General features: G+C 48.0%; 3 protein-coding genes and 1 long non-coding RNA gene across 9 annotated transcripts; 2 read left to right on the plus strand and 2 right to left on the minus strand.

Annotated features, from left to right (window-relative positions):
• Positions 1–15,255: 15,255 nt before the first annotated feature.
• TADA1 (transcriptional adaptor 1) lies at positions 15,256–59,653 on the plus strand. Of its 5 annotated transcripts, none has more exons than XM_081298922.1 (8): positions 15,257–15,447; positions 18,226–18,317; positions 18,552–18,617; positions 22,264–22,361; positions 23,576–23,785; positions 24,933–25,084; positions 57,675–57,778; positions 58,817–59,105. In XM_081298922.1, the coding sequence occupies exons 1-8, from the start codon at positions 15,374–15,376 to the stop codon at positions 58,954–58,956; spliced, it is 936 nt and encodes a 311-aa protein (XP_081155048.1). In that variant the 5' UTR covers positions 15,257–15,373; the 3' UTR covers positions 58,957–59,105. The 5 variants fall into 5 exon arrangements, with proteins under 5 accessions (XP_081155045.1, XP_081155048.1, XP_081155049.1 ...); XM_081298923.1 differs by having other exon boundaries at positions 15,258–15,447; positions 57,675–57,783; positions 58,817–58,965; XM_081298920.1 differs by lacking the exons at positions 57,675–57,778; positions 58,817–59,105 and adding exons at positions 25,933–26,095; positions 26,446–27,022 and having other exon boundaries at positions 15,260–15,447.
• POGK (pogo transposable element derived with KRAB domain) lies at positions 28,787–42,673 on the minus strand. Of its 2 annotated transcripts, XM_081298917.1 has the most exons (7): positions 41,877–42,673; positions 41,173–41,332; positions 40,579–40,712; positions 35,706–35,832; positions 34,941–35,039; positions 32,123–33,592; positions 28,787–30,779 (listed from the first exon to the last, which is right to left on the minus strand). In XM_081298917.1, exons 3-6 carry the CDS (start codon positions 40,708–40,710, stop codon positions 32,151–32,153), a joined length of 1,800 nt encoding a protein of 599 aa, XP_081155043.1. In that variant the 5' UTR covers positions 40,711–40,712; positions 41,173–41,332; positions 41,877–42,673; the 3' UTR covers positions 28,787–30,779; positions 32,123–32,150. The 2 variants fall into 2 exon arrangements, with proteins under 2 accessions (XP_081155043.1, XP_081155044.1); XM_081298918.1 differs by lacking the exon at positions 41,173–41,332.
• LOC308651592 lies at positions 43,716–52,746 on the plus strand. Its single transcript, XR_014022619.1, has 3 exons — positions 43,716–45,779; positions 47,447–48,154; positions 48,357–52,746. It is a non-coding gene; the product is annotated as an uncharacterized lncRNA (long non-coding RNA).
• A 38,523-nt stretch (positions 59,654–98,176) lies between the features above and the next one.
• Positions 98,177–122,785, minus strand: LOC308651333 (flavin-containing monooxygenase 5-like; the record flags this gene model as incomplete). Its single annotated transcript, XM_081298246.1, has 8 exons — positions 98,177–98,569; positions 101,987–102,090; positions 102,829–103,274; positions 119,040–119,239; positions 119,316–119,458; positions 120,768–120,930; positions 121,386–121,574; positions 122,651–122,785. The coding sequence occupies 8 exons, from the start codon at positions 122,783–122,785 to the stop codon at positions 98,177–98,179; spliced, it is 1,773 nt and encodes a 590-aa protein (XP_081154372.1).
• Between the last annotated feature and the right edge of the window lie 18,124 nt (positions 122,786–140,909).

Raw genomic sequence — 140,909 nt, forward strand, 5'->3', positions numbered from 1 at the left:
TTGGGTTCAAAGGCACATCTAAAACAAGAATTTGCACAGCCAAGGCTATTATTGCTTCCTGCAACAGGTTAGAAACTCCCGGAGGCTGTAAGAGTCTCCTTCTCCTAAACAGCAAGTGAGGAATTTGGAGCAGTTATCCCTCAACTCCTGAACTCCCAGCTCCCCGCCTGTGCCTTGGGTAGAGTTGGGACGGTCACTGTAAAGGGTGCTGGTTCGTTAGGGCTGTGGATAGAACACTGATAACATCTGCTGAAGGAACTGACACCATTAGCAAAAGACAAGACTAAAAATACAGATCCCCCTAGGACAGCAGACTGGGCTAGCCCGGGTCGCATGCACCCAGCCTTCCTTCCTGCCCTGTCCTTGCTGGGTCGAAGGGTGCAGAGTGACCCACCCCATGGCTTGTATTCTCTGTGTGACTATGTTTTTCAGTGCAAGGTCAAAAGATGTCATAAGAGAAAGCTTTAAGTGAACTGTATGTGTTGGTTGACCTCCTGAGCTTCTGTCCTGTTTTTAACCTTGAATGCCACTGGGGGAATCAACCCACATAAATACACAGACACACAGATAAATTATGCAAAATGTGGCCATTGCAGAATTGAATATGAAGGCAAACTTTGGGGGAAAAAACACAACAGAAGAAAGGGTAAATAAGTTGTGGCACATTCTTACTATGGAATTTCATCTAGTATGCTTTTACGTGGAAAGACGTGAAGGATATGCAAACTAAGAAATGCAAATTATAGAACTATACACATAGAGACTCCCATTTTTGTCATGACAAAAATTGTAATTATTCATATTCAAAGATACAATATTTGTGTCTTTCCTATGTAGGTAGAGAAAAAAACAGAATGTAAGAAGTATCTCTGGCCATTGCATTTGGGGGAAGTGGAGAAAAGCAAACTCTGACAGTTTTCTAAATGTCATATGTGAAAACATGTAATTATGAAAAATTTAATGAGTAAAAGATACAAAATGGAAATGAAAGTTTCTTTCCTTCTCTTCACACCCGCTCCCATGCCACTGATAACTGTTTCCTGTAATTCATTCCCAAACTCCTTCCACACACATGTAAACACCATCCATGCATCTGGTTATGTTCTTATTCGTTATATTGCAATTTGTTCTTTTGATTCTCAAGGATGCAGAGCTACCTTGTTCTTCTCACCCAGGCATTCTTGATCCATTGCCGGCATTTACTACTAATTATAAACTTGTCCCCTACTCATGAATTCTGGTATTTCCAGTGTTTTGCTTTTGCCAAACAATATATAAACAATATATAAACACGGTTGTATGTGCATTTTGCTGAACATGTACAACCATGTCTCTTGGGTAAACTTCTGGGAGAGGGATTACCAGTGAAAGGAGATGTGCAGTTTTAATTCTGACAGATGCTGCCAACTTCTCCAGAAAGAATGCACAGCACACAGTTCTACCCAGGACTCCTGAGCTCCCCTCAGCCCCAGTGCAGGGGTCATTGTGCATCTCTAGTCACCAATCAGAGAGGCAAAGAAATCCTATCTCTCTATTCATTGCTGTTTTGATCGTTTGCATTTACTTGACTATGAGTCAAGCCATGCATCTTATCCCACCAGTCGTGTCCATTTTTTGTAAGCATTAGGGAATTTGGCCATTTTCCTCCTGTCTTCTTTTTCACACTGACTTGCAAAAGTTCTTGATAATCGAAGAAATTAAGCTTTTTATCATTTGTTTTGCAAATACCTTTTCCAATTTGTCATTGATCTTTTGACTTTGTTTATGGAATTTTTTTCTCTTGTAGTTTTTTGAAATATTTATGTGGACAAATAGATTAGTTTAATTTCTTTATGATTTCTGGATTTTCTGCTTATTTAAAACCATCTTTCTCATTATGTATCATAAATTCTTCTAGAGATTTATTTTATGCTTAAATTGTTGATCCACAGCATTGATCTTTTTTTTTAAATTTTTTTTAATTTTTTTTTTTTTTTTTTTTTAGTTTTCGGCAGACACAACACCTTTGTATGTATGTGGTGCTGAGGATCGAACCCGGGCCGCACACATGCTAGGCGAGCGCGCTACCGCTTGAGCCACATCCTCAGCCCCAGCACAGCATTGATCTTAGTGGAGACAGGAATGGTTTATTTTTAATCTTGCAGGCATTTTTTTATTGTTTGAGATTTCTAAAATGAGCCTGTGCTTCTGTAATTTAAAAATCCCAGTAAATAAAAAAAGACGACAAGGTATAATAACCCACAGGACTGAGCCTGGACACAGAGAGAACAAGGAAGCCCTGTTTAATAGTCTTGAGCAGGCTGTTCCTTCAATACCCTGACCACCCGTTATTTTTCAGACCAGCGCTAGATCCTGAAGATATAATAAGAGGCTGGATTGAAAAACCGACAATGGTAATAGGAAGGAGGGAAGGGATTGATGGGAGGGTTTTAGCCCATAGAAAATCGCCATGGCAACGGGAGCCGAGTCATTGCTATGGAGACACAGTACTTGAAATTATGACTAGAGGGCTAGTGTGACACTGCTGGTGAGGCTCTGGAGAAGGTAAACAGCATGTTATAGATGTTTCCCAATCACACTGCTGCTTGCCAGACCCAGGTCATTGCCTTTTTCCTTCAGTGTTCTCTCGTGGGGGTGTCTAGAGACTAAATAATTCAGACAACACAGATTAGGATGAGCACAAGCTCCACGTGGCCATTGCACTCATGACCACACCAGCGAGGAACAGGACTCCACTCAGGAGCTTGCCACCCAGTACGACACATTACTTACGGTACGCCCTGTGTCCCAGAGCTCTGACCCCTGTGTTGCCTGACTGTCAGAATTTTCTCCCTGCAGCAACCATGAAGACGTCTGTCTGTCCAACATTGACAGAAGTCCAAGGAAAACTGGCACGTTTGGGTGTGGGGCTGGGTTTTCATGGGACTTGATCAGCACTTGAGCTATGCTCTGGAGCTATCTGATGATTCCTTTATGTGGCCGACTTGCTCACCAGCACAGGGGGGTCTCATTTATCACTATGTCCAAACAGTGACGCCCCAACTTTGCCCCCTTTACTCGGAGCTTCCAGCCACACTTCAGGGATGCAGGCACCCCAGGCGGTCCCAGGGCAGAGGGTTTGCACAGGCTCTACGGTGGTCCCGACAACACTGGGCTTCTGCTGCCACCTGGCTCCGGGCCCTGCTCCTTGTGGTTCCTTCTCATGCTACTGCTGCCCCTTGCTGCCATGTCCAGCCACCACCTCAGCCTGAACAAGGCTCCCACTCCCCTTGCTCCACCTTAGACTCTGACTCTCCAACCACAGCTCAAACCAGGTTGTCACCTTGGGTGCAAATCTCACTGAAGCTTGGGAATAAGCAAAAGGAACCCTGTCTGTTATCAGATGAGGCTCCCTTCGGCACCAAGACCAGGCTCAACTTCCTCCAAATGACAGAGCCTGCCCTTTACAAACAGACTTTCCTTTTTATAAAATGTCCCTGTCAATCTTTTTTTTTTGGGGGGGGGGTGCCATGGACTGATTGAACTCAGGGCACTTTACCACTAAACCACATCCCTAGTCCTTTTTACTTTGAGACAGGGTCTTACAAGTTGCTTAGAGCCTTGATAAATTGCTGAGGCTGGCCTCAAACTTGTGATCCTCTTGTTTCAAGCTCCCTGAACTGCTGGGATATTAGGCATGCGCACCACCGTGCCTGGCTTAATTTCTGATTTGAATCATTGCAAATGTCTTGGAAATTGCTTCCTTGAATTCAGTCTAGTCCAAGTTCAGGCTCTTCCAGGAGTGTGTGGGGTTTCCAGCCCACAGGGATTTTCTGCCCTGGCTGATTCTGCAGGTGCCCTGTACGGTAAGTCACCTGTTAGGGTTGGGGGAAACTAGGAACAATGGCTGCACATGGGAATCACCTGGGGAGCTCTGAAAAATACATGGTTCCATTCCGTAGACATGCTGATTTCATTACTCTGGGGTACAGCCTGGACAAGGAGTTTTAAAACATGTCCAAAGCGATTCTAACACCACAGTCAAGAACCATTGCTTTTATCAAAGCTAGTACACAGTATGGCAAATGAAATAGAAATAATTCTCTGTTAGAGCAAGCACAGTCCAGTAATCTCCCTTGGCCATATCAGTTTCCAGAAAGGGAGGCTAGACACCTTCATGTAATTTGTAGTCTCCCTTGGATTCTCCATGACAACCAGAAGGAACTGGGTTCATCATCCTAGCCTGGTTCATCATTCCTCGGCATCCACTAAATGACATAGAAATGTCTGGGGTAGACTAGATATTAGAGTAACATATTACATAGCGTGACATATTAAGTGCTTGGTTTATTAGCACTAGTTATTTATTAGCACTAGTTATCCGGTCAGAAACTTGCTGTGCTGGGCACTAGGACACATGCAGACATGCCTCCCTCCATTGGCAACAGCAGAAAAACCTGAGGCTTCTGTTATTAGCATTCTACCAAAAAGTCAAACCAAAAAAACCATAACTAAAACCCTGCCGTTCAGACACTTGCCAGCAACACAATAGGTATTGTGGAGTTCAAGCCTATCCACAGCCCATTGTAGCTGGGAAACATAGTGTCCTTTTGGGCAGGAATCCCACAGGTTAAAATGATGGTCCTGGAAGCAGCCGAGCTCCATGATTCTGGTTTTCACAAGCTGCACCCTCTTCGTGCACAAGTGTAAGGCCTGAGGCCTCCAGGAGATGGAAATGATGCAGAACTAGCTGGGTGGGACCTGCTTCATCTTCCTGAACTTCTGAATGGGGCCTGCTGTTCAGATACCAATTTCCACGTTTGAACTTTACAACACACTTGCTCACTGGGGAAAGGAAACACACAGGTATCAGATATTCGTGCTTAAAAAAAAAGCACAGTCTGTAGAGGGGGGTCTCTCAGAATGTAGCTAAGGACATGGCTGAGCTCCAGCTCCAGTGCGCACAGGAACTGGGTTGCAGCAGGTTGATGGCTTCGGCTACCCTGATGGAGCATCGAGGAGTTTCATGTGTCTCAAATCCTCTCAGATAGAAGGAGTGGGCAGGGGCCCCTGTAACAGGCTGGGCAGCAGAATACAGTAGCTAGTGTGAGCTCTGGAGCAGGATTGCAGGCCTCAGATCCTGCTCTACCAGTTACTAGCTGTGTACCAGTAAGCTAGTTTCTTTACCCTTTATGATTTAGTTCATCTCTCTGTAAAGTGGAAATACTACTACTGCTACCACCTATTTCACAGGGTTGTGATGAGGACTAAATAAAGCATTGAAAAGTACATACAGTTGGCTCTGTGTACCTGTGGGTTCTCCACCTGCAGTCTCAACCAACTATAGATCAAAATATTTTAAAAATCTTGTGCCTGCACTGAACAAAGCAGTAGAACAGCTATTTACATGATATTCACTCCGTATTGGGTATTAGGAGTAATCCAGGGATGACCTAAGGCACATGGGAGGGTGTGAGGAGGTCATGCGCGACACCGTGCATTTTACACAAGGGACTTGAGCCTCTCCAATCCTGTTAGCCTGGGCCCTGGAGCCCACCCCTTGCGGATACCGAAGTCAGCAGTGTTAGGACAATGGTGGCAGCTGTTAAGCATTCAGGGGCGGGGACTTTGGGTTCTGTTAGATAAACCTTGGACGGGAGTAGGTCAGCCGTGGGCTCCAGTCTTGGTTCTGCTGCTTATGGCACAGCCTCGACAAGGGATTCGCTGAGCCTCGCCCCCTCGCTCGTGGCGCGCAGTCAGGGCAGTTGGACCTCCCAGTGCCCGAGTCTGGCTTGCAGGGGGCAGTGCAGACACGGGCTGGTATGGCCTGTTGGAGGAGAGGTACAGCGGCTTTGGCTCCACGCCGCCCTGGGGCCAAGCTCTCAAGCCCCCTCTGTAGGCCCCTGCACCCAACTGGTAAGGCTCCCTTTCTTTGGTCCTCTTTGGTCCTCAGTTCCCGAGTTCTGCAACTTCTTCCTGTAGGTGACAACCCTGTTTGGATTCCCGCAATGGTTTTGAGCCCATCTCTGTCCTTCTCTGAGGGTCTGAAAAATCCCGCCTTCGGACGGTCATGGCGTGTGAGTGCGAAGGCCAGCACTTCCCAGGGGCTTCCCTGAGACCACAGGGCGCAGGGGGAACCCTTCAGAGCCCTGGCTGGAGAGCCACGTCCCGGGCACGCGCGTCCAGGAGAACGGTGAGGGCGCACTGCCCCCTGGCGGCCGCCGGCCAGCGCCGGCTTCCAGCTGCCAAGGCGGCTGCGCAGGGACCTTTGCTGATGGCCCCGGCAGCTCTGAATCTTCGCTCCGTTTCTCAGGAGTGGGCAGGGGCACCTGTAACAGGCTGGGCAGCGGAACACGGTAGCTGGTGTAAGCTCTGGAGCAGGATTGCCAGACCTCACATCCAGCTCTACCACCTACTAGCCGCTCTGGGCAGTTTCTCCACCCAAAGCAAATTAAGTGCTTCTACCACAGTTGCAGCCAGCGACAATTGGTGGAGTCCTTCACGTGGGACAGCGCCCTGCGCCAGAGAGCAGGTGCGTGCTTCAACTTTAGAGAGCCCAGAATGCGCCTGGGCAGGTGTCTGGGTCACAGCCCACGAGAGAATCAATCCAGGCCCAGGGGGCCAGGTCAGAAGCCAGCAGGGAGGCTGGATGGCTTGAGACCCTAAGCCTGCGCAGTGCTGCTTCAATGCCACCTTCAGGTCTGGGCCATGTCACAGCCTACACCAGCCCGGGGTGGGGGATTAGCTTTCCCTGCACAAGAGCTCTTGGCTGCCCTAGAGGTTTCTTGGCTGGGTACAGTTCTGTGGGGCTAAACAAAGACCTTCCAGACCAGAGATTGCTCTGGCTGCCAGAAGACACTAGCCACTGAAAGTGGGTTTGCCAACACGAGAATCTAAATGCCTCTTTAAATCAGACAGATAGACAAGCAACCAAAGAGCTAGGACCCGGAAATAGAAAACCCAGAGCATGACCTTCCTCTTAGGGGTGCCCCTCCTGAGTTTTCCTTGGAATAGTCACAGCAAATTAGGCCAGAAGCAGGGTAGGGCATGGGTAGGGGAAATATAATAGTGTATGGCGTGTCCTCCAAGAAGCAAGAAATGTGGTGGTGGCAACCAAGGTGTCACCCACTGCAGGAGCCCATCTTGAGCCTGGCAAGCCAAGCACAGGTCAAGAGGGAGCTCCTGGAAGACCTGGGGGGAATGGAAGAGCACACAGAAAACCAGAAATTAACAAAGGTGACTCTCCAAGGAACCAGGAACCCAAAGGCCAGGGAATTGAATTGGACATTTCCAAAAACCTGTCTCTTAGCCACCAAGAGAGCATGCTCAGATGGTGAATAAAGATGCCCCCCCCCCTTTTAAAAAACAATTTGAGGATAGAAAAAATAGAGAAAATTTCCCGACTAATTTCATGATGCAATATATAATCTTGATATGTGCAAGGCACTAAGAATTATTAGACAAATTTTACTCATGATCATAGATACCAAATATGATCACATCAAATATAGTGATGTATTATAAGTAGGCATCATGACCAAAAAGGATTTACCCTGAAAATACTAGTGTGGTTTATCAGAAAAGAACCTGTTAGTGTAAGTTACAGACCAAAAAGGCAAAGGAGAAAACCCATTTCATTCCCTGACTAGACAGGAATGAATTTGTGTCTTGTGATGGTCAACTCATGTGTTACCTTGATTTGGATGCCTAGAGAGCTGGTACATGTGATTTCTGGGTGTGTCTATGAGGAAGAGATTGGCCTCCCCATTATGCAACCCCCTGAGTGCGGTGACAGAACAACCTGGTGGGGGAATTCTCTCTCTCTTGAGCTACAGCAGCCAATTGCTCCTGCCCTGGACATTGGGGTTCCTGATTCTTGGGCTTCTGGACTCAGGAATTTAACACCAGTTCCTCTTCCTTCCTCCCTGATTCCTCAGGCATCTGTACATGGCCTGGGACTTACACCATCAGCTCTCCGATTCTCCAGCAGTTGGTAGATGGTGGAACCTCTCAACCTCTGTAACATGAGCCAATTATCATAAATCTCTCCCAGTGGAGAGATGCTGTTGGACTTACAGTGGCATTATGTCCTGACAAACTCATCATTATTTGAAAGTATCATGAGTGGAAAAGCATCTAATTCCCCTAATTGATGGAGGAGCCTAGAATAGCTCCACGGTGCGTGGTGGAGTCTTGGTTGTACCCCTCATGATCCCCCAGTTGACTGGGAGCTGTGGGTAGAGGGCCTGCTGCCCCTGCCCAGCCTCCAGGGACAGTGTTGTATTGCATATGGCTAGCCCAGGAAAAGACTGAAATTCAAAACTCACAGTATGCTTTTTGCTGAATGCATATTGCTTTTGCACCATTTTGGAGTTGAAAAATCCTATGTGGAGTTCATCCCAAGTCTGGGACAGTCTGAGTGTGTGAGCACACATGCATACATATGCACGTGCGCGTGCACACACACAGGTCTCCTGTTGGCTGTTTCTCTGGTGCTAGGAGCCACAAGCAAATATACGATGTATGGCACCTTTGGTTGTAAAGTGACGCCAGCTAGCCACTGAAATATGATTATGTTAAGATTTACATTCATATGGAAATTGGACTCCCGCTGTTCACCTTGGCCTGCTACCGGACTCATGTTATGGGACTCATGGAGAGTTCCCATTGGTTGGGGAAGGATAGTAGGAGGGAATTCCGGGGGAGGTCCGGGGGACCCCCGGTTCCGGGAGACGGGTGGGTCCGGTAGAGGCCCGTGTGGGAGGACCGGGTTTGGCTTGCCGGCGCCTAGAGAGTATCGGTGGCTTTTTCAAAATAAAGTTTTGTTCCTGCTTGAGTGGCTCGTGATTCTGTGCCCAGCCAAAACTGCGACATTCTCAAGCGGGCCGCACGCACTCTGGAGAGCCCTAACTAATCCACACATCCGTGATAATTCCTGGTGAGACTTCCCCTGAACTGGGAATAAAGGGTATACTGCCAAACAGCAGAGACGCTCCCTGGTAAAATGGGAGGGCTTTGTGAAAGCCAGGTGCTTGGCAGGGGGCCGCTGTCGGTGCTCCAGGCTGTAGTGAGTGCAGCATTAGTGGTGAGCTGGTCAGTAGGGTTGCCACTAACTACGTGTGGACAGTCAAATTTAAATTCAAACTTAATTAAAAATTCAGTTCTTGAGTCCCACTGGCCACATTTCAAGTGCTAAATAGCCATGTGTGGCTACTGTATTAGATAACCAGCTACAGAATGTGTCCACTGGCATAGAAAGAAAGTTATGTTGGACGGCGCAGGTCTAGCTGGAGCAAAAGTGAAAACAAAACAAAACAACAATAACAACAAAACACAAAGCAAAAAGGGATAAGCTTCCCCTTACCTAAAGACTGCCCACATAGAACATCTGAGAAAATCTGCAGAGAAATTAGAATAGAAGAGTTTGGCTCTATACAAGATCAACTGAGTCTTTATGCTGTCACAGGGTGACTTTCAGGTCTGACACTGTGCCACAGCTTTCCTACACTCTTGCACCTTACAATAATTTAATTTTATGGCCATCCTGAGGCACTTTGTGGAAACTGAGTGATTAAGTAACTCGCCCAGGGTCACACACTTCTCCACTGAAGCAGAGAAGCCAGGACTGAAGCCTCAGGCGGAACAGCCCTGGGGCCTGCACCCTACCCCCAAGCACTGCAGGCAACAAGGTGGACAGCATAACAGGAGGGAGAGAGACCCAGGACAAAGGAGATGTCCTTGTAGGAGCAACACAGTTTTAAAAAGAAATCAGGCACAAAGCCAAGCAAAGACGTAAGACTGAGCGCCTTCTCTGGGGAAGTCCCAGTGGCCAGGATGGAGCAGACTCAGGACACCAGCAGGTGGATGCGGTGCTCCGCTCAGGACAGTGACAGCAAACACTGCCAAATTTCATCCAACGAGCTGACTGGGCCTCCTAAAACTCACCTCCTGAAGGTCATGTTTTAGGGCAGCCAGAGAGTGCTCTCTTTCTGGGTCAGCCTTGTGGCTTCCCTCCTTCCAGAGAGCTTCTGGCATAGTCTCCCTCTGTCACTAGCAACCCCAGTGCCAGTGCATCAGTCTGGACCTGCACCTGCCAGAGTGCCGAGCCTCCCTCCAGCGCCTGACCTCCATGAATGTGCAGCAATGCTTCCTCGCGCACTGGAGAAGCTCACATCCACCTGAGAGTCGTGGCCAAAGGTTTCAGCCAACTTTTCCAAATTTCAGAGTGGCTAACTGCTTATAGAGGAACGAAGAGGTTCTTTCCCAGTGTGTGCAGTTTGATCAGGCGGGTTTGGGGAGGCTTGGGAAAGGGCCTCATCAACACCTCTGAGGTCAGTCCAGGCCAACCCCACCTTGACAGGAGCTCTGAAGCTGTTTCCCCAGCATCACCACAGCCTGTCATGTTCTTACGGTCATCTTGGAGCCAAAGGGACCTGGCAGGCTCCTGGAGTGAGAGGAGGAACGGAGAGCTCCTTCTGCAGCTCTTCAGGACGTACAGATACCCAGGGGCAGCCTTGGGACTGTGCCCGTGGTGGACGTGCTAGCTTTCCGCTACTGTAATACACACCTGAGATCAATCAAGGACAAGAGGGAAAGCTCATCTGGGCTCACAGCTGGAGGGTTCAGTCCAGCTGGCCCCATTACTTATAGGCAACCTGGCAGGGTGGGGAGAGCAGTGGAGCAAGGCTGCTCCCAGGGCTGGGCAGAGAGGGGAAGAGGGCTTGGGGTCCCAGCATCCCCGCAAGGGCACACCCTCAGTGACCTGCCTTTCTCCCCCCCAAACCCCCACAGTTTCCACAGAGTGGAGGACCCAGCCTTCAACACAGGGCCTTTGGGGGACTCTTGACCAGACCATAGCAGCTGGCTACTTCCTGTGGGCAGAAGCTTAGGTAGGGCCCCGCCCGGCCCTCTATTCTCCCGCTCGGCACCTCTGTTCTGGAGTTGGAAGTTACACTTGTAATTTGACTTGTACATCGCTAGTGGGGGAATGAGAATATCTACAGGATAATTCCACAAGTGGATAGAAAACACTAATATTCGTAGAATTCTTTGCATTTTCTAAAGTACACAGTTGACTGGCTTCTATTTGTCTCCACCTGTGTGCAGAGATCATGCCTACTCCTTCTATTCCTTAATTCCTTCTCTGTTCTGACTCCCTAACTCTAGGAAAAATGCTCTGATCAATTTGATTACACCCACGAGAGACTCGAGACACATTGAAAAACAGTGCCCACTTTTCTGTGCCTTGGGGATTGAGTCCTTAGACACCCTCCGTTTTTCAGGGTCCTGGGACTTTGGTCCCCAGGATCACTTGAGAAAAGGAAGTGGAAACGTCGTACTCTCTGTAGTACTGCCATAGACTGAAGGTTTGTGCCCCCGACTTCACAGGTTGGAGCTGTGACCTTCAGCATGACTGTTTTTGGAGAGGGGCCTCTAAGAGGGTAACCAACATAGAATGAGGTTGTAAGGTGGGCCCTTGATTGGGCAGGATTAGCATCTGATAAGAAGAATCTCCAGAGAGCCCACTCCTCCTCTCTCCTTCCATGATCATGCCGCAAGAAAAGCCACATGGCTCGTAGATGGCTGCAGCGAGCTACAGGCTAGGAAGGGAGCCTCCCAGACACCCCACTTGCCAGCCCTTGGTCATGGACTTCTAGCCTCCCAAACTATGAGATCACGAGTTTCTGCTGCTTAAGCCCCGCAGCCTGAGTAAACTACGGCGGGCACCTAAAATGCTTCAGAGGGTCTTAAGCTGGGGCCTCTGGACCTTAAAGGGTCCATGGACATGGCTGTTTCAATCAAACTGGTCTAAATGTAATCCTATATAATTTATGGATTTTAAAGTGTTATTCCCAGAAGGGCTCCAAGTCATCACCAGATAGCCAGTAAAGCCCGTGGCATTAAAAACAAACAAATAAGATTAAGAGCCTCCTCTGGAAGACGTAAAATAAACACAGGGTAGGCAATGCCGTGGCAAGGAGGCTGCAAATCAGTTTTAAGCCCTGAATTTACTAGGGTGTAATAGATTCCAAATCCATAAACTTTAACTCTGTTACCATCCATAGATTGATACAGAGGTAGATGGGGTAAACATCATGTAGAATTCTCTAAAAATATTTAATTCTTACATTTCTGTTGAGCCTGAGCCCCTCATACCCCAACGTGCCCGTCTGTGCAGGCACCCCGTGTTCAGTGTCCCTGTGCCGGCACCACAGGTGCCACAGCGGGCACCGAGAGAGGCAGCAAGTGCTCTCCCAGCAAGCCCATGGGGAAACGTAAGGGCTGGCCCCAGCGTCCTGGTCCTCGTCAGCTCTCCTCTGTGGGTCTCAGCCCTTGTCAGGCGGGGTCAGTGGGCCACAGACAGCTCTAAAGAACCTGAATATCTATCGTGTCTGGGAGGAACAATCACTTACAGAACCCCGTCAACACCAACAAAAGGCAAGTGTTGGTGAGGAGGGGAAACGGGCACCCCTGCCCCCCATGTCGGGGGGGGGGGGAAGGCAGATGGCGCAGCTGCACTGGGCGACTGCAGGGACCTCAGATAATTAAAAGTAGAGCTGCCACACGCTCAAGCAATCCCACTCCTGGGTTTTATCTAAATATCCTGATATCACGGTCTTACAGCGATATTACTGCTCCCACACTTACTGCTATTCTATTGACAATGGTCAAGATGTGATCAACATCACTGTCTGTTGAAAGGTGAATGATAAAAAATGTTTTATATATATAACAGAGTACTACTCAGCCTTGAAAAAGAAGGAAATTCTCCAACATGTGACAAGGAGGAAACCTGAGGGCCTCATGCTAAGTGAAATAAAGTCACCCGAAGCTAAATACTGCATGATCCACTTACGGAAGTCATGTAAAGTAATCTAATTCATAAAATCCCAACAGAATGGTGGTTAGCAGGAACTGGGGGAGGGGAAACACGGAGATACTGACAATAGATCTTCAGTCCAGCAAGATGCATAGGTCTGGAGGTCTGCTGTTCACCTTGTACCTAGAGTCAGCAGTGATGCACACTTAAAATCAAAAACAGATCCCATGCCAAGTGTTCTTAAAATAGAAAAATCTTCATGAAAAAAATCAAAGGAAACCAACCAGTGCTTAAAAAATATAGAACTGAGAGGAAGGAAAGAAGCAAGCAGAGGCCAAGTTTTTATGACTATATAACTAAAATAGCTGTGAAAATAAACTCTTCAGGCACTTTTTCTTTGTATTGTGTTTGCATACAATTATCTTTATGAGGGAAAAAAGTTACATAAAAACAGGTAAGATGTAAGAATAATCCCAATACCATCCATCTTCAATTATCCATCCTAGTAAAATGGATTAAAACATATTGATAATGTAAATAGTGGAAATTCAGATTTTAAATGAGAACACATACATATACACTCATATTTCTTAGGACAGCTGTTGGTCATTGTCTGGGCTGGATTGGTTGACGACCCCCATTATGAACTCTGGACACTCAAGTTCCTCATGTGAAGTGTTGCACTGTATTATCTACACATATCCTCCCACATTTAAAATCATCTCCAGATTACTTACAAAACTAGCAAAATGTAAATGGCATGTAAATAATTGCATTTTTTAAAGGAATGACAAGAAAAATGTTTGCACATGTTCATACAGATACTATGATTTTCCCAAGTATATTCTCCATGGATGTGGGGCCACAGATGGGGAGGAATGACTGTTCTTAATATTAGGCAAGGTCGGACCTTTAGATTATGTGTCCAACTTCCTATTGAGTCAACTCTACTAGTTACATTCGACCCACTTATAACACGTGACCACTATGGGATGGTCTGAAAAATAGATTTTAAAACACTAAAGTAACATTTGTCAAGTTCTTTACATCTCATAAAGCACTTCCACACACGTGCTCTGAAGGTATTGAAGAATTGCCTATACAACATATGCATCTGCAAGCTCTGCTGTAACTAAGAGAAGATTTAGAATTAGTTTTTTTTAAACTATCAAATTAGAAGTGGCTCTAGTATTCATTCTATTAAGCACCTTGTTGGATCAGATGTCTATTGTTTATATCATCTAATAATAAAGGAAAATTTAACTGAGCCAGGTGTGTACAGATGTAGGCATGTCAAACAGGGCTCAAAACAAAATCTTCAAGGCTGTCTTTCTTGGTGGGTAGGTGGAGATAGAGGAGTCAGGCCTGTCCTGTTAGACAGTCCCTTTAGCATTCACATATATGTTTGAACTTGACAGAGACCACAAGTCTCAAAACCAGAAAGGGGGAGATGTGTGCAAAGGGACTGTTTGATGCCATTGCTCTAGAAAGTCAGGTTAGAATACCATGTAGAAGGCGCAGAAAGCGAGGGCACGTTCCAGGTGAAGAGGCAAGTTAGACCCCAGGCAGCCAGGGAGAGCTGTTCACAGAGGAGAATATTAAGGTCACAATTTCTCTCGAGTTTTATGACGCAGAAAGACTTCACTTTCCTCATTCACCTTTGCATCCCCAACACCCGGAGTGCCAGGCACCGGGATGAAAGAGCTCACCAGTGGATTCAGTGCCCCCAGGAGAGCCGTGGCCCTGTGGGCAGCAGCAGGCTGGCAGGGCTAGGTGGGGCCAGAGATGAACCCCGTGAACGTGTAAGTTCCACGACTTGTAGGATGATTAGCTTCTGGCTGGATGTAGGTTCTTGTGAAATTCGGGGAGGCATTTGACAATGGGCCCAAGGGCATTTACAAACACTCCTGTCATCCGATTTCCTAATTGCATTTGTGGGACTCTACCCTAAATCAACAACCCGAAGCGAGGGAGGGCTCCGTGCGTAAAGACCCTAACCACAGTGCTGCGTTAGTGGAAAAGCGGACCACCCGGCCGGCCTGGGAATCGGGAACGGGCCTGGTACTCAGTCAAAGGCCACGTCCTAGGACAAGTGACACCTCCGGTGCTAAAACGCGCCAAGTGAACACAGTAGGTCTGCAGTCCCGGGGGCGAGGGCGCCCGGGCTGGGCGTCCGTCCGCCTCCCTCGGGGTCGTGCAGGGCGTCCCGCGGGCAGGCTCCGCAGGGCCGGGAAACGGCGGCGGAGGAGGCGCCGCCTGGCTCGGCCCGGGTGGGGCGGCGGGCCACCTCCAGGCCCCGGCGGGCGCGCGCCGACCGCGACACCTGCTCGGCCGCCCAGGCTCCCGGTGGGACGCGCGGCGGGCGGGCCACGTGACCCGAGCGCGGCCGCGCGCCTGCCCGACAGCCGGGCGGGCGGAGCCGAAAACCAGACGCACGTCCCGGGCGCGGCGGGCGCGGCGGGCGCGGCGGGGCGGGGCGGGCCTGCGCGTCCGGACGACGCCTTCCGCCCAGTTGGTTTCGCGGTTGCTGGGCGCCGCGGCCGGCGTGCGCGGGCGGGCGGAGCGCGCGGGGCCATGGCGACCTTTGTGAGCGAGCTGGAGGCGGCCAAGAAGAACCTGAGCGAGGCGCTGGGGGACAACGTCAAGCAGTAAGCGCTGCGGCCGCCTCCCGGCCGTGGCGCCGCCCGCCGAGGCCTGCGCCGCACGGGCCGGCGCCCCGGGCTCGGAGGGCCTCCGCGCGGGTGCCGGGGCGGCCGAGCGTCGGCCCTGGCGGCGGCCTGGGGCGGGCCCCGGGGGTCGTCCGGGAGGAGGCGGCCGGGGCGGGCTCTGGGGGGCGTCGTGGAGGGGGCGTCCTGAGGAGGCGTCCCGGAGGAGGCGTCCTGTCTCCCCAGCTCCGCCGCCGCCGCCTCACCTTCTTACCTGCTCCGTTGTGGCGAAGTTCCGTGGCTTGGGTGCCGTCTGTGATTTTCCGAGGTTCCTTCGTGTGAATTTGGGGTGGCAGTAGATTTTGGTTTTCATCTAGAGAAACGACCCAAACTTTGACAAAGAGAGAATTCTGTCAGGTGTGTCGTCGGCACTTGGTGACTCCCCCAGTACAGGGTTCTCCTTAACGCGTTAGTAGTCGCGTTTGTGGTCCGCCTTTGCTCATTTAATGGGCAGACTTGAATGGTCTCGGTAGGGACCCCGCCCTCAGCCTCGCCAGTGACCTGGCTTTTGGTTTGCTGACGCTGAGAAGGGGTACGTTTCTGAGGCACCGTGCCGACTTCACTGTTTTGTCTAGAATGCTTACAGATATTTGAAAGTGTTGATTTTACCGGGCACCGACTCAGGAGGACCCAGACTCGGAAGGACCGGGCCGGCCGGTGTGAGGGACTTCAGCCCTGAGCGGATGCCGGTGCCCTCCGTTGTCCCCCCAGCCCCGCAGCGTTTGGAAGTTGGCGCCCCTGTTCTGTGCGGAGGGCCATGGTGTGGGTGCGCTGCCATCGGGCGTGGGTGCTGAGGCGGGATCTGTGAATGCATTGGTGTTTCAAGCCCCCACCCCGCAGTTGCCAGGGTTGGACTCTGGGTGCGCTGCCCGGAGCCACATCCCCAGCCGCCTTCTAAGAACCTTATTTTGGAGCAGGTCTCAGGGACGGGCTTCAGCTTGTGCTCTCCCTGCCTCAGTGCCAGTGCGGGTGGCCCAGTGCGGGTGGCCGTGGCGCCTCTGGTTGGGGCCTCTGGTTGCGCAGTCTGCCTGGCTCTAGTCCAGCCCAGGTTCCCTCCAGGGTCCTTGGCTTTGCTGTGTGCAGCTGCCCTCGGAATGCGACCCTGGGTGTGGGTAAAACCAGGTGCACAGTGCCGAGAGGAACCTCGCAGTTCACCCAGGGGTCTGCGGGTCCTCTGCACCTGGTGGAGTCAGACTGTGGCCGTTTCCACAGGGAGGTGGACTTCACTAGCAGACTCAGCTTGCCTAGTAATGGTGCAGTTCGTGTTCCCATACATGCCGAGTCTTGGGGGCCCTTGGCGGCAGCTGGTCATGGCCTGCCTGTGTCTGTGAGCACTGCCACCTCACCCTTGCCTTGAGGACAGTGACTGGCTCCCTTCTGAGGGTGGTGGAGCTGCCATCCCTGTTGCTCCCCGAGTCAGCACAGGGTGGGCCTGGGGAGCATCTCTTGGGTTCTGAGTGGCGCTGGCTGTGGGGCTGGGAGGTCGGCCCTGGAGAAGAGAGCCTGGTGTTGGCACCGCTGCCTGGGAGAGCCACGTCTTGGTCCTGGAAAGCTCGCGCGCTCCTAAAGGGCTGCATGGCCATCTTGTCGAAGGCAGCCAGGGCTTTGGCACAGTGAGGCTCTCCTTCCGTCTCCCGTTAGACTGCGTGAGACAGGACCTCTGGTTTTCTGCAGAGCTTTATTGTACTCACTTCTTTATTGTTCCTGTCCTTCAAGAAAAACATGAATGTGTCTACCCTTGTGAAGTTGCTAGTGACCTGCTGAGCGGGGTTATCAGTAAAAGGTGTCAGGTAGAGCTGAACGTGTTCTGCTGTTGAAATAGGCTCCAAAGTGGCAGTGTTACAGGTTACGTGTCACTTTAAGACTGTAAAGGTCCTGAGTTTCCGGCAAGGCCTGGGGCGGGTCCTGCCTGCGTGCTGACCCCCAGGGCGCTGAGCCTCACTTGGGAAGCCTCTCTTTTCCTGAACTCAGATGAGCTCTAGAAGGTAGGTGAGCTTGAGTTGAAAGTGGTAAGGCATTTACTGAGCCATTTTAAAAATCCCGTTCCATGAATAAGAAGCCCCCAAACAAGAGTTGTGGTGTGGGAGACTGGAGTCCCTCCTGTTCCCATGGTGCTGAGGAGCAAAAGGCGGAGTCGTCTCCTCCCTGGGGTTGGGTCTGGCTTCCTTACCTCCAGGAGCTTCTCGGGGTGAATCTCAAGCTAGGCAGATGAAAAGGCAGGGCACTGCCCCCAGTAGGTGCAAACAGCCACCTGCTCCCGCCCAGCACCTGTGGATTTCCGTGAACCGTGGGTGGATGTGGGCTCTAGGCGGAGGTCCTGTGAGTGGAGTCAGTTCTGAGACCCCGGCCATCCCTGTGGAGGAGACCATTTCCTGCTTGGTGCTCTCTGATTTCAGGGGGCTAAACAACAGAAGCTGGACTCCTCACAGTATGGAGGCTCAGGCCCAGGGGAGGGCATCCATCCGCTGTCCCTGTCTGGAGGCCTGTCACGTTGGATTTGGGCCCCACCAGTGGTTCCCCTTAAATCCCCTGCTGCTTTACAGGCCCTGTCTCCAAGTGGTCACTCTTTGGGGTGTGGGGTTGGGGCTTCCATGTGTAATTTTGAGGGGACAGTCAAGCCAGCAGTGCCAGGGAGTGCGGAGTTTCTCCCCCGGGAGTTGGCGCAGGCGAGGTGGACCTGGGAGGGCAGCGTGGGTTCTTACTGCCGATTCTCCTCTGCAGATACTGGGCTAACTTGAAGCTGTGGTTCAAGCAGAAGATCAGCAAGGAGGAGTTTGACCTGGAGGCCCACCGGCTGCTCACACAGGACAATGGTACAGTGATAATACGGGGGTTATTTTGCTGTTTGGATATCTTCCCAGGTTTGCAATAAATTAAGGACTTTTCACTTTTTGAAAAAGAAAATTTTGGTCTTAATAGCATATGAAATCATCTTGAAATGTGGTGCTTGGAGTGCAGGGTGGTGGGGGATCTCGGACCCCAGAGCAGGCTGGCGTGGAGCCCTGTGCATGGGCGCTGGGGTCTGACCTGCTGGCCTTCCCTTGCAGTGCATTCTCACAACGATTTCCTCCTGGCCATCCTCACGCGCTGTCAGATTCTGGTTTCCACACCAGGTAAGGAGTGGCAGTGCTCCAGCATGTGCCCAGGAGCCCTGGGTTTCCACCACCTCTAAGCCACTTCCGCGTTTGCAAATGAAATGTTCTTTGAGCTGCTCTGGAGAAGTTTTTCTCACATAGGTGCAAATTCTTACCTAGAAACTTTTTTCCTGCACTCATTGGTAACCGCTGGTCTTGCCTCAGTGGTCAGCCGCGGTTCAGATTCCACAAGGAAGTGAGCAGGCCGGAGAGGCTGGGAGGTCGGGTGGGGGACAGGTAATAACATGTGAAATCATGGGGTGGGGTGACTGTGGGCACTAGGGAGCTGGGCTCCACCTGCAGGCTGGGGTGCTTGCTGCTCCTGGAGGGTGGGGCTGGGGTGCCTGTTGGCTCCTCACTTCGAGAGCCGTGGGTGGGGGCTGGTGAGAGTCAGCCTGCAGGGTTGTGTTCAAGACACTGACCCCTGAGACAGTGGAGCTGAAATGGCCGACTGTTGTAAGGTACCTCTTTGGGCTATCTTATTTAATGAGGCAAAGCTCCCCTCATGACTGAGGTTGGCCTAGAAGGCACCTCCTGACTGTGTCCATCAGTTGGTTTATCTTTCAGCATCTCGGGGGGCCTGCTGTCTCAGAAGCCTGTGTCTTACCAAGAAGGGCTGGTATTTGTGTTGTCCCCCTTCAGGTTGTGTTCCTTGGAAGGTAAAGAGTCCCCAGGCCGTCTCCAGCTGACGCCTGCCCTCCCCAAGCGCTGCACAGAAGCTTCAAAGGGTCCTTGTCCCCCCTGCCCCCCCACAGCCCCTGTGCCACCTGCGTGTCTGATTCGGCACCCTCAGGGGCAGAAGAGGGCTTTAGCCAGATGTTTTACACCCAAAGTGGATGAGATCGTTCATCTACTTTGTTGCTTATCATCTGGTTTGAACTGAAAAGCCAGCACTGTAGGTCTGTTGTGAAGTCTGCCACCACAGGTCGGGGCCTGCTGAGAGGGGAGAGCCCTGGTTGGTAGAGCCCATGGGGTCAAGCTGGTGTGCTGCCAGCCTCCATCACATGAGCAAGGACTTGCAGGTTCTCAACTTCCACATCCATGTCTAGGTGTGCCCTGTGAGTTCACAGGAGAGCCAGGGGAGAACAGGAAGAAGGTGCCGAACAAACATAAGTGGTGTCAGTGTAGGAGCCGGCTTCAATTACCTAAATCCAATTAGTTAAAAACTTGACATTTTTGCATGTGTTTAACTGTTATTTTAAAATAAGAAGCTTCCTCTTTGGACTGAAGAGTATATTTCGCTTGCACGCTCAGTATTGATTCCTTTAAGACAAAGGGATGCTCGCCAGCAGTAGAGACGTCTCAGTGAGGATGGTGCAGTGCTGTGTGCCTGCCCAGCGGCTGTGGCCGGACTTCTGCTTTTCTGAGGCAGGCAGGAGCAGTGACTGAGCCGCCATGTGTTGGTGGCTGCAGCCTGAGGACCCGTGCGCCTGTCCTGGTCAGTGTCACAGCACGACGCAGGGTAGTGAGGCTGCTCTTACAGATGAGGAACAGCTTCAGAGAAGAGAAAACAGAACAGAAACCCAAGACTTGGCTGAGGTGCTGTCCCGCCTGCCAAATGGAGGTGCTGATCAAAACCAGGATCTACTCTGGAGAAGCCCCTAGCCAGGGCCACGCTGCGCGTGCCTCGTCCTCAGCCCGAGCTTGTCCGCCAGTTGCAGGTTTAGCCTGCGCCTTCTCCACCTGTCCAGCACTTGCCCTGGCCAGTCCACTTTCTCTCACCAGGAGAAGCTGACCTCATCATATTAGACCTGGGTGTGTTTAGGGTGATGGACAGGAGGGCCTGACTTCCCAAGAGTCCTCTTTTAACGAGGAACCTGGATTTTTTTCCCCCCAAAAGTTATAAAAACTCCTTTTTTCCAAAAAAGAGCATTTACTGGATCATGGGTGTTTTTTTTGTTTAATTCTGGAGGCCTTTTTCCCGGGTGCACTCTGAGGAGCTCCTGCTGCTTGTGTTTGCATTGAGCTCTGTTCATGTGTAGGCTTCAGTGGCACAGAAGGTGCTGGGAGCCGCCCCCCTCGCCTGCCCAGCCCGCTGGCCTCCTCCTTGCCCCCTCACAGGGGTTTGCCTGGGGCCGGCCACAGTCTCTGACGGCATGCCTCTTCTCCCTTCGCCCTGTTGCTTGGGGTGTCCCCAACCCTTACCTGCTGCCTTTCTGTCAAGTTCCTTTTTTTTTTTTTTTAAATTCCTTTATTTACTTATTTTTATGTGTGCTGAGGATGGAACCCTGGGCCTTGCACTGCCAGGCGAGTGAGTGCTCTACTGCTGAGCCACAACCCCAGCCCCTCCAGTTCCTTCTTTGATTCAGCATTTTTTACGGCGTTCTCCTCCTCTTTGGACATGGGTCTCAGCCTCTGCCGGTGCCAGCTCTATAGGACCTCTGTTGTTTGCTTGGGTAGCTTGGTCGACTTATGGTGTCCAGTGGCTTGGATGAGGTTTGTCCCCCAAGGGCTCACTGTTAGTGGTGCTCAGTGGAGGTGTGCCTGAGGTGCACCCTTAGGACGTGGGGCGTGGCAGAGGTCCTCAGTGGTTGAGGGAGTGGCCTCAGAAGGGCGGAAGGGAGCTAACGGGACTCCTGAGTTCTTGAGTGCTGTGGTGTCTCGTGACCTCTCTCTTGCATGTGCCCCTGCCCTTGGCCATGAGCTTCTCTTAAGAGCTGAGCTGATGCTGGAACCATGCCCTGGGGTCTCCAGAACTGTGGGCCAAATAAACCTTTTTCTTTGTAAAGCAGTTTGCCTTAGAGATTTTATTATAGTGATGAAAAATGGACTAATACAGTGTATTACCAAGCAGGGTCCAGCATCTGGTGATTTGTCCTCTTCATTATAAGAATACAGTGTGTGATTGCCAGGAGACTACTTTGGAGAAAGCTGGTGGGAGTTCCCCAAACCAGTGTACAGAGAGCTTTGTGCTGGGGCCGAACATCTGCAGCAGCTATGGTAGCCAGTCCTGGAAGTTTTGTTCGGTGTGCCTGGAGAAGATCCCTCTGTCCCTCCTTCCTCCTACCACCCACCCTGCCGTGCCCTGGGCCTGGGAGTGAGTGGGGCCCCCACACTTGGTTTGGGATGTTACCTCCATGGTCTTGAGATGGTCAGTTTTTGAATGAGCGGCTAAACATTTGTTCTGGGCTGTCCTGGATGCAGGCCTTGGTTAGTTGGTGTCCTTGCCTCCTATGTCCACTGGCCCTGTCCTCCCCTTGCCTGGCATGGTGCTGTGCCCTTGGCCACTGCCTCCTCCCTGCTGGCTGCTCGCTCTTGCTGCCCTTGCAGGGTTCCACTGCTCCTGGCAGGAGAGGAGATGTGTGCTCATGCTCAGCTCACGGGGCTGGAGGTCTGTCCTGCCTTTACAGTAATGCCCCAAGGGACGAACGCCCAGTAAACACTAACTAAAGCAGAAAAATCACATTTGTCTTCCTAAAATATTTTTGGTTACGGCTAGAAAAAAATGTGATTTGAAGTGTCTATAATTTTGTTCAGAAAAGTAGAAAGAGAAGATCCAAATTTGAGCATTCATTCCTTATTTTCATTACGTGAGCTTCCATGCTTTAAAATTCCAAATGAAAACAGACTCGGCAGTAGGCATCGTCGTCGCTTTCACTTACGATTGCTGTTTTCTGTCTCACAGAGGGTGCTGGATCTTTGCCCTGGACGGGGGGATCTGCGGCCAAGCCTGGAAAGCCCAAGGGCAAGAAAAAGCTCTCTTCTGTTCGCCAGAAGTTTGACGTAGGTCTTCCCTCACAGTGACGGCTGGTCATGACTCGAGTGGCAGTGTGGTGACCTGGCTTCATTTGAAATGAACATTAAAGAACTGGTGGGAGGGCTGAAGAAAGGGTGTGATTTAGGGAGGAAAGGGTCTCAAGACTGTGGTCTGTTACTTCTCTAGGGTTAATATGTTCTCACTCATACCCAAGGGTTTCCCGGGGTTGAGCGGCCCGCTGGTTTCTCAGGTTGAGGGTATCCCGGGTGGCGCTTAGCAGCCTGGAGGCCCCTGCAGGCACCTGCAGTGCCTGCCTGGGCTCAGCCTCTTTGCTTATAAAATTCGTAACTGTTTGAGAATATTTGGAAAAACCTGTATTTTTCAAAAAGTTTATCTCTAGGGGAATAAGTTTTTGATAACATCCTCCTTTGAGGTTGGCCTGGGAAGTAATCGTTTTGTTGACTAATATCACCAAACATTTATTTCTTCCCCCTTGTATCAGTAACAATATGCACTCTGGAGGGCCTCAGCATCTCCAGAGGCACACGGGGTTCGCATAGGCCCATTCAGTGTGGAGTGCAGTTTTATACTTAGAAAAAGGAAAATTGACAGTGGTTATTTTTATAATAGAGGCTTGGAGCAGGAACACTGCCTTCAGTGCAGGATCTGGGCGTTAGCCAGAGTTGCCAGGAGCCTGTCTCCCAGTGATGGTGGATGGTCCTGAGGAAGGCTGAGTGGTATGAACAAAGGGAGATGGAGAACATCCACTCAGGTAGTGTGGCCAGGGCCGAGGCTCTGTGTTGAGAATTGTAAGTAGACAGTAACAGTCGGTAGGTGGTACTGTCTGTGGCGTCTTCAGGGTGCTTGTTCCTGGATCTGTCATTGGCCAGCGAGGTGGAAGGCCAAACGGCGGTGCTGACAGAGTTCTCTGCTCTTTGAACATAACTTTGTGTCCTGTTCCGCTCCTGAGTTGTGATCTTTAGCACAGGACCATAGAGCATGTGGCCACCATGGTCCTTGCTGAACAGAAGGAACTCTGTGGCCAGTGTCCCTGAGCTCACGTCTCCATTGTCCAGTGTGATAGGCCCGAGTGTGTGATTATTTGTGAGTTACTCTTTTCTTTGCCACTGTCACGTTTTGGTGGCATTCATTTGAAGGGTCTCGAGTCTAAGACATGGCTCCCTCTTGTCTGTCTGCTGCTGTGGTGACGAGTGGCCCTGCATCGTTCTGTCACTCTCAGCATAGATTCCAGCCCCAGAACCCCCTCTCCGGAGCACAGCAGTTCGTGGCAAAGGATCCCCAGGACGACGACGACCTGAAACTCTGCTCCCACACGATGATGCTTCCCACGCGCGGCCAGCTCGAGGGGAGGATGATCGTGACGGCCTACGAGCACGGGCTGGACAACGTGGCTGAGGATGCCGTCTCAGCCGTGGTCTATGCGGTGGAGGTTGGTGTGCTGCCGGCAGAGGGGCTGCGGGTTGAGCGTGAGGCGCTCCTGTGTGTGGCAAGTGATGCTGTCACAGAAGAGCCGGGCGCCACCTTGGTGTCAGAGAGCCGTCTCTGTCACATGTCACAGTCCAGAGAACTGTGCCATTGATGGACGGGCTCTTGGGAAGGTCGGGTAGGGCCTAACACTTCTGATCTGATGTGCAGCGGCGAGGGAGTGGTGTCAAGGACGGAGTGAGGCCGAGGGTCCTGGGGTCTGCCTCTGCGTGTGTAGAGTGCTGGGCGTGGCATCGGAGTAGCAGAGGTGGCTCGCACGCTAGCCCATGCGTCCATTTACTTATCTAGCTGTTTGACAATTACACGTTGTACTGTGACCTGGAGGTGCTCAGGGAGCACTGGGTAATTCCTTTTAATTCCTGAGGCCCCATTTTCCTCCTCTGTACATCAAAGATAACCACAGCTGTCTCATGAAGTTATAGACAGTCATGGGTTCTCTGTGAAACCCGTGTTTAAATCGCAGTTAAGACTTGATAGAAGATGGTCCTCCTGGTGTAAGTGAAACACCCTCCCAGGTCCCGGCTCACCTGTTAGTGACCATAGGCTGGCGTAGTTCTACATCTATTTTCATAGTCATTCTGCAACCTTTCCTTATACACTTGGCTCTCACAGAAGAAATCAAATGCATAGTTTTAGAAAGGCAAAAAGAAATTAAATAGACATTGTTTGTGTCTGCTTCTCTGAGAGATCCTATGTTTGTTTCTGTGGCTTTTGAGAACACAGGCTCTTTTCACGTAAGGATTGTATAACCAGTAAATATCAGATCTTGAAACTTTTCCTTCCATGTTAAACCAAGTCTCCAGGTAGCTTTAAAAATAAATCATTTATTGAAAATCATTTTTGAGAGAAACGAGCCAATTTAGAGTAATGAAAACTTTAAAAATTCACTGTAGGGCAAGAGCATTCTTAAAGGGGACTGGATGAAAATGCACGTGCCCTCCCCCCGCGCCGCTTCTCTTTAGAGCGCTGCTGGCTCTTGGCTGACCACTCTCGCGGTTCTGGCTTGTGCCAGCCAGTCCCACACCCCTGCAGATGGTCAGTGGAAGCCGTGGTCTGCTCTGAGGTGGTGGTGCTCTCCCTGTGCTTTTCAGAGCCACCTCAAAGACATACTGACGTCAGTTGTGTCCAGAAGGAAAGCGCACCGGCTGCGAGATGGCCACTTTAAGTATGCCTTCGGGAGCAATGTGACCCCACAGCCATACCTGAAGAACAGCGTGGTGGCCTACAATAGCCTAATCGAAGGGTAAGTGCTTCCTCGCGATTCTCCCTCTGCCCCGGCTTGTTGGTGGCAGACCTCTCGTCAGGTCATTGGTCACTGGGTTCCTGTAGTGTGGCAGGAGTTCCGTCCACTCTTCGGTTCTGTTCTCTTCAGTCTTAGCCTCGCAGGCCACCTAGTGAATTACTGTCATTTTTATCAGTTCCAGGGTCGGGCTGCATCCTGGGGTCTGTTGTGACCCTCTCTCTGCTGTGTGGTGGAGTGTGGCTCTTCGGGCAGCACCCGCCTGGGGGCAGTGGCCCTGGGCCACAAGTGACGGTTCTTGTCTGATCTCATTCTGCCACATGTTTGGGATTTTCACTGAAGTCATGCTTCTCTTGACGAAAACAAAAAGTGGCTCCTCGTGGTGGGGGTGCTGGCCAGGGCGTGAGGGCTGCTCTTGCTGGATGCTGCCCGCTGTCCTGGTGTTCCGAGGAACCGGGCTCTTTCTCCAGCTTCTCTGACGTACACATCCCGCCCGGCTTCTCGGCGCGCTGCCTGGGCAGTTTTGGAAACGAGCAGCCCTGTGCTGGCCAGCGTCCCCTTCCTGCGGCTGCTGCTCCTTGCCTGCAGTGCTGGCCTTCTTCTCCACGTCAGCTTCCAGTGGCTCGCGGTCTCTTTCTTTTTCAACTGAAAGCTCCTCAGGGCAGGAGACAATCTGGCTCAGCCCCCGAGCTAACTCAGTACGAGTGTGCTGGTGTCCAACCTGACGTGGGCACGAATGGGTTTCTGTGGAGTTGAAGGCAGTTGTAGGGAGCCGTGGCCTGGCCAGCCCCTCTGTCCATCGGCGGGTTGTCTGTGGGAGATGCTGGGAGTGTTTCTGCCATGTCTTTCAGCCCTCCGGCTATGTCCACTCCCTGTGCGGGTCAGAACCCGGCTGCCCACCTGCCCCCGGACGCTGCTGAGCAGCAGGCCGCACTCCTGCTTGCCTGCTCTGGCGATGCGCTGCCTGCGCCTTTGCCTCCAGTGAACATGTACGACCTCCTTGAGGCTCTGCAGGTAACTCTCGGCTCCTCGGGTCGGACAGGCTGGCGGCTTTTCAAGTCTGCGGAGTCGTGCGCTGGCTTGTTTCTACTTCTTGGTTCTGTTTTTCGCTTTTTGTTTATTATTAAATTCCTGATTTACCTCCCTCATCCTTGACCTCTCCAAAAAAAGGAAATGGCGTGCTTGCCGCTTATTCAGAACTCGGCGGTGCCTCGTTCCTTCTTGTCTGACTTGGGATGCATTAGGCTCTCGTTCAAGTTCTGGGTAGTGTCCTGTTCGTGTTGTGTTGACGCAAACCCATTCTCTATGTTGGAAAAGTAAGCCTGCTGAAGAATAACTGGAGACTGCTGATGTTTGAACCCCAGGTACACCGGGAAGTCATCCCTACACACACCGTGTATGCCCTCAACATAGAGAGGATCATCATGAGGCTCTGGCACCCGAATCACGAGGAGCTGCAGCAAGACCAAGTCCACCGCCAGCGCCTGGCGGCCAAGGAGGGGCTTCTGCTCTGCTAAGTGGGATTGGAGGGTGTGGGGTCCTCACGGGTCATTGCTTGCTGAAGAGAGCATGTTTGGGGTCCACATTTCGAGGCTGAAGTGTAGAGTGTACATATAACCTTTCCTATGGAAATGGGACAGTGTGTTTTCTGTTGCTGCTGCAAGGCCATTCGTGTAAATACAGGGCACCCTGTCTGCGTGTTCCCAGTTACGGGAGCAGGCATGATGAAGTCCTGTGCCTGGAGAGGGGACGCCTGTCTGAAGCCCTGTGTAAGATGGACCATCCTAGAGTGAAGGCGCCGTTGCAGCCTGTCCCCTCGACTGGCAGGACATTCTTGTGTTCTGTGTCTGGCCAGATAAAACTTCTACACTCTTGCTTTTTGTTGGTATAACCTATCCAGTGTTGAAACTCGGACACCTCCTTTAGTGAAGGGTTTAGTTTTTAACACCTTGAGGTAGCCTCCAAGCCATCCACCATTTCAGCTCCACAGAAAACGTGACTTACAGATGCTGTGCTGTTGGACAAAATTAAGCCCAGCCAACCCACCCTCTTGGACGCAGTCTGCTTTAGAAGACATCTTCCTGCGGCTTCAGTTTGTTTAGTGTTGAAGTGCCCAGGATGATTGGCAGGTGCTTCTGTTAATGATCCTTAAAAGGTGTCTTGCTATAGCTAATCTGTATAGTGTTAATATGACCAGTGGTGACTGAAGGCACGTCTACCTATTATTCCTATAGAACATGTTTTAAGAAATCTTACAAATTGGATGTATGGTTGGTAATTCTATTTGTAGGAAATATCTATTTCTACCCTTTTAAGTGCTAAAATCCACTCTGACAGTGTTACTGAAAACCATTTTGTTTTCTAGAGATACATATGCTTTTTACTCAATAGTGTTGATGGACAAATTAGACTGTAGGTGGGTTTGTATAGGACTGAGGAATGGATGTATGGGTATTTGTATATAGTTCATACGTCTGAAGCTCTGTATTTGATTTTGTACTTTAAGCGTGACAAATGTTTTGGCAGAAAACCTTTTTGTTGTTTATTAAAGTAAATACATAAGGAAAAATATCATACAGAAATAGTAAAGCCCTGCTTTGTGAGATCTTGGCGGAGACTTTTCAGAGTGTACTAGACGAGAAAGACTGAAGGGCAGGCTCCCGTTAAGCTCTACCATTTCTCTCTTTTGTGATATTTTTAACACCAAAAAAAAAAAAAAAAAAAAAAAAAGCAGCTTAGTTTCAGCTTTTGCATAAGCCATTTAGAGTATTCAGTAAGGCAGGACTCTTGACTTTTTAGAATCTGGAAGAATTTGAGGTGATACGGAAGTGAGTATGGAGGTTTTGTTTGGGACTGCAGTACCCCGGGGCCTCTGCTGCCCAGGAGCATGCAGGCGTCCCCTGTGTTCCCACATGGAGAGGCAGCCAGGAGCCGCTGTCTTTCTGCCATAGCCACAAGGCCTCTTGGAGCCTGTGCACAGCAAACCCAGGAGGCACTGGACCTGCTCCCTGTGCTTCAGGTCCATTTCTGCACTGATAAAAGAACGTCTGCCTCCGTGACAGTTCTCAAGAGGACCTCAAACTGGGAGGTGGCAATGAGGCAAGGCAGGAAGACAGAGTAAATGGGGTTTCAGGAGAGCCCCTCAAAAGGGAACCTTTGTGCCAAAGACCGGCTCCACCCTGCCACCTGCAGCTGGAGGGTCCCAGGACGTCTTCTGCAGTTACCATCAGGAGTTACTCAGAAAACAGTTCAGTGGGGGAAAAGCAGCCAGAGACCAGGTAGCTTCAGGAGGATCCCAGTGACTTCTCCTGTAGGACTATGGATGAGTCTTTCTGCATGTGTGCACACTCGATGAGGCCTGCCTTCTCCAGGGTGACGAGGGCTGGTGTGTGTGCCAGACACTCCCTTGCACTGACTGGTCACCGACCTTCCCGGATTTCCCAAGGGTCTTCTCAGTGCTTGCTTTCCACAGGCCACCTGTCTTACTATGTCTGACTCAAAATGGCCCTGGGAGGAAGGGTAATAAAGCAGCCTTAGGGGTCAGGCTTGGCCAGCAGAACAGTCCATTTAGTTGAAGGTTTAAAAAGGAAAAACACTGTCTAGATGTTTCTTGGAGAGCAGATGGTACTTACTTGAGTTCACAGAAAAGGAGCATTAACACGGCAGGACTCATTTTACACAGGATAAAGGGAACTAGGGGCCCATGAAGACATTTGTGAGAACAAGATACAAAGTAAATTCATATCCTTTAAGGACTTTCCTTATGTGGTTTGGTAACATTCCATTCCTGAGCATCCAAAAGGAGAAAAAGAGCTATTTATGGTAGACCTCCCCCACCTTTAAAAGCCAGTTTAAAACCACAAATATTTTCTTCCTTTGCCTTCAAGGACACCAGTATTACTGTATCCCACGAACACTTGGATTCAAAGGATAGTATGTTGGTACAGAATTAGGTGGGGAATATAGACAAAAAGCTTAAAATGTAAGTGACTTTTGACACTGTCAGCAGGTAAATAAAAGCACCATGGCCTAGTGACTTTATTATCAAAGTTTATTGTTGGGGTCACTTCCTATCTATCTACCAGGGAGTACACTATGTCCGAGTGTGCTATAGTCATTCTTCGGAACGGCTGTACTGGGGCTGTTAGGCACAGACCGCAGAAGGAAGCCCAGGAGACTGGCGGCAGTGCTGCGCAGCCTGTAAGGCATCATCTCTGCTGGCGAGGAGACGTGAGGTACGGGTCAAGATGGGTCGAACCATTTCTGTTATCTCCGCAAGGTAACTGGCTCCCACATAGGAACCTAAAATTAGGTCCTATAGCATCTTTTAAGCTTCCAAAGCAAGAGAAATAGGACATGGAGAAGGGCCAGGAACTGGGCCACTGGAGAAAAAATTAAGGAAGGAATGGAAGCTTCTGGAATGAAAAGTAACAGGTTCTGGGTGTTGTTTTTGGATGTGCAAGAATATAGAATATAAAGCAAATAGGGAACAATTCAGATAGTGAAAGTTATTTGGATATTAGAAGTGAAGTGGAGTTTTTCTCCTACGGGGAGACTGGTTTAAAAAGATCAGAAAGGTGAATCACTACAGGAAGAGGAGTACCTGAGTAGAAATAGGCGCTTCAAGATGCCAAGAAAAGCTTGTAAGACAGCTGCGAGCTGCGTCTAGGAGTGACTGCAGCAGCCAGTGAGCAGGCCCGACCCAGGAATGACGGCTCCTAGTGATGGCTTCTTCTGAGGTTCTGTAGCTCAGACGGGTTTGACGGAATGTCTTAACACTCGACTTGATGGGAATGTAAGTGACCACTGTGTAAAAACTCAACGACCTTCCAGCTGTCCTTGCAGGATGGATGATCACAGGTCTCCAAACAGCTGTGGTAGAGGCCTGTGCCCTCCCACAGCCCTTGTTACAAGAACATTAAAAAGTACCAGATGAGTCTGCAGGCCTTGTACCTTGTGGACAGCAGACCCCTCACAGGGATGTCTGCAGGTGGCCCGAGAGCAGGAGCTCGTGCACTAAGTGCTGCCTTTACCATTAAGCAGGACAGTGAAGAGGCAGGCCCATCAGACAAGACCCCACAAGTCTAGCTGCCATCCAGACTGGGAAGATAGAACAGCAAGTTTACTTTAACCATGTCTTCCATACTAACCTAGTTTGTCTTCAGAAAAGCCACCTGCTGGCACCAGGCCAGGGTGTCTTCATTTTGCTGTGAGCATCAGTATCTCATTTCCCCTAAGGGGCTTATGATGCCCTTCTACAAAACCTGTGACCCTGTGGGCATGGGCTGTGCTTCTGGAAGCATTCTCAAGGCAAGACACACCCACTCGAGGTCTTCTCTGTAGAAAGCTTCTTCACAGCACCAGAGCTGTGCCCACATGCTGGGTCTCCATGGTGTGGGGTCCTGCCCCCCAGGAGCACCTTGCCCTCGCCTACTTACAGGCTCCTTCTGATGGAGAGGCAGATAATCTCCAAGAAATGGGCAGAAGGGTTCTTTCCTAATCTTGTTGCTGATGAAATTAAGGGTCTTCTACTTGGCTGCGGACACTTCAAGGGGCAGGCAGGGCGTGTCCCAGGATGGACACTGTCCGCTGTCCAGAACTGGGCTGTTGAGAGCCCTGTCACTTCTTCCTGCTGCTCCCTGTGCATCCACTGCGTTCGGGAGTCATTTCCCCCCTCTGTTGCCGTCAGTGCCATTTGCTGGAAAACACAGAACTAAATGTGAATTAACCTTTGGATTTCTGGGTGTCTTAACAAAAATAGCAATTCCATTAGTTTTATGTCCCTGTCTCCTCCCCTGCCTCCTGAGGAGCCAGACAGCTGCGTCTGTGGCAAGAAAGCCCAGGCTGAGGTGTGCGGAGGTGCCTGTTCTCACAGCTGCAGGGTAGTCAGCTTTCTTCCCTTCCTGGCAGTTCCTGATTGAGGCCCTGGGGGGGGGGGGGACACTCGGAAAACTGAAAATGCTTCCCCCCCATGTTATCTGACAAGGAGAGGGAAAAGCAAAAGGTGAGAACACTGGCTTATCAAAGTGGGGGACATGAGGAAGCAATAGGCCATTTCTGTGATCCTGAGGATACAATAAGGTCTTGCTCTGTGCTAACTGCAGGGGCCCAGAGTGACAGTGGAGTTAGGGACATGACTAAGTGATGATGTGGGGGTGAGCAAGGAGGCCTGAGCCACTCTTCCACACCGATGGAACTGTACTTTCACATACAGAACCACATCAAGGTGGTTCAGTCTTCTAAGGGATGACCTCACCTCTTGTGAAGCAAGGAGGTTGGAGTGGCCTGCCCTGGGCACTTCCTGGCTGCCTGTGGCCTGCTGCTCCCTCCAGGGGAGTGTGGGTGAGGGAGGCTCCTTCCCTCTTCCTCTCAGCTGCTGCTCTGCACTCAGCCCTATCCCAGCCCTCCATCTGTAGTGTTAGGTGGCACCCTGCTTTATTTTGTTTCTGGTGCAAAGATTTCGGTTTTACAGCACCATCCTGCAGACATCTGCTGGCATAACAGCCCGCCCACCCCAAGGCCAGGATGAGACTGAAGAGGTGAAGTGTGTGTTTACTCTCTGGCAGGTGTTAGGTGTAGACCAGCCCAGGACGGAGACCTGAGGCCCAGCAGATGTGGTACTGAAGGCAGGCCTCCTGCCCTGTGTCCTGGTCCTTCAAGGACATCAGGCACACAATGGCCCTAAACATTCTGTGTGAATTATAAGGGAAAGAAAAAAGTTGTCTTTTTCAGACAAATTTTTTTTGAGCTGCACATTATCAGACCTTTTCAGGTCCAAATAATTTCTTACAGAGTTACAGCTGTCAGATTCCGTGTTGGGCAGCTCACCCTTTGTTCATTTCACTAGTATGTAAGTGCTCCTGGTCTGGGCCCCAGGGCACAGTACCCATGAAGGGCATCGGACAGCCCTTGCCTGGGAAGGAGAGAATGCTGCTGGTCTGGCACCCGCACACTGCCCCGTGGACTCTGAGAACTCGAAACAGATATCGGAGAGAGGTAGGTTGGCTGGCAGCCTGGGATGGCAGAGCCCTGAGCACTTACTCCGACCAGCCACCAAGGAGCTGGCCCCTCAGTTGCTCTCCGACATGCTCTCCACAGGGGGTTCACCTCCTCCCTGTAGCTCGCTCTCCACTTCCCACAAGACACCATCTTCCTCCTCCAGGTTGCTGGAGATGTGGCACTTCTTGAACCCCTGGACAATGGATTCGCTGGAGATGCTATTCCAGGCGACCATGACCCACTCCAGGAAGAGGCCCAGGGGCGGCTTCTTGGCATTGCCGGTGGGGCTCAGGGCCAGGTTCCCAGCCAGAAGCCAGTTGGAGTACTGGGCGCGCACGCTGTCGTTCAGCGGCTTGTAGACCACCACGTCCAGCACCTGCAGCTGTGAGGTCAGGCCCCCGGGGATGATCACCATGTCGGTGTTCATGCTCTCCATGGAGCTCTTCACCGAGTCAGTGGCGTGACCGCGGAAGCCGTTCAGGATCAGCATGCCCCGCTGCTTGGGCAGGGCCCCGGTCCGCCGCCGCCACACCACCTCCAACCAGTCCTGCATCAGGTCCTCCGTCATCCACCCATAGCGATGGCAGCGGATCTCCATGCCGCTGGGGAACTTCCCAGGCGGGATGTACGTGCCCCTCAGGATTATGTAGGGCGGCAGCTTCCGCCCATCGGCCAGGACGCCCAGCATGGCCGTGATCTTGAGCTTCTCCCTGCCCGGCGTCTTCACCAGGACGGGCTTCTCACCCTGGTTGTCGACGGTCACCCTGGACGGCACCTCCAAGCAGATGGGCGTCTCGTCCGCGTTGCCCATCTGTGCCACGTGGTAGTCGTGCGCCCTGCGCAAGGCCAGCACATTGCGCTGGTAGGTGACCAGTTTCTCGGTCAGGTCCTCGGGCAGATGCTGGGGCACCGGCACCTTGTGCCGCAGGGACAAGTCGTACCTTCTCATCATCCTCCGGCACCAGCCCAGGCTCGCCTTGAAGCCCTTCTCGGGGATATTCATCTCCTGGGCGATCTCCAGCGCCTTCAGCTGCATGGCCTCCCTGGTGATGGGGTCCCCCTTGGCCTGCATGTACCGCACATACTCGGCCACGCGCTGGTCCACGAGGGCGAATCTCCCGTTCTTGGGGCCACGGAAGGCCCGCCGCATGGCGTGCGCATTCTGGAGCTGCGGCTTGACCTTGCGCCAGTCCCGCACATTCTTCTCCAGCACCCCGAACTGCTTGGCCGCCTGGCAGTTGTTGGTGCCCTCGGCGTACTCCACCACCATCAGCTTGAAGCCCGCGTCGTAGCTGCGGCGCATGCCCCGGCTAAATTGGAACCTCCCCGCCAGGTCCTCGGCAGACAGGTCGCACCCCGGGAAGCCCATGGCCATGTAGAAGGGGTACCCCTCGCTCCACTCGGGCAGCTCGGCGAGGCCTAGGCCGTCCAGGTGCTGGGGCTGAGGAAACTGTGCGTGGGGGTTCGCGGGGCCTGCCCAGTATGGAGGCTTCACGTCGGACTCCTCGTTTTCTGGGAGACAGAACAATGCCAGTGAGAGAGACAGCGATTCCCAGGGCTTCTGGGTCAAAATGCTCCACCCGAGGTTTACCAAGACAGTGATTCTCTCAGTAGGTCACAGTGCCTAAGTCCCACCCGAGTCCACCAACCTCTCCAGGAACTGCACACCCTCTGCAAGAAGAGGGCTATGGAGGAACTGACCTCCAAGCTTGGACTACATAATTTGGGGGCCACATGTGGGTAAAAATAATGTTTATGGCCAGGTGTGGTGGAACACACCTGTAGGCCCAATAATTCTGGAGAATGAGGCAGGAGAAAGGCAGGTTTGAGGCCATCTCAAAGTAAATACAAAGGACCTGGGATGTAGCTCAGTAGTGCACCTGGGTTCAATCCCTAATATCGAAAGAAAAAAAAAAGTCTATGTAGATGAGAAGATAAAGGTAACCCATACTACCACATGATATTACAGAGATTTAGGTGCACCCAGCACTGAATCATCTCCTTTGAATCAAGAAAACTACAACAAAAACCACGTTAAGTTCATAAGGCAGAAAACTAGTTCTTGAACACCAATGTTAACACTGTTCCACTCACTGTGTGTCTGTATCTGGAAGGTGGCAGAAACTGAGTATGATCTGAGGAAATTACTGTATTTCAACAAAACCCAAATGCCATACTGCAGGATGCATAACTACAAGCCATTAAAAGAAAAATAAAATGCCACTAATTGTAACTATCACATGCCATCAATTTTAAGGAGCATTTCAGAGTTGGAGGTGTTACAGGGGAAAACATGTCTTAGAATGGATGAATTACAGCACTTTAAATTCTTACCTAGAGAAAAGACCACTTTGGTGTCTGGAAGGTATGTTATATTCATCCCACTGTGACCCCTTTCTCCCCACAAGGGATTAGGTGCTTCTCAGACACTTGCTCAGATGAGCATGGGAGCTGTTACTGCTTTTCCCACCCAGTGGGAGACGGCAGTGCCAGACAAAGGCTCTGGAAGCATGCTCCCCGGTTCCTAGTCTGCAGAGGCATCAGGTGTGCTGAGAAGTGGCCGGGCTTCCACAATGTGCACTGGACCAAACGGCACACAGGCCCCATCCAGCTGCTCCCACATACAAGGCTGCACACCAAGTCTTATTTAGACCCACAAGAGACAAATGGGGAAACTGAGGCTCAAAGAGATGAAAGAAGCTGCCTAAAGCCAAAGCATCGGAAGGAGGAAGACCTTTAAATGCCAAAGCCCATAACCTTTGTGTCTCGCTCCTAAATACACCACGGAACATCCACGGGGGCTGGAAACCCAGCTCCATGGGGCTCCCTTCAGAGGATGGTGGAACTGGTCTACTTGTACCTGTGGAGGTTCCTCTTTGGAGCTGCCACTCATCAGAGTTATGGGACTCCTCTTCCCCTTCCAACCGAGTGATCATGTCTGGCTTAGGGAATGGGAATTCTGTTTGTAGAAAACAAAAGAGAGAACAGCTGTGTGTCACTGCTCCAGAGCAGCCCCCAAATAAGCACTTTGACTTAACCCCCCGTGCCTCCATTACTTTGTGAAAGATGGGGAAGAGAGCTTGGTCATGTATGTAAAAAGCGTGATGGAAAAGAGGTCTGTCCAGGGGATGCTGGACCTCTCTAGGCGAGAGCCTTGATCAGCAGCCACCAGGGAAGTGCAGCTCAAAGCAGGCGACGTGCACCACCACTGTGAGCGAGCATATTGGGGAGGGCTCCAAAGGCCCAACTCTGATAGGAGGATGTGCCAGAGTCAGAGTGGGGCAAGTCCCAACATTTCTGAGGCTGACAGGATACCAACGAAGGCCTTGCTTCCTTTCTGGAGAACAAAGCACAGGCCCAGATCCACAGTGATGTTTCCAAAGCTAAGCTGCCTTTTTAAAACACGTGAATGCCCGCCTGGGTTGAACAAGGACTCAACAGGACTGCCGAGTGGGATGGACATAATATTCATATCGTGTCTGAATCGAAACCAGGGGGTTAAATGGGCACTGGCAAGGAGGGGGCAGAATCCAAGCTCAGGACGCTGGATACACAGAGAAGAGAGACATGGACACAGTTCTCTGGGTGCGGAGCCTCTAGGACACAAAGGAAAACGAAGCGTTACCCAGGGACAGGACGGTTTCATAATTCATCCTCATGACTTCCCGGTACAGGGCCTTTTGTTGCTCCGTCAAAACTTCCCACTCCTCATCGGAAAAATATATGGCCACCTCATCAAACAGGGCCGGTACCTGGAACATAAACAGGCCTTTCTCAGTGACGTGGGCGCATGCAGACATGGACTTTCTGGTCCCACAGGGTCCCTCCCCAGCCCTGCCTCACAGGCCAGGTCAGGCCTCCCCTTGTCTGTGTTCATGCAGCTACTCAGCTACTGGGGGCAAGAGCACAGGCCCTCCCATGCCCACTCCAGTGGCCACCACCTCTTTAGTTCACAAACAAAAGAAGCAGCACTTTGAAAAGAAAACGACCTCTAGCCATCAGCAGGTTGGGGGACACTGGACGTCCTATCCTCATGCACTGTGAGAGCTGCCCGCAGCCCACACACTCCATAGGTGGAGGCCAACCACACCAGAGCGTGCCCATCAGCACTCTCATCCAACCCACACCTCCCTACCTCCCAAAGACCCTCAGACCAGCAGGAGGAGCTGGGTTTGCATATTTAAATGCATCCCCTCTTCCCACAGGATCTCTGGGGTGTTCCAGGATACTCCATTTTCAAGGCACTAACCCTAGTGTTTGATTTGGAACTCAAAGCAAGAGAGGAGCCAGTGAGAGGAGGAGCCCTGCTGGCTTCTGCAGCCCAGAGAACTGGAGGGGGAGGCGGTGGAGGAGGAGGGAAAGGCAATTAGCACTTTGTTTATGTAGTGAGATGCCAGACAGACTTCAGCTGGACACCTAGATCAGGTGGCAGTGTCTTGCGCAGAGGGGATGATGCTCCGGTCCCCTGCAGGAGGGGTGCTCAGGGGCTGTGGGCAGCCAAGCCACCAACCCCCTCCTTGTTTTTTTTAAATTGGTTTACTTTTCCTTTTACTACGTTTTTTCTCTCAGTCATTAAAAACCCTACTCCAAAGCTCACCATATTCAGTGGTGGGAAATCACCAAACAGCTCGTTTCAAGCTGGTGGCTGTATTCCTGCCTCCAAAGCTATTCCCCGGAGCTGTCCCTGGGCCTGGGGACACTGTTCCCTCAGCCTGGAAAACCAGCTTGGTCAGGTGTCAGGCGCCCTGGCCTCCCTTTCTCCCCAGCACCTTCCACATACCAAACACAAGCCTGTGGTTGCTTCACTGATTTCTCCCAACACCCTGAAAAGGGGCACAGATGCTCCAGTTAATGAAGGAGGCAAGAGGCTCAGAGTCCCGCTTCCAGGATAAAGTCACACAGCTAATAAACGGCCAGGCTGAGATCAGGACCCTGCACCGTGTGACTTCACTGTGGCTCTGGCTAGGGAGCCCAAAGCTGACTCCCTGGTGACTAGCCTCAACCTCTCTGCTCCAGATATGCTCAGCTGCCTGTGATCCCTGCCGCCTCCACACCTCTGCCCACTCCATCCTGGGCCTTGAGATCTCCTTGACCATCTTGGCCTCAGGAACACCCAGCCAGCTTCCTAGCCTGGGTCCTATCCATCCTGTTCCCCAGGCAGCCCGCTCATGTCCCCATGGTACCCTGGGCTCAGCACCACGGAGGCCCCTCAGCCCTGTTTGGCTTTCCTCATCTGCTCTCTCCACTAGAACGGCGTTCTCTGCCGGCAGAGCCTGTGCGTACCCACTTTGCTTCTCTAAGCTGAGGACGCTTCCTGTAGCTAGCAGTCACTTAAAACGTGTTTCTGAATGAACGATCCAGGCAAATAATCTCTGGATTTCCCTTCTCTTGTTGTGCTTGGAACAGTTTCAAAGAATCATTAAGTTTTATCTGTCACAAAACTGAGCCAACTCTTAGGAGTAAGAATGGACAAAAATCTCTTAAGTGTGAAATAGTAGGAGGTAAAAATGGATTGGTCTCTGGTTTTCCTGAGACTTCTTACTCAGTCTGGAAAGCCAGACATCCCAGGAATTTTCCACCTGACACTCTCCCACTTCCCAGGTTTTTAAACATCTCTCCCTCTGGGAAGCTTCGGATCTAGGCCATACCTATTTATAATCCCTTTCCTTTTGCTGATAAACCAGGACACAGCCTGGCTCTGCAGGTCACCATGGAGGGTAACACATTCTCGGCCTCAGATACTGGTTGGGGAAGGCTAGAGGATGGTGTGGGTCTGATGACGGGGCCTCGGAGGACCTTGGGACAAGCCCAGGCTGTGCAGCACAGGCACAGTGCAGAGGCTCAGGAATCAACCACGGCAGCCCTTTCACTCCAGAGGCCTTCTACCTGGTGAACACAGCAGAAGGTAAACAGGGCAGCCTGCAGCACACCGAGGCCAGGCTGCTCTCCCGGGGACTGGCAGGCAGGGCCCACTCCCTGCTTGCTCCCTGCCCTCCGACTCTGCCTCTGGCCTGTGTTCACTGCCTTGCTTCTCCTGGAAAGTGGCATTCCAACAGTTATCTCCAAGGGCTTCCACTGCCTTGGCTGCTGGGAAGTGTTTACACACTCACAGCCTTGCAACCACCCAACAGCCACCTGGCAGAGCGGGGAGACCTGAGGGAGCCTGTGCGGTTTGCATGGCATGCCTGCTGTGCCAGGCCTGGTGCGGGGCACTCCCACCTCCATAACAGCATCTCTCTGACAAGCCAGCCAGGGACCTGCAGATGCGGACCCCACTTACACGGTAAGGAGGCAGTGGTGTCTAGAGCTGGAGCAGCTCCGTGAGTCTGAGCACTCTAGCTGGAGAGCCAGCTTCCCTTGAAAAGATGGCTACAGACTCATTCCTCAGAGCTACTGAGGAGGGAGAGCTCACCCTCCCCCAGGCAGCACCCACTCCCCCAGGTCTCCTTCCTCTCCCTGCCTGGTTCAGAGCAGCTCCTAACTGCACAGAGCTGCTCTCTGAGGCCTTTGCCTGTGTGCAAACCCCTGCCTTCCCTTGGCTGACTCCACCCATGACAAAGGCTGATTTCAACATACATTTTTTTCTCCTTGAAATTTATTTCTATTCTAATTTTCTGGAATTTTATAACAGAGCATAGTTCTTATGTTTGAATGGCCTTTACTGATCACCGTAACGTAATCCTCTATAGCCAAGATGTATATCTGAAGCACAGATTCAATTCTTTCCTTCCCTGATTTAATGCTCTGGAGCAGTGCTTCTCTACCTAACATGACTGACACTTTGGGCAGTAATTCTTCATTGTGCAGGAGGTTGTCCTGTGCACTGGGATGTGTAGATAGATCCTCGGCCTGGGTGCTGGTAGGATATCCCCCCTATCTTGAGTCAAGACAACCATAAGTGTCTCCACTACTACTAAGTGGCTTAGGGTGGGGAGGGGGCAAAACAGCCTACTGCTCAAGACCAGGCCTTCTCTAGAAGCATCCTCCAGTCTGAATGAGGCCTTCCCGCGCCTGGCTGCTATAGCATCCTGAGCTCACCTCTACCATGCACTCTGTAGGCTGTCTATTACTTTAGGTTCACTTCCCTGTCTTGCTCATGAGATTAGAAACTCCATGGGTATAAGGGTCTTGCCTTAACACCCAGCTCTGTGCTGTAACCACGGATGGGTGGTAGACTGCCTGGGAGCCACTGATGCCAAATCCCCAGCACCACCAAGCTGCCAGCTCCCTCTCTCGTCTCCTCTGGTGGTTCCTTCTTTCTCTGCCCAAGCAGGGACCTCACCTGGCTCTTTCCTCATTGCCCCAACACATTCAGATGCCTGCTTTTACTGGACCCATTTCCCACGGTCCTCCACTCAGGGTCAGATGTTCTGGGCTGGCCAGTTTAGCCTTAAAATCCAGGGCTTCCACTGCCTTGAGGTCTCCTTCCTGGCCAAAGGCAGCTGACTCCTGCCTGGATCAGAACTGGGGAGGTGGGCCAAGAACGGTGATGAGGCAAAGGTGCGTGGCCCCCACAGCCAGACCAGCTGACCAGAGCCTGGTGTTCACTGTTTGTCTTTAGTTAGGTGCAACATACATTCAGTAAGAAGTGCTCGTGTTAGGGGTATAGTTCAGGAGCCCTGCTGTTTTTTTTTTTTTAATATTTATTTTTTAGTTGTAGTTGTATCTTTAATTTTATGTGGTGCTGAGGATCAAACCCAGGGCTGCGCCTGTACTAGGCGAGTGCTCTACCATTGAGCCACAACCCAAGGGGCCCTATTTTTAAAGAACAAATACCAGTGGACATGTACATCCTGAAGGCAAAAGCAAGACAGCTTTTCTATACTTTAGTTCCCTCGTGTGTCTGTGGGAGTGGACTGGACAATTGGAAGTGGCATGGCTCTTCTTATGTGTTATTGATATTGATAATGTTTATGCACATCGGAAAGCTAAGCAGAAAAATATCATTGTGTTGCTTATTTAAAATGTTTACCATTCATGCCCAATTTCTAAGAAGTCCAGTAAATACTGTGAATAACTAGCTGGAACTCTGACTCTAAATACCTGCTGTTTGCATCTATCTCGCTTTTCTGTTTGCCTATGCTAAATTTCCCTCTTCCTGACTGCTTACCATTCCAGGCCCAGCAGAGGAGCAGCTCTCCCGGGGGAACTACTATATGTCTAGCTTTCCTGTGGAGCTCAACATCCAAATCTTGCTCAGAATGGGTCCCTTCAGCCAGCAGTAAGTCAGCAAATGTCCATTTACTGCCCACAAGGTGCATGGCCGCAAGCTCCGTGCAGAGAAAGGGGGAAAGGAGAGCCAAGGTCTGGGCTCCTGAGACTCGCCATCTAATGACAGGCCTCGTGGCCTCCTCACTCTGCACTGCCTTTTAAAGCTACAGGGCTGTTTCCTGAGGAATGCAAACACTCAGGGCTGGGCTATTTTTACTTCCCACGTCTGCTTGAGGAACCTGGCTCCTAGGCCTGTTCCTCACTCTGCATGTCACCATCTTACTCACCCATCCACCCTCTGAGCAGATTCTCACTCTCTGCATGTCTGTGGGGACATCCTCCAGTTCCCGGCTCCGGATCTCTTCTTCCTCTTGCTCTTCTTTCAGGGTCACATTGAGAGGGTAGGTAGTGGACTCCATATCTAAGAGCAAGATACAGTTCAGACAATCAGGTGTCAGTGTGCACTCTCCAAGGCCCACCAGAGGAGGCTCAGCCCCTCCTTCCTCTTCAGCCCAAGCACTGCTCAGGCTAGAAGGAAGGCAGGGAACAGGGTCAGGCCTGGGCAGGAAGGACTTCAGTGAAAACACCAGGAAGCTGGCAGGTGGCATATTTAATTATGATAAGAGGGACTGTGGGCAGATAACCTATCTGGATGCTTTCAAATATTTAAGAAAAGCTTTCTGTGACAGAGAGGCCAGACCGGTTGGTAGAGATGGCAGGGTGGAACCCAGGCCAGGGGTAAGTGTTCTGGGAAGGTTTTGAACACTAAACTTACAGGCAGAACTTTCCCCTGCCCAGGGCTGCCCAGGCAGGGAACCATCACACAAGATGGGTGTTAATTTCTATACCTGAAGGTGTCTGGACACAGGGCACTTACTCACCTGGTGTGTGTGTGCGTGTGTGTGCGCGCACGCGCGTGTACCAGAGGCCAGTTAAGAAAGAAGGATGGCTGGCCCAGAATACCCATCATCTGGACTTTCCAATTTCCAAGGTTCCGTCCAAGAGCCAGTTCAGAAAACAGTCATTCTGCTTTAAGGGCCTCTGCAATCCGGAGAGTCGGTGATACACAGTGAGGGGGACGCCTGGACGCCCAGGAGGGCGCAGGGATCCGCCGGGCCCACCCGCCCGGGCCGGCGGGCGGGCCGGTACAAAGCGCCCGCTTTGCCCTCTAGGGGCGCGGGCAATTCCTAGGCGTGCAGTGAGTGTGCATCGCGGGCCACCTCCGCCCAGCCTTCCAAAGAAAGGGTCCTTCCGGAGTTCGCGTTCCTGCCTATCTCCAAGAGGACCCGGCGCGGGGGCGTCAGCGCCCACAGCCGGGGCCGAACTTGGCGGCCTCCCCCCGGGCCGCTGGGGCGGGACGCGAGGGCTCCGCCCGGCGCCAGGGTGCGGGCGAGGCGGGCGCGGCGAGGCGAGGCGAGGCCCTCCGCGCCCGCCGGGCCCGCGCTCGGCGTCCCGGGCGCGCCCGCCGGCCCTGCCCCGCGGCCCCGCGCACCTGCCGGCCGAGCCCGCGCCGCCCGCACCCGCGGCCCCAACAAAGGCGGCGGCGAACCCGCTCGCCACGCCCGCCCGCCGCCCGCGCACTCACCGCCGCCGCAGGCCGGGCCGCCGGGGACGCGAGGGCCGCGGCCGCTGTCACGGCGCCATCCTGCCCGCCGCCGGCTTCCGTGCGCGCGGCCCCGCGGGAGGCAGCGCGGAGGACACGTGGTGGGCGGAGGGAGGGCCCGGCCGCACCGGAGCGTGTTGGGAGGCGAGGGGAGGAGCGGCGGATGTCAGCAGGCCTGGCGGCGCCGGGACGCCGCCCGCGCCCACCTCCTCCTGCCGCTTCCGGCCGGCGGTGCGCTGCAAGCCCTGCGCGGTCCGCGGGGCCCGGCGCGGCCCCTCGGCGCGCGGGCGAGAGCGGCGGCCTGGCCCCGCCGAGCGCGCTCCTTCGCGTCCCCCGGGACGGGCACTTGCTGGGTGACCGCCCGCCGCTCGCGCAGAGCCCCCGCAGTGCGCTGCGGAGGCCCCGGCCCTTGGGCCACGGGGGAGCGTCCCTGTCCCCGCAGGCTTGCTCCCGCCGCTTCTCGGAACGCGCGCCTCTGGTTGCCTTGTCCCCTGCCAGGTCCCCAGCCTAGAACCCCGTGGACGAAGTCCTTGTGCGTGGACGCCTCTGCCTCTGAGTGCTCGGAGGAGTCCTTGCTGGCGACTCCGTGGCCCACATAACCAGCGACCCAGAAAGCGCGCACTCCTCAAAAAGATTCTGGGTTTGGATTTTCGTTGGCAACTTAAGGAATAATGACTTTGGCACTTATTAAAACAGTAAGAAGGACTTCATTCAGAGAGAAATGGTATTCAACACGGAATACAGCACCCAAGGCTGGAGCTTTATAGTCAATGAGTAGAACAAGGGAGTGTGTGGGGTCAGTAGATGGGAAATCACCAGGACGTCCAAGGGGGGATTTTTGCTAAACCGATTGAACAGGATTGTTGCTGAAGGCAGGCCAGGGTGGCGAGAGGTGAGGTATTTGGTCAGAGATGAGGGGTGATCAGACCCCAAGGTGGGGATGCTTTCCGAATCAGCTTTGCAGGATTCTTCCTAAAACTAGGCTGGTCAGTGAGAAGGTTGGGACGGGGGTCAAGGAGTGGAGCCAGAATTTGGCAGCAGTCAGTATAGACAGATAAAAGACTCCTCCCTGAGGAGGAGTCCCTCTCTTCCTCCTTCTCCATCCCCTGCTCCAACCTGTTGCTAAGGTAACCTGTGGGGGAATGCCTCTCCCTACCTGGAGTTGTAAACGTTGTTGATTAATATGTCCTGGGCCGCTCCATCCTGCCCTTCCCCCTTCAGCCCACCTGTTTCCCACGTTTCGGCCACCCGAGGCCCCAGAGGTCACCTGTGTAGGAAGGAGAAAGAGAAAGGGAAGAGAGCAGGAGAACAAATGAAGCCTAAGACATCAGAAAGGCAGAACACCTTCCTGGGTACCAGGACACCAGCTATGGCCCTTCTCCCTCCTGGGAGAGGTCTGTTCCCCCTTTTTAAGTAAACCTGCTTCATATGCTTCCTCAACTGCTTCTCTAATGCTAGACTTCAACGTGCGGGGAAGCAGGACTCGTCACCAGTAACTGGCGGAATCAGGAGTACATCTTTGTCACTTTTAGGATTGTCCTGAGACCTGCCTATCTTCTGGAAATGTTACAAAATCGGGACCTTCTGGGAAACTGGGGGAGCATGAAGATCGCCCCCCATTCCCACCCAGTTCTTAAATCAGAAGGATTTCAAAATGTCACTCAGAGGAACAGGCATGAGTTTATCGAAGGGACAGGAAAAGGGAGTGGGGACACACTCAACGGGGAGGGTGGGTCCTTCCTCTCCATTTTTATTGGGGATCCCAGAGAAATATCCAGAGATCCTGCCTAGGTCCACCTCTTGATTTTTTTTAATTGAGGTCCGCACCTCAACTTTAAAAGCTCAACTTCTGAGAAAGGTCCTGATGTAATCAGAGGACAACATGGTGTTAGGATTTCAGTCCCTGAGAGCCTGCATGTCCTTACAAAGCTTTGACCAGGTGCCCCTGGGAAGACCTGTGGCCCACAGCCCCCTGGTCTCAGCACCTGTCTCAGGACCCTTCTTCCACAGGTGTATACTTGCTAAGCAACTTACTCTGGGAGCAAAGTGCTGGTGTAGGCCCAACACAGTGCAGACCTCATCAAGTGGTTTTCTGAATCTCGTCACTTCTCTGCTTGCATTCCTCCATCTGCTGAAAGAGTTGAGCTGCCTACCCTCCAAGGTCCCCCCACTCTGACTCAGCAGTGCATCTTCTTAGGCTTCATCTCTGATCTGGAATGACAGAAGCAAGGCTTTGAGACAGTGCACGGCTTTGATGAGTCAACAGGATGGGTTTCTGGTGGCAGGTGGTTGATAACGTCAGCAGAACACCTGCATAATCAACATGACAGTCCTTCAGTGACCTACTGTCTGACCTCATCCTTTCTCCTAGTGAATTACTGCAGGGCACCAGGGGTTCCAAAGAGCTCCAGGTCCCACACAATACTCCTTGTGAACTCCTGTGTCCTCTGGCAAGCACACATTCCGACTTCCCGGGCAGAGCTCCGGGGCCTCGGTGCACGTTCCTCCATGTTCGAGGCCGGTGGTAGATTCTGCAGCCTCCACAGGCTCTGTCCCTGCAGCAGTGTTACCCATCACGTCCTTGCCGAGGCAGCCTGTACAGAAAGTACTTGGCTGGCCACGTGAGGTCCTTTGGCCAGTGGAGTGTGGGTGGAAGTGGCTGTGTGGTCCAGGACGTCCTGAGAGTTTCATGTGTCCAGCTGCACCTTTCGAGCTTTGGACCTTGGCCATGGCAAAAAGCTTGGAGGGTAGTCATGGCCTTTGTCCTTGGGGCCAGAATGAGACACCTGTGGTGAGCTGCCTTGGTCAATGTGAAGGCCAGTGACTACGAGGAGGGGGTCATTGCTGTTTTAAGCTACTGCAGGATGGCATAGCATTTTTGTGGCCTTAGCTAATTGAGACAAGATATTTTGGGAGATCTTATGGTGGTAGGATGGAAAGGGAAGCCCTGCTCTGGATATTTCTTAGGGCTTAGCAGTTCCTGGGGAGGAGGCTTGTGGTTAGAGCACACCAGAAGGTTCAGGAGCTCCACCTGTTTTAAGGCTCCACCTCAACCCAGTGCCTTGTAGTTTTTTTCATCTACCAAGGTCAAAAGGAAAAGAGAAACAGGTAGCCTTGTTCTTGGCTCTGCAGGGACACATATCTCTTGTGCTCATGTTCTGATGGTTAGGATCAGTTACAGCCACACTGTAAGGACACTGCCTGTTGGATTGTTGTTTTCTTTGACGGTTCCATACATGGAAAAGGGGGACAGGCTGAATTTTTCCTGCCACCAGGATGCTTTTCTCAATGATTCAAACATCTCCACTCTTCTGTCACTCTGCTTGCAAGGTTTCTGAAGAGATGTGCTGCCCCCGTCGCTCGTGTGAATTCCCAGGGACACCAAGAAAAACCCAGACAGCACTCTCCCTTTAAACAGGCTTCAGGGCGGCTTCTCTGCTGTGGGCCTCAGGCTCCCGGGAGGCTGGCCAGGGACAGCGAGCACGTTCGGAAGTGGGCTTTTATTGGGGGGACCCTTATCTTAGAAAGTTCCATCTAAAAAAGGCCAGAAGGAGCAGGGTTACAAGGTCGGGTGAGTGTGATTCAGCCCAAGGGGCGTCGCCTACACCTGAAGACACTTCTGTGATGCACTTTTTGTAATTTCCTCACTGTTTTGCTTTTCCATTTGGAAGTTTTTGTTGACATACTTCAGCTACGGAGGTGCAGTCAGTAGATGGCGTCCAAAGTTCTCCACTGCTGTGACAGTGTTCGAGACTGTCCCTGAGACCCCCTCTCTGGACATCACCACCTCTTCTTGCGTGGGGCTTCCTCTTGCTGCAGGAGCCCTGAGCGCACCACTCATGGCTACTTCAACTCTCAGACTCGATGGCCCCCAGATCCTGCCAGGTCTGAGTCTAGTTCTGATACTTGTCTTTTCTCTCCAGCTGCGTTTCTTGCCTTTGATTTTCTGCCATTTCTCAGGTGAGGTGGCCAGGTCGCCTGTTGGGCAGGAGCCGGCTGCTCGCTGTAGCTCTGGGGCCAGGGCTAGAGCTCCCTCTGCTGCCTCCCTCTGCTCGGCCCCTCTCCTGCCATTGTCTTTGACGTCTAGAGACTCTTTTTTTTTAAGTGTGTTTTTTCCTCCCCTTTTTTATTGGTGCGTCCTAGTCATACATATCGTTGGGATTTGATGTCACACATGGGTCCATGCACACAACATGACAATTTGGCCAAAAAAGACCCTTCCTTAAGTCAGGCTTGCAGTTCTTTGAGAGGCAAGTCCCCGTGACTGCACAGGAGCCTGATGACGTTCTGTAGTCCTGTGAGTAGGCCCCAGTCCCAGTGGGCTTGTGGCCCTGGACTGTGACCGTCTCAGGAGCCGCTCAGCCTCCTCCTTTCCCTGTAAGTGGGCCAGGATGAGGGCTGGAGTGGGTTTTTCCCCTTCCGCTCTGAAGGCTGTGGAGGCCCAGGCTGGGACTCCCCTTGAGGGCGCCTGTACTGAAGGTTGCTCTGGGCATCTTTCTGGAGACCCTGTCCTGTTACGAGAGGCCTGAGGGGATTTTTTTCTGATCTTTACCCTGAGAACCTGGAGGGGTTCCTGGAGGAAGCACTCAGGACAGTTGGGGTGCTCTTCCCAGTGTTCCCTGGACTGTTCCCCCACCTCGTGTCAGCTGGGGTACTACTGGGAGGTGACTGGACTTTGGGGGCGGGGCCAGGTTGGAGAGGGTGGGTCACTGGGGATGTGGCCTGGAAGGTACACCTTGTCCTGACCCTGGCTCTCCTGCTTTCCCTTCTGCTTCCTGGTCAGCAGGAGCCAGCCTGGCTCTGCCACGCACCCCTCCACAGGCTCTGGCTCACCACAGGCCCAGACACAAGAGTCGAGGGACGGGGTGGACCTCAGGGACCATGGGCCAAGCCAGCGTTTCCTCCTTGAGTTTGACCTCTCTCCGGGAGCTTGCCACAGAGATGGAGAGCCCACCAGCGCAGGCCCCTGGAGTTCTGGTGTCCAGCTGGTCCACGCTCAGGCCTCAGAGCTTCGCCCTGTAGGGTCCCGCGTGGCTTGGCTCCCAGTGGGCTGCAGTTGTGACCTGTGCAGCTCCTCTCGGGGCGGGGGCAGTCCTTTTGTCCTGCAGCCTCCGCTCCTGGTGGGCCTGAGGCCTCCCCGTTCTCAGAGTTTGGCCTTTGGAGGATGGGGGCACTGATTTTCCCAGCCCTCCCTGTCAGAGCATGGGGTGCTTCACAGCGAAGTTGTCAGAAGAGCAGAGGTGACCTCCGGCTTCCCTGTCTCCTGCTGGCTGGCTGGGTGCAGAACACCCTGGGTTGAGCCTGTCCACCGTGGCTCCTCCCTCCCCGCAGTTCACTCTGTGCAGAGGAAAGGGCAGTGGGTTCTTGAGCAGAGATGTCTTTCCAGCAGCAGGATCTGCTGTGAGACTCTAAGTAAGTCTCCTGCTTCGCTTTGGGTCACATTTGTGTAGAGTGTCGTTTTCTGTCCTTTGCTTTCAGTCAAGATGAAGTGCGTTTCTCATAAGCAACATATAGGTGAGTCTTTTTTTAAAAATATTTTATTTACATTTTAGTTTTCGGCAGACACAACAATGTCTTTGTTTGTATGTGGTGCTGAGGATCGAACCCGGGCCGCACCCATGCCAGGCGAGCGTGCTACCGCTTGAGCTACGTCCCCAGCCCCTATAGTTGAGTCTTATGTTTAAAAAATCTATTCATCACTGTGTCTTTTAATTTGGAGAATTTAATTCATTTATATTTAAGGTAATTATTGATAGGTAATGTATTATTACTGCCATTTTATTACTGTTTTCTAGTGTTTTTATAGTTCCTTCCTTTCTTTATCCATCTCATAGAGTGTTATTTTGTGGCTGAATGATGTCTATAGTAGTGTATTTTGGTTCTTTGCTTATTGTTTTTGATGTATTTATTATTTGGTTTTTAAATTGTGGTTACTATGAGGCTTACAAGGAACATCTTTGATCCTAGCAATCAATTTTAAAATAGTAGCAACATTGATCATAAAGATAGAAAAAGAAAGATAGTAGTAAAAATCTTTGCAGTTGAACTCCATTCCTCCTGACATTTTAGACTGCTTTGTTTGCTTTTTGCAAGGCTGGGGATCGAACCAGGGCTTCATGCATGCTAAGCAAAAGCTCCACCAATGAGCCACATCCCCAGCTCCCTGTGTGTTATTTATTTATTTGTACTAAGGATTGAACCCAGGCATGCTCTACCACTGAGCTGCATCCCCAAGACAGGATCCCACTTAGTTGCTTAAGGTTTTTTTTTAAAGAGAGAGGGAGAGAGGAGAGAGAGAGAGAGAGAGAGAGAGAGAGAGAGAATTTTTAATATTTATTTTTTAGTTCTCGGCAGACACAACATCTTTGTTGGTATGTGGTGCTGAGGATCGAACCCAGGCCGCACGCACGCATGCCAGGCGAGCGCGCTACCTCTTGAGCCACATCCCCAGCCCTGCTTAAGGTCTTATTAATTTTCTGAGACTGGTCTTGAACTTGCCATCCTCCTGCCTCAGCCTCTTGAGTCACTGGGATTACAGACATGTGCCACCGTGCCTGGCCATGTCTTCTAAACAGCACAAAGTCCTTCTCCTTGAAGAGCTTTATCAATGTAACCAGAGACAGCTCAGAATGGAGGTTTTCTGCTGAAATCTCATTTGAAGGTGCCAGACAGGCCTGGACCTTCTTTAGCCTGGGGGTGGACTGCATTCACTCACAACTTGGTTCTTGATAAACACAGGAACGTGCAGATCTCCTGCAAACACCTGGCAAGACGGCTTTGCTTTTGGAAAGTCCACCTGATCATGGAATCTTCCTCGTGCTATGATTTGTTCCAGGTTATGTTGACACTTGAGAAGGGAAATGTGAGCCCTTGTTCGCAGTCTTCCATCACGAGTCCTCTTATTGACAGCATTAATTCTCCAGCTGACCTTCCTAGTGAGGAGACTCACTGATTTCCACGAGGAGCTGAAAGCTTGAAGATGTCCACTTTCATCTGGGAGTTGGTGTCAACCTTCTTATTTTCTGCCAAATAGTGAGGCCCCACGTTTAACCCTGTGGCACAAGTCTTCTTGAACAATGCCTGACTGATCTGTGGCTTGTTCTTTATGGACTCCTTCAGTCTGGGGCGGGAAGTAGCTGGGGTATAAGGCAGTGCTGATCAGGGAGATAAAGCCCCAGAAAACGAGCCCAGCAGGCAGCTGCCAGGAAGTGGCAGCAGGTAGGCAGCTTCCCTGACCCCGGAGGGCTCTGCTTTCTGGCTGGCCCGAGAGTGATGTCTCACTGCCCATAAGCTTCTCAAAGCTTGTTGGTATACAGTGATGTATGTGTGTTGTAGGATTAGGTGTTGATTCCAGTCTTTGCAATCAGGCTTTGCACCTGTCCTGGAAATGGGGCGCAGGCTGTTTCTTATTTTCTCTGAGCCTGTGGTTACTGCTGCTATTTCAGCACTAGATGGCACCTTAAGACCAGGTTTCCTTGATTCTGCAGCCGGTGTGTTAGCACAAGTTCAGCACTAGATGGCACCCAAGCCCATGTTTGTTGAAAACCTACATGTAACCTACAAAAAGTTAAAGTGATTCCCTATATTCATTTAGAATTTGTTTAAAGAAATGATGTTCAATTATAAAAAATTGTGACTTTATTTTCAATCCAAAAATCAGAAGAATGCCTAATATTAAGTTACAAAAGGAGCATAGCTAAACAATTAGGCAGCTTATTTGAAACCAAGGTTTCCAATTGTGAATGATGCTCAGCCTAAGACTATAGACTCTTCTAATTTAATTACTAATATTTTGTTTAAGGCATTTTTGCATCAAGGCATGTGTAATTTGCTCTCATGCTCAGAAATTCATGTAAGTGGGGAAATGGGTGTGCTGCTAACTAATTCTGTTAGAACCCGGAGGTTTGTGGCTCTTGTAGGTGCCTGAGGCTCCACCCTTGATGGTTTGGATCTGTGTTCTCCTCACTGTCAATGAGTGCAAACTACCAAAGCCAAAGGAAGGGGGAAAACTAAGAAGGAACTATACCTCACATAACCTTCAAAGTGGATGTGATTATTTCCATTTTACTGAAAGGAAAATGAGACTTAAAAATATGAAAGAGCATTTCCATGCATTCCATGTCAGGACTGAGTTTATTCATTTCCAAAGACAGTTTTTTCTTTTTCTCTTATTGAAAATGGCACCCCATTGCTTCCACCTGGGGTGGGAGATGATCAGATCAGATCAGATGGTTCAGTAAATCCTCCTGGCTTCCTTAACACACAGCGGGCTGTTGAACCTTGCCTGGCCGGGGGAAGCACAGTGCACCTGGGTGTTGCCCTCCTCAGCTCCCTGGCGCTTTCCTCTCCCCTCGCTGGTGACCCTGGCAAGATGCAGAGAGTCTTGACTATTCAGAGCATGGTCACTTGTTACCTTATTTGATCCTTGTAATAATCCTAAGTCGTTGGCAGGACCGCTACTATTTTTGCTATTTGTTACAGATGAGAAAACTGAGGTCAGGTGGACTGAGAGTCTTTCTCATGATAACACCAAATAGAAGGCAGAGGAGGAACTAAATCCAGGCGCCCAGCCCCACCAAGGCACCCCTTTTATTGTTGGTGTTTATTCTTGATTTTCAGTGAATTTTCTTACCTTTTCCACGTCTTGTAAGTCTGTGTAGGTGCTGGGCATTGCATGTAAAGGATGGAAGAGACTGAGCAGGTGCTGTCCTTCCCCAGGAGGGTCTCGCTTTCGCCAGGCACAGGCACGGGGAGGGGCTGATTTCTGTCCCAACGGGAAGGGACCAAGTCAGAGCTGGGCTGTAGAATCTGCTAGACCAGCCAACTCTGGTTTCAGTTGCCCTGAGGACGACACTCCTTGCTGTCCTCTCCCTCTGGCAGGGCGCTGTCTCTCAAGCCACAGAAGGCCATGAGGTCTCACCTCCCACCTAGGGTCCCATGCCACTGCAGCACTGGGCATGTGACATGGGCTCCCTCACTGAGACTCCTCTGGACTCTCGTGCCATGCTAGCAGGTGTCTCAGGGAAGAAAAAGCCTGATGATTTCTGTTCAGCTAAAGAACCCTCCAACTCTGAAGTTTTAGTTCTTGGTCCTGTTTCTGAGCTCTTCAGTGTCTTTAACACCGATACTTCTGCGAAGTGCCTGTTCTTCCCAGCTGCTGAGGTGGAGCTGAAGAGCTGCTGCTGTTTGGACGTCCCACCTGGAAGCAGTTCTTGAACTGACTTTGAAAAGAGCCACTAAGCACTAACTGAGAGTGGCTGACTCTGTACGGCCCCTGCACACATACAGAATATGTTAGAATATGTTTGTAGGCTTGGGGGGCTGAGGCAGGAGGACCATGAGTTCAAAGCCAGCCTCAGCAACTTAGTGAGACCCTAAATAACTTATCAAGACCTTGTCTCAAAATAAAATATAAAAAAAGGGCTGAGGATGTAGCTCAGTGGTTAAGTGCCCCTGGTTTCAATCCTTGGTACAAAAAAAAAAAAATATGTTTTTGCATGTTCAGGAAGAAGCAATCCTTAGTTTTTAAAAACTATAATACTTTATGTATATAACATCATACACTATTTGCAACATATTATATGATAAATAATATATTTATGTATTCATAATTATATTATTAAATATGTAATTTCAATACTGTGTGTACTGTTTCACATATATCAGTACATATATGAGCATGATATGTAAAGGGTCACGTGTCGTAATGAACATGGTCATATATGCACTGGTCATCTGTGTGGACCATGGAGACCATGCCTTGGAAGCCACTGCATATGTATCTTCATTCTAATAATGAGAATTATTTGTCAGATTGTTGAGATCCCCCAAATAGAATGTGGATGGGTTTAGGAGAGCAAGCCAGTCTTGTTCTTTTGAGGGAGTGGAGTCATTGAAACTTCATATGTGCAAACTCTACCAGCCCTGGTTTCCAGACAGTCTCAAGAAGGAGCGTGGGATCACCTGGCGCCTGCTGCTGTGTCTGGTGCGGCTCTCACCGTGGTTCCCGAGAACTGGTTGCATGTCTTTGGAACTTTTATACAGTTCAAAGGGTATGTTTTAACTTCTCAGCTCTTCCCTGGAGCACACCCCTCCCCAGCTGAGCCCAACAGAAGGCCAGGTGGCGCCTAGTTCTCCACTAGAGAAGCTCGAGCTCCTGCCCGTGCTGTCCGGCTGTGAGAAGCCCGCCCAGGGTTTGGCTTCAGCCATCAGCTTTTCCAGATGGACTTTCCAAAGGTCCCATCTCATCTCTGTGCCCCACTGGTGGCTGTGACCCCCTGGAACACGGCTGCTGCCACACCACGTGGTCCGACTTTCAGTTCCAGCTGATGCTGGAGTTCGCTTTGCTGAAGGGCTGTTCTTCCGGTGGTTTTCCCGTCCCTTCTCCACCCTGTCTAAGCCCACTGTGAAGTTGACTGTGCCTCAGACACGATGAACTGCACATGTGCAACAGTAGCGGTCTTCAAGGTCCAGTCCCCAGACGACAGGTCCTTGATGTCCTTTCAGAGTCCGAGGGGAAAATGGGCCTCGTGGCATTGCCGTCTTTATTTGTCGTTTTCACCTGTTGACCTTCACAATCATGGCACAAAAGCAAGGGCGGGTAAAGTGCAGGTGCCTGGGACAAACCAAAACGGTGACACCAAAGGGTGCTGTGGTCACTGCGTTGCTCACCCAGGCATCTGTGGGTTGAAAGAGTCAAGTTTTACCCAACAATGTCCTTGGTGAATTACTGATTTCACTTGTTTCGGCCCCTGAGTCTGTAACGTTCTGCCCAGTAAGAAGGGAAGGGAGCACTTGAGCTGTACTCTCGGGAGAAAGCCTGCGTGCAGCTGTCTAAGTTGGAGGCTGGACTGGGGGCAAGATGATTGCCAGGCAAACTGTGCTTGCTGTGCCCAGGTGTTTGGCAGTCAGTGTCTGAACAATGGAGGAAGCAGCCTGTCATTCAAGGAAAACAGCGGCGGCATCTGTCATCAAAGATAGCATTAGAGCCTTCAAGTAGACGTGAGGATAGGGGGAGACTCGCACGTGCACCATGAGCTGATAGTCTCCCAACACTTATCGGCCTTTCTGATGAGAAATGAATGCGATTCTCTGATATTGTGTCATGGTTGAAGGTCGACATCAGGGACAGGTGCGTAACTTGGGAGACCAGTCTTCCTAAACCACCAATGACGATGTCACAAAACGCCTGAGACGTGCACGCAAAGGGCCAGACAGAGCAATAGGTCTCCAGGAACAGGCCAGGAAAAAGTTCATGTACATGGTTTCGTTGTAGCTTACTGTTAGGGTCTGTAAACAAGTCAGGATGGCGCCTGGCATTTTGCCAGAGGGAGTGGTTTGTGAAGTAAGGCCAGCGAGCCATTAAGTGTGGAGATTCCTTATTGGTTGACTGCTGTGTGGAGTTTATGTTAATTAAGATAAGCTGTGTGGAATGTATAAATACCCCTCTGGTCCTACAATAAACGGCTCCCACTCCTGCTGTATCAATCTACACAAGTTGCTCGTCACCCCCCCGGCCATTTTGCTGCAGCCGGACTGCGGCATCTTACCATGTTTTATTTTAAAAATCAAAGGGGAATACACACAGTTACCTGCAGAGACAATTAAAATATGATCTACTTTCCCATCCACATCTGAGTGAAGTTGATTTTCCTTCATAAACTTCAATCAAAATAACATAAGTAAAAAGACTAAATGTCTAAGCAGATGTTATAATCCAGCTGTCTTCTATCAAGCCAGACATTAGCTTTGCAAAATGCAAAACAGTGCCACTCTTTTCACTAAAACTTCCTTGTTCGTAACAGATAATTATTTTTCATGAACTTTTTTACATTAATATGCATTGTGTTTATTATTATTATTTTTGAGGAAACAAGTGCATTCTTTTATTTTTTTTTGGTACTGGGGATTGAACTCAGGGGCACTCGACCACTGAGCCACATCCCCAGCCCTATTTTGTATTCTATTTAGAGACAGGATCTCACTGAGTTGCTTAGCGCATGGCTGTTGCTGAGGCTGGCTTTGAACTCCCGATTCTCCTGTCTCAGTCTCCTGAGACGCTGGGATTGTAGGCGCGTGCCACTGCACCAGGCTATGTGTTTATTATTATTATTATTTTAAAATATATTTACTTTTTAGTTGTAGACGACACAATACCTTTATTTTGTTTATTTTTATGTGGTGCTGAGGATCAAACAGTGCCTCACATGTGTAAGGCAAGCGCTCTATGACTGAGCCACAACCCCAGCTCCAGTTCATTATTTTTAAATGAACAAGTATTATAAATAAATATCTTTAAAATGTCTCTTAATTTCTAATTGAGTAAAACCAATAGACTTAAATCACATAAAGAAGGGTTCTTTTGGGATCTTTGACGGTTTTAAGTGTTTAAATGGGGTTGAGAACCACTGACATTTAGAATAAGTGTAGAAGTCTGGCCATTTACTGGTTTTTTGACATCATTTCAGATAATTTATATAATTGGTACACTTTATGAAATAAAAAACTAACGGGTGATTTGTTTTATAAAAAAATATTACTCATTAGGGATAGTCTCTTAAGGATATGTTAAATAGCTAATAGCAAATCAGTATACAACACAACCAATCAGGGCTAGAAAGGAGATAATTTCTTAAATTTCAAAGGAAAAAGTCAAATAGAGAACATCTTAAAATCCCAGAGGCAGAAATTTGGGTTTACATGATTATAAAGGAGAAAATTTTAAGAGGGGATATCTTTTATATAAAAATGAGCTTCTGTTCTCATTTAAAAGAATTCATTAACCAAAATGCTTTTACTGATGGTAGTCATTGCAGTGTATGAACGGGGAAGGAATCAAACAGCTTCTCACAGAGATGTCCCTCCTCTAGGGTGCTGCTCTCAGCTGGAATTTGTCGACTGTTCTCGCCTGTAAACTCGACCTCAAGCCTTAAATTCCCCAGAATGGCCCTTCCGTCGGGAGCTCACCGTCCATTCTTGCTTCTGCTTCCTGTGCTTGTTGCCTGTACTAGTATTTTGGTGTTTCCCTGTACCAATCCCTTGGTGTTTTATTCTCGTAGTTTCCAAACTTCAGATATTACATTAAGGTCTTTGATCCGTCTTGAGTTGACTTTGTGTAGGGTGAGAGAGATAAGGGTATAGTTTCTGTCTTCTACAGGTGGATACCCAGTTTTCCCCAGCACCGTTTGTCAAAGAGACTGTCCTTTTTCCAGTGTCTATTTTTGACAACTTTGTCAAGAATCACTTGGCTAAAGATGTGTGGATTTATTTATGGGTCCTCTGTCCTGTTCCATTTGTCTACGTGACTGTTTTTATGCCAATATCATGGCTCTGTAGGCCTTGAAATCAGGTATTGTGACGCCTCTGACTTTGCCCAGGGTTGTTTTGGCTATTTGGGGTCTTTTGTGTTCTATATGAATGTTGTGATTTTTTTTTTCTAATTTTGTGAAGAATGTCATTGATAATTTGACAGGTAACATTGAATCTGAAGATTGCTTTAGGTAGTATGGTCATTTTATTGATATTAATTCACCTATCTGTGAACACGGGAGGCCTTCCCACCTTCTAGTATCTTCCTCAATTTCTTTCATCACTGTGTTATAATTTTCACTTTTGAAGTCTTTTGCCCCTTTAGTTAGGTTTAATTTCCACTTATTTTATTTCAGTCTGGCTATTGTGAATGGTGGTTCTTTCCTGATTTCTTTCTCAGCGAATTGATTATTGGTATATAGAAAAGCTACTGATGTTTGTATGTTGATTTTGTATCCTGCCACTTTATTTAATTTGTTTATCAGTTCTAAGAATCTTTTGATGGAGTTGCTAGGCTTTTTTATGTGTAGCATCATATCTGCAAAGAAGGATATTTTCACCTCATATTTTCCTATGCACGGGGCTTCTTTTTCTTGCCTAATTTCTCTAGCTAAAACTTCTAGTATTATTTTGAATGTTAGTGATGAGAACGGGACCCTCTGTTTGTCCTGATATTAGGGGAATGTCTTGGGTTTCCTCCAGTTCAGTGTGTTGTTGGCTGTGCAGTTGTCACATATAGTCTTTATTTAAAACGTTGCAGTATGATTCTCCTGTACTTTATTTATTCAGGGAATTTATCATGAAGGGATATCAAATTTTAATCAAAGGCTTTTTTGCATCCATTGAGATTGTCCTATAATTTTTATCATTAATTCTATTTATGTGCCATATTATGTTTATTGATTTCCATTTGTTGAACCCTCCTTAAATCCCTAGAATGAAATCAACTTGATCACGGTATATAATCTTCTTAATGTTCTGTTGAATTTTTGTTTATCTTTTATTTTCAAGTATTTTGTGTATAAATTTTTCATCTATTGCATCAGGGATATTGACCTATAATTTTCTTTTTTGTATCCTTGTCAAGTTTTTTTAAAAATATTTTTTAGTTGTATTTGGACACAAATTGTTTATTTTATTTATTTTTATGTGGTGCTAAGGATCGAACCCAATGCCTCACATGTGCTAGGTGAGTGCTGTACCTGAGCCTCCCTTGTCAATTTTGGTAGCAGGATAATGCTGGCTTCTTAGAGTGAGTTTGGAAGGGTTTCTTTCCTTTCTGTTTTACGGAATACTGTGAAGTGCACTGATATTAATTCCTCTTTAAATGTTTGGAAAGGTCAGCAGTAAATCCATTCAGTCCTGGAGTTTTCTTTGTTGAGAGACTTTTCATTCTTGATTAAATCTCATTACTTGTTATTGGTCTATTTAGGTTTCAAATTCTCTTTGTTCAATTTTGGTAGGTCATTTGTGTCTAGAAACTATCCTTTTCTTCTAGATTTTCCAGTTTATTGTTATATAGTTGATCAAAATGTTTCATATTGGTCCTTCTGATTTTGTGTTGTAGCATGCAATATCTTTTAAAATTTTTTATTTAATTTATTTGAATCTTATTTCTCTGTCTCTTGGTTAGTTTAGCTAAAGGTTTGTCAATTTTGTTTATCTTTTCAAGGAACCAACTCTGTTTCTTTGATCCTTTTTATTGTTCTTTAGCATCTATTTCATTTATTTATTCTTTGATCTTTATTGTTTCTTTCCTTTTACTGACTTTGAGACCTCCAGTTAGGCTATTTAAATCTCTCCATTTTTTTTGTGTGTGTGTGTGTGTACAGCCTTCCATCTGAGTACTGCTGTTGCTGTGTCCCATAGGCTTGGTATGTTGTGTTTTCATTGTTGTTTGGTTCAAAAAGCTTTGACCTTTCCCCTCTCACTTCCTCAAGGACTCGGTGTTTATCCAGTAGTGTGTCGTTCAATCTCCATGTGTTTGTGTAGTCTGTAAATTCTCTCTTGCCGTTGCTTTCTAGTTTCTGATCAAAGATGAAGGATATCATTTCAAGTTTTTTGACTTTGTTAAGACTTGCATTGTGGCCTAATATATGGTCTATTCTAGAAAAAGATTCAGGTGCTGATGAAAAGAATGTGCATTCTGTAGCTGTTGGATGGGACATTCTGTAAATGTCTGATGAGTCCATTTGATCTGTAGTCTAATTTAATTCTAATATTTCTTTGTTGATTTTTTTGGGGGGTCTGGATGTTCTACCTATTAGTGAGAGTTGGGTATTAAAGTCACCCATTACTATGGCATTGGGGCCTATCTCTCCCTTTATATATACTAGTGTTTGTTTTATGAAATTTGGTCTTGTGAAATTTCCACATTGGATACATATTAATTTATAGTTATTATGTCTCTTTGAATTGTTTTCTTGAGCAACATAAAATGGTTTGTTTTATCTCTCTTGATTTTGTCTCCAGATCTACTTTGTCAGATGTAGATATACTCCTGCTGCCTTTGGACTTTGTTTGCTTGGGATATCTTTTTTCCTGCTTTTATTTTCAGGGTGTGAATATCTTTGCAGGTGAGGTAAGTTTCTTGTAGGCAATATTGTTGGGTCTTCTTTTTTAATCCTTTCAGCCAGTTTTTGTCTTTTAATCAAGACCATTTACATCCGCAGTTACTACTGAAAGGTATGTACTTTTTCTTTGAAAGGTATCTTGTTTTCCTTTGAGTTGTTTTAAATATTGTTTCTTCCTTTCCGAATCATCTTTCAAGCTGATGGTTTGCTATATTGATAACATTTGATTCTTTCTTATTCCTTATTTGTGTGTCTCTTCTAACAGTGGGGATTACACTTCCACGAACTCTCATGATAGTGACTCCATTTCTTCTGGGTGTAGGATTCCCTTAAGTATCTTTTGTAAGGCTGTTTTAGGGGTCATACATTCCCTTAGTTTATGCTCATCTTGGAAGATCTTTATTTCTCTTTCCACTCTGAAGGTTAGTCTTGCTGGGTACAAAAATCTTGGTTATCAGTTATTTGTTCAGATTTTTTTTTTAGGTGGTAGTTCTTAATGAAGAAATTTTATTTAAAAGAATAAAACATCATAATAAAATTTTATCTCAGATAACTCTACATTTATTCTCCACCAGACCCATTTCTGAAAGCAAGAACATCGAGGGGCTTTGGGTAAAAGAACTATAAATAACAGTGGAAAAAAATGATTTGTTTAATTCCCTTTGATCCTTGTCATCCTTAAATTTAGGCTGCTTTTCTTTTTTAGATAAAATATTGCTAGTAAAATGTAAAACCAGAGAACTTTCTAGTCAAGGCTTGTGGATTTATAAGTGCTAGATTATTGATTGATTGCTTCCCCCATTTATTCATTTTAAGGATACTAATCATAAGAGAAAACTAAATAATAATGATTTAGTTTGTAATAAAATTTTATTACTATAGTATGATTCATGAGATTAATGTTTCATCAGAATCAATGACTACATAAACTGAATTCTTAGAGATGTTTAGGGAATGCACCAAATCTAGTAATTATACTGAAGATTTCCCAAGAAACTATGACCCGGATCCTAAAGGTGGTTCCATTCATTCTTTCCTCAGGCCACAGTCCATACATCATAGCTTTTGTTTGCTCAAGAGTCACTACTGCACAATTACTGGGGCCAGACGTGAAGATTCAATGGCAAGAAGGCTCTCGCCCAGCTGCGGAGCATGGAGGATGGACAGTCACACGTCAATGAGGTCTTCAGTGAGTGTGAAAATGGAGAGCAGTGGACGCACAGAGGGGAGAGGCCAAGTTTCACAGAAGTGGGAAATCAGGGAAGGTATCACGAGTCCATCCAGTCAAAGAGTTGAAAGAGAAAGACCTGGTCATGCAGGCAGGACCCAGTGTTTGTCAACCACAGAGCGGGCAGAGCACCACCTGAGAGTGGCAAGGACATGTCACACAGGGCCTTGTAAGTTATCCTTCAACTTATGAAGTTTATGTGAAGGCCAGTGGGTAGCCATTGAGCCAATGAAAGAGGTAAGTGCACAATCAGCCTTACATTTAAGAAAATGCCTCTGGTAGCCACAGGACCAGGGGATTGGAAGAAAACAGGTGCAGAGACGGTGGTCCAGTGAGAAGAGGTAAGGAGCAGGAATGGCTGTGAAAATGGGAAAATATTTAATAAGAGACAAAAGCAGGAGATCATGATGAGTTAACTTTTTTTTTTTTAAGAGAGAGGGAGAGAGAATTTTAATGTTTATTTTTAAATTTTCGGCGGACACAACATCTTTCTTTGTATGTGGTGCTGAGGATCGAACCCGGGCCGCACGCATGCCAGGCCAGCGCACTACCGCTTGAGCCACATCCCCAGCCTATGAGTTAACTTTTCGTTCTGTATGCATATGTAGCTTTGAAAATGCCACTGTTTACCCAAAGTTATAAACCTCTTATGTCCACTTCTGCTGTTTCTGATCTTTTTTTTGGGGGGGGGGTGTGGGTAGGGGGGAAGTACCAGGGATTGAACTCGGGGGCACTCACCCACTGAGCCACATCCCCAGCCCTATTTTATATTTTATTTAGAGACAGGGTCTCACTGAGTTGCTTAGTGCCTTGCTTTTGCTGAGGCTGGCTTTGAACTCATGTGATCCTCCTGCCTTGGTCTCCTGGCTAGCTGGGATTACAGGTATGCATGCGCCCCTGCACCTGACAGTCTCTGATCTTATGATTCCATGGGCACCTGGGTGGCAGAGAAAAAGGTGATGAACAGGCTGATGTTTATGTCTAGTGTCCAGGGGCAGCATTCTCTGCTGCAGGAACTCAGGGGCCTGCAGTTTCTGCTGCTGCTTCCTGCGCCCCTGCTCTGCACCTGCTCACACAAGAGTTGCTAAATGGGCTGGGGATGTGGCTCAAGCGGTAGCGAGCTCGCCTGGCATGCCTGCGGCCCGGGTTCGATCCTCAGCACCACATACCAACAAAGATGTTGTGTCCGAGAACTAAAAAATAAATATTAAGGGCTGGGGATGTGGCTCAAGCGGTAGCACGCTTGTCTGGCATGCGTGCGGCCCGGGTTCGAGCCTCAGCACCACATACCAACAAAGATGTTGTGTCCGCCGATAACTAAAAAAATAAATAATTATTAAAAAAAAAAAAGAGTTGCTAAGTGAAATTTCCTAATGGAGGACCATTTTATCAGTGGCTTGGAGGCCCCAGGATACTCTACAGAACTTCACTGAAAGGCCGTCAGGACCAGCATTCCCAAGGAGAGGATAGAAACAGGAGCAAAGCTTCATAGGTAGCAAATGCAACTCAGTGAGAAGCAGTACTCCTGCCATTTGAGTCCTGAGCCACGGAGCAGCTAGACATGCTCCTTAATCTGCCACCTTGAATCTCCCCATTTTAGGTCTTGAAATACATCATTTCATGTCCTTTCTTTGAGGGTTTCTGCCGAGAAATCTGATGGGGTTTCCTTTAAGTGTGACTTTGGTGCTTTTCTCACAGATTTTAACATTCTTTTTTTGTCTTGTACCTTTGGCAATTTAACTGTGACAAAATAGACACCCCAAAGGCACATCTCAGGGACCTGCGTTCTCCATTCTCCAGTCACACCCTTCCTGCCTGTGATTACCACCCAGTTAATCCATCTTCACTGGATTAATTAGGTTACACCTCTCCTGATCCAATCACCTCTCCTCCGAACATTCTTGAATTCTCTCACACTGACAATGCACTGGGGCTTCCAAGCCACGCTACCTGCTGACTGCCCTGCCCAGAAGTGGTGGGAGGGCAGTGCAGTGGGCTCCTGTGGGTTGGAGGGTGGCAGGAGCCCGCCATGCAAGTGGCAGGCCTGAGTCGCTGGGAGCCAAGGTGCCCCCACCTGCCACCCTTTGGTGGCCAGGAGCTGGTGAGGACGCCTGCTGCAGAAGCCCGTTCCACACAGCGCTATAGCCCAGGAACCTTCCAACACAGCCCAAGAACCTCAATCTCCCGCTTCCAGACCAGCCCCAGAAAACTGGAAGTGGGGCAGAGCTAAATGAAAGTCTGGACTCCAGAGTGGACCAATAGCATTAGTTTGTTTCCAACCCTAATTAGCATAAGCTTTGACCAATAGTGTTAGTGTGCTTCCAATGCTAATTAGCATAAATTTGGACCAATAGCATTAGCACTTTTTCAAACCCTAATTAGCATAAGTTTGGACCAATAACAGTGAACCAAGTGCTATAGAAACCCTTAGAGCCAGTTCTATAGCAGGGGAGTCTGTTAATGGGTTTTGTGTTGTGAGCAGGACTTTTGTTTTTGTTCTGCTGTTGGATAAGTCGCACAGTTAAATTCACACATTTAAGAACTACTTGTCCAAGAATCTGGAAAAAAGAAATTGAGGGTGAGTTTTGGGGATGTGGGGCATGGCTTTCCTTTAGGAACTGCAATAGTTTTCAGCTGGGGACTCCTATGCTTGCACAGGATACATTATTTTATCTGAACACTACAGTTTTAATCTGTGAGCTTTGGAAGGACATTTTGTATCTGAACCGTAATAATTACCAACATCTCAGGTCTATATTATGTGACAGTGATTTGTATTGTGTATATAAAACTTCAACTTTAAAAGAGAGCTACTGGCAGAGTTATGGAAACCACCAGCCCCAAGTGAAGTCCACTTAGAGTTGGTTCCTTTAGGCACAGTTGAGTCTAGGTAGGACCTCTCTGGGCTCTTGGTATTGGCGTAGGGCATTTTGGTAGTCATTACTATGCATATAAAAAAGGACCATCAGTTTTGAGTGGTCATCTCAGTGTGATGCACAACAACCTCTTAATAAGATAACAGTATTTATGAAGGATATTATTGGTATAATTTCCCAGTGGAAATTACTGCCTTCCTCTCCTCAGCTTCTACACAGAGGAGTACATGTTTTGAGAAGCTCTCTAGTGAATTGGATCTATCATGGAATGTGAGACACTGTGCAGGGGCCTCCAAAGAAGCTGTGACTCAGGGATTCTGCACGAGCATCATTGCTAAAACACTGTTCAGCTCCATGTGCTTCTCACATTCATACACAAAGAAAACAATGCAGAACCCAAGCTTATTTATTTTATAATCCAAGTTTAAAATTACTCCTGACATTAAGGTTTTTGCCTGTGAACTTTGTTTTTTTGAACACTCAAGTTATGTTTTTGCCCCTAATTTTCTAGATTTGGCTTCTAGAGAATTATTTCATTTGAAGATATTTAGAGCAGAAACATGAATTCACGGGTGTGAAAGGGTGAAACGTGATGCAGAGGAAAGGGGATTGTATGGAGAGTCACTACTATTTCAGGGAGCTTGCTTTCTTGGCTGTAATGTGGAGGCTGTAGCGGAGTCCCAGTGGTTGTATGGTGAATGAATTTGACAGGGGAAAAACTATACCGACAGATGAGAGGATGGGGAGGGGAGCAAATAAGAAGTATAAGGCTTCTTTCTGCTTCTGGTCATCAGTAAGTTTTAAGCGTGGGTGCAGGTGAAGGTGCTATGGCAGCAGACAACTAACATTTTCTCCTCCTTTGACTCACTTGGTCCATTTCTATATCTGGTGGAAACCAGGGAAAGAGAATGGTGACAATAATATAGAAAAATAATTTCTCTGTGAAGGGGGCTGCTGAGTTGTTTGAGATGCAGTACTGTTATGGTTGGATCTGGCATGTCCCCCACAACTCCCGTGATGGCGGCTTGCTTCTCCGTGTGGCAGTATTCAGAGTGGGGCTTTTGGAACTGATTGGGTCATGAGGGCTCTGACCTCATCAGTGGATTCTTCCATTGATGGATTTATAACTTGATGGTATTTTGGGGGCATGGTGGTGGAAACTATAGGAGGTGGGGACTAGTCGGTGGAAGTAGGTCACTGGGGAAGGGCATTCCCTGAAGTATATCTTATAACTAGCCCCTTCAGGTGTGGACACTGAGGGACTATGGCTGTTTTTATGATTCAGGATAGACTGTTTGTTAACTCCATGTAGAACTTTTCACTTGTACAGATCATGTAGGGACTTAGTAGGCATCTGGTCTCCTCCTCCTCCTCTAGCCAATGCCATGAGTCCACATGAATCCTGGCTGCCATGCCCTATCGTCCACTACAGTGACCTTGCCTTTGGAAGCTGAGTGCTTCTACTTGGCCTCTGCTGCAGGTGGGGTCAGTGACTCTCACTGCGTTTAGGGTTCCCAAATGGTGACCGAGTTCCCACACCTCTATCTGGACTACACAGAAGAGTGATCACAGAGCTCTTAAAAAATGTTGGAGCTTGCTTCACAAATTTATTTCCCACAGTAATGATGAAAGGCATGTTTTTGGAACCCCAAATATGGGTGAGTAGGTCATAAATGGCAAATCTACCCTAATTTTCTGATCTCCCCAAGCCTTTGACTCTCTTTTTCTACTTAAACCAAAGCAAAATGGCCCCCCAAAATTGCATTTCTAATGATTTCTCAGGCAATTACGCTGCTTCTAGTAAGTGATCACACTTAGAATCAAAGCTTAAGATCCTAAATATTTTCCATTGCCTCCCAGTTCATAATGGAATTCCATCTCATTCTGCTCTGAGCTTGCACACACATGCACACCCAAAGGTCTTGCTAATCTATGTTGAAAGGAGAAAGCTGAAAACGTGTAAGAAAGGATTCTAGAAATGTTAGTCTATGGTGAACAGAGTGTTTTGTTGGGTTATCACTGTGGGTGCTCTTGCTTGACACCTGGATTTAATGCAGTCATTCCTGCATGTGGAAAAGCCCTCATGTTTAGTTGGTTGACTACTGAAGTGTGGATCCAATATCCTGCATTCCCTGACATGATGTGGAAGAAGGGATTTAAGGACCTAGGGAAATAAGATTTATGATATGCACATTTGGCTTACTTCGACTATGGTTTCTGGGAGAGCCAGAGAATCTTAATGTCATTAAGACATTGATGATGCATTAGGGAGGGAAACATGAGCATCCCTGTGGGGCTGTATATGATTCTTTCTAGGCCAGGGAGGACAACTGCAGAGGGCACCATTGATCTAGTGACCCTGATTTCAAGATGACAGTATCCCAGAATAGTAGAGTCTGAGTGCTGAACACACATTGATTGCACCTGGTGAATGGAAAGTAGTATGTACCCTCAATGCTTTAGCAAGACTCGGGTGCCAATTGGTGAGGGATGAACCCATGAAATATTGGTGAAGGTTTGGGAAAAGGTCCAGGGCCCGTCAGGACCTCCTTTCTAAAGTGAAAAAGAAGTTGCTGCATCTGCTCGTGCCTCCAGCTGATGAGGCACAGTGCTGTGGGGAAAGAGCCATTGTTTGACTTTGCAGCAATGTACACCACTACACCACGTGCTGGGATGCCTCTGTGATCTTATTTTCCAAGTCAAGTTGCGCGGTTTGAGTTAAGCCTGGGACAAAGGGAGGCTTAGCAGCAGCACAAAACTGATGTTTTCCTCCCAAACTCTTAGGCCAGCAAACAGTAGCTTGAAATATAGAATGGACACTGTTTCTCCAGGGAACTTCATCCTGGGGTGAGGAGCTTCATTCCTGGTGCTTCCACAGGGCACAGTAGATGGCCTCCAGCACAACTGTTGTGGTCTTCCTCTGTGTACCCTGCCTTTCACCAAGACTTGGAGTTGCGTTCCCTCCTCTGGAATCGGAGCTATAGGAGCTGGCCTTGTGACTTGTTTTACCAATTGATGTATCAAAAGTGATATTCTGGGATTTCCAAGTCCAGTCTCCAAGATAAGAGGTAGCTTCAGTTTTCCTCCTTGGCGTCTGGCTCTCACAACACAGAGAAGTTGGCTGGGACTGCTGAACTGCAGAGACCATGGGAGAGAGGGGAGGGCCTGTGAGGAGCCCCAGGGTGCCAGGCCTGTTGTGAAGCCTTCTGGATCTTCCATCCCAGCCACCCACAGGTGAATGGAGCCCAGTGATCTTAGCTGATGCTACATGAAGAGCCTGCCTGAATTCTGGCCCCCTGGCCTTGTGGGACATGATGGATCATTGTTGTTTTAAGCCATTAAGTTTGGGGTGCTTTGTTGCACAGAAATAGTTGGACATATCAGTGGTCCCATAGCATTTGACACTGAGCAGTTTGGGCTCCTCAGGCTAAGAAACAACTAAACAGGCATAGAAGAGGCAGGCTGTTGGCTGGGGGGACTGCTTCTGGTGAGCTTAGGGCAATGGAGTTGCTGCTGCACAGTAAAGACAGAAGCCTGTGTCTAAAACCCAGGAGATGCATGGGGAGTATTCTGCTTGAAAATGATGTTTGATGAATGAAAAGCAAAACTGTGGTGAGAGTTTCAGTTTTTACTAGAATGAACATTTGGTAATCTTTGTTGAATTTGTGTAAGATAACTACTGAGTGAGGCTGATTATGTTTATAACCTTTTAATAGCTTTTTATAGAAATGCAGAAATATTAAACACATATGACAGAACTGTATATTGAACACCTGCAGGAAAAGATCTGCAGTGTCTGGGTAGCTGAACTGTCTTGCTTGTTGGCCATTGTCTTGGTGTCGGGAAACTATACAAATGTGTTTGTTTTGGGGTTAGGTAGAAACTACATTAAAAGTCACGTGTATTGTAACAATCATAAAACCAGTGGAAATAAATCAGGAGGAAGAGAATGTTGGGGAGTTGTAGGATCAGGGATTTGATAGGAGCAGGGATGTGAAGGCCAGAAGCAGGAGCAATAGAGAAAACAGCGTCTGGTTGAGCTTACAGCTAAGGGGCCCCAGCCCTTACCCTTGGCTAGAGCCCTGTGGACCCCTGGAGCTGGCCTCTGCCTGTGCCAGTCCATTCTCTTTTAGCTTAAAGTCGTTTTCCCCAAATACCCGATTGTGTCATTACTCTGCAGTTCACTGTTGCCCTGATCACAGAGTCTAGACCACCTGCCGTTCCGCAGGGCTATGGTGGACGGCATTCCAGCCTCCCGCTGGCCTCGCCGGGCCTGCCTGGCACAGCACACTGAACCTCCTTCATGTGCCTGCTTTCAGTGTCCTTAAGACAGTGGGTTACAGCACACTTCTCACTAGGGTTTGGATTAGATGTGAAATCTTGTCACTACTTTAAAAAAAAATCGTCATTTGCATAGTAGAGTCCTTAAAATGCTGTAAGGGCAGGAGCTAGTTCTCTCTCACTTTCTTCTATGACGTCAGTGCCTAGCACACTCAAAAAAATGTCTATTGAACAAGTGACGAGCATCTTAGAAATGTGCTTCTTTGTTAGGGAGAGTGAAAGGCGGTCTACCTGTGGCCAGCTCTTGGCAATGTTCTCTTTCTGTTTCCCTGTCCTGCACCACGTGGAACTGGAGAGATGCAGAAGCTTAGCTGAATTTAGCCTCATCTTTGTGCATATGAATTGGTTGCAATGAAATAACCACACATTTCAGGTGTTGGCTTAAAAGATGTCTTCTGTCCTCTGTCAATTGCAGTTTTTAGATAGTCACAGGCATTTATGTGAATTTTGGCATTTTCATGAATATTCGTTGAGAGTTTCTGCATTTTAGGCCATCTGTCTGCTTTTGCGAAGTTGGTTGTTACTGTGTCGTTGACTGACTTGGCCATTAGGTGATTCATTGACATGCGAATCGTGAGAAACAGCTTTGGTAACAGAAATCAGATGCCCGTGTTAGCTCAGCATAGGCAAATAATTAGCTTGTTTAAGATTTCTGTGAAATAGAATTTTCCTTTCTGCAATCAAAGTTACCATATGTTCCCATGATTTGGATTTCAAAGTACAGATAATTTGATGTGTGAAGAGTCTGTTGGCTGGAGGGAGTGCTTCTGGCACCTGGGGCTCCTCACAGGCCCTCCCCTCTCCCCCATGGTCTCTGAGGTTCAGTAGTCCCGGACAGCTTCTCTGTGCTGTGTGAGCCAGACCAAGGAGGAAAACCGAAGCCGCCTATTGTCTTGGAGACTTGTGTGTGTGTGTGAGTGTGTGTGTGTGTGTGAGTGTGTGTGTGTGTGGAGGGAGGGAGAGAGAGAGAGAGAGAGAGATTCTGGGGATCAAACCCAGGGAGGGCCTCATGCCTGCTGGGCAAGCCCTCTACTACTGAGTTACTAAACCTGTTCTTGATTTTGATCTTTGAGAAAAAATTTGTTGTGATTAACTCTACTAAAACTTTTCCAACTCAATCCACATTTTTTTTTCTGAATAATTTTATCTACTCATTCTTTGGCTAGAGGTTAGGCTTTCAAATGAATAAATTGTTGCTTCATGTCCTCCTTTGTTTCTTAATGTAGGTTTTGTTACCAGCTTTGCTTGGCTTATTTTCAGTCTCTGGGTGTCAAAAGCAGCACTGAAGTTAAGGTACCCTTCATATGCATGGTGCTACTCACCATGAACGTGACTTCTGAGGATATCAAGTGTCAGCAGTCTCTCTGATTTCTCCATGAGGGTTATAAAGAAATTGATTCAGTTCTGTTCCAGTTGAACTTCTGGGGCTGGCTCTGAGCTCAGTGCACAGCACTTCCTTGCTTGCTCAAGGCTCTGGATTCAATGCCCAGCACCACCCCCACTCCGCACCCTCCAAAAAATTCTTAGTTTTCCTGGGTTGTTTCTCTTCTGTATGATGATGGCCCATATGTCATTTTCAAAGGGTAATTTATTCAGCCCTGGGAAAGAATATTCAGAATCTGGAGAAACTTTAAAAAAATGTTTTTTAATATCTTTATTTTATTTTGCTTATTTATATGTGGTGCTGGGAATCGAACGCAGTGCCTCACGTGTAGGAGGCAAGCGCTCTACCACTGAGCCCCAGCCCCAGCCCCAGCCCCAGAATCTGGAGAAAATTTTACAGGCAAAGAACTCAGTCAAGAGAAGAGTGTTAGAGAGAAAGGACACTGTCTCTGCCTCCCAGGGAAGGACCCAGAGCTGGAGAGAAAGGACACGCACAGGGAACTGTCTCTGCCTCCCAGGGAAGGACCCAGAGCTGGAGAGAAAGGACACGCACAGGGAACTGTCTCTGCCTCCCAGGGAAGGACCCAGAGCTGGAGAGAAAGGACACGCACAGGGAACTGTCTCTGCCTCCCAGGGAAGGACCCAGAGCTGGAGAGAAAGGATACGCACAGGGAACTGTCTCTGCCTCCCAGGGAAGGACCCAGAGCTGGCCCTTTTGAGAGTTGTGAAGCAAATATCACTTTTTTCTTAGTGTAGAACAGATTATTTGTTTTCATCCTCAATTAAAAAAACAAAACCAAAAACTTGTGCCTTGAGATGTTAGTCGTTACCCTGATATATTTTGAATAGCGGTGTGTATAGTTTCAGACTCTTTTTCAACACTTCAAAAATCCAGAGACCTCTTCGTCCTCACATATTTTTGTTATGAGACCCTGCTCCAGAGGATTCACATTTTCTTTTTCTTTGCTTTTTTTGTTAACTGGGGACTTAACTCAGGGGCACTCGGCCACTGAGCCACATCCCCAGCCCTATTTATTTATATATATATATATTTTAGTTGTCGATGGACCTTTATTTTATTCATTTATTTATATGTGGTGCTGAGAATTGAGCCCAGTGCCTCATAAATGTGAGGCAAGTGCTCTCCCACTGAGCCACAGCCCGAGACCCCAGCCCTATTTTTGTATTTTATTTAGAGGTAGGCTCTCACTGAGTTGCTTAGTGTCTTGCGGTTATTGAGGCTGGCTTTGAACTTGCGATTCTCCTGTTTCAGTCTCCCGAGCCACTGGGATTACAGTGCGCCTGGCAGAGGATTCATATTTTCTAACTAATCTCCTTGAGTCTTGGGACTAATGTGCAATCCCTCAATGCCAGTTTTTTTTTTAAAAATACAATGTATAATAATAGAAAATAAACTGATCCAGCAGTGCTTCTCATAAAAAGGAAGAAAAATGGCAAAAAAAGTAAAAAATTAAAAAGATACAGTGGTTGGATTATAGTGGAAAGAAGAGTGTTGTTGGAAGGGTGATTTAATGTGCTAAATGGCACTAGGGATTTGGGTTTGTGTGGTCTCACTAGTTATAAGATCTTGGGCAAGTTAACTTCTGTCACTTTGTGTTCTCTATGAAATGAGGACGGTGACATCCGTCTTACAGGTTGTGAGAATTTAATTAGGTCACATGCTTGCATTTAGCACCTGCCACAGTGTCTGGCTAGAGTCAGCTGGAGCTGCTTCTCCTGCTGTTCACCCTCCACACTGCCTTTCAAGGAATCTCGTCTTGAGAAAGCTCTCCAGGACACTGCACCTCCTCACTCCTCCCAGGCAGAGGGCCGTGGGTTTGCCTCTTGGGTCCTTGTGCAGTGACTGCACACCTCTTTTTAAAACCGGTGGTTGCTGTTCTGGACTAGCAGGCTTGAAGCTGTCTTTGTACCAAGGCCTCGCACAGTTCATGGCACCTCCTGGGCACACAGGGCAAGCTGATTCCCTCCCAACATGTGGAATGTGGCTCTCCTTTCACAACAGGCATCCCAGAGCTTAGGAAACAAGGGGTGAGAGAGCCCTGGAGAACCTGATCCTACAACATTTAAGAAGTAAATATTCATCTTTCAAGTGGATTCTTTTCTCTTAAAAAAGATGCACTGTGTGTTCCTTTTCATAGCAAGTTCCCTTAAAAATTGGACTCAGTTACAAATATTTAATTATATTTAATATTTAATTATATATAGTGCTATTAATGCATTGGGAACTTAATTCATGATGGTCTGAAAAATTTTTAGATGGTTCTGTTATTTTCAAAGAACAGTATCTGTCACCAACCTATTTTTGTTAGTCTTTCAAGTAACTCTCAGTCTGTAACTTTTCCAGTATTTCTAATAGGAGATCCCCAAACCACAGAGAACTCTTGTTCTAAAAGTACCTACATTATGCCTACTTTCATGGGTTTATGCTTGACTAGTCAAGTATGCCTATATCTGTAATTTTCCATTACATAGAATTGTTAGAATGATATGGGTTTTAAGAAGAATTATCCTAGGTCTAAAAAACAAGCATCAGATCACAGCTTCAAGTTAACTCTTTCTATGGTCAGATTTTAATTTCATTGGATGTTTTATTTGAATGTGGGATTGGAAAAGAGTTGAGGAATGAGATTTTTTTTCTTTTGTTCTAAGCCAGTCACAAGGAAAAAATGGTTAATATGATGTTTTCAATTGTTCTGTCAACTTTCCTTGTGGTACAAGTCTATCTTCACCACTGAGGGACTTGACTTGTATCGGTTCACACTGTGCCTTACACTAGCACAGTTCCCAGAAGGATGTGACGATAAGCTCAACTAAAAGTGATGCAACCCGGAAGCTCTTGGAGGATTGCGTTTTCATGAAGATCTGGTGAAGACTGATGTCACCAACACCCAAGGAAGCTAGGCTTCAGTTGTTGCATTTCAGATATTAAATCTGGTCAGACAGGAATATATATCGTATGCGGTTTGTCCAGGTGCCTCCCAAATGACACCATGTGGCCCCAAGTCCACTCTGCCAGGATGTGGGGTGGGCCAAGACAGCCCGTAACTCCTTGCACAGGCCACCAGCTCTGGAGCCCGATGTTGGAATGGCAGTTCCTGTTGGCTAGAGGATGCCAACAAAACTAGCATTGGCTCCTCCCACAGAGGACAGGTTGGCAGATTGAAACAGAAACCCGCTATCCAGAATGGTTGGTTCTTTTACAACAATATCACTGTCCTCTGTGCCATTCAGAGGTGACTGATGTCTAGAAAATTTCACATTATGCTTCCTGCTACCCAATTTTGTGTTGGGGGTTCATTGCTGACAGTAACCCTGGTGGCTGAGTATCTGCAACATAGAGTGGGATTCAGGGAGTAAATGCAAATTTTATTTGGAAAGAACTTTGACTTAAGTAAATGTCCCTGGAAGAATAACAAATGCATCAAATAATACTCCTTTCAACTTTTCCTTTGTCCACAGGGAATATCAGGCTGAAATATTTCAATTTAGTAGAATATGCAGATGTTCATCAGTTCAATATCTAACAGACTGTAACAGTGTGAGATTCCATAGGATTAACTTCTGTGGGTGAGTTTGTGCTCTAAGAAACATGGTGTTTACCAGTTAAAAGTGAATTTAGTGAAAGGTAAATGACACTAGAGTTGGGTTCAAAGACATGCATTATGCAAGTGAGAGAAATTAAAATGAGAAGCAAGAATTGTCATATGGGCTACTTGGACTTTGGTGGCTGCAGATGTATCTGCGGGAGTGTGTGCTTATCCTCCTTGATGTCAACAGGAGATGAGAAAGGTCCCACGAAATTGAGCTCTTCTTAAAGAGCCAGCTAAGTGAGTTTTCTGATTGCTCAACACATGCTAGGTGCTGGAGCTACAGATGAGGCGGAGACAGCCTCCTGTGTGCTTAGTGTGCAGATGGTCTGCGGGATTCAGGTACAGAGGTGAGAACTGTCGCTCTGCCTCTACCTCTCATCCCAGCCACTGAGGATGAAGGAGCAAAAGCCCAAGGGGCGGAGGCAGGACCCTTGGGATACCTGGTTCCCATGCTCAGAGCCTCAGAGGTGCATAGGGAAGAGGAGGTGCCCATCTCCTCCACACAGTGCGGGTCCCGTCAACCACTGGCAGAGCCTCAGCTCAGAACTCTGAAGGCCCGGCTAGGCTTAAAGTCCACATTCTAGTTACTGGTTGTCACTTACCAACTGCAAATTTATAAAATAAATCCTCAGCCGTACCTGTGCTGTGGTTTTAGACCACAAATAGCATAGTTAAAATTTGTTGTTTAGTTTATGTTCTGATCAGAAACTGATGAAGGAGTTGGGAAGCCATGGAGAATACTTTAAAGTGAATGACGACTGCAGCGTCTCTCTTCATCCCACATGCACTCTGTACCCAGCCACGTGTGGTGTTTGCCAGTGTGCCGTGTGCACTGTACAAAACACCAGAGGGCTGTTCCCATCTGGAGGCAGAATTGTTTCATAAATTAAGGGTTGATGATCATTAATAATGAGAGACTATTTCAGGTTGGGTCCTGAACAGGCGCTATGAATGTAAGAATGAATCAAGCATGCTCCCTCAAAGTACACAGTTCATGTTCTCGAGTGAGAGGCGGGAGAACCAAGTCAGCCAGCACTGTAGCTGAGTTCCCACATGACATCTGCTCCAGAATGCCCAGTGTGCCAGCCACACTGGTGTTCCATAGTGGCAATTATGGAAATGCATAGCTCTGAACATTTTGATATTGTGAATAGAGAGCAGAATTGCTCAGACCCAGGAATCTACAAACACGCAATAGCAGAAGCTTGCCGTGTTCACATGTCCTAGTGTCGTTCTTAAGGCTTTGAGTGAGTCTTTAGCCTTAACACTGCAGTTTGCATTAAGACTGCTCACATTTTTCAGGAAAGGCACCTTGGTGTGGGTGGTTTTCCTAACTTGCATGGGGTTAACAGGCTCAGCAGGAATGGAGCAGGATCAGAAGTTGGGCAGCTAGGAAGGTGGAGCCCATGCTCTTGATCACCACACTTGAAGCTTGCTGTGCAAATCTTTGTGGAACCTTTCCCTTCATTAAAAGTACATTTGATTTAAATACCTTGGTTAAACCTCCCAGCGCTCAGGCTGTAGGGATGGGTTTCCCTGCGTAGCATCTCCCTGTCCAGGCCAAGGCTTAGAGATCTCCTGGCTAAGATCTAGACCAGGCAAAGGAAAGGGGGGGGGGCACCACTTTCTATGCAAAACAAATATTACTGTGAAATTCTGCCTTCACAGCACTTTAACAGTTGCAGCAACAAAGCCCAAGGTTGATAGTATGATAGGATGCTGAGACCTAGTTCTGAGTTCAGCCCAGACACAAGGGTTTTGTAATTTTACAACTGAAGCAAATTCTTCAAACAGATTATATTATTTCTTTCAAATCAATTGAAAAAGAGGAAAACTCCCCCCCCCCATATATGGCACATGTCCTGTTACATATACCAGTGCCTGGCAGCAGGTGAGTGATAGAGCTGGTTTAGAACCAGGACAGGAATGTTCAGTGGTGGTGTTGGAGAAAGGTGGGTGGACTGCAGGTGCAGCTCTTCCAGGTGGGGATTTGGAAGCCATCCAAACTAATATCTTCATGGTCTGCTGTCCCTCCTCCAGACTGCTCTTAATGGCACATTCTCCCCTGGCCCCAGCTCCAGTTCCCTGCTCAGGAGATCTCTGAAGTCACCTGCGTGGCACTCCTCTGTGCTGTTGCTGTACCTGGGGTGCATTTTGGTTTCCTGTGTTTTAATTTTCTTTGCATTTTTGTTTTTGTATATGCTTGTACTTTCTGTAGGACGAGATCTTTGCATGCAGTTCCATGTCATTCTGTGTGCTATAAAGACTGGGGACAAGTGAGGCTAGAAGGGAGGAAGTTCAGGCAGTAGCATCACGGGATGCCTTCTGATGTCTAAAAGGGCTGGGTTGATATTTAGTGCCTCCAAAATAAAAAAAATAGTAGGCTTTCTGCTCAACTCTGCTGCGAAACCTTATCTTAGCAAGGACCCAGGAGGGTGGTTGTTTTCAGGCCCTCTTTTCTCGGTCCTCTTTCTTTGACGGCAGTTCCTCCTGGTGCACTTAGTGTTCATGTGTGTTCTTCTCTCACAGAGTTCTGTGCTCACAGAATTCAATACTCATGTCAATATGTCAATGATCAATTACTTTGATTATTTGTTACTTGGCATTCAAACATTTGTCTCACAAAGAAAAAAGCAATATTTTGATTTTCTAAGTATGCCAGACACCATGTTAACACCTGGGCTTTCTGCTTGGCTCAAAGGCCATTTGTGGCAGGCCGTGGGGGTGGAGGCGTTGGGACAGAGAAGCACAGTAGGGAGCAGCCCTAGCCCTCAGGCAGAGACAGACATACGACCGTGGCACATGATGATTAAGTTGGAGCAGAAGGAACTGGATCGCCAGCTGGACTGCACAGAGTGCAGTTATGGGAGACTTATTGACAGAGCCGTCGTCAGAGGCAGCAGCAAGACTGCCAGATCCCTGTGATTTGGGTCAGAAGAGGGGACTTATACAGTGGTCAGGAAAAAAGTGACTTTATCCAAGTCAAAATGTACCTGGTTTATCTAAGCTAGTATCAAAGTTAGGCAGATTTCTGGCTCCAGGGTCTGGTTGCAAAACTCCACATACTACTCTGATGGTTTTGTCTTTTTATAGTGTGTAGCATGCTGGAGAACTGTGCAGAGAAGAACCACCAGGGTTGCCAGGGGAAATCGCGGTGGTTATGTGCCAAGACAGCTCTAGGCATGTCAAGCTGAACCCACACATTGTGCTTCTTGTAACTGGCTTTACAGTATCACCTGTCCCCTCTTCTGAGATGGACCCTGATGCTGCCAGGATTTAGCACTCTGTAGGCAGGTGCTGTGACCCTGTTTGCCTGGCTTGTGAAGAGAGTCCACAGCCACAGCAGAGGCTCATGCACCAAAAGACAGAGCACTTATCCAGGTGGAAATAACAGTCGGTGTTTTCCACCAGGAGCCCCAGAAATCAGGCCATCAGCTTAGCATCTCTCCTACAGAAGGGACAGGATCAGATGGGACATGTTAAAACGGTTGGATAAGAGTGGAGGTTCCAGGGAAAACAATGTAAGAGCAGAAGACTGCGGCTGTGGATGGAGAAATAGGTTCAGTTAATACTCACAAAGGTAGACACACGTTCCCAGCAAGATGACATAGCAGCAGCACCTGGGTAGGTGATGTGGCAGCAGCTGGAGCTGGAGTTAGGAGCATGTAGTTTTGGGATGGCATCATCCTAGGTTCGTTCATTCATTCAACAAATATATGTAACTTTCATATATTATACAATAGACATAATATATACATAAAACTCAAGTTTTAAGAGCAGATTGAGGTGCACAGGAGGTTCAGATGCAGAGGGAGATCTATTTCCACATATCTCCTGCCCACATGGTCAACATTACTTACCAGAGTGGAACATTCACTGTGATTTGTGGGTCTGTATTGACACATAATTATTCTTCAAAGTTCAGAGTTTACGTTAGAGTTGACTCTTGGTTTTGTACATTCTGTGGGTTTGGACAAATTTATAATGTTATAGTGCCACATAGATAAGTTTACCACAATCTTCTGTGTGCTGCATATTCCCTCCCCCTACTTGCCTCCTGGCAACCACAGTTTTCTTTACTGTCTCCATAGTTGGTCCTTTACCAAAGGTCATGTAGCTGGAGTTCTATAGTGTGTAACTTTCAAGTTGTGTCTTTCATTTAGTGACATGTTGTTCCATTTCTCTCTGTCTTTTCTGAGCTCAGTAGCTCATTTGTTGGTAGCACTGGATAATATTCCACTGCTAGGTGTCCCGCAGCTGGGTGTTGTCAGTGCTCTGGGTTTTGACTATCTAACAGGCATTCAAGGGTATCTCAGAGTTTTAATTTCCATTTCCCAAATGACATATGATGTGCTGCATATCTTCATATACTCATTTGCCATCTCTATGTCTTCTTTGTGAGGTGTCTGTTACGGTCTTTGGCCCATTTAAAAGATTCACTTGTTTTCTTATTGTTGTACTAGTTCTTTATATATTTTGAATAATAGTCTTTTGAAACCATCTCCTCCCAGACTGTGACTTGTCTTCTCATTATCTTGACTGCATCGTTCTCAGGCCAAATTTCTTATTTTTCCTGAAAACCGGCTCATTGATTGTTTTGTAGATTGGGCTTTGGAGTCATATCTATCAAGTCACAGCCAAACCACAGTTTGTCTATTCTTTCAGATTTTTACATAAATAATCGTGTCCCTTGTGATCAAAGATAGTTTTATTTTTCCCTTTCCAATCCTTTTTTTTTCTTGTTGTATTGCATTAGTTAGGACTTAAGTTCTGATGTTGAAAAGGAGTGGGGAGAGAGGAAGTCTTTGCCTTCCTGTTTTAGCGGGGAAACTTCTAGTTTCTCACTTTTAAGTATAATGTTAGTTGTAATTTTTTGTATGTGATTGTTTAAATCATTTTATTTGAAAATAAAATTTACACTTGGTAATGCACTATCTATATGTGAACTTCTCATAACCCGTTAATGTTAACAGCATATATAATCAGAAAACTTAACTAAATCAAGAAAAAAATGTTTACAATACTATTAACTAATATACTGCACTTTTGTACTTGCATAGACACCCAATATTCTTTTTTCCCCTCCTTCAGAATTCTAACTGTGATTGCACATTGTGTTTTCCCATATTTCCTTACTCTTCATCAGTCTCAAAGTTTCTCAAAATGGAAAGGCAGTTTGGAGCTATAGGGTTTTTTGGTATATATATATATATATATATATATATATATACACACACACACACACATACATACACACACACAGTGGTGCTGGAAATTGAACCCAGGCCCTTGTGCTTGCAAGGCAAGTACTCTACCAACTGAGCTATATCCACAGCCCACTGTAGATCTTTATCAACTTGAGAAAGTTCCTTTTTATTCCTAGTTTATTAAGAATAATAAAAGGAGTGGGAGGGCTGAGCCCCAGAGTGTCTTCACTTAACTGAAGGAGCGCTCACCGTCCCAGGTCTTCCCATTCTTGGGAATGGCTGTTGGATGCTTTCTCTGCATCCACTGATAATCTTACCATGCATTTTTTCTTCTTTTAGACAGTTGATGTGAAGAATTACATAGTTGATCTGTGATTTTCAAATGTTGAACCAGCTTTGTATACGTCTGGCCAACAAATGTCTTTTTGAGTGATGATTTTTATTCCATGCGCTGTAGAGGCGGCGCGGTGTGCACTAGTGTGAATGTAATTTCTCTTCTCAGGGCTCCACTCACCCTCTGAATGCATACCACAGCAGCAGCAGCCCATTCTTCTCAGATCTTGGGTTTCAGACATGCATTCGAATAGATTCTCCGCTTCAGACATGCATTCGAATAGATTCTCCTCTTGGAATACTCATGTTCTTATATTTCTTTAGGTTGCTTTAGGAGGTTATATTACTTTCTTTATGTAGGAACTACATATTGTACATTCTAAATATTTGGTCATAATTAGGGTTGGAATTATCATCTGCAAAGGCTTAAAGCAATTGTATAGATATCTGACTTCAGAGTTTTTTAAGAACAATTCCTTGATGTGTTTTCCACCTGAATTTTGGTTATTGGTCTAGTCTCAGTATTTAGTCTTTCTAAATTCTAGGAATTACTATTTTCTCAGAAAATTATCATCCTTAATTAAGATTTTAAGAATATTTATTAATGCATAAAAGTAGTTGCACAACTTTTTGAGCTTTTCTGTATCTGTTTTTATATCCTTTTTCTCTCAGTTTTGTTTGTGTTTCTCTTACTTTGTGTAGAGGAACTTTATTCTTAAGACATCTGATACTTAATTGAACAACCCAGAGTCGACATTTTAATATTCTGGCTGTAGGGAGGTTTGTGTTTGTCATCTTTGGTATCTGTGAAGACTCCCATGTTGTGTTGTTTAACTCTCTCCTCTGGCTTGTTCACAGTGGTATCTGATGCTCAGGATGGTGCCCACGGCTTCTCTTCTGCGCCCTTCTCTTATGGCACATGCTTTGAGCCTGCAGATTTAAAACGAGGAAAGAGACCAAAATCAACAGACATAAACCAAATAAGATGAGAAAAATTTAAAGACAGACAATACAGCAGAAAGAATGAAATAACATTTGAACTACAACTAATGGTAATATGTTGGTTAATAAAAATCCCTGGTTTAAAAACAAACAATGCATTAACCACAAAAATAGAGAATAGAAAAACTTACAGAAAAAAGACTTGATTTATAATGTATCCTTAACAACAGCTGCACCGCTCTTACCAAGTGGGGATGTACCCAGTTGGCTTAGCTTCCTTTGTTGTGCCCTCCCAAGCTGCCCACCCAACACTGTGCCCTTGGAATCAGGCAGGAGATGCTCAGGGCTGTCAGGAGGGGCTTGCAGCTGGGAAGACAGTGCAGTGGTCTGCTGCAGGAAGGGACTTCTTCAGATTTTGTTAAGTTTAGGTAAAAAAATGGAGCTAGACTTGAAATTCTGTCTTATCAAAAGATTTTATGTGGCTACAGAAGGACAGCATTTCAGAAATTACTTCAGGCTAGAGTACATTTTGCCTTAAAAAAATGCTATTCTGTTCTTAACAGGCTGTGGCTCCTGTGGAAGGTCACCTCTGCCCTCACTCCAGGTCGGTCTGGGAAGACCTGGGACGGTGAGCGCTCCTTTAGTTAAGTGGAGACACTCTGAGGCTCAGCCCTGCCGCTCCTCAGCACCTGCATCCTTCATCTAAAGGCCAAGACAGGCTCCCTTACACTAAGTTCTTCTGCAATTAAACTTTCTCAGTTCTGCATATTGCGTAGCTTCTCCTAAATAAGTGTCTGTTTACTTTTTTGATGAGACTTTCCAAGTGTTTTTTGCTGTGCCATCAGATGAGAAGCAGCCAAGGGCTGTGACCTCAGGCTGTTCCGTCCTCTCCATTCCCGAACTTCAGAGCACTTAGCTTTCCTGCATGCATAGCATTTGTGTAGTAAATATGTTATTATTGGTTGATTCTGAGATTAATATTCACTGCTGTCCTTCGACTTCAGTAAACAGCTGCTTGTGGATCTTTTAAAATTTTCCTTGCCTATGTCATAAAAGTCGTTGGAAGCCTGCTGAATGCGGACGAGCTTCATCTTAGCTTTCAATAGACATAATGGGAAGTGGAGGCATTTTCAGGCAAGAATTTATCCTCTGATGACACATATGTGCCACAGTTTTAAATTTAATTTTGCATTTTAACTTTGCAGTTACACAAAAGTTCTCATTGTTCGTTTGCTCAAAGCCCTGCCTCTCTCTGCAGTGGAGAGGAGGATTTCATTGCGTTTCAGTGGGAGCTGCTTTTGACTTCTAAATCTGATGTCTGAATGCTGGTGGCTGTGTCTTGTCAAAAGATTTCAAGTGGCTACAGAAGGACAGCATTTCCGAAATTACTTCTCTGAAATGTTTTCATAGTCATTGCCCACGCCTGATATATTTGCACATTATAGATTATGTTGTGTAAATATTTAGAGGTTCCTAGTCCTGGTGAATATATGAGACGACTAGGGGAGCTCTTGTTCCTGAAATAGAAATGTCTGATCCTGAAAGTGTTTGAGAATCCTACGAATCATCTTGGGTGAAAGTGGTGTAACGCAGCGACTTTCTAATCAGATAAGGTGGAGCGGTACAGCGATTGCATGGTACTGTGGGCTGTGTAGTCAATTGTGTGACCTCATTTCTGCTCCTGTGTTGTCAAGGAAAAGTCACAATTCACAGCAGAAACCCCATGTGTAAGTTTCACTCAAAGATGAGCCAGGATCCTCAACAGGTTCCCTAAACTTCAAAATGTGCTTATTTATGTACTTTATAAATGGAAGTGAATTTTCTAAGCTCATTGAAAAATTATGAGAGTATGCAAAGATAAAACCAAAATCAAATTCCTCATAATAATCAATTCAGATACAGTTTATAGAGGTGTGTCTGGTTCCACTTAACAGTACATTGCCGTTCTCCTTTTTTAGTGCCATTACCACTGCCGTTTAGATCGGCACTGGACCCACATGGTCCAACACTTAAAAGGTACAGAGGGACATAGATCCAAGAGTTAGCTGCTTAGCTCTTGTGTTTGGAGAACATCACTGTGGCTAGTCTTGGGTAATGACTACTTACGTGCAATTTTAGAATTTTTTTTCTTTCACAAGCTTCAGCAAATTCTACATTTGCACATTACTTTTTTTGCCTATTGATACCTTTGGAGTTGACCAAGGTTTTCTTTCCTGGGCAAATATGGTGGACTGCATTCAGAGAGATGCTCTGCTGGGAGAGCTAAAAATGGGGCATCTGATTGGAGCTTTAATATCTGATGGGTGTGGAAGTCTTCGCTCTCTGGAGGAGAATCTGTTCGTTAATGCCTGAGCAGCTGGAGGAGCTCCGCAGTTCTTCTGAGAGTTCACCCTGGTTCTAGCCAGTAGGGTGGATTTAAAGGGAGGTTGGCTCAGAAGAATACACTTTTTTCCACTTGGCCCTATAAGACCAGACTAACTGTGGACTTTGTTAATCAACTGCTGCTATTGGACATTTAACTGTTTCTACGCTATCACAAACAATGCAAAGATCACTGTCCTTTAAGACAACAGTTCACAAATGTTGGGAGTTGCCCCATCCCCTGAGAAGAGCCGTCCAATGGTGAGCCCTGCTGGCTCACCTGATCCTTACCCACCAATCAGAATGCACCCCATGTCAACTGTCAAACTGTTAAACTGTCATAACTGTCAAGCCACCCCGGCTCTATAAATATGCAGAGCTGTTCCTCAATTAACGGGCATTTTCTCCGACGACGAGTCTTTTTCATTCTTTCATTGGTGCCAAAACCCGGGATGAGGAATGCCTCTCTGCTCGAGGGCCCCCTCTCTCAAGGCTCGCCATCCTCGTCCACTCTTTCAAGCCCTCCTGCTACTCACACAACACCGGCTCTTCAGTAGGTGAGTTCCCCTATCGGGTAACCAACTTCAGACGGGCTATGCAGGGGCTTTGACCGTGATCGTCCAGCAAACTTCTGACACCCAATCTGGAGGAGAGAATGCACCCCACCACGACCTTCATGGTCACGGTGGACTCTCTGGAGCCCGGTTCATGAGCAGGAGGTCCTGAGGGGTGGAAGAACAGGCACTCCTCTCTCTCTCTCTCTCTCTCTCTCTCTCTTAACCACCCTTGTCCCTCTCCTGACCTATGGGGGCCTTTCTTCCCTCCCTGCAGACTCCCCCTTATTAAATTCTGCACACACGATTGGCCTTACTATCAATTAGACGATCAAAGTCAATGGCCCCCAGGAGGATCCCTAGATCCCGCAATTCTCAGAGATCTGTTTAACTCCTGCAAGTGCTCGAAAAAGTGGAAGGAGATCCCCTATGTTGAGGCTTTTTCTCTTCTTCATTCTCACCCCGATGTATCCAGCAGATGAACCCCCTCCCTACCGACCTCCCCTGTCGGCTCCGTCTACCCCCTCAGGTGCTCCCCCTGACTCGGCCGACACCTTTAGTTCCCCCCAAACTAGGTCCCACCCCTAGTCCCACAAATCATAGCCCCTTTAAGAGAGGTTGCTGGACCTGAGGGCATTATCCGGGTACATGTCCCGTTCTCTATGAATGACCCATGCAACTCGAGCGAAGGTTGGGCTCATTCCCACAGATCCCACCACTTACATAAGAGAGTTTCAGTGGGTCCTCCAGGATTGTAGCCTCACTTATATGTTATTGGCTAATACTCTTCTTCCTGAGGAACGTACCAGAGTCTGGGAACTTGCCAGAGCCCATGCGGCTGAAACTCACTGAGTTAAACCCAATCACCCTCTGGGGCCACTTGCGGCCCCAGATCAAACTCCCACCTGGGATTATAATACACAAGCCGGCATACAGAGTAGGGACCGATTCTCCGCATGTATTTTTGCTGGGTTCAAAAAACGGCACGTAAGGCCATCAATTTCCAAAAATTATAAGAGACCCCATCGGAATTTCTGGATCGGCTTACGAAAGCCCTTTAGCAGTAACCTAGATCCCGAAACCCCAGATGGCCGTCATGTCCTTATGACATATTTCCTCTAGCAGAGCTACCCCAACATCCAGGCCAAACTAAAAAAGCTCAAACAAGGCCCTGACACCCCCCAGACTGAGAAATTTCAGATGCTCGCCCAGGCCCTGCAGGGTGCTTCCTTGGGTCGCCCCATCACCGCAGGTCAACCCCCACCCCCGCACCTGCTTTCAGTGTGGCAAGGAGGGACATTGGGCCAGGGCATGCCCCGCACCACGCACCCCATGTACTCCATGCCCTAAATGTCAACAACAAGGTCATTGGGCTCTGACTGTCCTAGATCCCATAGGAGGCCTATGGCCAGGGAACCCTCTGACCTTCTGGGCATGGCAATCAATTGACAGAGCCTTGGGTCCTTGTCCCCAGCCGTAGTGATCAATAGACAGGAATCCAGGGTGCGTATTCAGGTGGATGGACACAAGGTTGACTTTCCCCTTGACACCAGGGCTACCTTCTCAGTCCTGACAGAATTCTGGGGGCAAACAGTGCCGTCCACCTCTCCTATTGTCGGGGTAGGAGGAAAGACCATCTATCCAAGAAAGACTCCCCTATTTCTCTGTTCCATAGACAACTTCCCATTCTCTCAGACGTTCCTAGTTATGCCCCAATGTCCAGTTCCTTTGCTCGGCTGAGATATTCTCTTTAAATTCAATACAACAATCAATATCTGGGCTCCTGTCATCAGTCAGGCCCCAGAATCAGCCTGTTAATCTTTTCTGGCCCTTTTGGCAGAAAACTGGCCATTCTGCTCCACTTGTGAGGCTGACATGAAATACCATACTAAAAAGGACCCCTTACCTATGAACCTGGTTGACTCGATTGTATGTGATACCCACACCCCCTCCACCGTTTCCTGCCCACCAGTTTTTTTTTAAGAGAGAGAGAGAGAGAGAGAGAGAGAGAGAGAGAGAGAATTTTTAATATTTATTTTTTAGTTCTCGGCGGACACAACATCTTTGTTTGTATGTGGTGCTGAGGATCGAACCCGGGCCGCACACATGCCAGGCGAGCGCGCTACCACTTGAGCCACATCGCCAGCCCTCCTGCCCACCAGTTAACATTCATCTCAAAGATCCTAACACCTTCCCCAATCAGGCTCAATACCCCCTGTTCACAAAAGCTCTTCTGGGCCTACAACGTACTATTCAGGAACTTCTTAGCAAGAGGTACCTCCATCCTGCTCATTCCCCTTACAGTACTCCCATACTAGCAGTAAAAAAGCCCAACGGATCCTATCACTTAGTTCAGAACCTACGACTCATCAACACCTCCGTTAGGCCCATAGATCCTTTGGTTCCCAACTCATACACCCTGCTGTCTCAGGTCCCCCACACTGCCACCCACTTCTCGGCCATAGATTTAAAGGATGCTTTCTTCTCCATTCCCCTTGCCCCCAAATCACAAGATCTTTTTGCCTTTACCTGGTCAGATCCCACCACCAGATATTCTCAATAACTAACCTGGACTGTCCTTCCTCAGGGATTTCGAGATAGTCCACATCCCTTTGGCCTCCGACCTCCAATCTTTTCACCCCCAGTGCCCCGAATCCACCCTCTTGCAATATGTTGATTAAAGCACTCCTTCCTTGGGCAGATTTGAAAGTCTATGTCTGTTACCCCCAAAGTCAGTTTACCCTGAAATAATCTTCATTTGAAGATTGTTTTTAGGTCATTATACCTTATAAGGAAAAAAGTCAGGCCTTGTGCATTTCCAAGCCACTGGCCCTTTTGATTCAAGTCAGAGGTCAAAGTGAGAGCAACACAGCAAAGCCATGGGCTTTTCTAGAAGGTGATACTGGAGCCTTACCCTGGACCCCAGAACATTTCACTCTCTCATATCCCCCACTTCTCTCTAAATTTTAAGTATTTTTCAAGTATAGGCAATGTTAAAATTTCTAAATTCAAGGGGACTAAATAGAAAAATGACCCTGATAGTTGATTATTGCTAGAAAAAAATGATACAGGCCAGCTATACTAGTTTATACCTGAACTTACTGTTTGACAGGTGTTTCTCGTGTCTTAATGTAACTTCTCACAGTAAGTAATCAAGTTATTCAGTTACATTGGGTTACATTTAAGTTTGCCTTAAAGGGTTCAACAGAAAGTTCAGAGATGAAAGTTCTTCAGGAAACTTGATAAAAATTGCTTTCAGGTTAAAACTCTTGGGTGGGCTAAACGCAGTAGTGCAGAGGGCCTCACTCAGCCATTTTTCAGTGTGGAGCAGATTGTGGCTCCCAGAGTGGTTTCCCCATTGGGCTTGGTCTCAAATAGGAGATAAGAGCTTCCTTAGAGGAAAGCGCCCAGCTTCCCGGGGGGGGGGGGAAGGAAATGAGCCTACCCATCATCTGCTAATAACTGCCTTAAACGTTGCTACTCCAGGCACTCTCCGAACCACACCCCGTCTCTGCCATGACTTCTGTTGATTGGAGTAGTATTTTAAAGATTGTTCACAAGACATTAGATCAGCTGTTCTAAACGTATGGTAGTAATAAAATTTGGTTAAAGATGGGGAAACAGAGCTGGGCTGTGGCTCAGTGGTGGAGCACTTGCCTGGTACATGTGAGGCCCTGAGTTCCATCCTCAGCACCCATAAAAATAAATAAATAAAATAAAGGCATTGTGTCCATCTACAACTACAAAATAATAATAAAAAAAAAGGATGGGGAAAAGATCGAAATGAAAGTTCTCATGCATATTGAGAGCCGTGCAGTCAGTCTTGGCTGGCTGACCGGCCCGCTGGCCTGCCTGCCTGCCTGCCTTCCAGATCAGGGATTGAACCCAGGGCACTTTGCCACTGATCTACACCCACAGCCCTTTTTCTTTTTGAGATAGGGTTTCACTAAAATGCCCAGACTTGCCATCCTCCTGCCTCAGCCTCCTGAGTGGCTGGGATTACAGGTACGTGCCACCACTCCAGGTTAGGCTGTGACTCTAGAAGTCATTTTGGTTAAACAATAGTCTCCTCATCTATAAGAATCCCAGTAGAGATCCCGTCTCATTTTAACACCTAATGTGGCTGTTCTTCTTCTTAGCAGTTGGTCTGCTTTTATTGCCTAAGCGCTGTCATTGCTGACCTAAGCTTTCTTCCTTGGTTTGGTTACTAAAAGTTAAAGTGAAATTTGTGAGCTGCCTTTGGCACAGACTTAAATCATTACAGAGAAGAAATTCTTTCCTAAAATGTTTTATTTTCAACCTCTCAAATTCGCAAAAGACCAGAAGTAATACAACAATGAACGTGCCTTGCCTTTTACCTGCCATCGCCAGCTGTTAGAACATTGTCCCTTTTGTGGTCCGTCCTGTATGCCCCTGGCGAACCCCCCCCACACTTCTTTCTGTACCTTTTGCAGACGAGCTGTAGATCTCACAGTGCTTTATTCTGCCTAGTTCTATATACACCCTCTAGTGCAAGTTCGTTTCACTATATATGCATAAGCCCTTGCTGTGCCAGATAATGCTATCAGTAACTCAGTAAGACCATCTACCCGTGGTGTTAGATTAAACCACCAGTTTTCCAGAACATACATTTGGCTATCAAGTCTCTTTAGTCTCCATTGAGGCAGGGAATTTCCCTAGTCTCTTTAGTTTACTTCTCAAGGACATTGACGTTCCTTGAGCACATGTAAGATGTCTTGTGCATGGAGCTCTTTCTTCATTTTTCTCGGTGCTCCTCGTGATTTAGCTGAAGTTAAACATTTTTAGCAAAAACACCAGATAGGTGATGTTCTCACTGCATCCCGTCTGCACTTGCCAAATTTCAGGTTGGTATCCCATTGCTAGTGCTCTTCCACCAGCTGGTGACAGGTGAGCCGTCACGTTTCCCACTGAAGAGATAGTCTCTGTGGAACTCGGGGTATGTGTGAGGAGATGCTCTGAGACTAGAGTGCCATTTTGAACCCACGCTTGGTTCGCTGTTTTCTGTACCCTTGTTTGTTCACTGACCCCACAGTTTATCACACACTGCTGCCACATTGTGTGTGAGCTTGTCAGGCAAGTCAGATAGTTTCTGGAAAAGCAGAAATAAGCTATGCATTTTACAAATACCTCCTCACAAGAGCACCTTGGGAAATCATTATTGGAGTTATTTGGTTCTGATTTAAATGGGCATATGTGATAAAACTCTTTCCCCATGTAACCAATTGGCCCCAGTGGACATATAATCAATCGATTTTCTTTGCTACAATTCAAATCTATGCGACTTTGTTCTTCTCTGGTTGCAGGCCCATCTGTGTCCCCGTGAGCTCAATGACCGGTCATCTGCAAGATGATGACCATGGAAGCGGAGAGAATGCTCACAACACAGACACTTGTGACCCAAAGCCACCCAGAGGGACGGGAGGCAGAGTGCTGGAGCACACGTGTTCTCAGGGGCTTGAGGATCCGGGCTCTCTGGGTGAGGATGGCTGCCCGGGCCCCGGTCCACTTGCCGGGCCCCTGTAGGCGGTACTGGTATGGGGTGCAGGGCCCATAGAAAACCTCCCTGGCTAGCTTGGCATCCCAGAGGAAGAGGGAGAGCAGGTCGGGTTTGACGCCTAGCTCAGAAGCAATCTCATCCATGTAGTCGATGTAGTTCACTCGAGATGCACCTCTCGGGCTGTGCACAAACCTGGAATAAGAAGGACAGTGTTGGAAGCCCTATGTCACATTTGAGTCCATATTGTCCCGAGTTTCCAGGGAACTTCGTTTCTACTTATTTCTTAAAACACTTTTCTTAAATCTCTTAATGCATGTTTCCATGTATTGATTCTGTACAGTAACTACATCCTTGAGCACTGAACAATTGCAAACTGTTTCAGACTTTGGACATTAAAAACTATGCTGGTAGCCAGGTATGGTGGTGCATGCCTGTAATCCCAGCAGCTCAGAGGCTGAGGCTGGAGGTCATGAGTACAAACCCAGCCCCAGCAATTTAGTGAGGCCCTAAGAAACTCAGTGAGACCCTGTCTTCAAATAAAATACAAAAAAAAAAAAAAAAGGCTGGGGATAGGGCTCAGTGGTTAGGTGCCACTGGGATCAATTCCTAGTAGCAAAAACCAAAACCAACCAAAAAACTATGCTGGTAAGGTATTTTTGGGGATATGTGATAAAAACTATTAAAGACTATTTTAAAAGTACCAAAACTTTTCAAATTTTGGAGGATATTAATTTCTATTGAAGAAACAAATCATAAAAATGTGAATTAATCATCTAGTCAAATTTTTTAGTCTATATATCAAATCTAAAAACATATAAATATCTATTATAACTGACAAAATAGTAAAAAATCAAGTTCTGATTACAAATTAATATACAGGAAGGTATAACCAAAATCCAGAAAGGAAATTCATTTTTTCCAGCAATGAAAATATAAACAACCAACAATAGACTCAAGTAGACAAATGGCATTTACATGTCCTGTTTAGTTGTAGGGCCTGTACTGTGGGTCTAGTTAGGTAATGGTAAGAAGGGCACCTGATCATCTCCAAAGTTCCCTGAGTGAGCATAGGTTTATTGCAAAGCACTCAGAGTAGGTCTTTACCACACTGAAGTAAGTACGCCTGTTCCTGAGCTACTCTCTCTCTCTCTCTTTAAATATATTTAGTTGTCAGTGAACCTTAATTTAATTCATTTATTTATATGTGATGCTGAAAATCGAACCCAGTGCCTCACATGTGTCAGGCCAACGCCCTACCACTGAGCCACAACCCCAGCCCCGCTGAACTACTCTTGATTGTGTCTTGAGGAGTGTGTTGTGTTTTCTGTATTCTGAACAGATTGTTTCTCCTTTGTTTTTCTGACTTGCTTCTGGCAGTGAGCACAGGCTGGTCTGCGTGTTCTGGTCTTCACTGTAGAGGCCTCTCACTGCAGGGACTGGAGATCCTGTGTGTTCACCAGTGAGACTGGTGTTCTGGCCAGGCTTTCCACACCTGGTCACCATAATGTCACAGAGCTAGAATTGTCTTAGGGGTCTTGTTAAGCTGCCTTGTTCAAAAACAAAGGTCCAATAGGACCTGCGGAACGAGTTTGGAGTCCTTTAGCCAGGGATCCTGTGCTTACTCTTTGGCCATTCTCCTTTTCCTTCTGTTGACCTCAGCCAGCATGTCAGTCTCTGAGGGCAAGTTTTTCAGTCCTAAGACAAAGCAAGAGAGAAATGTCAGGAGGGCTGGGAGAGGAGTAAACAAAGAGAGGTTTTCCAAGAGGAGAGTTGTCATAATCGGGTCGGAGGGAGCCCCTGTGAACTTCCCTCCTGGCATTCCCAGGAGACGCAGGCTGTCGGGTGGTTCTCAGTTGCAATACACAGTGAAAGTTCTTGAATGCTAAGAATTCCCCCAAACATGTGGCTGGTGGTTGACACATGATGTTTGCCCAGATTTATGAGCTAAAGTGTGAGGTTTGCATCCGTGTGTGCGGGGTCCTCAATGCAGGGAAGTTAGGGTAAGCGTCACCGTCATCTTTGTCATTTCTTTAAGGTGGGTACGTTGAAGATCTCTCTCCACTACTTTGAGATTGACAGAGCATCTTGTCAACTGCAGTTGCCTGGCGTGCCCCAGAGCACCAGAGCTCCTCTCCTATCCCGGTGCAGCCCTTCACAGGCTCTTTAGTCTGCACCACTACTCATCTCCCAGCCTCTATGGGACCACCTCTGAGGTGCCTCCCATGAGAGAGCATTCCATGGGTGTCTTTCTGGGTCTGATTTATTTTGCTCAAGACTACTTCCTTATCCTGGTATTGTCAGCAGTGCTGTGATAAACACAGGAGTGCAGGGGTCTTTTTGACATGTTGATTTCATTTCCTTGAAGGATATATATACCCAGTATGAGATTGCTGGGTCACTTTTATCTTCCAGAGATCCTCAAACTCTACTGTGACCAGCTTCTGAGGCAGGTCTGTCTGAAAAGATCCTTACCTTGGGCTCATGTCTTAAAAAAAAGTTTTCTGAGTCCCCAGAGGCATTGGAAAAATGTCACCTCTTATGTGTATTCACAAACATACACTGATGCAAAATCTCCCAGGACAAACAGTAGCTGCTGCATTTTATAAGGAAACAAGTGGCTAAAGTGAAAGGTGGTGTGTGTACGTGTATACGTGGGGGAGAGGAGGCGTGAGGAAGTGCAGGTCAGGTCAGGAGGAGACACGGAATGGGGACAGCACAGGAGAAGCAGGTGCGCTGACTTCTAAACTACATGCTTTGCGCCTCGTCAGGGTCACAGAGACAGCAGGTGAGGTTGCTGCTCAGGCACTGAAGGGAGCCACTAAAGCAAGCAGCTCAACCCAGGGCAGGCAGACCCAGGGACCTGTAGGCTCCTCCCACTCGCAGTCTGGGCTCTGTGCGTCCCCTGCCTCCTCTAAGGGAACCCTGCAGGCATTGGCCTGCAGTCACCCTGTTCCTTCATATTCACTGCTGGGTCCCACCAACTCTAAAGACTGAGTCCTACTGTGCGTCTGGTCTGCGGTGACTTGCACACAAAATACAGGCTTCCCTCCTCCGCCCTCTGCCAGGAAGTGTAAGTGGTAAGTCTTTGAACATCTCTCAGAGGAACGAGGGGCCACCCAGGCCTGGTTGTTCTAGGTTCCAAACAGAAAACAACACTGGGTTCCCAGCACCAGAGCAGCGTCAGGTGGTATAAACTGGATGCCAGTCAGGTTAGAGCCATGGGGTGTTTGCCATCATGTACGGGTGTCTTGTGTGTGCCTCCCTGCCCCCTGGGTGGACAGCTGGAGACCCAGGTCAAGAAGCATCCTATGAAAGGCAGGTGGTAGGTACCATGGCCAGCTCCCATGCACATCCAGGAAGAGCAAGGCTGCTAGCCACATGGTTCTGGAACCCCGTTTACCTGGGCTCTCTCCAAACCCTCGGGTGCCACAGACGTAGCACAGAAGTGTGATCTCCTCACGAGTACCACGAAATGTCCTACAACACAGACTTTAGAGGATGCAGTGTACGCGCATGAGCAGACTTGGGAAATGGATCGGCATCTCTCATTAAAAGCTGTTTCACATGTGCACAACTTGTGGAGCGTCAGTTTTCCTTCTAGGTAAGTCCCCAAGAGACGCACATGCTCAGCTCATCACAGGTGTGCGGTTCTTGATGGCATCACTCTTTCTAGTCATCCTCGGTGGCCGTCGGCCTGGCATGGACAAGTTGTGAATATATGTGTCCAGGTCACACATCCTCACTGAGGAAATGAGGTCAGACAGGGAAGCACCACAGGCCACCTGGATCACACTCCTGCCTCATGCAGTGAAAAGCAGGCACTAGATAGCTTCCTGACTCACCTAACTGGCAAGTGCATGGCTCAGAAGGCAGAGGATTCAGTGAGAGCAGCCACTCTGTATGCCCATGGTGACCCACCAGGGAAGACATGTCCTGAGAAGATGGAACCCTGACTTCTCATTCTTCGGAGCATGGGGAAGATATCAAAGTTATTTGGGGATGCGAGGGAAGGGGCCACATGTGATTCAGCCAGCTTCTCTGGCTCTCAGAAGCTGTCATGCCACTCTGCCTGTGGAGCCTGGTTTCTGTCTGGCCCCAGGGTTGTTGGGTTCAGAGGCATCAACCTGCATAAGGACTTGGGAAGTGAGCCAGAATACGAGCCACGTATTTGGAGTTTACCTGAAACATGCAGTGACTTCTCTAACCTTCTGCATTCTGCTCACAGGTAGCTTCTCCCTTGCTGGCCTTCTGCCCTGGCCAATTTCTGCTTCCATAATGCTCTCCTTTAAATCAACTTTCTACTGAAAAGAACTAAGTGAATGGATATCCAGTACTCAAATGTAGCCTGATGACAGTTTTACATGTTTTCTATTGTTATTATTTGGTTACTTTCCTCTTAACAGAATTCTCTTTGAAAATCAAACTAAAACTTCCAGAGAGTCCAAAAGCCATGAATCTCTAATGGTGAAATCTCAGGTGCTGTGGTAGAAGGTAAATTGGACAGAGGGGCTCCGGGTGCCTTGCCATTCATGCATAATTAGGAACCCCGGCTGCTCACCCAGGAGAGCGGGCCTACCTTGGAACACGCGCACAACCCATCGGCTCTGGAGTTCTGCTGTGGGGATGAGGGCCCCCACGGGCTGCAGGAGGCCAATGAAAGCCAGCGTTGGCTTCTCCAGCTGAGGAGGGAAGACAAACTTATACATGGAATGCTGGCTGTCCAGGATTGATAAGTCATCCTCCAAGAAGGGGAAAGAGAAGGTGTATCCTGTGGCAAAGAGGACAGTGTCAACCTTCTCTTCAGTGCCATCCTCAAAGATGGCGGACGTCTCGGTGAACTCCTTCACGTTTGGTTTCATCTGCACTCTTCCTGTGATTATGTGATTTGGCAGGTCGTCAGCAAAAGTAGACTGATGGCTGAGAAATCTGCATTATGGGGAATGTAATATGAAGAATTGTGCATGAATTTTGCTTATAAAGAAGTTGTGGTAAATGATCTCAAATGCACCATAGTATCTCTATTCTATGCTATTGATTGATATGTCTAGAAAGGTAATAGAGTTTATTGGTTAAGAACTTGATTTCACCATAGTATGCTGACTTTAAGTCCTTTGGGTAAAGACTGAGGAGTGGGATAGCTGGTTTAAATTATGGTTCTGTTTCAAGTTTTCTGAGGAATCTCTTTACCCAAAGGACTGAAAAATGTGTACTATAGGGGACACAGCTACATCAGTGTTTACAGCATCTCAATTTACAATAGCCAAAGTGTGAAACCAACCTGGATAATCCTCAATGGATGAATGGATAAAGAAACTGTGGTATATATACTCAATGGAATATTACTCAGCATTAAAAGAGAATAAAATTATGGCATTTGCAGGAAAATGGATGGATTTGGAAATATCATCTTACGCAAACTTATTAAGCCCCCTAAAACCCAAAAGCTGATTTTGGGCCCGTGAGCTGGAGAGCAGCCTATGTTGCCTATGTGAGGGCTCAGCACACTGATTCCGGATACTTGTGGTTTGGAACACCGAATGCTACCAGCCCCGTCACCATGGTAGCCTGGCCACCCTCAGGTGTACAGCATGTTGCCTTCTTCCTGCTTTTTTTCCGCTGACCTTTTAGCCCCTTCATTGCTACTTGTATGTTGCTAGATCTCTGGATTATTATGACCCTTGGCTAAATTTTCCCAGTAACAGACTATGCATAAAAGTATTGCCTATGCGATAATATTGTGGTACAGTTCTCTGAAACTGGTGTCCGGAGGTCTCTTTTCGACCCTGTTGCCACACCTTTCCTCAGCTTCGATTGGACTGAGTGAGCCCACATGCCGAATATTCTGACTGATAAGTGCATGCTGATCCATAAAGGGGGTGGGCATGAGAAGATTGGAGGAAAGGGGAGGATTGGAGAGGGGAGGGGCCTTGGGGACAGGAAGTATGGTGGTGATGAGATGGACATCATTACTCTAGGTTTGTGTATGGCTGTACATGTGGTATGACTCTACATCATGTACAACCAGAGAAATGAAAAGTTGTACTCCATTTGTGTTCAATGAATCAAAATGCATTCTGCTGTCATATGTACCTAATTAGAATAAATAAATATGTAAATAAATAAAATAAAAAAGACTTGATTTCAGACACAGAATTTTGCCTCTGCATCGATCCTGCCACATAACAGCTGTGAAATCTTGGAAAAGGCAGGAAACATTTCATCTTTGGTTTCCTAATCTATAATTAGAATGATGGCTCAACAACCAGATGAGATTGTGCTAAGTATGTGATAATAAACATGAACTCTGTTGGGAGTCGCCCCGGCTCCAAAGACCATCTTCTCCATCTCCCAAGAAGAACCATCCAATGGTGAGCCCTGCTGACTCACATGATCCTGCCGTCCAGTGGTGAGCCCTGCTGGCTCACCTGATCCTACCCACCAATCAGAGCCCTGCTGGCTCACCTGATCCTTACCCACCAATCAGAAAGCACCCCATGCCAACTGTCAAACTGCCCCGGCTCTATAAATATGCAGAGCTGTTCCTCAATAAACAGGTATTTTTCTCCTACGACGAGTCTTTTTCATTCTTTCATTGGTGCCAAAACCCGGGATGAGGAATGCCTCGCTGCTCGAGGCCCCCCCCCCCCAAGGCTCACCATCCTCGTCCACTCTTTCAAGCCCTCCTGCTACTCACACAACACCGGCTCTTCAGTAGGTGAGTTCCCCTATCGGGTAACCAACTTCAGACGGGCTACGCAGGGGCTTTGACCGTGATCGTCCAGCAAACTTCTGACACCCAATCTGGAGGAGAGAATGCACCCCACCACGACCTTCATGGTCACGGTGGACTCTCTGGAGCCCGGTTCATGAGCAGGAGGTCCTGAGGGGTGGAAGAACAGGCACTCCTCTCTCTCTCTCTCTCTTAACCACCCTTGTCCCTCTCCTGACCTATGGGGGCCTTTCTTCCCTCCCTGCAGACTCCCCCTTATTAAATTCTGCACACACGATTGGCCTTACTATCAATTAGATGATCAAAGTCAATGGCCCCCAGGAGGATCCCTAGATCCCGCAATTCTCAGAGATCTATTTAACTCCTGCAAGTGCTCGAAAAAGTGGAAGGAGATCCCCTATGTTGAGGCTTTTTCTCTTCTTCATTCTCACCCCGATGTATCCGGCAGATGAACCCCCTCCCTACCGACCTCCCCTGTCGGCTCCGTCCACCCCCTCAGGTGCTCCCCCTGACTCGGCCGACACCTTTAGTTCCCCTCAAACTAAGTCCTGCCCCTAGTCCCACAAACCATGGCTCCCTAAAGAGAGGTTGCTGGACCTGAGGGCATTATCCAGGTACATGTCCCGTTCTCTATGAATGACCCATGCAACTCGAGCGAAGGTTGGGCTCGTTCCCACAGATCCCACCACTTACAAAAGAGAGTTTCAGTGGGTCCTCCAGGATTGTAGCCTCACTTATATGTTATTGGCTAATACTCTCCTTCCTGAGGAACGTACCAGAGTCTGGGAACTTGCCAGAGCCCATGCGGATGAAACTCACTGAGTTAAACCCAATCACCCTCTGGGGCCACTTGCGGCCCCAGATCAAACTCCCACCTGGGATTATAATACACAAGCCGGCATACAGAGTAGGGACCGATTCTCCGCATGTGTTATTGCTGGGCTCAAAAAAGTGGCACTTAAGGCCGTCAATTTCCAAAAATTACAAGAGACCCCATCGGAATTTCTGGATCGGCTTACGAAAGCCCTTTAGCAGTAACCTAGATCCCGAAACCCCAGATGGCCGTCATGTCCTTATGACATATTTCCTCTAGCAGAGCTACCCCAACATCCAGGCCAAACTAAAAAAGCTCAAACAAGGCCCTGACACCCCCCAGACTGAGAAATTTCAGATGCTCGCCCAGGCCCTGCAGGGTGCTTCCTTGGGTCGCCCCATCACCGCAGGTCAACCCCCACCCCCGCACCTGCTTTCAGTGTGGCAAGGAGGGACATTGGGCCAGGGCATGCCCCGCACCACGCACCCCATGTACTCCATGCCCTAAATGTCAACAACAAGGTCATTGGGCTCTGACTGTCCTAGATCCCATAGGAGGCCTATGGCCAGGGAACCCTCTGACCTTCTGGGCATGGCAATCAATTGACAGAGCCTTGGGTCCTTGTCCCCAGCCGTAGTGATCAATAGACAGGAATCCAGGGTGCGTATTCAGGTGGATGGACACAAGGTTGACTTTCCCCTTGACACCAGGGCTACCTTCTCAGTCCTGACAGAATTCTGGGGGCAAACAGTGCCGTCCACCTCTCCTATTGTCGGGGTAGGAGGAAAGACCATCTATCCAAGAAAGACTCCCCTATTTCTCTGTTCCATAGACAACTTCCCATTCTCTCAGACGTTCCTAGTTATGCCCCAATGTCCAGTTCCTTTGCTCGGCTGAGATATTCTCTTTAAATTCAATACAACAATCAATATCTGGGCTCCTGTCATCAGTCAGGCCCCAGAATCAGCCTGTTAATCTTTTCTGGCCCTTTTGGCAGAAAACTGGCCATTCTGCTCCACTTGTGAGGCTGACATGAAATACCATACTAAAAAGGACCCCTTACCTATGAACCTGGTTGACTCGATTGTATGTGATACCCACACCCCCTCCACCGTTTCCTGCCCACCAGTTTTTTTTTAAGAGAGAGAGAGAGAGAGAGAGAGAGAGAGAGAGAGAGAATTTTTAATATTTATTTTTTAGTTCTCGGCGGACACAACATCTTTGTTTGTATGTGGTGCTGAGGATCGAACCCGGGCCGCACACATGCCAGGCGAGCGCGCTACCACTTGAGCCACATCGCCAGCCCTCCTGCCCACCAGTTAACATTCATCTCAAAGATCCTAACACCTTCCCCAATCAGGCTCAATACCCCCTGTTCACAAAAGCTCTTCTGGGCCTACAACGTACTATTCAGGAACTTCTTAGCAAGAGGTACCTCCATCCTGCTCATTCCCCTTACAGTACTCCCATACTAGCAGTAAAAAAGCCCAACGGATCCTATCACTTAGTTCAGAACCTACGACTCATCAACACCTCCGTTAGGCCCATAGATCCTTTGGTTCCCAACTCATACACCCTGCTGTCTCAGGTCCCCCACACTGCCACCCACTTCTCGGCCATAGATTTAAAGGATGCTTTCTTCTCCATTCCCCTTGCCCCCAAATCACAAGATCTTTTTGCCTTTACCTGGTCAGATCCCACCACCAGATATTCTCAATAACTAACCTGGACTGTCCTTCCTCAGGGATTTCGAGATAGTCCACATCCCTTTGGCCTCCGACCTCCAATCTTTTCACCCCCAGTGCCCCGAATCCACCCTCTTGCAATATGTTGATTAAAGCACTCCTTCCTTGGGCAGATTTGAAAGTCTATGTCTGTTACCCCCAAAGTCAGTTTACCCTGAAATAATCTTCATTTGAAGATTGTTTTTAGGTCATTATACCTTATAAGGAAAAAAGTCAGGCCTTGTGCATTTCCAAGCCACTGGCCCTTTTGATTCAAGTCAGAGGTCAAAGTGAGAGCAACACAGCAAAGCCATGGGCTTTTCTAGAAGGTGATACTGGAGCCTTACCCTGGACCCCAGAACATTTCACTCTCTCATATCCCCCACTTCTCTCTAAATTTTAAGTATTTTTCAAGTATAGGCAATGTTAAAATTTCTAAATTCAAGGGGACTAAATAGAAAAATGACCCTGATAGTTGATTATTGCTAGAAAAAAATGATACAGGCCAGCTATACTAGTTTATACCTGAACTTACTGTTTGACAGGTGTTTCTCGTGTCTTAATGTAACTTCTCACAGTAAGTAATCAAGTTATTCAGTTACATTGGGTTACATTTAAGTTTGCCTTAAAGGGTTCAACAGAAAGTTCAGAGATGAAAGTTCTTCAGGAAACTTGATAAAAATTGCTTTCAGGTTAAAACTCTTGGGTGGGCTAAACGCAGTAGTGCAGAGGGCCTCACTCAGCCATTTTTCAGTGTGGAGCAGATTGTGGCTCCCAGAGTGGTTTCCCCATTGGGCTTGGTCTCAAATAGGAGATAAGAGCTTCCTTAGAGGAAAGCGCCCAGCTTCCCGGGGGGGGGGGGAAGGAAATGAGCCTACCCATCATCTGCTAATAACTGCCTTAAACGTTGCTACTCCAGGCACTCTCCGAACCACACCCCGTCTCTGCCATGACTTCTGTTGATTGGAGTAGTATTTTAAAGATTGTTCACAAGACATTAGATCAGCTGTTCTAAACGTATGGTAGTAATAAAATTTGGTTAAAGATGGGGAAACAGAGCTGGGCTGTGGCTCAGTGGTGGAGCACTTGCCTGGTACATGTGAGGCCCTGAGTTCCATCCTCAGCACCCATAAAAATAAATAAATAAAATAAAGGCATTGTGTCCATCTACAACTACAAAATAATAATAAAAAAAAAGGATGGGGAAAAGATCGAAATGAAAGTTCTCATGCATATTGAGAGCCGTGCAGTCAGTCTTGGCTGGCTGACCGGCCCGCTGGCCTGCCTGCCTGCCTGCCTTCCAGATCAGGGATTGAACCCAGGGCACTTTGCCACTGATCTACACCCACAGCCCTTTTTCTTTTTGAGATAGGGTTTCACTAAAATGCCCAGACTTGCCATCCTCCTGCCTCAGCCTCCTGAGTGGCTGGGATTACAGGTACGTGCCACCACTCCAGGTTAGGCTGTGACTCTAGAAGTCATTTTGGTTAAACAATAGTCTCCTCATCTATAAGAATCCCAGTAGAGATCCCGTCTCATTTTAACACCTAATGTGGCTGTTCTTCTTCTTAGCAGTTGGTCTGCTTTTATTGCCTAAGCGCTGTCATTGCTGACCTAAGCTTTCTTCCTTGGTTTGGTTACTAAAAGTTAAAGTGAAATTTGTGAGCTGCCTTTGGCACAGACTTAAATCATTACAGAGAAGAAATTCTTTCCTAAAATGTTTTATTTTCAACCTCTCAAATTCGCAAAAGACCAGAAGTAATACAACAATGAACGTGCCTTGCCTTTTACCTGCCATCGCCAGCTGTTAGAACATTGTCCCTTTTGTGGTCCGTCCTGTATGCCCCTGGCGAACCCCCCCCACACTTCTTTCTGTACCTTTTGCAGACGAGCTGTAGATCTCACAGTGCTTTATTCTGCCTAGTTCTATATACACCCTCTAGTGCAAGTTCGTTTCACTATATATGCATAAGCCCTTGCTGTGCCAGATAATGCTATCAGTAACTCAGTAAGACCATCTACCCGTGGTGTTAGATTAAACCACCAGTTTTCCAGAACATACATTTGGCTATCAAGTCTCTTTAGTCTCCATTGAGGCAGGGAATTTCCCTAGTCTCTTTAGTTTACTTCTCAAGGACATTGACGTTCCTTGAGCACATGTAAGATGTCTTGTGCATGGAGCTCTTTCTTCATTTTTCTCGGTGCTCCTCGTGATTTAGCTGAAGTTAAACATTTTTAGCAAAAACACCAGATAGGTGATGTTCTCACTGCATCCCGTCTGCACTTGCCAAATTTCAGGTTGGTATCCCATTGCTAGTGCTCTTCCACCAGCTGGTGACAGGTGAGCCGTCACGTTTCCCACTGAAGAGATAGTCTCTGTGGAACTCGGGGTATGTGTGAGGAGATGCTCTGAGACTAGAGTGCCATTTTGAACCCACGCTTGGTTCGCTGTTTTCTGTACCCTTGTTTGTTCACTGACCCCACAGTTTATCACACACTGCTGCCACATTGTGTGTGAGCTTGTCAGGCAAGTCAGATAGTTTCTGGAAAAGCAGAAATAAGCTATGCATTTTACAAATACCTCCTCACAAGAGCACCTTGGGAAATCATTATTGGAGTTATTTGGTTCTGATTTAAATGGGCATATGTGATAAAACTCTTTCCCCATGTAACCAATTGGCCCCAGTGGACATATAATCAATCGATTTTCTTTGCTACAATTCAAATCTATGCGACTTTGTTCTTCTCTGGTTGCAGGCCCATCTGTGTCCCCGTGAGCTCAATGACCGGTCATCTGCAAGATGATGACCATGGAAGCGGAGAGAATGCTCACAACACAGACACTTGTGACCCAAAGCCACCCAGAGGGACGGGAGGCAGAGTGCTGGAGCACACGTGTTCTCAGGGGCTTGAGGATCCGGGCTCTCTGGGTGAGGATGGCTGCCCGGGCCCCGGTCCACTTGCCGGGCCCCTGTAGGCGGTACTGGTATGGGGTGCAGGGCCCATAGAAAACCTCCCTGGCTAGCTTGGCATCCCAGAGGAAGAGGGAGAGCAGGTCGGGTTTGACGCCTAGCTCAGAAGCAATCTCATCCATGTAGTCGATGTAGTTCACTCGAGATGCACCTCTCGGGCTGTGCACAAACCTGGAATAAGAAGGACAGTGTTGGAAGCCCTATGTCACATTTGAGTCCATATTGTCCCGAGTTTCCAGGGAACTTCGTTTCTACTTATTTCTTAAAACACTTTTCTTAAATCTCTTAATGCATGTTTCCATGTATTGATTCTGTACAGTAACTACATCCTTGAGCACTGAACAATTGCAAACTGTTTCAGACTTTGGACATTAAAAACTATGCTGGTAGCCAGGTATGGTGGTGCATGCCTGTAATCCCAGCAGCTCAGAGGCTGAGGCTGGAGGTCATGAGTACAAACCCAGCCCCAGCAATTTAGTGAGGCCCTAAGAAACTCAGTGAGACCCTGTCTTCAAATAAAATACAAAAAAAAAAAAAAAAGGCTGGGGATAGGGCTCAGTGGTTAGGTGCCACTGGGATCAATTCCTAGTAGCAAAAACCAAAACCAACCAAAAAACTATGCTGGTAAGGTATTTTTGGGGATATGTGATAAAAACTATTAAAGACTATTTTAAAAGTACCAAAACTTTTCAAATTTTGGAGGATATTAATTTCTATTGAAGAAACAAATCATAAAAATGTGAATTAATCATCTAGTCAAATTTTTTAGTCTATATATCAAATCTAAAAACATATAAATATCTATTATAACTGACAAAATAGTAAAAAATCAAGTTCTGATTACAAATTAATATACAGGAAGGTATAACCAAAATCCAGAAAGGAAATTCATTTTTTCCAGCAATGAAAATATAAACAACCAACAATAGACTCAAGTAGACAAATGGCATTTACATGTCCTGTTTAGTTGTAGGGCCTGTACTGTGGGTCTAGTTAGGTAATGGTAAGAAGGGCACCTGATCATCTCCAAAGTTCCCTGAGTGAGCATAGGTTTATTGCAAAGCACTCAGAGTAGGTCTTTACCACACTGAAGTAAGTACGCCTGTTCCTGAGCTACTCTCTCTCTCTCTCTTTAAATATATTTAGTTGTCAGTGAACCTTAATTTAATTCATTTATTTATATGTGATGCTGAAAATCGAACCCAGTGCCTCACATGTGTCAGGCCAACGCCCTACCACTGAGCCACAACCCCAGCCCCGCTGAACTACTCTTGATTGTGTCTTGAGGAGTGTGTTGTGTTTTCTGTATTCTGAACAGATTGTTTCTCCTTTGTTTTTCTGACTTGCTTCTGGCAGTGAGCACAGGCTGGTCTGCGTGTTCTGGTCTTCACTGTAGAGGCCTCTCACTGCAGGGACTGGAGATCCTGTGTGTTCACCAGTGAGACTGGTGTTCTGGCCAGGCTTTCCACACCTGGTCACCATAATGTCACAGAGCTAGAATTGTCTTAGGGGTCTTGTTAAGCTGCCTTGTTCAAAAACAAAGGTCCAATAGGACCTGCGGAACGAGTTTGGAGTCCTTTAGCCAGGGATCCTGTGCTTACTCTTTGGCCATTCTCCTTTTCCTTCTGTTGACCTCAGCCAGCATGTCAGTCTCTGAGGGCAAGTTTTTCAGTCCTAAGACAAAGCAAGAGAGAAATGTCAGGAGGGCTGGGAGAGGAGTAAACAAAGAGAGGTTTTCCAAGAGGAGAGTTGTCATAATCGGGTCGGAGGGAGCCCCTGTGAACTTCCCTCCTGGCATTCCCAGGAGACGCAGGCTGTCGGGTGGTTCTCAGTTGCAATACACAGTGAAAGTTCTTGAATGCTAAGAATTCCCCCAAACATGTGGCTGGTGGTTGACACATGATGTTTGCCCAGATTTATGAGCTAAAGTGTGAGGTTTGCATCCGTGTGTGCGGGGTCCTCAATGCAGGGAAGTTAGGGTAAGCGTCACCGTCATCTTTGTCATTTCTTTAAGGTGGGTACGTTGAAGATCTCTCTCCACTACTTTGAGATTGACAGAGCATCTTGTCAACTGCAGTTGCCTGGCGTGCCCCAGAGCACCAGAGCTCCTCTCCTATCCCGGTGCAGCCCTTCACAGGCTCTTTAGTCTGCACCACTACTCATCTCCCAGCCTCTATGGGACCACCTCTGAGGTGCCTCCCATGAGAGAGCATTCCATGGGTGTCTTTCTGGGTCTGATTTATTTTGCTCAAGACTACTTCCTTATCCTGGTATTGTCAGCAGTGCTGTGATAAACACAGGAGTGCAGGGGTCTTTTTGACATGTTGATTTCATTTCCTTGAAGGATATATATACCCAGTATGAGATTGCTGGGTCACTTTTATCTTCCAGAGATCCTCAAACTCTACTGTGACCAGCTTCTGAGGCAGGTCTGTCTGAAAAGATCCTTACCTTGGGCTCATGTCTTAAAAAAAAGTTTTCTGAGTCCCCAGAGGCATTGGAAAAATGTCACCTCTTATGTGTATTCACAAACATACACTGATGCAAAATCTCCCAGGACAAACAGTAGCTGCTGCATTTTATAAGGAAACAAGTGGCTAAAGTGAAAGGTGGTGTGTGTACGTGTATACGTGGGGGAGAGGAGGCGTGAGGAAGTGCAGGTCAGGTCAGGAGGAGACACGGAATGGGGACAGCACAGGAGAAGCAGGTGCGCTGACTTCTAAACTACATGCTTTGCGCCTCGTCAGGGTCACAGAGACAGCAGGTGAGGTTGCTGCTCAGGCACTGAAGGGAGCCACTAAAGCAAGCAGCTCAACCCAGGGCAGGCAGACCCAGGGACCTGTAGGCTCCTCCCACTCGCAGTCTGGGCTCTGTGCGTCCCCTGCCTCCTCTAAGGGAACCCTGCAGGCATTGGCCTGCAGTCACCCTGTTCCTTCATATTCACTGCTGGGTCCCACCAACTCTAAAGACTGAGTCCTACTGTGCGTCTGGTCTGCGGTGACTTGCACACAAAATACAGGCTTCCCTCCTCCGCCCTCTGCCAGGAAGTGTAAGTGGTAAGTCTTTGAACATCTCTCAGAGGAACGAGGGGCCACCCAGGCCTGGTTGTTCTAGGTTCCAAACAGAAAACAACACTGGGTTCCCAGCACCAGAGCAGCGTCAGGTGGTATAAACTGGATGCCAGTCAGGTTAGAGCCATGGGGTGTTTGCCATCATGTACGGGTGTCTTGTGTGTGCCTCCCTGCCCCCTGGGTGGACAGCTGGAGACCCAGGTCAAGAAGCATCCTATGAAAGGCAGGTGGTAGGTACCATGGCCAGCTCCCATGCACATCCAGGAAGAGCAAGGCTGCTAGCCACATGGTTCTGGAACCCCGTTTACCTGGGCTCTCTCCAAACCCTCGGGTGCCACAGACGTAGCACAGAAGTGTGATCTCCTCACGAGTACCACGAAATGTCCTACAACACAGACTTTAGAGGATGCAGTGTACGCGCATGAGCAGACTTGGGAAATGGATCGGCATCTCTCATTAAAAGCTGTTTCACATGTGCACAACTTGTGGAGCGTCAGTTTTCCTTCTAGGTAAGTCCCCAAGAGACGCACATGCTCAGCTCATCACAGGTGTGCGGTTCTTGATGGCATCACTCTTTCTAGTCATCCTCGGTGGCCGTCGGCCTGGCATGGACAAGTTGTGAATATATGTGTCCAGGTCACACATCCTCACTGAGGAAATGAGGTCAGACAGGGAAGCACCACAGGCCACCTGGATCACACTCCTGCCTCATGCAGTGAAAAGCAGGCACTAGATAGCTTCCTGACTCACCTAACTGGCAAGTGCATGGCTCAGAAGGCAGAGGATTCAGTGAGAGCAGCCACTCTGTATGCCCATGGTGACCCACCAGGGAAGACATGTCCTGAGAAGATGGAACCCTGACTTCTCATTCTTCGGAGCATGGGGAAGATATCAAAGTTATTTGGGGATGCGAGGGAAGGGGCCACATGTGATTCAGCCAGCTTCTCTGGCTCTCAGAAGCTGTCATGCCACTCTGCCTGTGGAGCCTGGTTTCTGTCTGGCCCCAGGGTTGTTGGGTTCAGAGGCATCAACCTGCATAAGGACTTGGGAAGTGAGCCAGAATACGAGCCACGTATTTGGAGTTTACCTGAAACATGCAGTGACTTCTCTAACCTTCTGCATTCTGCTCACAGGTAGCTTCTCCCTTGCTGGCCTTCTGCCCTGGCCAATTTCTGCTTCCATAATGCTCTCCTTTAAATCAACTTTCTACTGAAAAGAACTAAGTGAATGGATATCCAGTACTCAAATGTAGCCTGATGACAGTTTTACATGTTTTCTATTGTTATTATTTGGTTACTTTCCTCTTAACAGAATTCTCTTTGAAAATCAAACTAAAACTTCCAGAGAGTCCAAAAGCCATGAATCTCTAATGGTGAAATCTCAGGTGCTGTGGTAGAAGGTAAATTGGACAGAGGGGCTCCGGGTGCCTTGCCATTCATGCATAATTAGGAACCCCGGCTGCTCACCCAGGAGAGCGGGCCTACCTTGGAACACGCGCACAACCCATCGGCTCTGGAGTTCTGCTGTGGGGATGAGGGCCCCCACGGGCTGCAGGAGGCCAATGAAAGCCAGCGTTGGCTTCTCCAGCTGAGGAGGGAAGACAAACTTATACATGGAATGCTGGCTGTCCAGGATTGATAAGTCATCCTCCAAGAAGGGGAAAGAGAAGGTGTATCCTGTGGCAAAGAGGACAGTGTCAACCTTCTCTTCAGTGCCATCCTCAAAGATGGCGGACGTCTCGGTGAACTCCTTCACGTTTGGTTTCATCTGCACTCTTCCTGTGATTATGTGATTTGGCAGGTCGTCAGCAAAAGTAGACTGATGGCTGAGAAATCTGCATTATGGGGAATGTAATATGAAGAATTGTGCATGAATTTTGCTTATAAAGAAGTTGTGGTAAATGATCTCAAATGCACCATAGTATCTCTATTCTATGCTATTGATTGATATGTCTAGAAAGGTAATAGAGTTTATTGGTTAAGAACTTGATTTCACCATAGTATGCTGACTTTAAGTCCTTTGGGTAAAGACTGAGGAGTGGGATAGCTGGTTTAAATTATGGTTCTGTTTCAAGTTTTCTGAGGAATCTCTTTACCCAAAGGACTGAAAAATGTGTACTATAGGGGACACAGCTACATCAGTGTTTACAGCATCTCAATTTACAATAGCCAAAGTGTGAAACCAACCTGGATAATCCTCAATGGATGAATGGATAAAGAAACTGTGGTATATATACTCAATGGAATATTACTCAGCATTAAAAGAGAATAAAATTATGGCATTTGCAGGAAAATGGATGGATTTGGAAATATCATCTTACGCAAACTTATTAAGCCCCCTAAAACCCAAAAGCTGATTTTGGGCCCGTGAGCTGGAGAGCAGCCTATGTTGCCTATGTGAGGGCTCAGCACACTGATTCCGGATACTTGTGGTTTGGAACACCGAATGCTACCAGCCCCGTCACCATGGTAGCCTGGCCACCCTCAGGTGTACAGCATGTTGCCTTCTTCCTGCTTTTTTTCCGCTGACCTTTTAGCCCCTTCATTGCTACTTGTATGTTGCTAGATCTCTGGATTATTATGACCCTTGGCTAAATTTTCCCAGTAACAGACTATGCATAAAAGTATTGCCTATGCGATAATATTGTGGTACAGTTCTCTGAAACTGGTGTCCGGAGGTCTCTTTTCGACCCTGTTGCCACACCTTTCCTCAGCTTCGATTGGACTGAGTGAGCCCACATGCCGAATATTCTGACTGATAAGTGCATGCTGATCCATAAAGGGGGTGGGCATGAGAAGATTGGAGGAAAGGGGAGGATTGGAGAGGGGAGGGGCCTTGGGGACAGGAAGTATGGTGGTGATGAGATGGACATCATTACTCTAGGTTTGTGTATGGCTGTACATGTGGTATGACTCTACATCATGTACAACCAGAGAAATGAAAAGTTGTACTCCATTTGTGTTCAATGAATCAAAATGCATTCTGCTGTCATATGTACCTAATTAGAATAAATAAATATGTAAATAAATAAAATAAAAAAGACTTGATTTCAGACACAGAATTTTGCCTCTGCATCGATCCTGCCACATAACAGCTGTGAAATCTTGGAAAAGGCAGGAAACATTTCATCTTTGGTTTCCTAATCTATAATTAGAATGATGGCTCAACAACCAGATGAGATTGTGCTAAGTATGTGATAATAAACATGAACTCTGTTGGGAGTCGCCCCGGCTCCAAAGACCATCTTCTCCATCTCCCAAGAAGAACCATCCAATGGTGAGCCCTGCTGACTCACATGATCCTGCCGTCCAGTGGTGAGCCCTGCTGGCTCACCTGATCCTACCCACCAATCAGAGCCCTGCTGGCTCACCTGATCCTTACCCACCAATCAGAAAGCACCCCATGCCAACTGTCAAACTGCCCCGGCTCTATAAATATGCAGAGCTGTTCCTCAATAAACAGGTATTTTTCTCCTACGACGAGTCTTTTTCATTCTTTCATTGGTGCCAAAACCCGGGATGAGGAATGCCTCGCTGCTCGAGGCCCCCCCCCCCCAAGGCTCACCATCCTCGTCCACTCTTTCAAGCCCTCCTGCTACTCACACAACACCGGCTCTTCAGTAGGTGAGTTCCCCTATCGGGTAACCAACTTCAGACGGGCTACGCAGGGGCTTTGACCGTGATCGTCCAGCAAACTTCTGACACCCAATCTGGAGGAGAGAATGCACCCCACCACGACCTTCATGGTCACGGTGGACTCTCTGGAGCCCGGTTCATGAGCAGGAGGTCCTGAGGGGTGGAAGAACAGGCACTCCTCTCTCTCTCTCTCTCTTAACCACCCTTGTCCCTCTCCTGACCTATGGGGGCCTTTCTTCCCTCCCTGCAGACTCCCCCTTATTAAATTCTGCACACACGATTGGCCTTACTATCAATTAGATGATCAAAGTCAATGGCCCCCAGGAGGATCCCTAGATCCCGCAATTCTCAGAGATCTATTTAACTCCTGCAAGTGCTCGAAAAAGTGGAAGGAGATCCCCTATGTTGAGGCTTTTTCTCTTCTTCATTCTCACCCCGATGTATCCGGCAGATGAACCCCCTCCCTACCGACCTCCCCTGTCGGCTCCGTCCACCCCCTCAGGTGCTCCCCCTGACTCGGCCGACACCTTTAGTTCCCCTCAAACTAAGTCCTGCCCCTAGTCCCACAAACCATGGCTCCCTAAAGAGAGGTTGCTGGACCTGAGGGCATTATCCAGGTACATGTCCCGTTCTCTATGAATGACCCATGCAACTCGAGCGAAGGTTGGGCTCGTTCCCACAGATCCCACCACTTACAAAAGAGAGTTTCAGTGGGTCCTCCAGGATTGTAGCCTCACTTATATGTTATTGGCTAATACTCTCCTTCCTGAGGAACGTACCAGAGTCTGGGAACTTGCCAGAGCCCATGCGGATGAAACTCACTGAGTTAAACCCAATCACCCTCTGGGGCCACTTGCGGCCCCAGATCAAACTCCCACCTGGGATTATAATACACAAGCCGGCATACAGAGTAGGGACCGATTCTCCGCATGTGTTATTGCTGGGCTCAAAAAAGTGGCACTTAAGGCCGTCAATTTCCAAAAATTACAAGAGACCCCATCGGAATTTCTGGATCGGCTTACGAAAGCCCTTTAGCAGTAACCTAGATCCCGAAACCCCAGATGGCCGTCATGTTCTTATGACATATTTCCTCTAGCAGAGCTACCCCGACATCCAGGCCAAACTAGAAAAGCTTGAACAAGGTCCTGCCACCCCCCAGACTGAGCTCTTGGTGGTAACCTTTAAGGTTTTTATGCTCTCCCAGGCCCTGCAGGGTGCTTCCTTGGGTCGCTGCCCATCACTGAAAACCCCCCTGGGTGCCTGCTTCAAGTGTGGCAAGGAGGGACATTGGGCCAAGGAATGCCCCACACCAAGCACTCTGTATACCCCATGCCCTAAGTGTCAACAACAAGGTCATTGGGCTCTGACTGTCCTAGATATCCCGTAGGAGGGCTATGACCCGGGAACCCTCTGACCTTCTGGGCATGGCAATTGAAGATTGATGGTGCCTTGGGTCCTTGTCCCCTGCTGTAATGATCAATAGACAGGAACCCAGGGTGCGGATTCAGGGGATAGGTGCAAGGTTGACTTTCTTCTTGACACCGGGGCTACCTTCTCAGTCCTGACAGAACTCTGGGGGCAAACAGTGCCGTCCACCTCTCCTATTGTCGGGGTAGGAGGAAAGACCATCTATCCAAGAAAGACTCCCCTATTTCTCTGTTCCATAGACAACTTCCCATTCTCTCAGACATTCCTAGTTATGCCCCAATGTCCAGTTCCTTTGCTCGGCCGAGACATTCTCTCTAAATTCAATACAACAATCAACATACGGGCTTCTGGCATCAGTCAGGCCCCAGAATTGGCCTGTTCATCTTTTCTGGCCCTTTTGGCAGAAGACTGGCCATTCTGCTCCACTTGTGAGACTGACATGAAATACCATACTAACCTGGTTGACCTGATTGTATGTGATACCCATACCCCCTCCATCATTTCCTGCCCACCTGTTAACATTCATCTCAAAGATCCCAACACCTTCCCCAATCCGGCTCAATACCCCCTTTCCACAAAAGCTCTTCTGGGCCTACAAGCTATTATTCAGGACCTTCATAGCAAGGGGTACCTCCGTTCTGCTCATTCCCCTTATTCACATACTAGCAGTATAAAAGCCCAACGGCTCCTATTTACTACTCATCAACACCTCCCTTAGGCCCATACATCCTTTGGTTCCCAACCCATACACCCTGCTGTCTCAGATCCCCCACACTGCCACCCAGTTCTCGGTCATAGATTTAAAGGAAATCTTTTTGCCTTTAACCTGGACTGTCCTTCCTCAGGGATTTTGAGATAGTCCACACCTCTTTGGATAAACCTTGGTCTCCGACCTCCAATCTTTTCACCCCCAGTGCCCTGAATCCACCGTCTTGCAACATGTTGATTATCGTCCAGCAAATCTCTTTGCCCACCTGCGGGGAGGAAAGCACCCCACCACAGCCTTTAACACTACGGTGGCCCTCAGGGACTCCTTCCTTGGGCAGATTCCTAAAGTCCTAGTCCTCTCATCTTTAAGACTCGGCCGCTAGAGAGACACTTACCCTCCCCTTCCTCTCTCTCGCCCTGCTTCTCCCCTTTCTGGCCCTGGGAGTATCCGGCCTCTCCAGGAGGGGTCCCAAAAGCCTTGGCCAAGGTCTCCCACTGCTCCGTCTCCGTCCAGGACGAGAGCTTCGCCTGTCAGGATTTGGTGACGACCAATCTCTGCAGCTCGAACCTGCCACTTAGGCACTCCCGATTTTTTGGCTCTAGCGGGGATGCCCCTTTTGCCAATAAATCAGTTTCCTCCTTCTCTCTTACCACGATTGCGTCCTCTTCCCTCCTCCTTACATGGGTAATGTGCCCTCTCTGCCGGTCAGCTCTCCCCTACAATACCTTTTGGATCAAATATAGCACCCAGGCCTGGCCCACTTATCCCTTAGACAACCAAAGCAGATGGCCCTTTTGGGTCCCTGGATCCCTCCATTCTAAGGGATCTCTTCCAGGCTTTCTTCTTGCCCCGATCCAATCCTGCTCTCTGCACCCCTTGTGAACAAATTCTTCTAGCCCGTCCAAAGGGCGCTCAACAGATGACACAGTTCTCCTACTTAATTTCTTGGCCTTAAAGGGAAATCGGGTCTCTCCACAAAAGGCCCAAATCGCATGTATCTAGGGTATCTATCTCTCAAGGGAAAAAGGCCATTACAGTGGACAGAAAACAGCTTATTGTGTCTATACCTACACCAAAGACCAAAGATGACCCTCCTTCTTGGGTTTGGCTGGGTACTTCAGGGCCTGGATTCCTATATAATCTGGCCAAGGGCCTCCAAGATGAACCCCTACTCTCAGTGGGAGGGAAGCCCTTTAAAAAGGCCCTCCTCTTTGTATACTCTGGCTATTAGGGCTCTATCTGAAGTGTGAGGAGTAAAAATTTGTTCCCAGGATGTAGGTTCCCTATTTACCTCTCTTATTGTTTCTCTTGCTGAGAAAAAACTTTTTAGGTTAAGTAAGTCCCATTTGTTGATTCTTGTTATTAACTCTTGTGCTATGGGTGTCCTATTAAGGAATTTGGAGCCCGACCCCACAATATGTAGATCGGAGCCAACTTTTTCTCCTATCAGATGCAGAGTCTCTGATTTGATATCAAGCTCCTTGATCCATTTTGAGTTAACTTTTGTGCATGGCGAGAGAAAGGGATTCAGTTTCATTTTGTTGCATATGGATTTCCAGTTTTCCCAACACCATTTGTTGAAAATTAGACAATAAGATAACAAATAACCCAATCAACAAATGGGCCAACGACCTGAACAGACACTTCTCAGGCGAGGATATACAATCAATCAACAAATACATGAAAAAATGCTCACCATCGCTAGCAGTCAGAGAAATGCAAATCAAAACCACCCTAAGATACCATCTCACTCCAGTAAGATTGGCAGCCATTATGAAGTCCAACAACAACAAGTGCTGGCGAGGATGTGGAGAAAAGTGTACACTTGTACATTGCTGGTGGGACTGCAAATTGGTGCGGCCAATTTGGAAAGCAGTTTGGAGATTCCTGGGAAAGATGGGAATGGAACCACCATTTGACCCTGCTATTGCCCTTCTCAGACTATTCCCTGAAGACCTTAAAAGAGCATGCTACAGGGATACTGCCACATCGATGTTCATAGCAGCACAATTCACAATAGCTAGACTGTGGAACCAATCCAGATGCCCTTCAATAGATGAATGGATAAAAAAAATGTGGCATCTATACACAATGGAGTACTATGCAGCAATAAAAAATGACAAAATCATAGAATTTTCAGGGAAATGGATGGCACTAGAGCAGATTATGCTTAGTGAAGCTAGCCAATCCCTAAAAAACAAATACCAAATGTCTTCTTTGATATAATGAGAGCAACTATGAACAGAGCAGGGAGGAAGAGTAGGAAGAAAAGATTAACATTAAACAGAGACATGAGATGGGAGGGAAAGGGAGAGAAAAGGGAAATTGCATGGAAATGAAGGGAGACCCTCATTGCTATACAAAATTACATATAAGAGGTTGTGAGGGGAATGGGAAAATAAACAAGGAGAGAAATGAATTACAGTAGATGGGGTAGAGAGAGAAGATGGGAGGGGAGGGGAGGGGGATAGTAGGGGATAGGAAAGGTAGCAGAATACAACAATTACTAATAGGGCATTATGTAAAATTGTGGATGTGTAACCGACGTGATTCTGCGATCTGCATTTGGGGTAAAATTGGGGGTTCATAACCCACTTCAATCTAATGTATGAAATATGATATGTCAAGAGCTTTGTAATGTTGTGAACAACCAATAAAAAAAAAAGGCCCTCCTCTGGGCACCCGCCCTGCATCTCCTCGACCTCTTCCGACCCTTCACCCTCTATGTACATGAAAAACAGGGACAAAGTCTGGGCGTTCTGGGTCAGGAATATGGCCCCACACTTGCACCAGTGGCCTACCTATCCAAACAGTTTGACCCCACCATCAGGGGCTGACCCCCATGCCTCAGAGCCCTAGCAGTGGCCCATGACCTCCAGAAAGAAGCACACAAGCTTACCTTTGGCTCCCTGATAACCATCTCATCTCCTCACCATCTAAAGGATTTCCTCACTTACAAGGGGCTCCAGACAGTCACCTCCTTCCAGGGTTCTATCCCTCCTTGTCTCTCCTTGAAAATCCCTCCATGTCTTTTCAGCCCTGCTCCCATCTTCTCCCTCACAAGATCCCATCCACAAATGCCTGGAGGCATTAGAGACGATTTTACCCTGCCCTGCCATCATTTCTGAGGGACCCCTGCCCTCTTCGGACCTCGTCTGGTTCTCAGATGGTAGCTCCTTTATACACGAAGGGGTTCGAGTGAGGGGTATGCTGTCGTTTCCCTCTCATCCATCATAGAGGCAAAACCTCTCTCACCCAATACCACCAACCAACAAGCTGAACTCAGAGCTGCTACAAGGGCATGCGAGCTAGAGGAGGGAAAAACCCTCTCCCTATATAATACGTCTTCCATATCCTGATCTCCCACGCAGCCATTTGGAAAGAAAGGGGCTATTGACCACCAGAGGGACGGCAGTCATTAATTCCACACTTATTTCTGGCCTACTATGAGCCTCCAACTGCCTTCCCAACTGGGAATAATCCATTGCAAGGCCCCAAACTGACTCCTCCCTTACTACTATGGGGAATTCCAAGGCCCATCAAGTGGCTGGATCAGCCGCCTACAGAGCTTCACCTCCTCTCTGTTACTCTTGGTTACCACAAGGGATTGGCCCGAAGATCCCCAACAGTTAACTCTTCCAGTTCCTCACTCTCTATTCCATTCTAGTCCACAGAGTCTCACTACTTTCTTTCACTCCTTTTTCACCCTTTCCCCACGTGATAAGACCCTCCTACAACAGATCACTTCTGCTTGTCAGATCTGCCAGAGATCCAATACCAATACTCCATTAAACCTTTCCCTTCTCATCAGGCCTGCCGTCATACCCCGGCTGCAGAATGGCAGATTGATTTCACCAACATGCCCTGAATAAAAAACATAAAATATCTCCTTGCATTGGTAGATATTTTTTCGGGATGGGTTGAAGCCTTTCCCACTTCTAACAAACGGGCCTCTATGGTGGTCAATCTGTTGCTTACTCACATAATCCCCCGTTTTGGGATGCCCACTTCTATCCCATCAGACGATGGCCCAGAATTCACCTTGCAGATAGCGTGTGAGCCAGCTCCTGAGTTATCACTCCCTTGGCATTTCCATTGCCCTTACCCCCCCCCCAGGCTTCTGGAAAGGTTGAAAGGACCAATCGGTCCCTTAAAGAGACCCTCACCAAGCTCACCATGGAATTAAGCCTGGACTGGGTAGAGGTGCTCCCTTGGCTTTATTGCGCATTAGGGCCTTGCCAAAGAAGCCTGTTAATCTCTCACCTTAGGAAGTCATGTATGGCCGTCCCCTCGTTCCTCCCAGATTGCCTACAGAACCCCTACCCATCTCCGAAACCTATGCCCTGCCCCTCCTCTTCCATCTATGCTCTGAACTCTGGTGCTATCAAGACTGGCTCCTTCCTGACCCCAGTCTCTCTCAAAAGATCTAGATGTTACCTCCTAACATCTGGTCAACTTGTTTTCTATTGCCCACCAGGGGAAAAGGCCCCTCTAAAACCAAAATGGAAGCTCCCTGCTCAGGTGATTATGTGCACCCCCTCAGTGGCCAAACTCAAACTACCTAATAACCAACTTACCCCGTGGATTCACATTTCCAGGCTTAAGCCCAGTGCTCCTACACCTTCATCAGAAGAGCCAACCATCATCACCTGTCATTAAGTACTCTTGTCAATGCTCCCCCTCATTTCTGGCCCCTCTTGGGTCCTCTCTTCACCCTATGTCTGGAGATTCAAGGCAAGTGACCCTAAGGGCCCCCTCCAGCCAGACCCCCCCCACACTTGCTTGATTCTGGCTGGTAGTGGGACCATTGTGTGTTGTCCTTCTGACAAAGCACTTAGGTGTCCGGAGCATGGTGACCCCTGAATAAGTGTGAACTGCCTTTATCATAAGAGAGCACTTTACCAGGTGCCTTCTGGGCCTAAGGAGGAGCATGTGTGTTTTGTTTTTCCTCCCAGTTTCGTAAGAATTTCAAGTATCAGTATTTAAAGTTGAGGTGTTTCACATAAAACCTGGAGAGAGCTGACTGCTCTCAAAGGGAAATCCAGTAACAATGAGCCACTGTCCTCCCTTGGCCACCTTCGAGAAAGGCAAAGAGAGAAGCAAGCTGGTACACCCAGGTAGGAGAAAGTTTGAAGAGCAGCCTTAATAGAGAGGGGCAGGAGCTAGATTGGACTAGGAATGAAGAGTGGAATTAAGGGTGTTAGGTGCAGGACAGGCTGGTCTGCAGGGCATGCCAAACAAAGTTAGCTGCAGGATGACCTGGCCTCTCAAACCCTCTGTCTGGTTCTATATCACCTGTTTGCTTCAAGCCCAAACACCCAAGCCCCCACTCAAGGCTGAACACTCAACCCCCCTTGGGCCAACAAGACAGCTTGCAGACCCAGAGACCCCATTAGATTTGGGCTATAAAAACAGAAACTCCCTGTGCCTGTTCCTTCCCTTTATCATAAACTTCATTCAGACTCAGGTGGGTAAAATTTCTAATCAAGCTTTTACCAGCCTCTCCTCAGGAATGACCAACTCCTGGCTGCTGATGGTACCTCCAGTCGAGACCTATGCCGAATGGACTGACGTCTTCAGGGATCTGTGGTGGCAAAGAACCTTCGTTGATACCGGTCTTCTCTGCCCTCCTGTGGGGGATCCTTACTTCCCTCCTCTCTTTCTCCCACACTGCCCCATTTCAGCAGGAAGCAGTCAGAATGAGTCAACAACCCACTCTCATTTAATAACAAAGAGTTGCACCAGCTCAAAAGACTAACTGCCCTATCCTCCAAGAAGAGCCGTCCAATGGTGAGCCCTGCTGGCTCACATGATCCTGCGGTCCAATGGTGAACCCTGCTGGCTCACATGATCCTGCCATCCAATGGTGAGCCCTGCTGGCTCACATGATCCTTACCCACCAATCAGACTAGCCCTGCTGGTTCACCTGATCCTTACCCACCAATCAGAAAGCACCCCATGCCAACTGTCAAACCAACCCTGGCTCTATAAATATGCAGAGCTGTTCCTCAATAAAGGGGCATTTTTCTCCGACAGCAAGCCTTGATCATTCTTTCAAAGTCTATATGTTTATCAGGAATAAAGTCCTTCAATTTTAACTTACTTGATACCCAATAAAGATCTGCATGAATTCATCATTAATCTTTATCAGTGATCTACAAAGAGCTACTGAAGGACTTGAACAGTGAATCTCTGAAAACAGAAAGAAGGTGGAAGAGAGAGCCAACACTAGTTTGCTCCTCCATAGGATGGGAATAAAACCACAGCTGTTACTCTCCTGGAGGTGAGGGACTGAGTCTGAGCACTGGAAGTTGATACCACACATTAAAAAACAAAACAAAACAAAAAACTTGGTGGATTCAGAGACTAGAGAGAGTAACGAAGCACCAGAAATAGAATGTGTTCGCTGGGGGCTCCGGCAGGTTGGTTTTGGGAAGAAGGTTCTTCTGAGGGGATGAAGGTGAAAGAGGAGGAGTCACAGCCTGGTGTAGAAGAGAGTAGAAGGCTGTGCCATGCAGACTAAAGACTTAAAGAAGCAGGTCTCCTGGAGTCTGAAAAAATGCAGCTTCAGGGCAGGAGTCCTTGCATCTCTCAGCAAACCCTCAGAGGTTACAGCTGGGAACCACTGTGAGGTCCTATTGTTTGGGACTGAACTATTGTGGGAACCAGGAAACTTGGCATAATCACCTCTTCGGGTCCCGTGGACACTTGGATGCACTGACTCTGCAGGCAGTGACCCTGGAGACAGTCATGGCTTGGGAAGTGCCTCTGACACAAGTTTGCTGAGGAGTTTATGCTGGGTGGGGAAGTGGCTTACAGTGGGAAGGGAGTGCAGGGGACAGCGGTTCAGTGATCCTGCCCTGTGGCACAGAGTGACTTGTCACTTATTTTGTGTGGGAGGCAGGTTCGAAGGTGCTGCGATGAAGGCTAGCAATCCCAGCACAAAACTAGGTGGTCCAGTTGCTCCTCTCCCCTCAGAGGTATTCTGTGATGTGCTGCACCTTGGACATTTGTCACATCCCTGGACATTCAGTCTACATTCTCTTGGGAGTGACTGTATCTCCTAGTGCTAGCCACACTCCACCAAAACCGCTCAGTGAGAGGGGCTTGCTGTGGCTCTGACCTGTGCCATGCCCCTAGTTACACAGTGTAAAGTCACTGGAGGGAACCGACTCTTGGCATGGTCAACACGCCCTTAATGTTTTCAGTGAGAAAGGTACAATGCAGTCTGCTCTTTGCCCAACTTGTTCTGTGAGACCTGAGAGGAATTCCAGCCAGCAGCAGCTGTGACCCACTCCCTGTCCCTCCCTCACCTGTTGAATTCCAACCTTTGCCATCTGGAGACCATGTTTCCAACACCTCAGCTAGGAGGAACTATTTACTTATTTTTTCCTCCATAAACGTCAGCAGATTTCTCAGTAGAAATTATAAAGGTAAGGAGGACGTCAAAGGGTGTTTCAAGAAAATAATTGCCCACTTAGATCACTATAGTCAGCTAAGACATCCTCCAGAATAGAGGAAGTAATGAAGTTCTTAGAGAAGCTCGGGGTAAGGAACTCGTGACCAGTCAACCAGCTTTACCGAAGGTGCCTAAGGAGATCAGACACCCTGAAGAGGAAGAAGAGTGGACAATGATGAAGGCACAGACAAAAAGTAAAGTTCACTGGAAGAATAAGATTAGCAAAGGAGAATCAGTAAAGAATCAAACAGTACTAATGCACAAAAACTTCAAGCTCCAAGAAGAATAAGAGATGAAGAAATGAACATAGGGTATGTAAAACACCCAAAAGAAAAATAATCACACGATAGGAACAAATATAGACCTTTCAAAAATAACCCTGGATGGGCTTGGGGTGTGGCTCAGTGTTAGAGCACTTGCCTAGCAGGTCTGAGGCTCTGGGCTCAATCCTCAGCACACATAAAAATAAAGTCTCTCTATAACTGAAAAAAAAGACCTTCCTGAATATAAATGGCCTTAATTCTCCAATTAAAATATGCAGACTGTGTGATTAGATTAAAAAAGAAAAGCCTGTCTCTTCTTTCTGCAAGAAACTCACCTCATCAGCAAAAAAGTTCACACTTTGAAAATGATGATGGAGAACGGTACTCCAGGAAAATGTCCTCTAAAAGGAACCACCTTACTCATACCTGCCAAAACAGGCTGAAGCTACGACATATCGATAAGGGAGCAGTTCATCAAGAAGATAAAACAGTTATGAACATACGTTGGGGCTCCCAGTCTTATCAACAAAGACTATTGACAATAAAGGGAGAGAGACAGGGCCCAAGACAGTAAGAACAGGGTGAATCCAGCACCCCTCTCTCACCCACAGATCATCAAGACCAAATCAAACCAAAACAAAACCTCAACACCCCACATCCAAGTTATACTATAAATCAAATGGACTTAAGAGAAATCTACAGAAAATTCCATCGAACATCAACAGAAGATACATTCTTTTTGTCAACCCATGAAACTTTTCAAAACAGATTATATATCAGGCCATAGGGAAGTCTTATCCAAACAAAGAATTGAAACAAATTTGCATACCTTATCAAATCATAATGTAATAAAACTAGAAATCAATGGCAAGAGAAACTGCAGAAATTATACAAACACATGGAGATGGAATAATACACTTTTGAACGAATAATGGATCACTAAAAAAATCATTTAAAATTCTTAGAACTGAATGAAAACACAATCCATAGCAGAAACTGTGGGAAACAGCAACGCAGCACAAAGAGGAGGTTTGAGCCGTGAGAGCCTGCATTAAAACATACCTCCACTAGAAACCTAAGGATGCATCTCAAGGTCTTAGGAAAAGAGCAAACTAAACTCACAGTCAGTAGAAGGAAACAAATCATAAAGATCATGGAAGAAATAAATAGAATAGGGACTAAAAGAACAACACAAAGGATCAATGAAACAAAGAATTCTTTGAAAAGGTCAACAAAAAATTGACAAACCCTTAAGTAGCCAGAGAGAAGAAGTTCCAAAACAAAATTAGAGGTGAAAAGAGGACATTGCAACAGATAACTACTGGAATTCAAATGTTACCAGGGAAAATATGAGTAATGATATATACAGAAAATCTCAAAAAAATGCACACATTTCTGGGCACATAAGACCTTCCAAAATTGAACCAAGAGGATGTAAAAACTTAAATGATCAATAAGAAGCATTGAGATTGAAGCAGTAATAAAAAGTCTTCTAACAAGCAAGCTGAGGAATGGAGGGACTCACTGTGAATTTCACCTAAGACACAGAGGGAAGGGCCTCTTCCAATTCTGCAAAGCCAGGATCATCCTAGTGTGAAAAGCTGATAAAGATACGACAAAAAGAAAAAGAGAGCAAGGTATAAACCAGCATCCTTGTTGAACTTAGATGAAAATATCCTCAATGCTGCAAAGTGAAGTCAGCGGCACGTCACAAAGATCTCCATCACAGTAAGTTGGTTTCCTTCCAGGGATGCAAGGCTCGCTCTCTATATACAAACTGAAAATGTAATAGGGAATCAAAGCAGAGTCAAAATAAAACTGAAGAATCTTCAGAAGCAGGAAAAGCCTTGGATAAACTTAATATTCCTTTAGGATAAAGTCCTGAACAGATTAGGTCTGGAGGATCCCACTGCAATGTGGCAGACCTCACGTGACAAACGGGAAAAGTGGAAGCCTCTCATCTGAAGCCAGGAGCTACCCAAGGGAGTGCGTTCTCACCACTTGCATTCATCAGTACATGAAATTCTAGCCTCTGAAACTAGGTAAGAGAAAGAGACTGAAGGTAAGCATGGGGAAGGGGGAAGCCACACTGTCCTGGTTGCAGATGATAGGATTACACCCCCAGGAAACCCTGAGCCTCCTCTCAAGACACTTAGAACCAGAGCAGCAGGACACAGAAGCCACTTGTGAAATTCAGGAGCTTTTCTAAATGTCAATAATGAGATCTCTAAGAATTAATGCCATTCACAACAGCCTCAAAAAAAAAAAAAATTCTAGAACCCAACCCAACAAAATGTAAAGACCTCTACAAAATGACCCAAACTGAAGAAAGAGGCTGAAGGAGACGGCAGAATGTGAAAAGGCCTCTCATGTTCATGGAGTGAGACAATCGTGTTAAAGTGTCCCACCCCCAAATGACCTACAGATTCAGTGCAGTTCCCTTCAAAATACCAGTGACATTATTCACAGAACTAGAAAGGACATCCTAAATTCAAACCCAAGCACAAAAGACCCTGAACAGCCAAAATAGTCCTGAGCCAAAACATCCAAGCTGGACACGTCGCAACATCTTAGTTGAAAGTCCACTTCAAGCTGAATACCGATGTCAACTGGCACTATTCAAACTAACCAAGTAATGGAATCAGCTTGGGAGCCTGGAGGTAGATAAATGGACCAAGAATATGTGGTCCATTTATATAATGGAGTATTACTCAGTCATGAGGAAGAACAAAATCATGTCATTGTCAGAAAATGGATGGCACAGAAGAACATGATGTTAAGCAAAAATATGCCAACGACAACAACAAAAACAGCAGCCCAAGAATTGCATATTTTCTTTCATACACTGGAAAAAAAGGTGAGGGAAGGGAAAGGGAACCATGGGAAGGGGAGAGATGTAGGGTAAGATAGGGTGGGAGGGAGGGAAGCCACCGTCAAGACAAGACGTGCCTGTGTGCAGATCGCACAGAGAGATGCACGTCTGCAGGATTCCTGTGGGTTAAGGACAAGAAAGAAATGAGAATACAGATAAAAGAGTAAGCATGTTTGTACGTACTCTTTTATATATATCCTTATCCTTGCTGCCAAATGAACAAAAAGAAAAAAAAACAACAACAGAAAAACGGTGTGGCCCAAACCCAAAACCAAAGCTACTCAAACAGTGTGACCCTCGAGGGGAGGGTGGGGCTCAGAGACAGCCAACGCCTGGTGACTGCAACAGGAGGTTTGAGCTGCAAGTCCCTCTATTCCCAGGCGTCCTTTGCTGTCACTACCTGTCTTCTACATCCTGAAAAAAACGTGTTTTGGAAGAAGCTGGAGTCGCACACCCACCTCATGAGCCTAGCCCTGAGCTACGTGATTTTTTCCTGCACATACTTGTGAGAACTGATTCTCTGCTGTCGCTGCCTGCTTGGCCTATTTGAAGTCTTTATAACCTTTTACTTGACTATTTTTAAATCCAGGAACCTGTAGGGGAGGAGGGGAGAGGAGCAGGAATGGAGACAGGGACAACACCAAGCTCCTGGGCCAGGTGGGGAAGGGACCAAAGGCCACAGAGGAGGAGTGGCCCCAGAGGGGGAAGAGCCAGGCGAGTGTGGCCAGGGGGGAGGGCCGGTCCTGGTCAGAACTGCTGGGGTGAGATGTCCCAAGCAAGAGGGTCGGGGACATCCAGGGGCACTGCACGCCTGGGTGGTGAGTTCTAGGGTGGCCATAGTCACGGGTCCTAGAGGAGCAGGACAGAGGCCACAGCAGTGAGGAGGGCCGGGGTGGCTGCATCTGAGTGTGGGGCCTGTCCATGTGGATGGTGGACCTGTCCTGGTGGATGTCAGCCTGAGGGTCGCTGTGGTTCTTGTTTAGAATTCAGAGAGTGAAGGGGCACGTGCTCTGAAGGGTGGCATGGCAGGTGGCACAGGTCTCATGAGACCAGCGCTGAGCGCCCTGCGCCCCCCTTCCTTGGCTTTGCTGTGCCACCCCAGAGGAAGGAGCAGGAATGACCAAAGGAGTAAAAAGTCCTGACAGGTTTAGCCTGGGGCGTGCCCTGCTACTGTGCCTCTGGGGCCACCAACTCTGCTGAGCTGCCTGGCCGTCCCAGCCCAGGTGCACGTACCTGTGTGCAGCCTGCAGCCCGTAGTTGGCGTGGTTGAACCTTGCGTTCAGTTTCTTCTCTGCCCACCTGTTGATGAGGAATGGGGGCTGTAGTTTTTGGAGTGCCCTATTGTACCGGGTGAAGAGGGCGGTGTCCATGGGGTTGCCATCATCCCACACCCGGTTCCAAATCCACGCGCCTCGTCTGGTGCTGAGGAAAACCTGCGAGAGAGGAGAAGCCGCCCAGTGAGAACTCTGTCTTCTCACCTTGATGTCAGAATGAGGGTAAAATGCCAACCTGCTCAGCAACACGACTGATCTCGCCAGCCACATCCGCTCCAGAGTTCCCGATGCCAATCACAACCACTCTCTTCCCCGCAAAAGCGTCTGGATGCTTGTACTCCCAGCTGTGCAGGTACCTGCCCCGGAACTTCTGGATGCCTGGGAGGAGAGACCGACCCACGTCAGCAGCACAGACAGGAACGGGATCTGGCACAATGCGCTTCCAAGCTGAGGCTGAGTCTCTTCCAGCCCCTTGGCTGCTGTGGGTCAGGCACTGCCGAAGTGACAGAACGAGACAGTGCAGGGAACAAAAGGTCCAGAGGCTGAGACCAAAGTCCAGCAGACGGATGTCCCTTAAAACCCAACCTGAAGTTTTTTCACTGTGCTCACTGGTGCTGCCTTAGGGTGTTCTTGTCTCTTTCTGATTCTCCACTGATACACGAGGAACTGCCTTCACTTCTTGTGACCTGAGAAGGGATCATGCACAAAGGTCCTTAGCCAGGTGAGCGTGCAGAGTGCTGTCCAAGGAAGCTGACCGCAGCTTTAAAGGTTAGAGTGGTCAGCAGAATACTGTGTGGAAGTTTTAATGAGATATTTATTTAACTAGCATGATCTAACAGGCTAGTGTATAATCAGCCCACAGAGGCACTCCTGAGGCTTTTACCCACGTTGCCATGTCTTTACAATGCGTATATTGTACACGAGGGTGTGTGTGTGCCACATTCCAGTAGCTCCAGAGACAGGCGCCCCTCAGCAGCTCTGTTGATTAGGACAAATGCGAATGAGTAGTTTCAGAGGTTCTTGACAATTCTGATTGTATTCCACCAATATCACAGACGTTGCTACAGGTGTATGTTTTACCCATCTTCACTCAGCCCTCCCTCACTTGTCCTTGGGGACTGTCAAGATCCCCTCCTCATTGATGTGTCTGCTTTGGTCTTGCTCCCTGTCCAACCACCTTCCACCACTGCAAGACAGACCTGTGTAAGTACAAATGCACCAGGTGGCAGGTCCCCCCAGGCCCACACACAGGCACACATGCACTCACACGCACACACACATGCACAGACGCACACACTCACACTCACACACAAGTGCACACTCACATGCACACTCACACATGCACACACTCACACACACACACACACACTCTCACACACTGCACTGGTTGCTCACTGACTCCCGCCTACCTCTCCTGCCCACACACCTGCTCCTCCCACAGCACGGGTGTGTTCTCCTGGCCAGGCCACACTCCATTGCTCACTGGCTTCTTCTCCCTGGAAGGCCAGACCCCTGCCTTGGCTGCCTGGGGAAGGCTGGGCTTCCAGTTCCAGGCTACCTCTGTCATCCGAGTGCTCCTCTCTGCACCCCACTGTGCCAGGAAATCGCTTCTGTCCTGTGCCCGTGATAGCCTGGGCACGAGACTCTTGGGTCTAAAGATCTTCCCTCACACTCATCAGTTAAATACCTGCAAACTCCTGTAAGGGCAAATGCTTCTCAGTGTAATGGCCGCTGCAGATCATGACCCCGTCGAAGATGTAGGATTGCTGCTTCCCACCAGCTTCTACCACCACATCCCACTGGCCAGAGGATGAAAAATCAGGGCGCTTCCTCACACTGCACACCTTCGCCTGGGAAGCAAGGGGCCAAGGCAGCCTTAGTGCTAGAGCACGGCTCATCTCCACTCCCAGGGAACTCTGGGTTCACAATAAAGTGGGTGGTGGCTTCTCTCTGCATAGCTCCTGGGATTTTATAATTCTATGCCCAACAACCTCCTAGAATTGTTTCTTCCCTAGGACTGAGGTACGTTGGGCAACATAGTACATGAAATTCCATTCCTAAACCTGTATTCTACGTCTAATATAATTAACTGAAACCTCAGCTTAGGGACCAATGCGGACACAGTGCACCTTGGAGGGGACCTGATTTAGAAATGTCTCCACTAACGTAGAGAATGTGCCCAGACACCAGGCCTCTCCAGAACTCTGGTGGATGTGCACAGTGGACGGGCGCCTCTGCCTGCTCTGGCTGGTGAAGACCTGCGAGGACCCACGTGGAGGTGCTGAGCAGGGTTGGCCTTCCTTACCAGGAACTCGATGTGTTGCATGAGACCAAAGTGCCTGGCGTACATCCTGAGATACTCCATCATTTTGGAATTGTGCATGTAGTTGGGAAAATGGTCAGGGACGGGGTAGTCGCTGAAGGCTGTCATCTCCTTGGAGGTGTTGCAGGTCAAGGATTTGTATATCCCAGCTCGTCCAGTGTCGGGGGTCTCCTGTGGGAAGCAAACCGGCCATGGCCTTGAGTGTTCAGGCACATAGTGGGGGACGAGAGGGGGTCCTCAGCCTGTGGGTTTGGGACTCGTGGTCCTTGTGGGTTTCTGCAATGGAGCTGAGCAGGAAGGAGGTGCTGGGGTCAGCCCATGTGGAAATGAGACGAGTAGAATCCTCTTCATGATGATGGACCCTGAGTGTGCCCTGATCGTCTCCCAACAGGAAAATGTCCAGACAGATCAGAAAACCCAGGAAGGACAGGGGGAGGAGGAGAAGAGGGAAAGGGATGTATCAGGAACGAACTGGAGGAAATTATGTACTTTATACCTATGGATATGTCTCTATGAACCCACTATTATTTGTAAATATAACACCCTAATAAAAACATTAAAAGTAATCAAAACACAAGAAACAAATTCTAAACCAACCAAAAAGAAACATAAAACCGAGTGGTGAAGAGAAGTTTCCCAAGGAGAAATTCAGCCTCGCAGCTGGAGGAACATGGATTAGGAGGAGGCCCTGGAAATAGGCACCACATAACCCGGGAGGAAGCAGTCATGAACACGTGGTGTGCTCAGCTCACTAACTGACACAGCAGGTGAAATCAGGCAGGGCCACGAAGAGGCACACTGTGTGAAGACTGTGTGCCACGTGCTTAAAGTCTCGCTGTTGTTCAGAAGCGTGAGCTGCCTCTGACCATCATGGAGGGCCCATAGTGAACGCTCTCAACTGCATCCAACCCGCCCACAGAGCAGCGAGAAGGTGACCCGTGGTGTGCAGGGAAGGGCCAGGGTCCGCATGCAGGGGACCTCCGGCCTGTCCCCAAGTCTGCCAAGCAGAACGACTTGTCAGCTTTATGTGCAGAAGCCCGAGAGCTCCTGGGGCTGTCAGGGAAATGCAGGAAAGAGGGTCCTACAAGCCTCGGGGTTTCAGCTTCGTCTCAGTGTAGCCATTGCCACTTCTAAGGGACACCAAGGAGTGAGGGAGGAACTGCTCAGAGTGGACAGCGTTCTGGTTCCTGTCAGAGAGGAAGCATCTCTCAACACAGCTGCACTTCACGGGAGGAGCACAGAATTACCTCGTATCTCCACAGTCCTCCAATGTCGCTGCCTTTTTCAAAACACGTGGGCTCCAGTCCCTCCTCCAGGCAGCTCTTAATGGCCCCTAATCCGCTGACCCCGGCCCCAATCACTGCAATTTTTTTTGCTTTCATGGTCTCTGAAATGAAGGAGAATTCTTTCAGTTTTGTTGTGATGAAGTGAAATTTTCTAGCCACGTCAGAGGGCCCAACACTTTAGGATTCAACCTTTATGGTGACAGAGTGTGGTTGCTTCTGCAGCGTGTGTTATGTTAGATTGGAACACACATACGCGCGCGCGCGCACACACACACACACACACACACACACACACACACAAGCACACACACGTGCACACAGGCTCTCACCCCAGCCCTGTATGACAGACTGCTGTGTGTGATATTCAAGCAAGTGTAGGGTGAAAACATCTTTTACATCGAGAGTCTGCAGGCCATCCAGGAACCTGCTCCCTTATCCTCATTCCTAAACAACATAGTAAAACCCCCAACATCGTCCTTAGAGAGCATCAGGTACGACAAGTGATCTAGAGACGATCCACAGCACGTGGGAAGTCCTGGAGGTGTACGCCAGCATCGCTCCATTTTACAGAGAGAACTAGAACCTTCTGAGATGGGGAGATCCTGGAACCGGCCCCAACTCCATGGGGTGATGTGTATGTTGACCAGAATCTGGTCGTATTATGAGATCATGAAAGAGGGCCTCACTGAATCCAGAGTTTCATAAGTTTCCGGCTGATTCACAACCCTCCTTAACAGAAATGTTGTGGCTCTAGATCCTCTCTTAACCTCCGACCTGTTACTCCTATGCCGCAGGTGGCTGTGCGATGGCTGGCGAGCTCAGGGCGGCCTGGACGTGCGCAGGCTGCAGAAGTGGGCCTGGCTGGGCAGAGCCCAGTCTCCAGGGCAAGACGGAAGGGGTGTGCGTAAGGCAGTGCTGCCTCTCTCCAGCCATTCAGTGGACAGTCCAGGAGGGAAAGGGCAGAAGCGTGGGGTCACAAGTCCCCATGTCCCTCCTTGGGAGCACTGAGACGTAACCCTGGAGGCTGGCTTGGGGCTGAGGGAGCAGTGATCAGAGGGAGTGCTGGCTCCACCCTGCTGGCTGCGCTGCTCTCCACAGGGCTTCCAGGACTCCCCCTGTGTCAGGCTCACCTGCTCCTGGACCTTCTCCCTCTGACGCCCTCCTTCTGCAGGCCACCATGACAGTGCACAGCACTGGGCCCCTCCCAGTTCCTGTCTCCTGCTGGCTGCTGCTCTTGCCCAGGGGGTCTCTCCTTGCCCTGTGTACCCAGCTACACCTGTCCCTTAAGACTCAGGCCCCACAGTCCACTGGGTGAGTCGGTGCTCAGACCGTGTCCCCTCCTGCAGCTCCTGACCATGGTAGTCTCCTCCTGCACAGCAGAGCTGGCAGTGCCCCGTGTGACCCTACCCTCTGTGGTCCAGCGTTCCGCTCCTGCTCGTGGCTCTGCCCCTGTCACGCCCCTTCTTTATCTGGGTGCTAGAGCTGGAGGACAGGACAGCACCATGTCTGGTGTCCTCACTGCAGTGCCGCAGGGCGGCAGGGGACTCAGAGTCAGAGGGTGCTGGGACTCGTGGCCAGGCCCTTCTTGACTCCATCTTGTTTGAGGTGGACTCCTGCCTCCCTCCCACTCTGGGCACACTTCTGCAGTGTCCGTCTGAGTATGCCTGGACCTCATTCCCATCTCAGAGTGGAGAGCAGTGTCCCACTCCCTCCCGCTCAGGCTCGTCTCTCCCCTGCAGGGTTCTGATGGGCACCCTGGCCGTCCCTGCCTCGGAGGTGATGGCTGTCTCTGGCCGCCACCCTCCCAGGCAGCCTCCTAACTCTCGCCTGAGGGAGCGCACAGCCCACTCTGCAGCCTGCTTGAGTGGGAAGCCTGGCGGGGGCCCTGACGCCAGCGCTGGGTTCAGTGCCCGATTTCCTCAGTGTCTGTCCCTGTCTCGCTTAGAGCCACACAGAGCGGTTGTGGCTGGTGCCCGCATGTGCACAAACGTTATGTGCGTTCCTCACTGTCTTTCATGCCTGGAATCTGGGTTGACTGCAGAAGGTCTCCACAGTGCACTTCATGTTGGAAACGCAACTCTCATGCCGTCTTAAATCCACATGCCTTTAATGTCTAGAATACCTCCTGCTCACGTGCCCCTCTCTCGGCTATGCACTGCTGCCTTGAGCCCTTTGATTTCTAACCCACGGTGCCACATGCTTGCTATTTAGGAATCACAGGGCCAACCGAAATGCAATACAAAATTGCATTTGCTCCAGGCAGAGCCTGCCCAGTGTGCAGCCTCTGACGCTCTGGCCTCCTGTTTGTATGCACACAGTGCCTCGTGGGTAGAGGCTCGCCAGGAGTATTCGCTAACTGAGTCACTGAGTTCTAGAGGCTGCAGACTTTTCCATTCTATCATTTCCTGTTGCAGAATGTATTCTTCTCTTGGTTGCCTCTCCTGCAGAGTCAAGAGTTTTCTCGCTGTTCAGAGCCGTTTCTGAGGCCACATTGTGCTCTCCTCCTTCCTGTGACTGACTCTCCTTTAGGTAACTGTAGGTCATGAGAAGGCAGCCGTCCCCCTCGTGGGCTGAGGCCCTGGGCCCCCTCAGTAAACGGCAGCCAGCACTCTGCTGACTAGGCTTCCTGTGGGCACCAAGGGCCAGTGCCACCTGACCTGCTGGGCCAGATGCACTGTCCACGACGTCCCGTCGTGTTTTTGATGGGCTCCTGCTGGACTTTGGGCTTTGAGTTTCATTGTCCCTACTTCCTGGCTCCTCTCAGTCTTGATTTTCACGTTCATATGAACTCTTGATCAAGAGATGAGTGTTAAATGGTAATAACATAAAGTAGCTGTTGGGCGGCGAGTAAGTGTGTCACGAGGACTAGGTGGAGTCACCAAGGAACGTAGGTGCATTGGGAAGCTAAGCCCAGGGCCGAGGTGTGTCACGTGGCAAAATGCACGTCTTCAGAGGTCAGTGCTGGTTCTCCTGATGCAGAATATCCTTTATTACCCACACGGCAACACCAGACACACTATTTAAGATCAAGAAATGCAGCAATCCCCCAGGACATGTTTCCTATTAGCAGGGTGTTTGGAAGCAGTGCAGTAGGAGTTAGGAGGGTGGCAGTGGCCGCAGGCCGAGGAGCAGTGTCCCGCCTGGGTGACCGCGGCATTCTGTTGTCCCAGAGGGGAGGGCCCGTCCTGTGTGGAGTGGCCCTGTGAGCAGCTGGGCTGCTGACTCCTGTCCTAACCCAGGTGTGGGGCTTGGGTGCCAAGGCCTGTGCTCCGAAGCCAGTCCACCCTCCTTGCTGGCCAGCCGTCTCTGGGCTCCCAGGCGTCCTCCAACCTCCAGAGGAGCCTGGCCTGTGGTCTGCTCCCATCCCCGCCCTCTTTCAGCCTGGGCCCTTTGTTCTGGGAGGCAGGTTCCCTAGAGCTGCTCCAGAGGCCCACCTCCTGCTCTAGTGAGTCAGAGAGATGCTGTAGCCCATTCCCACATGACCGCTGCTGTCCCTGTGCAGGAGGTCAGCCTCCATTCCTCTGGGGCTCAACAAGGGGCAGCCCCTCCAGCAATCTTGTCAGAAAGACCCACAGAAAGGGCAGTCACGGCTCTCATCCCCCAGTGACATGTTCCTCCCCCCACGCGTTAGTGAGGCTCCTGCAGAGAGACCCAGCCAGCAGCCTAGCAGGAGGCACACAGAGGGAGGCCGACGCATGGAGGGCGGTGCCCGGGAAAGTGGCTCACGTGCTGCTGGAGGCCAGGAGTGCCAGGACAGGCCGTCCTCAGGACTGAGACCCTGTGGTGCTGGTCGTGTGGCTCTGTCCAGGAATGGAGGCTGCAGACCCAGGGCGGGGATGGGGCACCTCTCTTGGGGCCACGGGAAGAGCTGGGGCGAGTCTTGGAGTCCTTGGGCCCAGCAGCCTGGCGTTCTGATGTCCAAGCCAAAGGGTGTCCCAGCTCTAGGGAAGAGAGAAGGTGGGTCTCTCTGTGCCTTTTATTCTGTTCTTACCTCCCACCTGTAGGATTGGGCCTGCCCACGTAGAGGGTGGATCTTCCTTTCCCTGTCACCTGAGTCTCAGGCCTGTGTCCTCTGGAAACACCTTCACACACACCCACCGAAGCAACCCTATCTTTCCCATCAAATAGCAAACTATCTGTGTTTCTGTTTCAGGAAAAGGTGAATGCACAGTGCATACGGAACTTTGAGGATAATTACTTCTTCACCAGCTATCTCAATATCTCTTAATCCAAAATAACCATTGCAGGTCCAAAATTTGTGACATTGGTAACCATTTGTCCCTGATTCTTCAGGTAGAAGAAAAACAATATTGCAGTGACATGCTTATAACTTGCATAATATGCATATAAACATATTCTTTGCAATGGCTATCATCAAAAAATGAAATCATAATAAATGGTGATGAGGATGTGGGGGAAAAGGTCCACTCCTATGTTGTTTTAGGGACTGCAAGTTAACACAAGCACTTTGATAAGCTCCATGGCAATTCCCACAAGACTAGGAATGTGACCACTGTATGACGCAGCCATCCCACTCCTTGATGTTTATCCAGAAGAACCAAAATCAGTGTACTATTGTGATACATGGATATGGACGTTTGTAGTAGCACAGTTCTTGATCGCCAAGCTACGGAACCAGCCAGTAGTCCCTCAGTAGGTGACTGAATGAAGACATTCTGCTCTGTAGACACATGGAGTTCACTCAGCCTTAAAGCGTGCAGTCCACCATTTGCTGGTGCATGGCTGGAACTGGAGAAGCTCATGTGAGTGAAGCAAGCCAGACTCCGGAAGACACAGAGCAGATCTTCTCTTCTCCTCTGTGGAAGGCAGGTGGAAAGAAGGATTTAGAAAGGGGTCCATGGAAACAGGAGGGCGCACAGTGAGGAAGAGGAGGGGGGAGGAGCGGAAGGGAGGAGGCAGGGAAAGGGAGGAAGGCAGAGTGACCCTGACCAGGTGGTGTCCCGCGAGTGCCTAAACATGTCGCAGTGAGTTCCACTCTGTGTGACTGCAAGGCACCAACTGAAAACTTAATCAAGGAAAACTCTCTTAACCACGTAAGAAGGAGAGGCCACAGTACAGTGCTGGTTTCCCTCACTGGCCGTTGATGGTATTTATAATTACCTCCCATTCCCCCTTTTCTTTCCAGAAAGCCCACAGTAAGTAATTGAAAGAAACAGCTGCCCCGAAGCCCCAATCCCTGACGCCCCTGATCCAGCAGTGAGCTGGTGATGCCCTAATCAGGGACGCTCACTGTCCTGTATTTGCTCAAGCCCCCAAACAGAAGGGTGCAGCCAAGAGGCTATGTCCATCACCAGGTCTGCAGGCAAAAGGATGGGTGACAGTACCTTCAGGGGTCCCAGTGGGGGCACTGGGACAAAACGTGACTCAAGTCAGGGCCTGGAGATATCCCAGACCCCTGAGGTTTCTCCAGGAGAAGGTGGGCCCAGTGGTGAGAATGAAGCTGATCTGGGGACATCAGGGAGCAGAGCTGACCTGTTCCCTGCAGAGGGATATTTGGGAAAGGGGGGGGGGGCTGTGCTCAGAAGGGGCTTGTGAGGGAGCAGACTGTGGGGTTGGAGGGAAGCCTCTAGAAGCCCAACAGGTGTGTTAGTCACACTCCATATCTGCAATATTAACCCGAGGCCATTACACAAGGTTCCCTTGGGCTCAGGGCTCTGGAAGTTCCAGTGCCACATGGAGTGACCTCTTTGTTTTGGACCTCTGACAGGGCTTTGGGCCTCTGATGAGGGCAGCATGTCCTGGTGGAGCAAACCCCTCCCCTCATGAGCCAGGAAACAAAGGGGAAAGGAAGAGCCTGTGGTAACACCGCCCCCTTCCAGGGCATGCCCCTGTGGGCTGGGGACCTCCTACCAGGCCCACCTGGAAAGGATCTCACCACCTCCCAAGTGCGCCATCTGGGAACCGAGCCTGAGCACCTGGACCCAGGGACATCTCACAGACCACAGCAAAAGCCTTCCTTCTGCCCAAGGGTCAGCAGACTGTGGCCTCATCGTCTGCACTCACTGGCCCTCTGGGCAGTGAGCCAGCTCCTGGCCTCCCCTGCCGGGAGGTAACCCCAGACCTCTACCCAGGTCACAGCAAAATAACTGACTCTGGGAGGTGACAGGAGGGGCACTCTTGGGGTGTCAGGAGAGCAAGGGTGAGGGCCCAGGCCGAGGGCCACGGTGAGCCACTGAAGGCCTGGCGGGTGCTGGCCAGAGTCCTGCCTCGGCCTGCTACAGTCCAGAGCCCTGGGGTCCAGCTGACTGGCCCTCCTGGCCCCCTTCCCCTGATTGCTGCGTCTGAGAGCCTTCCACACCTGCTGGTGCTGAGGGGTTCACCTGGAGCCAGGGTGCTTCCCTGGGGGCCTGTGGTGGCTGTCTGTGCTGGCCACAGGCCTAGACAGGAGCTGGTGGCCCAGGCCTGCTGGGCACTTGCTGGTTAGGACAGAGGTCCTTTCTCAGGGCCCAGTCATCCTCTGCCCTGTGGGCTCACGTGGTCTGCTGCCTTTGGGACAGGTGACCAAGCTGCCCTCAGCCCTGGGCCTGCCTACTCTTGTCTGGAGAGCGGCCCCCGGGGCTCTTGAGGTGATGCCAGCCTGGCTTTTCTGAAGTGGCAACTTGTCTGGTGCCGCAGGCTGGGGCAGCACCCAGGACTGGTGCAAGTCCTGCTGCCCCCCTGGAGGGCCTGAGCCTGCCGCCCACGGGAGAAGAGAGGATCCCACATCTAGAAGGGAAAGAGGAAATTCGCCTCTGCTCTGCCCTTTGTTCTCTCCAGGCTCTCGGCCACATGGACGGATGGTGCTGCCCACAGGGAGGGTGGGTCTCCCCACTGGGCCCACTGATTCACAGAAGAGTCTCCCCCCCACACACCCTTACCGACATGCACAAAATATTCCTCTTGCAGTGTTCTGAGTACTCCTTAATCCAGACACAATGACACCTCAAATTCACTATCAGACCTCAGAAGGAGAATTCTGTAATTTCGGATTCGCATAACCAACATGGTCCACAAAAATCCTTATTGGTTCCTAGTGCAGAGATGTGCTGTCGTGGAAATACAGGGGACAGTCACTCTCTCCACCCTCCACTAATGGCACGTTGAACCATGGGGAAAATTCTTGTCTCCACAGGCTGAGTTTTCCTGTCCTTGGTCCACACTATGTAAACTTATTTCTTTCCTTTTGAAATTTCTTACTATTCTAATTGGCATAGAATTGCACACATGTGTGAGATAGGATGTGATATTTTGATGTGTATGCAAGTAATGATCAAATCAGAGAAATCATATCCATCATTCCAAAAGTTCACCATTTCTTTGTCTTGGGAACATGCATAATGTTTCTTCTAGCTGTTTTGAAATGTACAGCAAGTTACTATTAACCGTGCTCTGGAGAAGTGGAACTTGTTCCTCTCAATGAGGAACTGTATTTTTGTGTCCCACTCTGCAGCTTCCTGTCCCCCTCCCATCATACCCAGCCTCTGGCCACCACTGATCTTCTCTCCAGTTCTATGGCATCAAGTTTTAAACTTCCACCTACAAGTGAGAACAGGTGGCATTTGTCTTTCTGGGCCTGGGTGAGTTCACGTAACCTCATGTTCTCCAGTTCTACTCACATGGTCACAGATGACAGATTTATGTTCCTTTTATGGTCGACTGTTACTCCACAGTGTAGATACACCACTTTTCTGTATCTACTCTTTCACTGATGGGCACCTCGAGCGATTCCCTGCATTCGCTGTTTACAAAAGGCAGGGAGCTGGGCATCCCTGGTGGTGGGTCTCGTTCCCTGAGGTGACCGGGAGTGGGACGTGGCACCCGTGGCAGCTCTGACTTTCTCAGGCACGTCCATGCTCTTTTCCACGGGGCCGTACTAAACCCCAGCAGTGTCTTGAAGTTCCCCTTATGCTTATTTATGACGTTTTGATTATAGCCATTTAAAATCATATCTCATGGTGGCTTTGATTTGCACCTCCAGGATGATTAGTGAGACAGAGCATTTTCCATATATTTAGTGGCCACTTGGACATCTTCTTCTCAGAAATATTTAAAATACTTTGTCTTATCTGCAGAGACATTCAAAGTCTGCAGCCAAAGGTGCAGTGTTTGGGTGAGTTACTTTCTTCATTATTCTTGGAGTCACCACCTATAGCTTTGTGTGGGGGAGGGCTTTTATGGCATTAGATCTCATCTGCGTCATCTGAACTGTGACATTCGCCCAGACATTGCCCGAAATTCTTGAAAAGTCACCCGCAGACTCTTGTCCCCACTCGTTGCCCTATCCCCACTCCCTTAGAGCGAATGCATGGCCTACCCGTCTGCTCCAGGCTGGCACGGGGCGTGTCCAGAGTGGGGACTGCACTCGCTGTTGGAGGGAAGGGGGGCAAGAGGGAAGAGGCGGCCGTGCGGGGTGCACCTGCAGAGGCTGGACGCTCTTCCCCTGGAGTCCTCTTGCAGTTTTGGCCTTTGGGGACCTGCGTGTCTCCTCAGGGGCAGGTCTGGACAGTGCGTGTCTCGGGCGTCTCTAGGTTCTGCAGGGCGTGAAGCTCCGGGACCTGAGGCCCAGCGTGCCCACTTCAGCTGGCAGGTCAGGGGCAGCAGAATGCCCTCCCTTGGCCCTGCCCAGTGTGTGGTGAGGGGCCCTGGCCAGAGCCAGTGTGGTGGGAACCTTCCAGCAGGTGTGTGTCCTCGGCGTCTGTCACTGGGGCTGGCTGCTGGCCTCTTCTCAGCCCTGTCCCTCTGCCCCGTCTTGTGGGGCGGCCCTTGACTCCCTTTCACTCCCACCCCGTGCAGACTTCCTCCAGAAGTGTCAGTCACCTGAAGTTTCAGGCCTCGTGCTGAGGGCACCTCTCCGTCCACAGCTGGACGGGCAGCAAGTCTGCTTCTGGGCGGACAGACGATTTAAAGGTGATGCCAAGTGAAGCCAGTTCACCAGGACTCTCTCAGCCCTGCTGAGACCTGGATGCAGGGGTCTCAGCGAGGGGCTCCTGGACTCAGGCCCCTGGCGCTTTGTGGTGTCATCCTTACAGACGTGTGCAGAGCGTCAGTGTGACCGGAGGCTCTGACTGGCAGTGTCACAGCTTGCTAGGCAGGGGCCACTCATAATCCCACGGGCCCATTTAAGGAGCTCAGGATGCATTTGGGGAGAAGCTATGTCAAAGAGTCAGATCTAGTAGGACGTAAGTTGACTTGTTTTCTTTTCTACTGCTGCTACAAAGGACCAAGACTTCCACAGATGACAGGTCCAGTCACAGTATCTACCAGCCCCACTCCTCAAGATTCAGAGTTGGGCGGTGGGAAGTCTCAGGGGCCAGGGAGGCTGGTTGCCTGTGGGAGTGCAGGAGCAGAGCCATTTCCCCTGTGCAGCTCTGAAAGGCGGCCCAGGCTGGGTGCAGCTCTGTGGAGACTAAAATCAGCATCCTAAAGTGATAGAGGCACAGCAGTGTCTTCAGAGGGTCATCCACACGCCCAACTACAGACCTCGGTGCAGTGGATTAAAACCTGCTGTGTGGACACATGGAGTTCACTCAGCCTTAAAGCGTGCAGTCCACCATTTGCTGGTGCATGGCTGGAACTGGAGAAGCTCATGTGAGTGAAGCAAGCCAGACTCCGGAAGACACAGAGCAGATCTTCTCTTCTCCTCTGTGGAAGGCAGGTGGAAAGAAGGATTTAGAAAGGGGTCCATGGAAACAGGAGGGCGCACAGTGAGGAAGAGGAGGGGGAAGGAGCGGAAGGGAGGAGGCAGGGAAAGGGAGGAAGGCAGAGTGACCCTGACCAGGTGGTGTCCCGCGAGTGCCTAAACATGTCGCAGTGAGTTCCACTCTGTGTGACTGCAAGGCACCAACTGAAAACTTAATCAAGGAAAACTCTCTTAACCACGTAAGAAGGAGAGGCCACAGTACAGTGCTGGTTTCCCTCACTGGCATGTGGCTGTTGCTGGTGTGTATAACTACCTTGCACTCCCTTTTTTCTCACCAGAAAATGTACATAAGTATTATTTTTTCACATCCTCATTTCACTTTATTTGATTGTTTCCTCCCCATTTTTCTATTGGAGGTGGTATTGTAAATGATGGGAAGATTTATGACATATTAGTAGGTGTGCACAATGTGACCATGTAATTTGACCAGTGTCACTCCCAGCCCATCCTGCCTCTGTCCCCTCCTCCCACCCCCTGGTCCCTTTCCTCTACTGATCTCCCTGCGCTCTCAATGATCACCCACCCCATTTATTTTATGCACATATTAGCGAAAGCCAACAACCCTTGGCTTTTTGGAGTTTTCTACCAACATTCTTGAAGATCAACTTTCTTCAGGGAATGCTATGATTTTATTTCATTCAACCGTTATCTGAGTTTTTTTGGTGTACCTATGTATTTTTTTAAATATGTATTTTTTAGTTGTAGGAGGACACAGTACTTTTATTTTATTTTTATATGGTTGTGAGGGTTGAACGCAGAGCCTTGCACAGGCGTGGTGAACGCTTTACCACAGAGCCACAACCCCAACCCCACCCAAAGTATTTAAAAGAAGCATCTACACTGAGGTCCAATTCCCTGACTCCCCTGATCCAGGAGTGAGCTGGTGAGGCCCACATCTTGGATGCTCACCACCCCATGTTAACTTGATATCTCCCAAGAGCCCTGGTCTCCTGTTTGTCCCACTTGCATTGCCACACCTTGGGGCTACACTAGGGCTCTATGGTGCTGACACTTGTGGCATGGGCCCTGGGCTCGACCAGGGGCCAGTGGAGGTGCCCACAGGGTGCAGTGTACTACGTGGTCCAGATGGTACAGCCAGGCAGCGTGAACACACAGATGTTGGACTTGGGAATCCCCAGTCTTTAACCTCAGGGTTATAGAGCTCAAAAATAAGTATGAAGAAGGAAGATTCATCTCTGTCAACAGTTTTGACCACCTTGAAGGAAGCAAACCCTTTATTTCTCATTAAGTTTTCTTTTGTAATTACTGATTTTTTGGCATGTTTTGCTTTTTATTTGTTTTTTAGTTAGACTTGACTGTACAGTGTATTTTGACTTATTACACATACATGGAGTGTAACTTCCCATTCTTGTGGTTGTACGTGATGTGGTTGTATATCCACATATGAACATGGGAACGTGATGTCTGATTGAACCTACTGTCTTTCTTATTCCCTTCCCACCTCCCTTCCCTTCATTCCCCTTTGTCTAACCAGTGAACTTCTCTTCTTCCTTCCCCCCTCCCCTTTATTGTGTGTTAGCATCTGCATATCAGAGAGAACATTGGGCCTTTGGTTTTTTTGGGATTGGCTTATTTCACTTAGCATGATTGTCTCCAGCTCCATCCATTTACTAGCAAATACTGTAATTTCATTTTTTATGGCTAAGTAATATTTCATTGTGTATGTACACCACGTTTTCTTTTTCCATTCATTTGTTGAAGGGCACCTAGGTTGGTTCCATAGTTTAGCTCTTGGGAATTGAGCTGCTAGAAACATTGATGTGGCTGCATCATTGTAATATGCTGATTTAAATCCTTTGGGTATATGTTAAGGAGTAGGTATATGTCATGATAACTGGGTCAAATAGTAGTTCCATTCCAGGTTTTCTAAGGAATCTCCATACTGCTTTCCATAGTGATTTTACCAACTTGCAGTCCCTCCAGCAATGTATGAGTATGCCATTTCCCTCACATCCTCACCAACATTTATTGTTACTTGTATTCTTGATAATAGCCATTCTGACTGGTGTGAGATGAAATCTCAGTGTAGTTTTAATTTGCATTTTTCTAATTCCTAGAGATGTTGAACATTTTTTTTCATATATTTGTTGAGCAGTCATGTTTCTTCTGCTGTAAAGTGCCTATTCAGGTCCTTTGCTTATTTAATGATTGGATTATTTGCTTTTTGGTGTCAAATGTTTTGAATTCTCTGTGGGAGGCCATCCTCACACGTGATTTGAGGTACCTCCCCGGCTGGGTGACAGACGCTTAACACAGCTGTGTTAGAGCCTTCTCCACCCTTCTCCAGGTCCGAGGGCTTGTCCGTGCAGAGGCGTGTCTGGCCACTGCCCCGACGACCCAATTGTCACCCCTGACCTTGGGATGCTGCCCCCCTTAATCTTCTTGGATGGGATTTTCCCCGGAATTTCTTGTTCCCCCCAAAATGTCCACTCCCTGGCGTGTTCTCTCTCGCTAGCCTCTTCAGTAAACCTTGCTACTGCATTAGGTGGCTGGAGGCTGGAGCGAGGAGGAGCCGTCTGGAGCTGGTTTTAAAGGTAATTAGAGTCTCGTCTCTTTAATTTAAAACTCCCTAGCGTTTTCTCACGATTCGATCCTTTTTCATGAAGCCAGTGCGGGTCCCAGACTAGAGTTCTTTATATATATTGGGTACTGCTCTATCTGAGGTGCAGATGGCAAAGAATTTCTCCCATTCTGTAGGTTTCCTTACATTCTTGATTGTTTCCTTTGCTGTGAAGAAGCTATTTAGTTTGATATCATCCCATTTATTGATTCTTTATTTTACTTCTTGTGCTTTAGGGGTCTTGTGGAGTAATTTGTTTCTCAAGGTGACATGATAGAGATTTGGGCCTAATTTTTCTTCTAGTAGGTGCAGGGTCTCTGGTCTAATGTTTAGGTCCTTGATCCAGTTTGAGCTGAGTTTTGTGCAGGGTGAGAGATAGGCGTTTAATTTCATTTTGTACATATGGATTTTTAGTTCTCCCAGCACCATTTGTAGATGAGCTATCCTTTCTCCAGTGTATGTTTATGGTGCCTTTGTCCAATATGAGACAACTGTATTTATTTGGATTGGTCTCTTTGTCTTCTACTCTGTACTAGTGGTCTCCTTGTCTATTTTGATACCAATACGAGGCCACTTTTGTGACTCTAGCTCATGGCATAATTTAAGGACTGGTATTGTGATGCTCTTGCTTCATTTTTTCACTGAAGATTGCTTTGGCTATTCTGGGCCTCTTAGCTTTTTTCCAAATGAAAATTGGAAATTTCAATGATGTTCTATTTCTATGAACATCATTGATATTTTAATAGGAATTGCATTAAATCTGTATATGGCTTTTGGTACTCTGACATTTTGACAATATCAATTTTGCCTATTCAAGAAGATGGGAGGTTTTTCCATCTCTTAAGGTCTTTTTCAAATTCTTTCTATAATGTCTGTAGTTTTGCTCATAGAGGGACTGCTTTGGCTGGTGCCTTGGCCATAGTGCAACTGTGACACTGGGGATTTCTTTTTTGGGGAGGTACTGGGGATTGAACTCAGGAGCACTGGACCACTAAACCACATCTACAGCCCTGTCTTGTAATTTGTTTAGAGACAGGGTCTCACTGAGTTGCTCATCACCTTGCTTTTGCTGAGGCTGGCTTGGAACTCATGATCCTCCTGCCTCAGCCTGCAGAGCTGCTGGGGTACAGGTGTGTGTCACCACACCCATCTCCCAGCTGGGGATTTCTTCCTTATTTTAGTATATCCAGTCTCCTGAGACCCAATATGCTTTGAAATTCCAGTATTAAATCCTAGTAAAGGCCTCCCCCACTTTTTCTGTTCACCACCTTGCTGAGAAGATGCCTGTCTGCTTCTCGGGTTTCATGCCATAGAGCAGCCAGGAAATCAACCTTCTGTATTCCACCGTCTTGAAAAACAACTCTCATTAAGATTTTTTACAAATTATTATTTCCCTCATATTCTCTCCCCCAATTTCTCACTCATTTCTAATTTTTTTTTATTTTTTTTATTGGTTGTTCACAACATTACAAAGCTCTTGACATATCATACTTCATACATTAGATTGAAGTGGGTTATGAACCCCCAATTTTACCCCAAATACAGATTGCAGAATCACGTCAGTTACACATCCACAATTTTACATAATGCCCTATTAGTAATTGTTGTATTCTGCTACCTTTCCTATCCCCTACTATCCCCCCTCCCCTCCCCTCCCTTCTTCTCTCCCTACCCCATCTACTGTAATTCATTTCTCTCCTTGTATATTTTCCCATTCCCCTCACAACCTCTTATATGTAATTTTGTATAGCTATGAGGGTCTCCCTTCATTTCCATGCAATTTTCCTCTTCTCTCCCTTTCCCTCCCATCTCATGTCACTGATTAATGTTACTCTTTTCTTCCTACTCTTCCTTCCTGCTCTATTCATATTTGCTCTCCTTATATCAAAGAAGACATTTGGTATTTGTTTTTTAGGGATTGGCTAGCTTCACTAAGCATAATCTGCTCTAGTGCTGTCCATTTCCCTGCAAATTCTATGATTTTGTCATTTTTTATTGCTGCATAGTACTCCATTGTGTATAGATGCCACATTTTTTTATCCATTCATCTATTGAGGGGCATCTGGGTTGGTTCCACAGTCTAGCAATTGTGAATTGTGCTGCTATGAACATCGATGTGGCAGTATCTCTGTAGCATGCTCTTTTAAGGTCTTCAGGGAATAGTCCGAGAAGGGCAATAGCAGGGTCAAATGGTGGTTCCATTCCCAGCATTCCCAGGAATCTCCAAACTGCTTTCCAAATTGGCCGCACCAATTTGCAGTCCCACCAGCAATGTACAAGTGTACCCTTTTCTCCACATCCTCGCCAGCACTTGTTGTTGTTTGACTTCATAGTGGCTGCCAATCTTACTGGAGTGAGATGGTATCTTAGGGTGGTTTTGATTTGCATTTCTCTGATTGCTAGAGATGGAGAGCATTTTTTCATGTACTTGTTGATTGATTGTATATCCTCCTCTGAGAAGTGTCTGTTCAGGTCCTTGGCCCATTTGTTGATTGGGTTATTTGTTATCTTATTGTCTAATTTTTTGAGTTCTTTGTATACTCTGGATATTAGGGCTCTATCTGAAGTGTGAGGCGTAAAAATTAGTTCCCAGGATGTAGGCTCCCTATTTACCTCTCTTATTGTTTCTTTTGCTGAAAAAAAAACTTTTAAGTTTAATTAAGTCCCATTTGTTGATTCTTGTTGTTAACTCTTGTGCTATGGGTGTCCTATTAAGGAATTTGGAGCCCGACCCCACAATCTGTAGATCGGAGCCAACTTTTTCTTCTATCAGACACAGAGTCTCTGGTTTGATATCAAGCTCCTTGATCCATTTTGAGTTAACTTTTGTGCATGGCGAGAGAAAGGGATTCAGTTTCATTTTGTTGCATATGGATTTCCAGTTTTCCCAACACCATTTGTTGAAGATGCTATCCTTCCTCTATTGCATGCTTTTAGCCCCTTTATCAAATATAAGATAGTTGTAACTTTGTGGATTGGTTACTCTGTCCTCTATTCTGTACCATTGGTCCACCCGCCTGTTTTGGTACCAGTACCATGCTGTTTTTGTTACTATTGCTCTGTAATATAGTTTGAAATCTGGTATCACTATACCGCCTGATTCACACTTCCTGTTTAGAATTGCTTTTGCTATTCTGGGTCTTTTATTTTTCCTTATGAATTTCATGATTGCTTTATCTATTTCTACAAGAAATGCCGTTGGGATTTTGATTGGCATTGCATTAAACCTATAGAGAACTTTTGGAAATATCGCCATTTTGATGATGTTAGTTCTGCCTATCCATGAACAGGGTACATTTTTCCATCTTCTAAGATCTTCTTCTACTTCTCTCTTTAGGGTTCTGTAGTTTTCATTGTATAAAACTTTCACCTCTTTTGTTAGGTTGATTCCCAAGTATTTTATTTTTTTGAGGATATTGTGAATGGAGTGTTTTTCCTCATTTCCGTTTCAGAAGTTTTGTCGCTGATATACAGAAATGCCTTTAATTTATGCGTGTTGATTTTATATCCTGCCACTTTGCTGAATTCATTTATTAGTTCTAGTAGTTTCTTTGTAGACCCTTTTGGGTCTTCTAGGTATAGAATCATGTCATCTGCAAATAGTGATAATTTAAGTTCTTCTTCTCCAATTTTTATGCCTTTAATTTCTTTCGTCTGTCTAATTGCTCTGGCCAGTGTTTCGAGAACTATATTGAATAGAAGTGGTGAGAGAGGGCATCCCTGTCTTGTTCTGGATTTTAGAGGGAATGCCTTCAATTTTTCTCCATTCAGAATGATGCTAGCCTGAGGCTTAGCATAGATAGCTTTTACAATGTCAAGGTAAGTTCCTGTTATCCCTAGTTTTTCTAATGTTTTGAACATAAAGGGATGCTGTACTTTGTCGAATGCTTTCTCTGCGTCTATCGAGGTGATCATATGGCTCTTTAAGTCTATTGATGTGGTGAATAACATTTATTGATTTCCGTATGTTGAACCATCCTTGCATCCCAGGGATGAATCCTACTTGATCATGGTGCACAATTTTTTTGATGTGTTTTTGTATTCGATTCACCAGAATTTTATTGAGGATTTTTGCATCTAGGTTCATTAGAGATATTGGTCTGTAGTTTTCTTTCTTTGAGGTGTCTTTGTCTGGTTTCAGAATCAGGGTGATGTTGGCCTCATAGAATGAATTTGGAAGAGCTCCCTCTTTTTCTATTTCCTGAAATAACTTGAAAAGTATTGGTATTAATTCTTCTTTAAAGGTTTTGTAAAACTGCGCTGTATACCCATCCGGTCCTGGGCTTTTCTTGGTTGGTAGTCTTTTGATGGCTTCTTCAATTTCATCCATTGATATTGGTCTGTTCAGATTGTGTGTATCCTCCTGACTCAGTCTGGGCAAATCATATGACTTAAGAAATTTATCGATGTCTTCACTATCCTCTATTTTATTCGAATATAGGTTTTTCAAAATAACTTCTAATTGTCTTCTGTATTTCTGTAGCATCTGTTGTGATATTGCCTTTTTCATCCCGTATGTTAGTAATTTGAGTTCTCTCTCTTCTTCTCTTCATTAGCATGTCTAAAGGTCTGTGGATCTTATTTATTTTTTCGAAGAACCAACTTTTAGTTTTGTTAATTTTTTCAATAGTTTCTTTTGTTTCAATTTCATTGATTTCCGCTCTGATTTTAATTATTTCTTGCCTTCTGCTACATTTGCTGTTGTTTTGCTCTTCCTTTTCTAGGGCTTTGAGTTGGAGTGTGAGCTCATTTATTTGTTGGTTTTTTCTTTTTTTGAGGAATGACCACCAGGCGATGAATTTTCCTCTTAAAACTGCTTTCATTGTGTCCCATAGATTCCAATATGTTGTGTCTGTATTTTCGTTTATCTCTAAGAATTTTTTGATTTCCTCCTTTATGTCTTCTGTAACCCATTGATCATTCAGTAACATATTGTTCATTTTCCATGTGATGTAGGATTTTTCCTTCCTTCTTTTGTCATTGATTTCCAGTTTCATTCCATTATGATCTGATAAAGTGCATGGTATTATCTCAACCCCTTTATATTTACTGAGGGTGGCCCTATGGCATAATATATGGTCTATTTTTGAGAAGGATCCATGTGCTGCTGAGAAAAAAGTATAGCCATTTGATGATGGTTGATATATTCTATATAAGTCAGTTAAGTCTAGGTTATTGATTGTGGTATTGAGTTCTATAGTTTCTTTATTCAACTTTTGTTTGGAGGATCTGTCCAATGGTGAGAGAGGTGTGTTGAAGTCTCCCATAATTATTGTGTTGTGGTCTATTTGATTCTTGAACTTGAGGAGAATTTGTTTTATGAATGTCGCAGCACCATTATTTGGTGCGTAAATATTGATAATTGTTATGTCTTGTTGGTGAATGGTTCCTTTTAACAGTATATAATGTCCTACTTTATCCCTTTTGATTAACTTAGTCTTGAAGTTGATTTTATTCGATATGAGGACGGCCACCCCTGCTTGCTTACGAGGACCGTGTGCGTGGTATATTTTTCCCCATCCTTTCACCTTCAGCCTGTGTATGTCTTTTCCAATCAGATGTGTCTCCTGGAGGCAGCATATTGTTGGATTTGTTTTTTTAATCCATGATACCAGCCTATGTCGCTTTATTGGAGAGTTTAAGCCATTAACATTCAGAGTTACTATTGATATATGGTTTGAACTTCCATCCATGTTTGATTGTTTATCCTTTTTTTAAAAAATTTTAGTTTGTTTCTCCATGATTGTCTTTCCCCTCACCCTCTGTCTTTACTGAGGCACTTCCCACTGATGGTTTTGGTTATTGTTTTTCATATCTTCCTCGTGTAGTGTTTTGCTCAAAATGCTTTGCAATGCTGGTTTTCTGGCTGCAAATTCTTTTAACTTTTGTTTATCATGAAAGATTTTTATTTCGTTGTCATACCTGAAGCTTAATTTTGC

The sequence above is a fragment of the Spermophilus citellus genome (assembly GCF_964194105.1).
Source record: "Spermophilus citellus genome assembly, chromosome: 6".
NCBI lineage: Eukaryota > Metazoa > Chordata > Mammalia > Rodentia > Sciuridae > Spermophilus > Spermophilus citellus.

What these genes read in the sequence shown, in the direction of transcription:
- TADA1 (XM_081298919.1), top strand. Translation starts at nt 15,374, where the DNA reads ATGGCGACCTTTGTGAGCGAGCTGGAGGCGGCCAAGAAGAACCTGAGC. An exon ending in GCTGCTCACACAGGACAATG is followed by an intron (nt 18,318 to 18,551) that starts GTACAGTGATAA and finishes CTTCCCTTGCAG; the next exon opens with TGCATTCTCACAACGATTTC. An exon ending in GATTCTGGTTTCCACACCAG is followed by an intron (nt 18,618 to 22,263) that starts GTAAGGAGTGGC and finishes TCTGTCTCACAG; the next exon opens with AGGGTGCTGGATCTTTGCCC.
- POGK (XM_081298918.1), bottom strand. Translation starts at nt 40,710, where the DNA reads ATGGAGTCCACTACCTACCCTCTCAATGTGACCCTGAAAGAAGAGCAA. An exon ending in TCTGCTCAGAGGGTGGATGG is followed by an intron (nt 35,833 to 40,578) that starts GTGAGTAAGATG and finishes TTTATGTTCCAG; the next exon opens with GTACCGGCCCTGTTTGATGA. An exon ending in TGAAACCGTCCTGTCCCTGG is followed by an intron (nt 35,040 to 35,705) that starts GTAACGCTTCGT and finishes TTCTACAAACAG; the next exon opens with AATTCCCATTCCCTAAGCCA.